Source organism: Mesocricetus auratus, unplaced genomic scaffold (assembly GCF_017639785.1).
Source record: "Mesocricetus auratus isolate SY011 unplaced genomic scaffold, BCM_Maur_2.0 Super-Scaffold_100024, whole genome shotgun sequence".
NCBI classification, from domain to species: domain Eukaryota; kingdom Metazoa; phylum Chordata; class Mammalia; order Rodentia; family Cricetidae; genus Mesocricetus; species Mesocricetus auratus.
In genome coordinates, this window is record NW_024429205.1 from 7,936,903 (window position 1) to 8,080,441 (window position 143,539).

The 143,539-nt window shown below is 47.8% G+C and overlaps 1 protein-coding gene across 7 annotated transcripts; it reads left to right on the forward strand.

The window, feature by feature from the left end:
• The first annotated feature begins 603 nt into the window (after positions 1-603).
• On the forward strand, positions 604-64,720 carry Lpin1 (lipin 1). 7 transcript variants are annotated; one of them, XM_040730734.1, is made up of 22 exons: positions 604-837; positions 21,922-22,122; positions 22,892-22,987; positions 25,117-25,424; positions 28,371-28,496; positions 31,555-31,662; positions 33,982-34,111; positions 34,196-34,502; positions 35,305-35,398; positions 36,178-36,368; positions 37,436-37,529; positions 38,708-38,777; positions 40,352-40,429; positions 40,583-40,675; positions 45,127-45,206; positions 50,402-50,528; positions 51,923-52,071; positions 52,693-52,779; positions 54,609-54,761; positions 57,661-57,775; positions 58,583-58,686; positions 62,148-64,720. In XM_040730734.1, the coding sequence occupies exons 1-22, from the start codon at positions 766-768 to the stop codon at positions 62,305-62,307; spliced, it is 2,943 nt and encodes a 980-aa protein (XP_040586668.1). In that variant the 5' UTR covers positions 604-765; the 3' UTR covers positions 62,308-64,720. The 7 variants fall into 7 exon arrangements, with proteins under 7 accessions (XP_040586668.1, XP_040586671.1, XP_040586667.1 ...); XM_040730737.1 differs by lacking the exon at positions 604-837 and adding an exon at positions 12,313-12,411; XM_040730733.1 differs by lacking the exon at positions 604-837 and having other exon boundaries at positions 31,558-31,662.
• Positions 64,721-143,539: the final 78,819 nt, after the last annotated feature.

Sequence of the window (143,539 nt, forward strand, 5' to 3'; positions counted from 1 at the left end):
AACTAACCAATTTGGCTCGAATTCCTTGGCCAGTAAGCCCCAGGGTTCCTCCTGTCTCCACCATTCTGAGATTACCAATTTATGCTACCATACCCTGCATTTTTTTAAAAGGTGGATGCAAGGTGAGCTAGTCACTAACAGAGTCAAATCTCCCCAGCCCCTGCTTTAGGCATTTCTGGGAGCTCACATTTCCTGGAATTAGTGCTTGTCGTAGTCAGCATCCATTATAAGAATCTCAGTATGAGACTTGGAAAACACAAATCACCCACGCTCTGTGAAGAGAAGTGGGAGTGGGCCTTTCCTGTCTTAACACTTTCTGCTTGTTGGGTCCCACTTTCTGGATAATGGCTTCTGTGATTTCCAAAGCTGCTGAGGGCACCAGTCTCACAGATGGGTGGGAACCCATCCATCTACCTTGAGCAATGTCCAGGTGAATCCCTCTAGGCATTTGTTTCAGTCTTCCAGCACCTTCTAAGCTCCATCAGATGCTGATGTCACAGCCCCAGTGATGATATCACAATCCCGACCTCCACCAGTGAACTTGGAGCCTTAGCAGAGACTGGTCATGAAGGAAAGCTGGTGAAGGGGCGGGGGGCGGGGAAGGCAGGATGGGGAGGAGAGAGCACCAACAGGGAGGCTTGGGGAGCCAGTCATGCCTACCCTAACCTCAACCACAGACTGATACCTACAGGGCAGTGAGAAGAAAGAACAGTTCGCCACGGGGCTACCAAAGAACTCTCAAGCAGGGACCTTCGAGTGAAGTTGATGGAAGACAAATGGGGTCCTCACAGCCTATTCTCCAGGGGCGGGAGGACAAACTTTCTTCAGGCAACTAAGGTACACAGCACCAGGGAGGGTGGAGGGTGCTGAAGCTTCAGTGGCTCTTTCGATTTTATCTGTCTGTCTGTCTGTCTGTCTGTCTGTCTGTCTGTCTGTCTGTTTGTCTGTCTATCACATGACGATACATGCGATGTTGTATGTGTGTGTGGTGGTATATATGCACCTGTTCACAAGGTTGTAGGTGCTTCTGTGCTGGAACAGAGGCCAGATGGGGCTGCTGTGTGTCTTGCTCTATCATTTCCCACTTTGTCCCCTTGAGAAAGGGTCACACTGAATCTGGAGCTAGGTTGGCAGCCAGAGAGCCCCAGAGAGCCCCCGGCTAAGACACCCATGAGGAGAGCAGAAAGGTGACCGTGACTTCGAGCTCCTCCACTTTATCCTCACGGATTTCATGCCACGGCCTCACCTTCTCCGTCAAAACTCTCATCCGCCTTCTTTCCATTCCACAGTCACTTAGGCTCATCTAGGCAGGTTCCCTATGGGTCCCCTCCCTTCCCAGAGCTTGGCAAAGCTGCCTTTAAAAAAGAAAAAAGAACTGTAGAGCATTATTCCCAAGAGAAACAGCAAGCAGTCAGTGGTTTTCCTCTGTCTTGCTGTATTTCCAGGGAGCTTTGAACACCTCACATAGACCAGAGTCTGGCAAGCTGCTCAGATGAGTCTGACTTTAATGCGGCCATACATATGTGCATAGATACAATCACACACACACACACACACACACACACACACACACGCACACACGCACACACGCTCACACACATATGTACACACATGCACACATACACATTCACACATACCAAGTTGGCCTACACAGTCACAAATCAGGATTCTCCCTCCCCCACTGTAACTGAGCTGTTGTGTCACTCTTCAGCTGATCTTTCTTTCCAGTGAGTAGAAGGGCACAGCCTGTGTGATGCTCCTTAGGAACACATGTAAGCACTCCAAATTCCAAAAAAAAAAAAAAAAAAAAAAAGAATGCAAGAGGACGGGTGGTCTCCTTTAAAGGTATGATGAAATTCAAGTTCAGGTGTCTCTTGACCGAAGTCACACGGCTGACAAGAGGCAGGGCAAGGATGTAAGGCCAGCTTCTTTGATTTTTAAATCTTTTGGCCTGTCCTATACAGTATTCAACAATTCCACACAGGCAGAAGACATTGTGTGTAGCTCCACAAATCAAAAGAAGGTAACCTGAATACTGAGCTCCAGCCTCCCTCTCCAAAGTGTAGAAGACAAGACAAGAAAAGACCTAACGATAACCTCTGGCATCTGTATTCAGGTTCCTACGATGACCTCTGGCATCTGTATTCAGGTTCCTACACACACATACACACACATGCACGCACGCACGCATGCGCTCGCGACACACACACACACACACACACACACACAGACACCAGTCTCTCAAAGGGGTATGGAAAGATTTTTAAACAGTTGCCATAAACACACCAGGGAAAACAGGAAAGGCAGTCTCTTTCCTTTAATGCACCAGGATAAGGAAGGTCAGAACACTGAGCCCATACCTCACAGTTCGATTCACAAAACAGTAGGGTAAAGGGTTGGAGATGGTGGTCTGAAGGCTGAGAAAGTGTTCCCAGGCTTGAGATAGAGGATAATGTTTGCCTAGTGTTTCTGACTCTCAGATGTATGGTATGTTATTTGTATATGGCATTAATTTTGTGCTTTATGTAAATCTCACATAGCCTTTCTGTGTACAAAGGAGTATGTTTAACTTCAGGAAGCTGCCTTAAGTCTCCTACACCACCACCAGCTGCTTTCTTCTGCCAAGGAACCTTACAGTGCTCATGGGTCATTCATTAAGCCTGCCGATCCTCACCTGTGGGCCAAGTCCACAGCAGACCCTGTGGCATGGGGAAGGAGCAAGAAGTCTCTCTCCCCACCCATCCCAGGTTCTAGGTCGACCGCGACAGGTGTCTGGGCAGCAAGCTGGCAGCTGGAGCTTATGCAGGCAACTTTGGAACTCTTATCACTTGCTGGCAGACTCCATCCTTTCACAGTTTACTTGTCGCTCCTTTAGAGATGGGACATGATTCTGTCCTTGGGCTTTGTAGATTTTTATCTGAAGTGGTACAAAGGCTGATCCACTGAACCATCTCCCAGTAGCTGAACAATTACTCTGGGGATGACTCGGATGTCTTACTACTGCAGACAGGTTGCGCAGTAACCTGCTTTTATCTGGAAGCCAGCTTCCCTCAATGAGGCCAGAGGCTGGAGGCTCACTGACTGACAACCCAGGCTGTAGCTCAGGTTCCCCAGCTTGCTGACTAGCTCTGAGAAGGACTGAATGACCTCATCTGTGCCTTCTGGACAGGTTGGCTTTGCAGAAATGGAGCTGCTTGGGTTATATGTATGTATGTATGTATGTATGTATGTATGTATGTGAATGAGCTTCTCTTCTGGTCTGTTTAGGAGACTGTTAAGTTGTTCCAGGCTTTAAGGAAGAAACCCATAAACGGGGTGGTTTAGCAACAGAAATTAATTTCTCACCATTCTGGAGGCTGGAAGACCAAGATGCGGGAGCCAGCAGTTAGTGGAGGCCAGGCCGTGGGGGAAGGCACACTCATTTTAGCAGACAGCTTGCTGCTCTTGCACAGGCCAGTGTTTTATTCCCAGCACCCATGTAGGGTGGCTCCGAACTCCAGCTGCGATCTAATGACCTCTCCTGGCCTCCTTGGGAAGTTACACCCCAGTGTCATACCACACATACACATGTGTACACACACACACACACTCTTAAAAAACAGACATGCTCAAGCTCAGAGGGGAAGAGGTACCCTAAATAGGACCCAAGGGCTACCAAGAAAACGGGAGTTTGGAGTTGATGGTGCTGAGTTACAGGGCAGAGTATGGAGAAGAAGGTGCCCCAGAGAGAGAGGTCAGCAGAGGGGTTCCCTTGCTTTTTGACTGAGTCTCAGTCTACACATGGTTGGTTGAAGCCACTCACAAAAGGGGCTTCCTAGGTTGGAATGATCTGCACAGATGACCCAGGCCTGGGATAATCTGGGTTGCAGATTCTATGGTGATTTTTTTTTAAACCTGAGGAGTCTGGTCCTATGTCCCCTCCCCTGAGAGTGGCTGGATTTGCTCACTTAGTTCTCAGGAACAGAATGTGGTGGCAGGGAGGGTGGTGGGGGAGTGACTTCAGCAACTAGGTTATAAAAGTATTCTGACTTCTACCTTGCCTTCCCTTGGACCCAGCACTCTGGGGGGAGCTGGAGCTATGTCACTCAAGTCGCCCTATGGGGACCGTCCCTGTGGAAAGGATCTCAGCCCTTCACCAACAGACAGGAAGCAAGCTCTTTTGGAAGCAGGTTCCAGGCCCAGTCACCATGACTATGACCCTTCCAGAGGTTACAGTTTGATTTCCTATGGTGAAGTTTTGTTTATGATCTAATAAAGCTTGACTGAAGATCAAAAAAAGCAAAGCAGCCAGCCACTAGAGAGTCCTTATCTCTACCAGTGCTCAGACCGAAGGGGCCATCCTGTCCTCAGATTGCGTCTCCAGACTGTGTCTGTCTCCACCACACCCCAGGCTACCTAGATTGTTCCCGTCTTTTCTGGCCTTAAATTCCTTTCTAGTGCTTCGATTAAAGGTGTGCCATGCCAAGTGCTTAGAACAAAGGCTTGAGCTTCAAAGGTGGCCTTGAACTCACAGAGATCCCTCTGCCGCTGTCTCCTGAGCGCTGGGATTAAAGGTGTTGTCACCACTGCCTGTCATCTATGGCTAACTAGTGGTATGTGTTTAACTAGTGGCATTAGGTATGTGTTTAACTAGTGGCTTAGGTATGTGGCTAACTAGTGGCTTTGTGTGTGTGTGTGTGTGTCTAACTTGTGGCTTAGCTCTGCACTCTGATCTTCAGGAAAGCTTTATTTGTTATATCGTAAACAAAACATCATATTTCCACTTTTTTGTCTAAAATAAAAAGGCTATAGATCATGAACAAAATATAACAATTTCCAAAGATTGCCCTGTAGGACTGCTTCTCAGATCTTGATGAGAGGGGTGATGCCCACTGGCTAACTCTGCTAGTGTTGAGGCAGCATCAGATAACCCTCCAGGGTAGGAGGAGCCCCTACAAGGCAGATCACTGGACAGAGGATCAGGAAGGAAGTCCCACAGCATTAGTGACAGATGGGTCCTAGCATGAGGGCTGTGCCAAATCTGTAGGAGCCAGGCTTGAAGTCATGCCTCAGAAGGATTCATCTAATCTCAAGTGTCTTACCTGCATCTCAGAGCAAAGCCCAATGAAGCTTAAAGGAATATAACAGAACCTGACCACCAACAATGCAGAATGTCCTTGCAAAAACAGAGTGTTCGAAGAATCAGGAGCAGTGTTACTGCAGTCTGGAGAGAAATCATGCAGGAATTGCATCGACTGACCAAACAGCAGGCAGAAGCAACTGAAAGGAAGGAGATTTGTTCTTTGACTTGGAACTCCCAAAGTTCCAGCCCACCATGGTAGGAAAGGCATGCTTGGGGAGTCTGTGGCCACTGGGGCATGTGGAGGTGACAGCACCAGGAAAGAGTTAGTGAAATGGGAACTGGGTAGCATTACAACCCTCAAGTTAATGCCCCTATTGGTCTATATCCACCTGGCTAGGTTCTGTGTCCCAAAGGTCACACACTACTTGTTGCCACCAGCTAGGGAACTAGTTTTCAAACACATGAATCACACAAACCACACAAGCAGACTCAGGATCATCAGAGGTGGCAGAAGAGTAGACAAGCATGCTATGATATACTTATTTGTCAAGACAGGGTTTCTCTGTGTGTACCTGGCTGCCCCGAAACTTGCTCTGTAGACCACGCTGGCCTTGAACTCACAGAGATCTACCTGCCTCTGCCTCCTGAGTGCTGGGATTAAAGGCCTGTGTTACCACACCTAGCTAAGATAATTATTCTTTGAAAAGATAAGTGTGTAAGTGTTTCCCTGCATGTGCATGTACCATGTGCATGCCTGCTGCCTACAGAGGCCAGAAGAGGGTGTCAGATCCCCTGGAGCTGGAGTTAATGAGCCATCATGTGTGTGGGTGTTGGGAACTGAGCCTGGATCCTCTTCCAGAGAAGGAAGTGCTCTTAACCTCTGAGCCATCTCTCCAGCCCCTAAAATAACTATCTCCAGTAACAACCGTTCCACCAATGATGTGAAATATGAGCACGGGGAGTCGGTGAGTGTTCCTCAGAGAAACAGAGCCCACGGAACACAGGCAGTTTTGGGCAGATGAGAGAGTTATGTGGGGACTGGCTCATGGGGTGCCAGATGCTAAGACGTCTCCAGTCTGAAAGCAGAGGACCAGGGAGGTCAGTGGGACCGTTCAGTTTTTGGGTAAGGGTAGGCAGTCCTCAAGTTCCGATGTCCAAAGGTAGTAGAATGAGAGGCGGAGAAGGAAGAGGACGAAAGAGAAAATTCCACTTTCCTTTTGCCTTTGTGTATGTGTGCTGGCTAGTTCATGACAACTCGACACAAGCTAGAGTCATTGTGGAGGAGGGAGCCTCAATTCAGAAAATGCTTCTAAGACTGGGCTTGTAGGCAAGCCTGTTGGGAATTTTCTTAGTGATTGATGGGGGAGGGCCCAGCCCATTGGGGTGGTCCTGGGTTCTATAAGAAAGCAGGCTGGCAAGCCTTGGGGAGCAAGCCAGTAAGCAGCACCCTCCACAGCCTCTGCATCAGCTCCTGTCTCCAGGTTCCTGCACTGTTTGAGTTCCTGTCCTCACTTCCTTCAGTGATGGGCCTTGCTGTGGGAGAGGATGCCAAAGAAGCCCTCCTCCTGCTACCCTCTCCAGATTGCTTTGGTCATGGTGTTTCATCATAGCAATGGTGACAGACCTTCAGCTGAGGGATGGTGACTGCCCAGGTTGACAGAACATCTTTCTCACTCAACCCATTGATTAGGTTGCCCTCTCTCTCAGAAACACCCTCCAGGGATGTGCCCAGGAAGAAGAAGGAAAAAAGCCAAAGAAAGGACAGCTTTCCCGGCGATTGAGATGGTTTTGGAGTCAGTTATGCCAGTTGTCAGAAGTAACCAGTGGGGACTCAGTAAAGTCCCAGGGATGTTCCTCCCAAGATGGGAGATGTTCCCCTCTCTGCCACGGCTGGGTCTCGATGCACAGTCTGGTCACAGAGCAGAAGCCATCAAAACATCAGTCCTGGGCCTCGCAGGCCCAGAGGAGTGACTGACCCGGGCCCCTCGCAGGCCCAGAGGAGTGACTGACCCAGGCCCCAGAGTTCAGCCTCAGCTATGTCACCAACTTGCTTGGGGACTCTGTGGAACCTGAGGGTCTGGCCTTGTAACTTCCATCGGTATCAGGGAGAGAAGATCATTTCCTTAGTAGACTCCCGCCTGGTTGGCCCCATGTCACCGTGTGAAGAGTGTTGCTGTTTGCTGAGGTGTCCTGACCTGCTGTAAGTGACCGTTTGGCATCATGTAAACATCGTTTCTTAAATACTTGTCATCCATCCATCCGCAGTATGTCTTTATGAATGCTGAGTGAGAGCGAAGGCTGCAGTGGCAGGACTTTTACTTGCCATCCATGTCAAAATGCAGTTACCTGGTTTCCCTAAAGTACCGAGCTGAAGCTGGTCACTCATGGTGAATAGCCAAGGAAGCGGAGGGTCAGCCACACCTGCCCCGTGCCTGGGCCGGGCCCACAATATTTTAGGCCCTGGACCTTGCATATCCACCCAGGCTGCCGTTTTGCTTTCTACAGGTTGTAGGCGAAGGTCGTTGCCTCCAGGGAGACAGCAGTGTGCTTGCAGGCTTCAGATGAAAGATCAGTGGCTTCTGTAGGATGGTTGGGCTCAGCATGCCAGCCTGTGGGAGGGGACACAAATACAGCATGTCACTGAGTTGGCCTCTTCTCATCCTGGGCCACAGCAAAGGCAAGAGACTCACACCTTGCCTGAAAAAGGAGACATGAAACTCCTTCAACCTGGGGACACTCAGGCTGAAGGGAAAGATCTAGGGTCAGATACCACTCTGGACACGCATGTGCCATGAGGACTCATTTCTGCCAACTGCCACGTGACGGCTAACCGGCCCTGTGACTTCAGCCATCTCTCGGTGCCTTACTTTCTTCATTAAGGGTCTGGGTCAGCCAGTGTTATCTACCCCATAGGACTTGTTGAAGAAGAAACATAGCATACTGTCTGGGACTGGGTCTGCTTTAAACGCTAGCCACGGCTGCTGTCAGACCTTATCACTGTTGGCTGCCTCTCTGTCACTCTCTATACAGGGCAACTCTCTTTGCTTTTAAACTTTTGCCTTTTGAAAGACTGGCTTATATTCATTGTACACAGCGGTGGGTTTCACGGAGCTCTTTTCTCTCAAGCGTGTCAGATACTCTGACCATAGTCACCCTCAACTTTAAACTCTTAAGGTTTCTCTGCATCTCCACCCTAGTTGATGTCCCTTTGGGCAGCTGGTTTCTTAGCTGGGAAATGTGAGACTTGAGACACATTGCTCGAAGGACTGCTGCCCTTCACGTTTGCCTGACAAGGTGACTCAGGACTGACTGGGGAACGGAGACTGTTTAGTTTGTTCCTCAGACCAAGTAGAGCAGTCAGTAGCTTCCCAGAGGGGCAGCCACTGTGCCCAAGTCACGGAACTCATCCCTCCAGTCCATGCTGATGCTGTCTGCTGACAGGGTTCCTAGTTCCTTGGCACCTCCGCGCCCGTATTGTCTCTTACTGTCTCTCTAGCCTGGCTCTTCATGGTTCTTTCCCCGGTGACCACAGTGGAAAGGGTAGCACCCCCTTTCTGGCTTCTCTCAGTGGAGAGACATCTTACCAAGTAGCTATGACTGTCCCTCACCACTGGAGGCCAGCCACAGCCTCTGTCAGACCTGGTGTACCTCAGGGTCTCGGCAAAGGCTCCTCCATCTGGCCTGGATTTGCCTAGATGGCTGCCCACTCAGGATCCTCTTGCTTGGAGACTAGGCTTCCCAAGCCCTTCATCAGTGGGCAACCCTTGGGTCCATGGCAGCACCGACCATGTGATCACTACTGGAGACTGTGTGCCCACCGAGGGCATGTAACCCCATTGCAACCTGGGCACCTACCACACAGGCCAGTGTGCTGAAGGGGGAATGGGTGACTAAGCCACGGGTAGTGGCTGCTCCTCCCGGAGGCAGGACCAGGGAGCAAGGCCACGGTGTGGGTGTACCCCACATGTGTTGGCCCTCAGGCTGTGTGTGTTGGCTGCCGTGTTGTGTGCCTGGGCCCCTGAGTGTTGTTCACTTCCTGACATGTTGGGGAGGGGGCGTGGACTGGAGTAGCACAGGCTCCAAGATGCCCGCTTGCCACCGACTAGCAGTTTCCCTCTATGTCCTTGGTACTTCCTCTGCCATGGAGCACCACCCTAGGTAAGATGGCCCGGGGGCCTTCGGAAGTCGTCTGTCCCTGATGCTTTTGTCCCTACCCTTTGCCACTCCTAGATTAACTTCCTCCTCCTCTGTCTTTGGAGCCCTTTACATCCACTTCCTCCCCAGAAATCCTCCCAGGCCAGCCACAGTGCCGTGGGCTGCATTCTCTCCGCTGGCTCTTCCCGCTGCTCCGTCTTCCCCCACAGTAGGGAGATTCCGACGATGAAGGTGTCTCGTTGTGTCACTGGATATTTTGGGGTCCCAGTACCCTGACAAGCTAGGCTTTGCTTGTCTTCAACAGGACAATTAGACAGCTAATGGGGAAAACCAGAAAGGGGATGCGTTCTGAGAAGACGAGTTAAGAAGTCCCACGAGAAACCTTTTCCTGGGAGACGAGCATCCTCCCTAGTGGACACCAGGCTTCAGCCTTTGTCTTCTCCCAGGGTGGGGGTCCTAGGGAAATACCAATGTCTTGAGGTCCACTGTCTCAAAGAGAGGGCCAGTGGTGTCTCCTTTGGGTACCTTATGGCAGGGGGCCCTCCATTAAGGGCTAGCCTTAGACTCTGAAGAGCCTCCCATTCCCAGAAGCCCTAGGCTGTCCTTTTGGGACAGTACCCAGTGCCCCTGGGATCCTTTCTGCTGGGATTTTGCAGAGCTGACCTCTGGATGGAGAGGTCACGCTGTCGCATGCAGAGGGTCTCACCCTTCTGCCTGGGCACCCTGGGTCAGAGCAGCTAGCAGGGGAGTAGTCTGTCAGGGAAACAGAACCCAAAGACTTAACAGCTACTTTCACTGCTGGAGAGGGAGGAGGTGGGTTTTCAAGGAGACAGGAAGTTTCATCTTCTCATCTGCAGGGCAGGGGACCAGTTCACAATGCCTGTCACCCTGAGGGTCCTGGGAGCCGCAGCCATTGTTATAGAACTCCCTGTACTCAGAGCACTGGATTTTATTTAGAATTGAAAGTCTAGTCAGCAACACCGCCCCGAAATTCACAGGCTCCTTTCCTCCACCCACTTCCTGGATTGTGAAACTGAGTCTGGAATCTAGGATGCTGTGTTGCTCAGCCCTGGTTTGGCTTCTTCCTCCTCCAGCCAGGCTCATCAGGTTATTTCCCCTCTTCCGACTTGGGCTGAACACAGCAGGTGCAGGGATTGGCTCAGAGGATCACCTCAGCTCCCAGGCTGAGTCACCAGGACTGCCAGCTAGGTTGCTGACAACACAGCCTGGGGCCCCACCAGGGGGACTCCAGACATTGCCAGGCTAGAGCATCCGGGCTTCAGAGGATCCAGTGTTCTGTATAGTGACTCCATCAATGTTTCTGAAAAAAGTGAGCAGTGTGTGTGTGTGATTTAAACTGCAGACAAACCTGGACCTAGCTTGCTGTGAAGCCCCTCAGCCAGTCTTTTGCAAATCAGAGCTGTATGAGAGAGAGAGAGAGAGAGAGAGAGAGAGAGAGAGAGAGAGAGAGAGAGTGTGTGTGTGTGTGTGTGTGTGTGTGTGTGTTCACCAGTCCCCACGTTCATTTGTAGGCTAAGGGGCTTTGGACTGAATTTTATGTCTTTAGAGCTGAATAATTTTAAAAAATTCTTTAAAGACTTCAGGTAAACAACACACCTAGGACTTGCTTTTTGGAAAGCCTGGAGGGTATGGGAGGGGACAGGATGCCTTTCTTCTGGGGCCCAGAGCTCCAGGAATTAATGGGTATCGGAGACAATCCTTGTGACTGGCTGAAAGTCGCCCCAAGTGCAGCTGGGGCACTTCCACACCTGTCTCCAAGCAGAACCGCTCTGCCTGTGCTGACGTCCCTGCCTGTGCTGATGTCCCTGCCTGTGCTGATGACCCTGCCTGTGCTGATGTCCCTGCCTGTGCTGATGACCCTGCCTGTGCTGATGTCCCTGCCTGTGCTGATGACCCTGCCTTGCCAGGCCACACTGCAGCTGCCTCCCGAGGCCCCCCCCCCCCGCCTCCCGATAGGGGGGAGCTAGCCCAGCCTGGCTCAGTTTCCCTGCAGCTCTGCCTGGACCTCACAAGTCATCTGGGCTGGGACTGGGGCCACAGCTTGGCTGGTAGAACACTTGCCTGGTTTGCATAACCCCTGAGTTCTTTCTCCACCCCACCCCTCCCCCCCAACCCCAGTGTGGTATTCCAGAGATGGAAGGAGGAGACATTCAAGGTCATCCTTAGAAGTCGTAGCAGTAGCATTTGAGACCAGCCTGGGACGCACGAGACCTCCTCCCCTCATAAACAGTCAGGCTTTCCCAAGGTAGAGTAAAGCACTGTCTCCTCCCTGATCTCCTGTGGGCCGGCACCCACTCCTGTCACATAGCCCCCTTATACAGTTCCCGCAGATACGTTCTCCCAGGCAGCTCTCTTCAGGGTCCTTGCTGTTCCCTAGGAGGCACAGCCTCTTTGGAGGGTCCTTGTCTGTACGAAACTTGGTGGCTGTTAGCTGGGGATGTAGCTCAGTAGAGTGCTTGCCTGGCATGTATGAAGTCCTGGTCTGCACCCTCAGTGCACACATAGTAGGCATGCTGGAGGTAGGGTTGCCTGTAATCTCAACACTTGGGAGTTGACTGGCAGATTAGAAATTCAGAGTCATGCTGGGCCACAGGAGTCCCTGTCTCCAAAACAAAGCAAGGCATAACTTATTGTACTTTGGGGGTCTCAGTGACGTTTGAGAGTGATTTGACCTGACTTGGCTCATTCCACCACCAGACTTGGCATTGCTGGTTATTTATTCTCAGTTGGCTTTTGCTCCCCGGTGGGTGGTGAACCATACGACAGGAGGGAGGTAGGGTGTGGTGGCGCTAAGAGTGGGGGTGGATGGTTGGCTTGCAGCAGGCACATGGGGGGGAGAACTGTATAAATCGCAATAAGGTTGAGAAGGGGTCAGGCTGTTGGAATAGAAGATTTTGGCTCTGGGGAGGAGACTCAGGATCCCTGTTCTGGGCCAAGTCAAGGCAGACAGCCCAGTGTGTGGAGTGGTGGAGAGCGAGGGGTGAGGTGGACTTATGAACGGGAGGTCATTGGGCCCTGAAAGTATCCCGGTTACACGCTTCTCCGAGTCCCCCTAGCATCACCCCGGAGACCCCGCCTCCGTCCAGGCCCCGCCCCTCACCGTGCACTAAATTGACAGCAGCTTCAGGCCTGGTGTTTGCATACAAAGGCGGACAAGCGTGCTGCTCTTCACGGTGAGTAGTAGTGGGGACCTGGCTCCCAGCTCATGCCCCAAGGCCCATTCTTGGGGTGTAGAGACCTGAAAGGAGGCCATGCGGGTCGCGGGCCACATTCCCGGGCCTTCCTTCCCGTGGAGCGCACGAGCTTGCAGGGACCCCACGGGGCTGGGACCCGGATGAGACTCATCCGGAGGGGTTTAGGATTCAGGCTTTGCAGCCTAGGGTACTGAAGCCAGACTAGGAGGTTGACCCGAGAGCCCAAGGCAACGCCTCCGCAGGGTGGCAGAGAGCTGGGAGCTCCCCCCCCATACTCAGGTTACCCCCGCAGGCCTCCATGCTGCCGCTTTGCTGTGTGGTGGGCTCTGGGCCTGCAGCTCCACCAGCCTGGGCGACAGCTTTACCTGGGGGAAAGTCAGGGGAACATAGAGTAAAAGGCAGCGCTTTGGAAGTCATCTTAGGTAATAGGGGGTCAGAGTCAGGCTGGCTGGCTGGTGATTTGTGTGGCAGTAGTTGCGGCAGATACCCACCCTCCTTGGCAGGAAGCAGGGACCCAGCCGCAGGCTCTGGGCAGGGCTGGTCTGGGGAGTGCTGGACACAGTGGCTTCCTACAGGGTAGTGAAGCTGTGGGGACGATGACCCCATAACGGTTCTTAGAGGAGTGGATGGCAACCCAGGAGGATGGAGACATGTACTGTCCATCCCTTGCTTCAGACCACGTCTTTTCAGTTTAGGAATGCATAACACTCAAGGACTAGCAAGTATCCCAGTAAGGGAACTCCTCGCAGCCCCCAGGAAGGCTGAATGATCCCAGTGTGTTTGGTTCCCCAGTTGACAAGGCTTCCTGTTTGCTGATGAGTCTGGCCTCTGCTGTCACGGGTTTAGCTAGTGTGTGGGTGTGTGCTTTTGGCCCTCATCCCTGCTTGTGCAGGGCTGGGTGGTTGGGTTGGGAAGCCTGGGTCCTGTGCTTGGTGCTGTCCTGGTGGCTATGACTCTCCATGGTGGCAGTTGCTTATGATGCTTGTCACTTCGGCGAGGGGGTGGCGGTGAAAGGGACAACGTGCCAGTCTTGTTGCCTCGGTGATAACTTGGGCTGTAGATGAAGGAGATGGGATCCTTGGTTGCTGTCCCCAGTGGGGAGGTATCTGCTGGCGGGGCTGGGCCAGGCCTTCCGCTTATCTGTCTGTTGTTCTCAGGGCTTCGGACTGGAGAGAGGGAAAGGTCAGGAGATGGCAAGGCTGCAGACCACTGATAGCTGGCCCCGACGTCCTTGGGGCCTGATGATCAGTTTCCCTATCTAGAGTGAGCAGAAAAGCAAAAACCAAACCAAACCAGACCACCCTCCATTTAACCAGATTGTTGCCCAAATAAACTGAGATGCCGTAGAGCCACTGTAAGCCCAGAGCTCAGGGTACCACTGGGGGCCCTTTGTAGAGCTGGGCTAGTCCTGGCTAGCTGATGCTAGCTAGCTTTAGGTCCAGAAGCGAGCTGCCTTTTTTTTCTGGTGTCTTCTCTCTCTGAAAGGGACCAATAATGATATGAATTGATTGTAGTGAGTATGTAGGCGGGGATGTTTACCAGGATGGGTGCCTTGTTCTAGGATGGCTAGGCATGGGGTTGGTGTCCTGTGTATTAACAGTCCTGGCCTTTTGAAAAACAGCCAGGAGTGAGTGATGCTGGCTGGTGGGTGATCAGCCACCCTCAAATGTCCTCATGTGAACTCGGAGCTGATGTGCTTGAACTGGCCCGGAACTTGCCATGTAGCCCAGACTGGGTTTGACCTGAGTTGCCCAGGCTCACCTGGAACTCGGGCCCATCTTGCCTCAGCCTCCTTGATGGATGCTGGAATCACAGGCGTGGGCCATCATACTGCCTGAAACTGTGTTTATTATAGACCATGATTATACTCTTCCAATCCTCCAGTATCCATCTGATTCAGTAGTGTCCCCTGGTACAACCTGAAAGTTTTAAATTTAAATACTCAAAAAGTACTCTGCAAGAGACTTAGCACTACACACACACACACACACACACACACACACACACACACACACACACACTTTTTGGAGCTGTTTGGTCCCCGGTTTTTGTCTGGAGTGTAGACTGTGGAGAGGACCATTCATAGGCTAGTTCCAAGTACCGCCAGGTCATGGGTGCTGTTTATAAATCACAGGTTCAGAACGGAGCTGCAGTTCTCTGGGACAGGCAGGGGATATGTGACCATTACTGATGGCTGGAGCAGCTTTGGAGGGGGAGGTGCAGAGACGTCCACAGGTCCCAGGAGCAGAGCATCTTTGGCCAAGATGTGCAACTGGCTGGAGGACTGTCGCAAGTGTGTGAGAAGACACTGGCACTTCCAAGGAGAGCAAAGGTCCCGTCCCTGCCAGGGAGCTAACCGTTAAGGGCTGAGGTTCTGAGTCCCCCACCCAGGCGGTGTCGCAGAGCACAGGGTCCACAGTCTGTCTTTTGTGTGTCCCTCTCCTGCTGGCTGGGCCCTGGGTGCTTCTTGGCAGGGACATGAGGACACCTGCTACCTGGGATTATGATAATATCCCCTGTTGCCAGAGCTCTGTCCTGAGAAGGTGAAGCGTCACCTAGCTGACCTTCCAGCCAGGGCAGGGACCATGTCCTAGTTGTCCCTGCCAGTTGGGTAACCTTATCAGAAGCAATATTCAAAATTGTGTGTGTGTGTGTGTGTGTCTGTCTGTCTGCATGTCACCACATTCGTGTGGAGGTCAGAGGACAACTTGATGGAGTCTCTTCTCTGCCCCTACCCCGTGGGCTCCAGGGATTGACCCCGGGTCCTCAGGCTTGCTGTCTCACCAGCCCCTTCACGTCCCTTTTCTGCTGAGTAGTTTTCATTGGCACAGAGACCCTGAGACTGAGTGTTCTGGAGTTTCCATACTCCCGATTAAAAACTGATGTGAAAGAGATACTCAGATCTCCTGCCCACCCCCTGTGAGTGTGCGTATTTATAGAGCCTGCAACTCCCTTCCACTTTTTATAGTCTGGAAGTGTTCGATATATAATGTGGATGGTCCATAATTTATCAACCCAGGGTCCTGTTGATCTCAAAGTGACTTTCGCTTTTCCTCTATCACAGCCAAGTCTGCTGTTACTACTACTCACAAAGATGTGGTGTTTCTGGGGGGCTGGTGAGATGACTCAGCCAGGAAAGGTGCCTGCTGCCAGACAGCATGACTGCAGTTTGCTTTCTGGAACCCACATTTGTGGAAAGAAAGAACAAACTCTAGATCTGTGGAAGGAAAGAACGAACTCCCACTAGTTGTCCTCTGAGGTTCACATGTGTGCTGTGGCTCATGCGTGCACATGCCTGTGTGAACACACATGCCAAAAACATGATCTTCTCTATCTGCAGAATCAGTTCTTGCTGTGGAATTGCTGGGATTTACTAATATGTGCCAAATGGTTAGTTATTCCTGGGATTTTGTCTTGTTAATGACCGGAACATTGACTGTATGGTCTCTGATTCCACTCTCACTGCTGGGGTACTTATGGAATGTTTTGTTTTGGGGCCTTAAAAATTAATCATTTTATGTATGCGTGTGCAGGTGTGTACAAGTGGGAGCGTCTCTGTGTGTGCAGGTGGGGTTTGTCTGCGTGCAAGTGTGTGTGTGTGTTTGCAGATGAGTGTGTGCAGGTGTGTGTGTGTGTGCAGGCAGGTGTGTATATGTGCTTGTGAGGGACAAGATGTGGACTTTCCTTAGGTCTACCTTATCTTTTGAACTAAGATCTCTAACTGAACTTGTTGCAATTGGTTCAGTTGGATTGACTGTCCCTGTGAGGCCCAGGGATTTCACCAGCTCCTCCCTAGTGCTCCCACCCCTCCGTAGTGCTCCCCACTCTTCCTCAGTGGCTTTATTTGTGGGTGCTAGGATTAAACTCCAGTCCTCTGGCTTTTGAGACTCATACTTTGTAGACTGTGCTATCCCTCTTTCGATTTGCATGTCTGTGTGAACCTGGGCTTAGGAACTCCTTGTACATAATTGTCCAGGTATCCTCTGTTGTCTTGTGAGCACGTCGTGTTATTGTGACAAGTTTTCAGTGGAGTTGACCTGAGTCCACCCTCAAATGATATCAATATTCCAGGGGGTGGAATGGCATTAATAAAATTGTGGGGTTAGGAGAGCTGTGGCAGGGCTTTTGAATTTTGGCAGATTAAAAAAAAAAGACGAGGAAAAAAAAAGCAGCATTTCTTGGCAGTTCCTGAAGCCTGTTGTTCTGCCAATTTTGGACTAAATGCAGACTTTTCTAATGTCACAACTAGATGAGGAGTCGTGAGACTTGTGGCACTTGTTGATGATGTCCCTAGACCACGTCTGGGACAGTCTGAGGCTGGAGTGGTGCCTGTCCCAGCACCTGCAGACTGTCAGGATTGATATGGGAAGGAGTGTGGCCTCCGGCTGCAGGCTGGGGCCTTGAAGTGGGGTTCCCTTCCCCACATGAGCTCCACATGTATCTAGGAAACTCGTCCCTGGAGATGGCTTTTCAGAGAACTTCGTGTTGGTTCAGAATGCCAGCCTACAAGCCAACTACATCTAAGGAAAAAAAAAGTCTGCATATTTTGAGACTCCACAAAGTCCTGGATTGCTTTAGTGCCATGGTTCTCAACCTGTGGGTCATGACCCCTTTGGGTGGTCAAACAAGAGGGGTCATAGAGCAGATATCCTGCATATCAGAGATTTATATTACGATTCATGTCAGTAGCAAAATTACAGTTATGAAGCAGCAACAAAATTAATTTTATGGTTGGGGCTCACCACAACACAAGGAACTGTATTCAAGGGTCACAACATCAGGAGGGTTGGGCACCACTGCTCTAGAAAATTCCAGGCTGATCAGAGGATCCTCTAAGAACTAACTGGTCAAGTTCTCCTTCAAAATATGCTTGAGCCAGGGACTACAGAGTCCTGTCTCCAGCATGTTCAACCCTGCCAGGTTTCAAGATAAAACGCAGCCGACTGGAAAGCAGTCTGGAGGCCATGTCTTTTAGCAGGTCTACCTGAGGCAGTGTTCTGTCAGGGTTCCCGCTTTGTTCCCTCTGGTTTCTCCCCTCACCCTGGAACTTTACAGACATGCACTTTCTTCTTCAGACCAAACCTCTCCCTTTCTGCCTCCTCACGTGCTTTCAAGGAAGTTGCAACACCAGTAATGGGATTATGGCCCTTGGCCCTGTGGGAGGCATCTCTGCTGGGTTGGTCTGGTTGCTTATCTTCAGGCTAATCGAATTAGCATCGTCTTCCTTGAACTCTTCAATGGTGGTGCAGCTGAAGGAAGTGAAATTTGGGACTTTATGTCTAGTGCTTTGATCAGGTAGAACTTTTTTTAAAGATAAGTTTGTGCAGGGCTTATTGAGAAGAGAGCCTGGTATGGGGCGGGGCAGAGAAAGATCCCTGTCTGCCTGCCCGCCTTGCCTCATTTCAGCCCAGTGGGTACCTGAGAGGACCAGGCTTACACTGGCTTTTTAAAGGCCACTGTCAGTCACATGCCTCCTGGGGTGGAGCTGCCCCCTGCATGCACCCCAAGTCTTTTACTTACATTTTTGAGGCGGTGGAGGTGGGGGGGGTGTCTATGTAGCCCAGGCTGGCCCCAAACCTAGACGGGCTTTGAACTTCTAATTTTCCTGCCTTTACCTCCCCAGTGCTGGGATTGCAGGTTGCACCATCGTGCCTGGTCGTATGCAGTGCTGGGGCTCAAACCCAGGACTTTGTGCATGCCTGACTAATGCTGCGCCAACTGAGCTGCGTCTGTAACCCTTAAGTCATTTTATCACTGCACTCCTCCAGAACAGAAAGGCTTCGTCCAGAGGTCGGTCACTCCACATTTCTGTCCCCTCCCAGCCCCCGTAGCTGCTGTCCTACTGGCATTACCTTGGTGTCTTCTCTAGATAGCTCTTTTACCACCCTCTCTGCCCTCCTGGCTTATCCTGCCTGGGCTGTGGCAGCTTGGAGAGTCTCCTCCCCTCCTTTTCTTGCATGTGTGTATGTGTGTGTGTGTACATGTATGGAGAGTGTGTGTATGTGTGTGTACATGTATGGAGAGGTCAATCGTGGATGTTGGGTGTCGTCCTCTCCCCACATTGAGGAGCGAGGCCAGAGTCTCTTGATGAACCCGGAGCTCACTGATTGGGCAAGTCTATCCAGAGTCTCTTGATGAACCCGGAGCTCACTGATTGGGCAAGTCTATCCAGCCACCTTGCCTTGGGGATCCCCTTCCCTGCCTCCTAAGCTCTTGGAACAGGTGTGCCACCCCGCCGGACGTACTTCATGTGGGTGTTGTGGATCGGAATCCTACTCCTCACTCTCACACAGCACGCACTCTCTCCTCCGAGCGGTCTCTTCAGCCGCCACAGTTTTCCTCCTTTTGAAAGGCTGAATAACCTTTCCATCCTCCTCCCACATGTTGTCACCCTGTCGATGGATGTCGGGGTCGAGTCTCCCTTTTGGATGTTGTGGGTGTGTGAATACTTTCTCATGGCCCTGATTCCAGTTAATTGGAAGATACACCTTGACACTGAGTTGCTGGATTGGAGGGTAATTCTATTTTTCATTGGAATTGCCTGTTGGTTTTTCAGATAGCGACACCATTGTCCCTTCCCACCAACAGCTCACGAGGCCCCCGGCTCCCCCACCTACTTGGCAGTTACTTCCTATATTCTTGTTAGTGGTAGTTAGCTTCATGAGTTTGTGGAGGCAAACGTATAAAAGCTCAGTGAGGGTTGTCTAGGCAGCCCTTGGGACTAGATGTCAAGGATAACTCCAAGCAGACTGTTTTCCCGTGGGGCGTATGAACAGTGTCCCGGTGCCCACACAGAGACCGTTTTAACACTTGCACACGTTTCCAGCAGACAACTGCTTCTGGCTCTTTGCAGTAAGAAAACACACTAGCCACACCTTTTGCCCACACAGTGGACAATAACCCAGGGAGGGAGTCCTCAGGGGAACTCCGCCTAAGACTTACCATTTCTAGGCTTTTCTCAAAGAGCCTATTGTAGCAACAAAGCGATCGGACTTCGTCCAGCTTGGACTCTTCCTGTGCCTAGGAGGGCTGCTTTCTTGAGGTCACAGGTGAGAGCAACCCTGGGTGTCGGTGATGAAGGGTGCCTCTCTGGGATGCTAAGGCGAGTGGGGAAACGTCTTTATCTCCCCTTATCTGTGACCCGTTAGAACTTGAATTGGACCTTGCAGGCATCCGGGATCCTGTGCTCACTCTTTTGAATCTGGGAAGCTGGGATGCTGAGATCCATTAACTAACCCCCCCCAACTTTGAGAAACTTTCTTTCCTACACAATGTAAACTGAAGTCCCCCCACCCCGATTCCCCCAAGAGACATACCCAGTATTAAAGATTCTAGGAGGCTAAACTGTTAACTGACTGTGGAGAGTTAGAAACCTGTTGGTCTAGAGCTAAATTATCTTGGGCTGCTTTTAGTATTCTTAGCAGCCATTCATGGTCCACACCTTTGTCTGGCTGTATTAGTTACCTTACTGTTGCGGTGATAAAAGACCATGACCGAGACGACTTACAGAAGGAAGGGTTTGTTTTGGTTTATGGTCCTAGAGGAACAGAGTCCTCACGGTATGGAGTATGGCAGCAAACTACAGGTAAGGCGGCTGGAACAGGAAGCTCGAGGGTTCACATTGTCAGATGCAAGCAGGAAGCAGAGGGAGTGAACCGGAGGCGAGAGAGGCTTTTACGTCCCGAAGCCCCCCAGCAATGCACCTCTAGCATGGCTCCATTGCCCAAACCTCTCCAAAACGGACACCAACTGGTGACCACTGTCCAGATGCCCAGACTATGGGGAGATGTATCATTCAGACCACCGCACTGACCTAACTCCCCTTTTGACTATCAGTACCTTGCAAATGTATTCATTCTGCTGGCTTCCACCAGCTCAGACATTAGCAGTGCCATTGAATATGACTTGAAACCTGTAGCAGTTTTCTCACTGTATACACTGCTTATGTGGCCCCTGCCAGTTATTAGGCAGATATCTTGATGTATGCCTTTCTTTGTCCAGTTAGTTACAATCTCATGTAAGTCTCCTAAGGGTGGCTCCCAGGACCTGTATTCCAGGCGACTGGAATCTGTGCTTACGGGCAATGCTCACCTGTATTTGCTTTAGTGTAAACCATCTCTTAGTCCCTTTGAAAAGAGAGCTGTGTTTGTTCCACAGTGTGGAAAGTATCAAGGTGGGTCTTAGCTGGCCTGGGCTGGGGCTTCCCTGCCAAAGAGCTTGGTCTGTTGTTGCTCAGTGATTAGCACAGACTCCGTGGGAACAGGGTGGGATCAGGGGAAGCCACGGTGGATGTCACACTGAACTAGCATGGAGGAGAAGTCAACCTGTGTGCTACAACACACTGAACTGTTGTGTGAGGTTTGCCCATGGTATAGTAGTGGCATGTTTGTGAGGAAGCCAACTGCTTCCTGATTGGGTCTGCAGGTTGCTCCATGGAGACAATGTTTACCTAACACTGTAGAAGTGGTCAAGAGCTATGGCTAGGGAGGTCACAGGCCCTCTGGGGGAATCGACTACTGATGTTTTGCCAAATGGACACATGATTAAACTGCCTTGTCAATAGTCATGTTCATGACATTACTCTCTCTCTCTCTCTCTCTCTCTCTCTCTCTCTCTCTCTCTCTCTCTCTCTCTCTCTCTGTGTGTGTGTGTGTGTGTGTGTACCACTGTGAATGTATGGTGGTCAGAGGATAATCTGTGTGAGTTGGTTCCCATTCTTCCATGTGGGTCCTGGGGAATGATCTCAGGTTTTCAGGCTTGTTGGTACCCTTACCAGTGCAGCTATCTGGCCAGCCCCTGAACAGTTGATGTTCACCCAAATGGGCAGGTGCAACTTTCAAACTGACCAGGTCAGGGACACCTTCCAGTCAGCACTGGTCAAGCTGTGGGGACTCGTAACTCATGGAAGTGTTGAGGCTATGTGGGTGCTGAGTGCTTAGCCCTCACTGGGACATCTGTGTCACCTCCTCTGAGACCCAGGGAACTCATGGAAGAGGGCATAGAAGGACTGAGGAGATGGAAGAATGAGGAGGAGACCGAAACAGATACTTGCATTGTCATGTTTCCAGGCCCTTGTGAGGTACCCCTCCTGTCAGTCACACAAGTGAGGTGCTCTCTTTGCGTCAGGGTCCCAAGCTTTGTTGTGTTTGTGACAGCATTGCCAAACACAAATGTGCTAGGTCGCCGTACCCATAGTCATGCTGGGATGCATGGACTGAACCCAGTGGTTCCCTCCATTAGGATTCCTGGGCCTCTCTGTGCAGGACCCAGTGGTGGGAAGGGTATTGGGCTTCTCAATAGAGTGGGAGAAACGGGCTGTCCCACAGGTACTGTGGAGAACATTCCAGAAACATGACGAGGGCAAAGTGTGAAAGAATGTGTACACTACATCGTTGACATTGGCATGGCTGAGCGTCGAGCTGGAGGCTCTGAGTGGCCGTCCCATGTTAACTGCCCTCGTGAACTTGTGCGATGTGTCTTGTCTCTCAGGTTCAGACAATGAATTACGTGGGGCAGTTGGCCGGCCAGGTGTTTGTGACCGTGAAGGAGCTCTACAAGGGACTGAACCCTGCCACGCTGTCAGGATGTATTGACATCATCGTCATCCGCCAGCCCAATGGCAGCCTGCAGTGCTCTCCTTTCCATGTCCGCTTCGGAAAGATGGGTGTCCTGCGTTCCCGGGAGAAAGTGGTGAGGCCTGGGCACCCCTCTCCAGAGAACAGCCGCAGCTCATGGGTGCTGTCCCCTGTCCTGAGCTTCCAGACTTACCATTCAAGATGCCTCCTTGCATAATTTAATGCTCGCCCATGATCCCATTGTTCCAGTTACTAAGGCAGTGTCAGTTACTCCAAGATGTTGGGCACACCCCTGCTTATCAAGTCAGAGGCTCAGAGGCTCAGGGCAGGACAGGGCATGGCAGGGGCCTAGCTCCATAAGGCCTACTCCCTCCTGTGCCCGGGGGCTGGTTCTGTGCTTTCAACCAGAGCCCTGCCATGTGGTCTGACCTCCCCCTTACTGCACGGCAGCTGCTGGGGGGGGGGAGGGAGACGGGTACTAGGTGTTTTTATGAGCTGGTTTCAGAAGTCCTATAGAGTTACTTCCATTGTATTCTTCTGGTCGGGTGTCAGTCACAAGCCTAGGTGAACATGGTGTTTTTATGAGCTTATTTCAGAAGTCCTATAGAGTTACTTCTATTGTATTCTTCTGGTCGGGTGTCAGTCACAAGCCTTTCTCATTCTCCAAGGAGGTGGGGCAGTGGTAATGCATGTTGGTGGGGCGTGGAAGGTTCTGGAACAGCTGTGGAGATATTTAAAAAGAACCAGTGTAGCCATGTTTGGAAACCAAGTTCCCTCCCCCTGCTCCCAGTGCTCAGGGCAGGGGTGCTTGGATGGGGACACCTACTGGGACTTGAGGTGTTTCCCCGGACGCTCACTGTGTATTCTTTGTGCTCTCCCTTCAGGTGGACATAGAAATCAACGGGGAGTCTGTGGACCTGCACATGAAGTTGGGAGACAATGGAGAAGCGTTTTTCGTTCAAGAGACTGAAAATGATCAGGTGAGGGTGGCTGGGTGAGTTCAGGGTCACTCTAGGGTCTGGAGACACAGCAGGCAGGCATGGGGAGAAGGGATTCTGGGTCCTTTGGTGGGTACCCGCTGGCTTCAGAGCAGAGTACTTGTTCTCCTTCAGAGGGACTGAGCCAGGCAAGTATGCTGAGACCACTCCCACATCACGGTCATCACTGAGGAAGTCAGGACAGGAACTCAAGCAGGGCAGGAACCTGGAGGCAGGGACGGATGCAGAGGCCATGGAGGGTGCTGCTTACCGGCTTGCTCCCCATGGCTTGCTCAGCCTGCTTTCTTATAGGACCCAGGAGCCCAGGGATGGCATCATCCACCCTGGCCTGGGCCCCACCCCAATCATCACTAAATGAGAAGATGCCTCACAGCTGGGTCTCAGGGAGGCATTTCCTCAACTGAAGGTCATTCCCCTCTGATGACTCTAGCTTGTGTCAAGGTGACACACAAAACCAGCCAGCACACCCTATTTTGAGTTTTCACATGAACGAATCAAGTGTTTGTGAGTGACGTTTTCGCTTTACGCGGTGCTTCAGGGTTCAGTTGTGGAACTGCACACGTTTTGTTACTCGTTTATTTATGTTTGTGTAAGCACATGCCACAGCATGTGCCCATGTCAGAGGGCGCCTTTTGGGAGGTGGTGTTTCCTCTCCTTCCACTGTGTGGATCCCCGAGATGGAACTCGAATGTCAGGCTTCGAAACAGGTGCCTTACCAACTGAGCCGTATTTTGGGCCAGAATGCTAGTGTTTTCAATGGCTCAGTAGCTTAATATACCACATTTCATTCACCCAGTCGTCTCTCGAGGGACCTTGTGGCCAGTGTGAGTAATGGTGTGCACCTTCCTAATCAAGTTTCTGTGAGAACGTAGGCTTTGGTGTCCCGTCCCACCCCCCCACCCCGTCCCACCCCTCCCCAGTGTATGCCTAGGAGTGAAATACCTCATGTTTAATACTTTGGGGGTCTGGGCCTGAGGAGATGACTTGGTGTAAGACTGCTTGCCCTGCAAGTTTGAAGACCTGAGTTAAGAAATGTTCAGCACGTGCCTGTACCTCCAGCTTTGGGAGGGCAGAGACAGGCAGATCGAGATACTGTGCTGGCTGGACACTCAGTCAGTCTAGCTAAAAGAGCAGCTTGAGGCTCAGTGAGAGAGACTTGTGTCTCAATGCTGTAAGTGGAGAGTGACAGCGTGAGACACCCAGCATCCTGTTTGGGGCCCCTGCGGAGCAGTCTTGTGCAGGGGTTCCTAAAGCTAAACCTCAGCCGGTTCTTTAAGCACTAACCCTGCATCTGCAATTAGACTGCCCCAGGCTAGTGCCTCCCTGTTATCTACCTGAGGGAACAGCTTCTGGGCTGGGAGCCAAGAGCTGCTCCTGCGCCACTGTCTGCTGCCCGCCCACAGCCTCCAGGCAACTCCTGTCTGAAGGGGAAGCCCCAAGTTTACTAGCTGAGATTATCTTAACCTCCTAGCACTCCTGCCTGAGGCCCATTTTAGGCTCCAGGAGCTGAGGAGTTCTTTGGGGCCTGGATGCCACAGAGGCGGTGGTGAAGTAGCCAGCCAGCTCAGCATTTGTGGCTGTCTGGGACCCTGCTGGAAGCTGCGACCTGCGTGCTGATGACCGATTGCCCCCTCGTCTTGAGCCAGCAGTACTCTTCCCCATTGCCTCTGAGGCCCTGTGCCCTAGCTCACTGGCTATGCGACTGGAAGCTGGATGTGCTCTGGAGGGACAGGCCTGGAGACAGCAGCCATGCGGCTGGAAAGTGAACCCCTCCCCCCCACTCACCTGTTGAGACCCACTCACACTTACTCTGACACTCAAAATAAAATGTAAAACTGTGCCCAGGTCCAGTAACATTGTCACGGCCCTGGATGTTTTAGATGAGTTATGATGGTTTGAAGTCCCTGGTAACGGCCCGACTCTGGTATGATTATACAAACCCTGCGTTGAGTACAAAGCAGTATTTGAGGAGCTGATAACTCTTGCCTGTCTATCTGATGTCTCCCTGTGGCTGCGAAATGTGAGCTTGTCCTGCTGTGGCTCTCTCCCTTTGTCATGGCCCTCCTCCCCCACCTGCATTAACGGGACTCTTGAACACCTGCCCCATTTAGGAAGTCGTCCCCACATACCTGGCCACGTCCCCCATTCTGTCGGAAGGAGCGTCTCGAATGGAGAGCCAGCTGAAAAGGAACTCGGTGGATAGGATCAGGTGCTTGGATCCCTCCACGGCTGCCCAGGGCCTGCCTCCCAGCGACACCCCGTCCACTGGATCTCTGGGGAAGAAGAGAAGGAAGCGGAGGAGGAAGTCTCAGCTGGACAATCACAAGAGAGACGAGAGTGTCAACACGTCTGAGGATGAGGACATGTTTCCCATAGAGATGAGCTCTGACGAGGACACGGCATCAATGGACGGGGGCAGGTAATCAGTGAGGGAAGACGGGCTCCTTGCTGGAAGAGGGTGAGCCCTGAGTCTGTAGTTGAGGGTCACATGGACTTCTGATGACCATGCCTCTCGCTCTCAAATGCTGGGATTACAGACACATACCATCAGGCTTTGTTAAATGGGGTTGGATTTGAACCTGGGTTTTATGCCTGCTAGGCAAGAACTGGACTGTATCTCTAGTCTTAAATAAGTTAGTTTTTAAGGTGATTCTCGTAATTTTTTTTTTTTTGAGACAGGGTTTCTCTGTATAGTCCTGGCTGTCCTGGAACTCACTCTGTAGACCAGGCTGGCCTCAAACTCACAAAGGTCCACCTGCCTCTGCCTCCTCGGAGTACTGGGATTAAAGGCGTGTACCACCATTGCCCAGCCATAATTTTTTTTTAAGGTTTTCATTCTTCTCTCAGGCATCTTAGACTGATTTTTTGCAGTCAAGTGGTGGACGCAAGTCTCGAAAAACCAAAAAAAAAAAAAAGAACCCAAAAAACAAAAAAACAAAACAAAAACAAAACAACAACAACAAAAAAACCCCTCTGTGATTTATTTCCTGGTGCAGGGGATCAAGCCTGTGGCATAGTGCATGCTACGCCGTCTCTGTGTCACGGAGTCCCACCCTTCACTGCCTCATTGGCTTCCCAGGATCTGGCTCTCATTGCCTGCGCCCCAAGTCTGTCTGTGACCTGGAGGCAGTGTGTGGTCAGCTCAGTGCTAAAGGTGACCGGAGCCCACACTCCCTTTGTATCAAGCAAACCTTTCCATTTTAATTGGAATTATGCCCAGATTTAATGGGCTCGTGTCTTTTGTTTCTTCTTGACTTCTAAGACTGCCACAAAACTTTAAGTATGTATTTTGGTACCAAAAGCCAGTTTTGAAAACTAAATTTTAAGGACTATTTGCTGTTTTAGATTTTTATATAATTCCATGGAGCTTTTGATAATTTTTTTTTCGAGATAGGGTTTCTCTGTATTGTTTTGGAGGCTGTCCTGGAACTCGCTCTGTAGACCAGGCTGGCCTCGAACTCACAGAGATCCGCCTGCCTCTGCCTCCCGAGTGCTGGGATTAAAGGTGCGTGCCACCAACGCCCGGCTGATAATTTTTATGTTTCTTTAACTCAAAGAAGGGATAAAGAACACCAGGGATGGACTGTTCCTCTGCTTCATCGTTCAGAGTAAACAGTTTTTTACTTTTTGAGACAGGGTTATACAAGGCTGAAGATGACCGTGAACTTCTGATCCTGCTGCCTCTACCTCCCAAATGCTGGCATCATAGACATAGGCCACCACACCCAAATTTTGTGGTGCTGTGATTTAGGGTTCTGTGCATGCTAGGCAAACAACCCATGGAGCCGCACCCCTAGTCCTCGGGAAAAAATATGTATATATTTTTCTGCCTTATACTAGAACTTGGCTGGCATCATTGTCTTCCCTAACTGTTACCTCTCACCTTCTGTGGGTACTGGGACTATTTGTTATGGGCTGGCTATAATGTCGTTTCCTCTGGGGCTTTCAATTCCAGATCCTGGCCACAGGCACTTCCAACAGCATTAGAAATACAGAACAATGTCTTCTGTAGGTGTGGGCTTGTGAGCCCTGTGTTGTAATGTCTGCACTCCAGTCTGAGGTTAGGGAGTTCTACAGCTGTGTTCAGTTCAAAGACACATGTAAAGAGAAACCTTTTCTTTGAGAGAAGCCTTCCTGCCAGCCTGGTTCTAGAGCCGCATCAGTCCCAAATAAACACACAGGAGGCTATATTCATTATGAAGCTGTTGGCCTTGTTTGTTTCTTACTGGCTAGCTCTGACTTAAGTATTTACCCCATAATTGTTAATCTAAGTATTTCTCTTACCGGAGAATAGTTCCGGGCTTCCTACCCCATGGTTCTCTTATACAGAGAAACTCTCTGTGTTTCTCCTTCCCAGAATCCTCCTGGACTCCTAGTCCCACCTATCTAGATTCCTATTGGCCCAACAGTGCTTTATTGACGTAAGACTTCCCCAACAGACACACATGATCGATGTCATTTATTTATCTGGCTAGACTTGGGACGTGTTCTGTGCGGATTTATTTATTTGAGTGGCAGTCCCCCTGTACATGGCAATGTTCTGAAACACCTGGATCCAGTTCTGGTTGACGTTCCACTCAGGCTTTGGTGAGGGGTCGTGTGAAAGGTGACAACGAGATGCTGTAGATGTGGTAGCCAAGTGTGGTAGTGTATATCGGGAAGCCCAGAACTGGGGAGACTGAGGCAGGAGGATCACCAGCCTGTGTGACTTAGTGAGACCCTATCTCTAAGGATGCAAAATAGGCAGTAGGCCAGTTAGCTCAGTGGTAGAGTGCTTGCCTACCATGTATGAGTCCTTGGTTCTATCCACAGACACACAGACACACAGACACATAGACACACAGACAACACACACACATACACACACACACACACACACACAGAGAATGCTACAACGGCATACACACGCAGTTGAAGTATAGTAGCACACATGGGTAAAGATGCTACGGAAGTCCACAAGCACTTTTGAGGATGCTATGGTGGCACCCGCATACACACACAAGGGGATGCTACCAGAAGTACACACGCCTGAGGATGCTACAGTAGTACTCACATGTGTTTTGAGGGTGCTGCAGTGGCACACACACATGCTTGCGGATCAGTGGACCTTCATGGGTGTGCTCATCGTGGTCATGCTCTGGTGAAGTCATTGTAAGTTTACAACCCACCCAAGGCAGATGTACCCAACACACATTTATATATGCTGACATTTCACCTTTTCCATTGCCGTCTTCAGTTTCTAGGATGTACCTGAGAGTAACAGAGGTCATGTTAATTAATGAAGCCCTTAGAGGTAATCAAGAAGAAACTTGGCTTTATTTTGAGTCTGTCCTGGGTAATTTTTTTCTTTTTTTTATCTCTCCAGAACCCTTCCTAATGATGCACCACCATTCCAGGACGATATTCCTAAGGAAAGCCTCCCCTCAATTTCACCGCACCCCCAGTCAGCATCATACCCCAATTCAGACAGAGAATGGTCCCCCAGCCCCAGGTAAGTTGCTTATGCGTGCTGGAGGTTGCCTTTTCTGGTCCAGACCATTTAGAAGTCACATGACTAAGAAAATAGTGAAATAGAAATTAAAGCCATTAGCATCAGAAAACCTTCGGTGTGTGAGCAAAGCTCAGACTGGCACTGAACCTGCAGTCCCCATCTACAGACATGTTGCAAGGTTCTCTGGGGAAGGCATAACAGGAGGCGGAAAAAACCTGCCAAGTTACCCAATGCCATTGGCAGCGGGAGAGGGCAGCATGAGCAACCTGACCTGGATCCTTAGCCTTGAAGTGAAGGTCAAATGTGGCGACATTGCTCCAGGGGGGCCTCTGACTTAAATAAAGGACTGTAAAGGGGATGCTGGCCTGCAGCTAATCCACACTGCTGGATTCAGGACCGCACGCTTCCTGGAAATGTCCTTTCCACTTGTCCTGGAGTGCACTCGTAAACCCGAGAGGCGAGCTGAGCTGCATGGAGCACAAGTGACTTTCCCGAAGACTCCAGACACTCTCAGAGCCATGCCACCTATGCCTTTGAGATCACGAGGGCCCAGAGCTGAGGAGGGACATGGGGCTAAATCCTGTGTTCTCCACAGGACAGGCTCACCCCATCCCAGGGTGGCAGGCAAGTCCTGGGCATGGCGATGGTCTGTGGCCTCTGTGGGGCCACGGCAGGTAGGACAGGTTGATAACTGGCTCAGGGTGCTGGGGAATGTGGAGATAGCGAGAAAGAGGCTGCAGACGCAGTGACTCTGGCATCCTCGGGGTGTCCCACCTGATGCTGGAGCTTTGCCTGTCATTTAGAATGAAAGTGCTCCCACCCTGGGACTGTGGCGCGGGCTACCAGCCCGGTCGGAGCACACCCCTGTTGGCCCCAGTTTGCTCAGCTGTCATCTTAAGAACGAGGCAACAGCCGTCAGCACTGTGGGCTGAAGCATAGTGTGTCCCATGCCTGATTCCAGCTCGGGCTGACAGGAAATGTTGGTCTACCAAGGGATGGGGGCCGCCTGCTTAGAGATCGGCCCTTCCATCAGGTACCTGATTCTTGGCCACATGTATGTAGTTTAAACATTTTCTGCTAGACATCTTGTTTTAATTTCTTTTCCTGTTGCTGTCATAAAATACCCTGACTAAAGAAATTTAGGGGAAAAACAGTTTATTTTGGTTCACAGTTCAAGGGTCCAGTCTGTCACGGCAGGGAGGTCAAGGCAGAGCTTGAGGAAGTTGGTCCCATGGCGCCCACCATCCGAAAGCAGAGAGAGATGAGTGCATGCCATCACTCAGCCCCCTTTCTCCATAGAGTCCAGTATCCCACAGGGAATGGTGCCACCCACAGTGGGTAGATCTTCCTATCTCAGTTGATCAAATCAAAATAATCCTCCACAGTCACGTCCAGGAGCCAATCCCCCAGGTCTTTATAGATCCTGCTAAGCCAGCAGTTAACACTTAACCACCACATGTGCTTACAAGATTTTTTTTTAATTGGTATAATTGGGGTTGGAGAGATGGCTCAGAGGTGAAGACCGCTTCTTGCACTTCCAGAGGATCTGAGTTTGATTCCCAGAACACATTCTGGGTGCCTCACAACTGCCCATAACTCCTGTTTCAGGCATCCCATGCCGTCTTCTGGTCTCCATGGATACCTATACATACATGGCACACACACACACACACAAATAAAAATGAAATTAACCTTTATAAAAACATGAAAATAACTTCAAAGGTACATTTCTTTTTTTAAAATTTATTTTATGTGCATTGGTATTTTACTTGCATGTATGTCTGTGTGAGGGTGTCAGATCTTGGAGTTATAGACAGTTGTGAGCTGCCATGTGGGTGCTGGGAATTGTACCTGGGTCCTCTGGAAGAGCAGTCGGAGCTCTTAACTGCTGAGACATCTCTCTGGCCCCCAAAGGTACATTTTATATTTTGCAGAATAGTCCATTTGAAAACATTAATGAAGTATTTCTAGCTGGGCAGTGCTGACACACAAGTCCCAGCACTCAGGAGGCCGAGGCAGGCGGATCTCTGTGAGTTCCAGGCCAGGCTGGTCTGCAGAGTGAGCTCCAGGACAGCCAGGACTACACAGAGAAACCCTGTCCCAGTAAACAAAACAAAACAAAGGAACCGCAAACAAACAAAGGGAAAGCATTAGGGAGATATTTATAATAAGTCTCTAAGGGCAGTGACTCCCTCTTCGTCTCCAGCGTCACCTGGCTCACTGTGCAGGACAGGGCACCCTAAGGTGCCTGGAACCTCATGTGTTCTTGTCCTGGCTCAGGGGAGACGACCCCTATGAAGAGAAAACAGTGACTTAGGAAGGGAACAATGCAGAAACTGCATTCATTAACCCGAAGAATGTGAAATAAATGTTTTAAAACAGCACAGACAATGTCTGTCTGTCTTGTTTGCTTCGTGAGTCAGGGTACTGATAACCTCACATTGTGTGACTGCTGTCAAATGGATTACACATTAGGTTAAGTAGATACTTATGTCCACACCAGAATGATGTGTTTTTATTAAGGAGACGACAGACAGAACCCATGTTCGTGGCTTTACATCGTGTAGTTTGATTCAGCGCCCAGCGCGTCAGTCAGACATGGGCCATCTTGTCTTGGCTGACGAAGGGCACAGGATGGAAGGGGAAGCCAGATGGGTCTTTTGGCGCCTTCCCGACCTTGTGGACCTGAAAGTTGATGCTGAAGGCCGGGGAAGCAGCTCAAGTTAGTGGGGTGCTTGCTTAGCACATGTTAGGTCCTGGCTTTGCCCCCCATCCCAGGGTAAAACCAGGCGCAGTGGTTCATGCCTGCACCCACCCTCCACAGAGGTTCGTGGTCAGGCCAGCCCGAGGAACAGGAGACTCTGTTTCAAAAGAAAGTTCATGTTGCTGTCCTCCTGATCTCAACATAGACTCTCCTTTTGCTGATTAACAGCCTAGTGATTTCATTTCTTAGAATTGTTGGTGGTGAGGGCAGCTGAAGCGGAGATAGGCAATTGCATTGAACTGACCTGTGTTTTTTTTTTTTCTCTTTTTGTTGCGAATCTTTCGGTGCCTCCAGCAGCCTGGCAGATTGCCAGAGGACCCCCCCTCACCTTGCAGTAGTGGACGAGGGAGTTCTTTCTAGCTCTTGCCCTCCGCAGTCTTCCCACTTGCATGCTTCGGAAAGGTAGACCAGTTCTTATGGAAGCTGTGCTCTAACCTCTAAGCCTTACCGTAACACAGTGACTTGTGAACAACTTATTAACAGATGATACGAAATAGAAATTTTGATTTAACCCTTAAAGTAAATTTTACTCACTAACTAACTGACTTGTGAAAAAATATGTACCTCCTTCCACTGTAAGCTGTAAGTGATTCGACTTGTCTATTTTATTTTAAAGATTATTTACTTTCATGGGTATGAATGCGTGCCTGCATGTATGTATGTTCATGTACCACATGCATGTAGTGCCCCCTCAGGCCAGAAGAGGGTGATGGGTCCCTGGAACTAGAGTCGCAAAGGATTGTGAGCTGCCTTGTGGGTGCTGGGAATTCCAGTTGTATCCTCTGGAAGAACAGCATGTGCTCTTTACCTCTGAGTCCTGATTTGGCTTGTTTAAAATCCCTCCAGTGGTCTCTCCTATCTTGCTGCCCGACTCCCTGGGTGGCCTTGAAAACCAGGACAAGGAACTTGAGACTGAGGTACAGTCTTTCCTGTGGAGGGTCATTTGACAGACAAGTCTACAAGCTATTTTTAGAAGGCCACTTTAGTAGATAAGTCAAGCCACTTACTATAAATATTTAAACAGCCTATTAGGCTGTCTACATAATGGATTCGACACTCTTCCCAGCATTTCTGGACAGGGACTTAGAAGAAAGGTGTAGGTCGGGCCTTTGTGGACATCCTCGTCTACTTTTAAAACTTAATTATCAGAATAAGCATTGAATAATTTCTATCTGGGAAACATAACTTTTACAGTTTCATTTGATTTAAAATTTAATTTCACATTTAATTGTATTTACTGATCCCACCCCCCCCCAACAACAACAACAAAAAGCCCTTTGGATTTTGTTTGTTTTGAAACAGGATCTCACTACTGTAGCCCTGGCTGGCCTAGAACTTGCTATGTAGACAAGGATGGCTTGGAATTCAAAGAGATTTGCCTGTTTCTGCCTCTTAAGTGCTGGGGTTAAAGATGTGTACTACCATGCCTACCTCCTTTTCCCCACTGTGGCTTTGAAGTATATTTTTAAGAGAGAGAGAGAGAGAGAGAGAGAGAGTGTGTGTGTGTGTGTGTGTATATTGTAGGGTTCCATTGTAGAATTTCTCCTGGTCTGATGTACCTGGAACCTCCTCCCCGCAGACAGGGCTAGAACATGCTGGTTTCCCTATGACAGTATGCTTTGGTTGAGAAAGTCAGTGGTCATCACACATCAAGGGAAAGGGGGTTCTTTACATCCCTGTGAAAAGAGGGCCTAAGAGCCCATAGGCTGGGTTCGTGGAAGTGTCAGGGCCGGGTTAGCAATGTAGAGAACCTACAAGTTACTCGTGGCCACGGTGTCGGATGCCCTACCAAGGCATCTCTGCTAGTGCCAACAGGAAACGCCATCTTGAGTTGGAGACAGAACTTAGATAAGTGAGCCTTGGTGCGGTGGGGGTGGGGGTGGGGGTGGGGTGCAGACGCAGATAGGGTCTGTGGCGAAGTCTGTGAGAGAACTGCCGTGTTCCTCTGGAGGAAGTGGTGTGGGAACATCAGAGAAAGGAAGCTCCGAGGCCACTTCTTCCTACCTCTTGGCGTGGTGTCTGAGAAAGTGGACCTAAGTTGATTCTTTCAGCCCATTAATTTGGCTGAATAGACGTAGGACTAGGTTCAAGAGTTAGACGTAAGAGTGTGCGGTGTGGAAGTGCGGCTGTCATTTAGAAGCTGGCCTGAGGCTGAGCGGCGTGGTGGGTGACACAAAGCCTTTTCATGTGACCCAGCATAATGAAGTTGGCACGCAAGATGTTTTCCCTGTGCTCAAAGCCTGTGTTTGAACCTGGGGCGCAGCGCCAGCTGGCCAGGACCCTTCTGCACCCACCCGAAAGAAAGCTGAGATGCTTGCTAGCAAAATGGGATCACAGGGGGAAACCAGATGTGGTGCAGGACAGCAGTTTGTACCCAAGAGCCTCTCCCCTGCTTTCCCGCTCTCTGCCTCTCTGATTTTTCCTCCTCCTCCTCCTCTTCCTCCTCCAAGTCTCCTCCTTCTTTTGTTAGTTCTCTGAGAGTGTCAAGTTCTGATTCTATCCCCATGCCCCCCCTCCACCAAATTATATATAGCTCCTTCCTTTTTCTTAATGCCCTTCAATTTGGACATGGTGCACACTGACCTCTGGTGGCCAAGGGTGGGGTTGTCAGAAGGGAACCGCAGCAGAGAGAAATTTTCTGAGTTGCTAGAACCATGACTCTGGGACAAAAACAAAGGGTTTTCTTTTCTCACTCAAATGATGGGTTTGTGTTTTCTTAAGTCCTGCAGGCTCCCGTCCCTCAACACCCAAGAGTGATTCTGAGTTGGTCAGTAAGTCTTCGGACAGGTCGACACCAAAGAGTAACCTGGAAATGCTCTGGCTCTGGGGTGAATTGCCGCAGGCTGCAAAGGTAAAAGCCTTTAAACTCAGTTCTGTGGCACACTGAGAATGTCTGAGTCAGCTGCAACACTCGTCTGTTTCTCCTTCCTTCCAGGCATCTTCCCCACACAAAATGAAGGACTCCAGCCCGTTAGGGAGCCGGAAGATCCCTGATAAAATTCACTTTCAGGCCATTCATAGTGAGTCTTCAGACACTTTCAGTGACCAGTCACCAACCCTGGCCCAGGGGCTGCTGGTGAACCAGAGCAAGGCCCAGACAGAGATGCAGTTTGTGAACGAGGAGGACCTCGAGGCCTTAGGAGCCGCAGCCCCACCTCTACCCGCGGCTGAAGAGCTCAAGCCCCCGGCTGCCAGCACAGCACAGACGACAAGCAAGACGGATTCCCCTTCCAGGAAGAAAGGTATGGCCCTCCCAGCTTATTCCCAGACACGCAGCCCACACTGGAGGCCCTGCAGCTTCACCAGAGGTTTCAAATAAATCAGCAAAGACCCCCACCCATGACAAGTGTTGTGTCGAGTCGTTAATCTGTGCTCTTCTGCAGAGTGAGGAGCTTGAGTGTCCCTTGTGGAGTGTGGGGCCAGACACGGTTAGCGTTGTTGGAGGTCTTTCTGTGTTTCCCTGGATCATGCCAGTGACAGTGGAGCTTGATGAGCTCACCATCCATACTGACTGAGCTCCACCCTGGTTAGCCAGGTAGCCTGGTGCAACACCCTGGGTCTGTATGAACCAGTCACACAGTTCAGTAGCGAGTGGAGAGGGAGTCTATGGGCATGGTGTGCGGGGACCCATCATGCACCTGTAGGGATGCTGTGCCCTGGAGGGTCAGCAGGGAGGTATTCAGGAAAGGCTTTGTCATCCACAACTAATAATTGCGGTGATCATGGCAACAGCTTCAGTGTGGAGGCCTTGGAACCCCACAACTAATAATTATGGTACTCATGGCAGCAGCTTCAGTGTGGAGGGCTTGGAACTTGTCAGGCCCCCTGTGGATGAGGGTTGAGGCTTAGGGCTTGATTCCGGCTGGGCCAGGAGGAAGGAGCAGCAGTTCTGCAGTGATGGGCTTGCTGGCTTCTCGGGCTCTGGATCTTGGGCCGGGGGCAGCTTTGGGAACCCGGGAGCAGATCTGCGCTTTGGGCTCTCATGTTGTTCCTGGAGATGGAAACTCATCAGTTAGTCTCTGACATGCTCATGTACTCTTTCAGATAAACGGAGTCGACACCTCGGAGCCGATGGCGTCTACCTGGATGATCTCACAGACATGGACCCTGAAGTGGCAGCCCTGTACTTCCCAAAGAAGTAACAGTTGTTCTTATTCCCAAGACTACTTTTTGATTTTCGAGATAGGGACTCACTATGTAGTCTAGGGTGTCCTTGAACTTGTGGAGGTCCTCCTGCCTCAGTGTCTTGATTGCTGGGAGTGCAGGGTTAGGCCATCACATCTGGTCCTGATACTGTTTTCTATTGAGGAGCCCAGCTTACCTTGACTGATCAGTGGGGGATCAGGGACACCAAAGGCTCACATTTAGCCTGGGCACAGCCTTGGCTCTGTGTGCTGTGTAAGTCCCTGTGTGTGTGTGTGTGTGTGTGTGTGTGTGTGTGTGTGCTGTGTAAGAGTCCGTGTGTGTGTGTGTGTTGGGGGATGTGGGCTCAAGGGTATCTCAATGGTATCTGAGCCTGGGTTGCAGTGACCAGTGGCCCACGATCCAAGTGAGAGAGACCTTTGTATGGTCTTCCCTTTGTATGGTATTCACACTCAGGCCTTGGGGGAACCCAGCTTTAGCTCCCTTGGGATATAGGGTGGGCCAGTGTCAGTGGATAACAGTGGCCTCCCTGGCACATGCTGTCTCTGGGGTTTTCTTCATATGTGTTTGGAGTGTTGCAGAAAACTGTGACAGGCCCTCCAGAAGTCGGTCATTTGACTTTGCCATCTGTACGATGTTTTGATGGCACAGCTGCCCCGAGGTGACAGTGGTTGCTTCTCTGAGGTGGTGCAGCTTTCGGGGGGTCATTTGATTGAATAGCTGGAGAGAGAACGGTGGGGTGCTCAGAACAGTTTCTCTATCCCCTCCTTTCAGTGGTGATCCTGCTGGGCTCTCCAAACAAGCCTGCGACATCGGAGCCAGGTCAGCCAACCAGTCCCCACAGTCAGTGGGCAGTTCGGGCATTGACAGCGGTGTGGAGAGCACCTCGGATGGCCTGAGGGACCTACCATCCATAGCCATCTCCCTCTGCGGTGGCCTCAGTGACCACAGAGACATCACCAAAGGTACTAGGCTGTACGGGACAGCACCCTCTAGTGGCTGCTGGTCAGAAGGTCCCGGAGCTGAGGCTCTTGCTTGTGTTGATGTGGGTGCAAGGGCCTTCAGGCAGCACGAAGGCTGTTGGGGGCATTTACTCTCAGAGGTGATCATGGAGCACAATTGGTTGTCCCTGTGCCCAGGGCCAGCCCTGAAGAATGTTCATGGTGAGCCTGCAGGTGTGGGGGTGGCGTGGCACAGGTTAGGCCCATCAGTCCTTCAGAGTGTTGGGAGTGTGTGTGAAGTCTCTGGGGACAGAAGGGAGGTTGAGTTAGTTTGCGGAATTCTGGAACTTTTCCCCACGGGATTCTAGAGGCTGCCGTGCTGGTAGGCCTTATGCATACCATCTGCCATACTGGTAAGTGACGGCTGAATACCTTGTGGCAGGTCCATGGCGAGTCGTGCATGAGATCCCTAGCTGGTGCAACAGCAGCTGTTGGCTGTTGGATTCCTTTTTTTAAAAATAAGATTTATTTATTTATGTATATGGATACTTTGTCTGCATATACATCTGCATGCCAGAATAAGGTACCAGACAGTTGTGAGCTGACACGTGGGTTCTGGGAATTGAACTCAGGACCTTTGGAAGAGCAGTAAGTGCCCTTAACCACTGAGCCATCTCTCCAGCCCTGGCTGTTGAATTCTTGAACCAGACCTATTTTCCCTCCACCCCCCTCTCTTCCCCCACCACCGTTTTCTCTGTGTTTCTAGCAGGGGGTGGTGATGCTCTCAGTGACCACACTACTTCCTCTTCCTGCTGCAGTGACCCCTGGGAAGTCTCTCCTAGGCTTTGGCGACTTCTTATGCACAGACTGGGTCCTTTTATTCTGGCCTGGGTGCCACCAGCCCTTCCTAGAAACTATCTTTTCACATGTGCATTCATGGGATCTGTAGGGTTCCCTGATGAACTGCAATTCAGAAACTCTCAGGAAAATGCGTGGGAACGAGCAAGCTGAAAACTGGCCTGTTTCTTTAAAAAAACCAAAAACACCCTGTGACTCTCTCTCCCTTGTCCTACTGCTGCCACCCGCCACAGATGCGTTTTTGGAACAAGCCGTGTCGTATCAGCAGTTCGCTGACAACCCCGCCATCATCGATGACCCCAATCTAGTGGTCAAGATCGGTAATAAGTAAGTTCCTGCTGGCAGTCCTTTTGGAGTGGGATGGTACTGTTTGTGTCAAGCCTTAATGAAGTCTTGTTAAACTTAATTATTGCCCTTCATTTATTTGTAAAATTCTATGTCGCCGTGCAGCTGCTGGACTGAGATAATTGAGAGTATTGTGGAGTGTGTATGTGTGTGTGTTCAGCGTAAGTATATATGTGGTATACATGGTGCGTTTGCATGCATACATGTATGCATGTGGAGGCCAGAGACCCACATTTTCTCTGATCACTCTACCCTTCTTTTGGTTTTGTTTTGCTTTTTGAGGCAGGATCTCGCTATGTAGCCCTGGCTGTCCTGGAACTATGTAGACCATGTTGACTTCAAACTCACTGAGACCCACCTGTCTCAGCCTGTCTAGTGGATGGGATTAAAGGTGTTTGTTTCCCACAGTGCCCTGTCTTCCACCTTACTTTTTGAGACAGGGTGTCCCACTGAACTGGAATTTGCTGGTTTGGCTTAGCTGGTAGACAGGCAAGTCCTAGGAATCCTCCTGTCTCCACCTCCCAGCACTGGACTCATAGGTCTGTGCCACAGGGCTGGCTTTTCAGTGTGGGCGCTGGGGATCTGAAAGGACTATGACAGGCTGGCTCCCACTGAGCTGGCTCCCCAGCCCCACTTTGTGGATGCTAATATGTGCCTGGACCAGACCATGAAACTGACCATGTCAGGCATGGTGCTCGGACTATGGGACTCGGACCTCAGGGTGCAGTTTCCCTGCAGCGTGGAGGCACCGCCATATGAGCTCAGTCTGGGCTGTGCAGTGGACTCTGAAGACTGTTGTAGACGTTCCTCACTGAGAGGACATTGCAGGTGTTTTATGTATTGACTTAGGAGGTTACAGAGTCTGTCTCCTTTCCATGAAGTTCAGCAGGACATGGCTTGGAGCAGGGACCACCCAGGGGACTTGACTGCTATCCACGTGGTCACTAGCTGCTTGTGGCATGTTCACCCTCATGCCTTGTCTTCCTCTGACCCTTCGCCTTTGTCATGGCCGTGAGGTGCACAGGAGAAAGGGAGAGACTGTGTAGACAGGATTGATATGGAGGCCTGGGAAGGGAGCAATCCCACTGGGTTTGTTAAGGGTTCCAGCCTTTCTGTGACACTCACCTCACTCTCCTGACACCATCTCTTCTTCTTGTTAGGTATTACAACTGGACAACAGCAGCTCCTCTGCTCTTGGCAATGCAGGCCTTCCAGAAACCTTTGCCAAAGGTGAGCGCTAACACGATTAAGAAAATGAGCCCAGGTGGGGCGGGTTAACGGGAGAGTCATTGCTCACAGTTTGATCTTTTCTAAACTGGGTCTTGGCAGAGCCGTGAGATAGATAATCATGGATGGCGTAGTCCAAGTGTGTTTTGTCCCTGGAACTGAGCCCACCTCCCCTGAAAGGCTTCCTGCACAAGTGGCAGCCTGCTTCTGGACCACAGTTAGGAGGGAGGCAGGTGCCTGACCTCCAGGGTCCAAAAGAGTTGAGAATCACCTCAGGATTGCCCCGGTGCCCCATGTTAGGTGGTCTTCTTCTTGATGGTTGGTGCTGGTTGTTCCATTCATCTATACATTTGGGCGAATTTCTTCATCTGGACTTAAGATTTTCTGTTTCAGAGATGTGTTTGCTCCTGAGCCAGCACTGAACTTTTTTAGATTGATGTAGATTTAACCCGCTGCAGAACTGGCACCTGCTTAACCCTGATCCCGTTGGAGGGTCTTCTTTGCTGTTTTTGTTTGTTGATTCTTTAGAAGGACCTTAGACCCCATCTGGGGCTTACTTGTAGATGGATTTGGTGGGGGAGGAGGAGGAGGAGGAGGAGGAGGAGGAGGAGGAGGAGGAGGAGGAGGAGGAGGAGGAGAGTAGACAGTTGGCTTGTGGATGGATTTGGTGAGGAGGAGGATGAGGAGGAGGAGGAGGAGGAGGGTAGACAGTTGGCTTGTGGATGGATTTGGTGAGGAGGAGGAGGAGGAGGAGGAGGAGGAGGGTAGACAGTTGGCTTGTGGATGGATTTGGTGAGGAGGAGGAGGAGGAGGAGGAGGAGGGTAGACAGTTGGCTTGTGGATGGATTTGGTGAGGAGGAGGAGGAGGAGGAGGAGGAGGGTAGACAGTTGGCTGTGGATTGTGCTGTCCCTGAACATCGTGCATAAGGTTTGCCTTTTAGTGGACTCGGTCGTCTTCTGTGTGAGCTGAGGATCTTTTAAATATTAATTGTGTACTTGAGGCTAAACCTGTGAATCATTTGTCTATTACTTGTTCCTGTTAGGTTGAAAGACTAAGTCATTCTTCACTAGCTGAGGTAATAGCTATTTATAATCAATCGATCTACATGGAGGATGGAAAATCAGATAACATTTGCCTGGGCCCCAACTAGGCTTAAGACAGACGTTGTTCTTTGGAAATGTTTATAAAATTATTATTTCATATTTAGTATTCCCCATCAAACTTTGATGTATTCAAGGCGTCCATATGAATTTTATTTTTAACCCTTGATTTTTTTAAATCTATCTGCTAAAGTTTAGTCGGTTAAGCTTTGAAAACTTACATTGACTAAAAAAACAAAGCCATGTATTTTGACTTTGTTTACAGCTGTTGGACCCTGTACCATAGCCATCATTTTTTCTTTTCCTGTTTCATTTTGTAATCATCATATTAAGGTTAATAACATCATAAAGTTATATATTTTAGTTTGAAAACTTAGATCTACTAACCACTAATGATTTCTAATGCTTTTTTTTCCTGTTGTTGTTGTGTTGTATTTTGTTTGTTTGTTCGTTGGTTCTTTTCCCATCTTCTTAAGTCTTCCTGCCTCAGTTACCTTCACGTGATTTTGGATGCCATTAGGTTTTGCCTTTCTAAAATTTTCAGTCCACCCACAGTATGTTGCGTTACGTTTTATTTGTTTTTTTATTTTTCTGTCTCCTCCTTTGATTTGTAACTACGTTTTCTTTTGTATTGAGTGTGCTAAGTTGATCCTTTTTTTTTTTTTTTTTTTGGTTCCATTATTTATGTTACCATCCATTTAAAACAGGCCACTGTGGAATCCATCATGAGAGATAAGATGCCCAAAAAGGGAGGAAGATGGTGGTTTTCCTGGAGGGGAAGAAATGCCACAATCAAAGAGGTAAGCAGGGAGCGTGGGGTGGTGCTTGCACTGGGTGTGCTTTGGTGCAGGGAGCGTGGGGTGGTGCTTGCACTGAGTGTGCTTTGGTGCAGGGAGCGTGGGGTGGTGCTTGCACTGAGTGTGCTTTGGTGCAGGGAGCGTGGGGTGGTGCTTGCACTGAGTGTGCTCTGGTGCAGGGAGCGTGGGGTGGCGCTTGCACTGGGTGTGCTTTGGTGCAGGGAGCGTGGGGCGGCGGTTGCACTGAGTGTGCTTTGGTTTTGTGTAGTCAGGTTTGCTTCCACCGGCTTGTGTGAGTGAGCGCCATAATAATGAGCTGGCCCTACAGAAAGGGGACAGGGCAGAAGGTGGCCAAGAAGGAGGAGGGGCTGGCAGAGCCTGGCGCTGCCACCCTGTGGTTTGCAGACCCAGGCCGTCGAGCTGTTTTTCCCTCTCTGGACTTCCTGTATCAGTAAAAAGATGTAGTAGCTATGAGTCTTGTTGCTGGCACAGAGTACCTGACAGCTTCAGGGAGGCGGAGATGTGGCTCACAGTTAGAGAGTGTGGCCCATGACGGGAGACATGTGGAGGCAGAGGGAGCGCGAACCAGCCCGGCACGTTCTGTCCACAGAAGGCCGAGGGGTAAAGGCTGGCGGTACTCAGCTGGCCTTCTCCCCTGTAGTCATCCAGGGCCTCAGCCCACGGGGATGACGCTGCCCACATTTAGGGTGGGTCTTGCACGATTGAAGAACCTGGCCCAGGTCTTGTTGACAATATTATCCATCACAGAAGGGTTTCAGCATAGCTTACGGTTTTAAAACACGTTATGTTGGTGAGGACAACAGGGAGTCGGCCATGGCTGTTGACTAAGCCTCTTTAGCCACATCTCGGAAGGCTCAGGTCTCATGCATGAAAATTTGTGGGTGATCTCCTAAAGCCCCTCATTGTCGGGCCTTGCTCCACCTCTCAGTCCCTGTCCTGGTCACTTTCCCTGCTTGGCCTTCTGCTCAGCGCCCACCCTCCAGGCTTTTCTCAAACCCTCTCCTAACGACCCCTCCCCTGGCCAGTCCCTCAGCGCATCTTAGGTCCCTCTTTTTGACTTTTACCTCTTGGTTCTCCCTGACCCCCATCCCATTTCTTATTTCCAAACCAGACAAACCAGGTGGTTGTTTGGACGCCATACCAGTTTATCACTCAGCCAGAGAAACAGAAGCTTCTAGGCATCGTGTCAGAGTCGTTCTCGGCCACACTTGGGGTCTCCCTTTGTTGAAGTAGTGTGTAGGGAAGGACTCCACTGTCCCTCTGTGGCTGGACGTGGCCCTTATTCAGACTCCCTCCATGGAGGCCAGCGAGGCCGCAGATTGAGTGTTGTTCCAATTTGAAGGTTTCCTCTTAGCTCCTCTCCTGCCAGTCCAGACTGTCTTCCTCTCTCCCAGGTTGCCTTCAGGCTGTGTATGGAGTCCATTGTTGCCCTCTTTCTCGTTCTCTGTATTGTAGTTGGACTGGCCTGTTTAAGCTGGATGCTAATTTATGTTGCCCCTTGCTTAAAACATTTTACGTTATTGGTGTGTGTGTGTGTGTGTGTGTGAGAGAGAGAGAGAGAGAGAGAGAGAGAGAGAGAGAGAGAGAGAGAGAGAGAGAGAGAGAGAGAGAGGGAGAGGGAGAGGGAGAGGGAGAGGGAGAGGGAGAGGGAGAGAGAGAGAGAGAGAGAGAGGAGAGAGAGAGAGACCAGGGGAGGGCTTTGGGTGTCTTGCTCTGTTACTGTTCTCCTTATTCCCTTGAGACCATGTTCCCACTGAACCTGGAACTAGGCTGGCAACCAACAAACTCCGGTTAGCCTCCTGCCTCCCCTGCCTCGGTTCTGGAGTTAGGGGCATGCATAGCCGGGGCCAGCTTTTACATAGGTGCTGAGAACTGACTTGGATCCTCATGCTTGTGAAGCAAGGGCACTGAGCCTTGTCTTCAGCCCCTGCTCGACCTCTTTAGCGGCTTCCCAGGGTTCCTACAGTGATGGTGGAGGTCCTTGGCATCCTACAGTGCCTGTGTGTTCTAACTCTGACTTCCCTTGCTAGTCCTGTCTTCTCTCGTTCTATATGTTAGCATGATTGATTAAAACCGAATCTACCCAGGGCCTTTGCACACGCTCTTCCTGCCATCTGGTGCTCCCAGGACCGCTTTGATCCCCTTCACTTAATTAACCAGCAGCCCAACTCCTCCTTTTATGCCAGATCAACCTGGTCTGCTATCCTGCTCGCCAGGGCCATGGCTGTTTCCTCATGCATTTTGTCAGGATTTACAATTGTACACTCATTAGTGAGATTATTTGGTTAACATTGCTTACCTTCTCCACATCCTAAGCTCCATGAAGATAGAAACCATTTATAGCTTTGTTTCCTGTGGAGCTGGTGTAGGGATGCGGTGCATATTTATTGAGTGACTGCTTCTGGAGGTAGTAAGAAAACCAGAAGGCTATATAGACACTCCCAGAAGCATCACTGGGCTCATCTGAGTCTGTGAGGTCAAAGGGAGAAGGTGCCTTGAAGTGCTGTGCGCAGATCGAATTGTTCTTTGACGTGCTGCTAATGTGTCTGTGTATTGCCACCTGCTGCATTGTCTTCAAGGGTCTGAGAGAGTCAGGGCGAACACGGATGCTATCCTGCTTTAGATGTACAACACAAGGGGCTTTCTAGTGTATTTACCAGAGGACAGAATGTTCTAGAACTCCAGGCAGAATTGTATTTCAAAGACTTCTTATTTGTAGGGTATCTACATTTAGGGGAATGCCAGTGCGAAGGAAGGGGTGTTTATGAAATTAAATATGTCTCTAAAGAATGGAAATAGAGTTATTCATGTAGATCTTCATTTCTTAATTAGCCAAGTGAAAAGTTGTTAACTGTGGTAGCCAAGTCACATGGTTAAATCATTCAATTGGTAATATTTGAATGGTTATGCCAGCTGCTTTTGTACTTATAAAAACAAACAACAGTTGAACCTTATGGTACAGGCCTTTAACCCCAGTACTCAGGAGTCAGAGGCAGGTGGATCTTTATGAGTTCAAGGCTAGCCAAGGCTACACAGTGAGACCCTGCCTCAAAAACAAAACAAAACACACAAACCCCACACACAATCAGAAACAAACAAACAAGTCCCCCACAGCAAACAAAAAAACCTGATCAAGTAAAGATGGGCATGCATTGTGAGCCTGTAACTTTAGCACTCAGGAGGCAGAGACAGAATTGCCACGAGTTGAAGGCCAGCCAGGACTTACATAGCAAGACCCTGCATCTAACCAACCAACCAACTGAAGGAATATTTCACACTAAGTTTCAGTCTCATACTTTAAGATATTCACTGCTATGTTGGTTTATGTTCACCCTCTGTGAGACAGACTCTGTATCGAGCCCCCGCTTACTTTGAACTAGCAGCTACCCCCCTCTCTCAACTTCCCCAAAGCTGAGATGATAGGCATGAGCTGCCATGCCTAACCTGACTTGCTTGCTCTATTTGAATATGGCACTGGAGGTCATTAACCTGTCTCTTGACCAAAGGACACACGCAAAGTGATTCACGTCCCCTTCACCCTTGACATAGTCTCTGGCCTCTTCTGACTCAGTGGTAGTCTGCTGGTTTATCCTGCTCCCTCTCTCCCTCCCTCCCTCCCTCCCTCTCTCCCTCCCTCCCTCCCTCCCTCCCTCCCTCCCTCCCTCCTCCCTCCCTCCCTCCCTCCCTCCCTCCTTCTCTGCTTTTCCACTCCCCCCTCCTTCCCTGTCTATGGCCTCCCTCCCTCCCTCTCTCCCTCCTTCTCTCCCCTCCCCTCCCCTCCCCTCTCCTCTCCTCCACTCCCTCCCCTCCCCTCCCTGCCACGTGTCTGGATTTCTGGTTTATGGATCAGTAGCTAGTGTTATCAGCACCCCTATTCCTGTTTGAGAGGTGAGGTTTCCCAAGTGAGAGAGAGCAGTGGGCCTGGGCTCAGGGTTCCCTTAGACACACCAGGCTCTCTCCAAGATGTTCCAGAAGCATTTCCCGTTAGGATTATGTAGCATTGGAAGAGAGAAATGCTTTCTCATTTTCCCTGAGAAAAATATGGTGTGCAAATATTTTTGAACATTTCTATTGGCAATTAGAAGAAAATATTGTGGAAACCCTCAGGAATTCAGGCAGCCCCCGTTAACGCCACGTGCCTCTGTGACAGTGATGATGACGTTTGGTCGGGTGCCAGGAACACTTAGGGATAACTAACAGACTCATTTCTGTCAAAAATGCTTCTCAGCTTAATCTTACGATATTTCTAGGCAAGGAAGTAATGGGGACCTGCCAAAACAGACACCCTCCAGAGCCTCCTGGGTGGGGGTCCTTATCCTGGGTGTGTGTGCCTTTGCTGCCTTGCCCTGGGCCTCGGAGAGTCCCGTGGTGGGACCCAAGCTTTTGGGAGCCCCCTTCCTCCTTCTCTGATGGCGTTTTTTCCTTTCCCCTAGGAGAGCAAGCCTGAGCAGTGCCTGCCAGGGAAGGGCCACAATACGGGAGAGCAGCCTGCACAGCTTGGCCTGGCCACCAGGTACGGGAGTGGGGTGTCCCTCTGGCAATGATGCCACCCCTTTCTTGGGCAGAATTAGGGTCATGTGCATGCCCCCTGGACACTGACGAGGTCAGCCTGTGGTTCACGTCTTAGGCCTCGGCTCCCGCTGGCTCTGGAGTCACTAGGTGACTGAGACCAGGAGCGGCTTATTGGATGGTCTTTCTTGTTTCTCTTGTATATGCAGCCTCTCTCTCAGACAGTTGAGGTTCAAGGTAAATGTGAGTCTCCAGGGAGCTACTTAGCCAACATGTCTCTCATGGTCCTGGCATATATATGTGTGTGTGTGTGTGTGTGTGTCTGTCTGTCTGTGTGGGGGTATACTCATACTGTACTTGTCTGAGAGTGCATGTGTGGAGGTCAGAGGTCAATACCGGACCCTTTCTGAGCTGAGGAGCGCTTCCCTGTGTGCTGGCTCATTTACAGGGGACGCTGGCTCAGGTTTCATGTGCCCTGGCTCCCAGCCACAGCTCTGCACTTTAAAGGATGCCTTCAGAGACGTGGTCTCTCAGGGAACTCAGGGCTCACTGTTTCTGCTAGGCTGCCTGGCCATTGAGATCTTGGGATCTACCTGTCTGGACACCCCCTACCCCAGCAGTCGGATTACAGATGTGAGCTGCTGCACCTGATTTTTAGGTGGGCGCTGGAGACCCCCACTCGATTCCTCATGCCCGCATAGCAAAGGCCCTTTACCCGCTGAGCCATCTCCTGGTTAGCTTTTGACACCGGAGTCGGCATTACTTGGTCTGTCTTCAGGTCCGTCTCTACATGGACTTGAGGGTGCCTTGGCCCTGCGGGTGATGTCATTGGTCCATGATGCTGATGCTGGAACCGAGATTGACATGGGACAGTCTGTGCCAGTGTCACACTGACAATGCCAGCTCCTCACCTTTGCAGTCTTCCTGTTGCTATGGAACCTGAGACTGCATTTCTCACTCAGCAGCTAGAATATGTGGACAGAGCCACTGTGGGTCCCACCCACATCTTCCTCATATTAGTCCCTGGAGGCCAAAGCCAGGCCAGTTACAGCTGGGGCACGTCGAGAACGTTGAGTTCTACCTGAGCTGATGAAGGATTCCCTGCGTGCTGGTTCATTTACAGGGGACACTGGCTTAGGCTTCATGTCCTCCAGATCCTGGCCACAGCTCTGTACCTTAGACTGTAATATTTCTAGAATTCTCTGTTGGAAGTAGAAATGTGTGCCATTGGCAAGGGAGAGTCTGCTTTGTAGAAGCCTGGTTGGGAGTGGGACAAGGGGTGACGTCTGGGAAATACGATGGTTCTGCACAGATGGGCTGTTTCTCAGCTGGGATGTTCTTGAAGCAGGAGGCTTCCTGTTCTCGCTGCTGGTGCCCAGGTGGAGGCGCTTTCTCCTGGCTCCGCTGTTCTGTGCCCTCCTGTGCCCATGCCTGGAGGGGACGAGATGCCCAACAGTGTGAGCCCCAGCACTGTCTTCCTGGCCTTCTGGTCAAGAGTTCTGTCTCTCTGCAGTGGTGGGGCAGGGGCGGTGGAGCAGGGGTGATGAGGGAGGAGTGATGAGGGAGGGGTGGTGGAGCAGGGGGTGATGAGGGAGGGGTGATGAGGGAGGGGTGATGAGGGAGGGGTGGTGGAGCAGGGGTGGTGGAGCAGGGGTGATGTCAGATCCCCTCTCTGGGGTCTGTGACTCATTAAGGCGCCTCTCTGCATCAGCATCTATGAAGCAGGATGACAGACACCCTGGCATCTCCTTTCTCCTTCTACGATGAGTGCTCACAGTGACCCTGTGACAAGGTGACCAGAATGCACAAGCCCCCAGCCCAGACCACAGTTACCAGAAGGACATGTGATCATCTGGGCATTTTAAACTATTTTAAGACCTGCGACAGGGGCCAAGTGCTGGGTGTCTTCTAAATGTACAGGCCAGGCTAGACCTGGAAGAGATGGGAGCCTGAGGCTACTACAGAGCGTGGGCTGTGACACGTTGGCAGAGGGGCAGGACACCAAGGACATGGTGCCTGCTGTTGTTCTTAGCTTTCCTTCTTTCCGTTTCTGGCTGTGCAGGAACTCAGGGACACAGGGGTGGGCTGGGACAGCAGACACTGAGGAGCCCTCCTGGGCCAAGCTCCGCTCTGGGAGTTTATGTGTGCTCTGACGGGTCTCCTTCCCTCCTGCACTGCGTGGTACCCGTCCTCTTACAGAAAGGCAGCCCCACTCTGCCCCGTCCTAACTTACAGTTGTCAGACCTGGAAAGCTGTAAATTGACTCTGAAACATGGGGAAGTTCTCTCGAGGAATGGAAATGTCTTCATTTGTGGCAGCACCCTTGACTTCCAGTCTTACCAGAGTCACCTCAATGCCCTAAAAAAAAATTGGCATCCGCATGTTTTCTTAGTTGACAGACTTGATTGACAGAACAGTCCCCAAAGTCCCATAATTGAGCAAATAGCTTGTCACCATACAAATAATTAAAATGCTATTAGGAAAATGGGTGCCGTGACAAGCGCTAGCTTAACCACTCACAGTTCCTCGTCGGAACACAGATTTTCAAACGACTTGGGGCCCTGTTGTTGCCGTTTGCGGTCCCTATGGAGCAAGCAATATCTAATGAACCACTGCAGGAGTGGTGGGGCCTCTGCCTAGGAGCATCCTCCTTCCACTCAGGGTGGTGAGGTCGGGAAGGTGGCAGCCTCCAATGGCTGTCCACGTGCCCATCGGAGAGCTGCCGGCAGCCAACTGCACAACGACGCCCATTTTCGTTTTTTGAGTCTGTGTTTCTCTTCCTGGGTTCCTTCAACATAGCATGCCGCATGAGTTCAGTGGGCCGTTCTCCTCCTAAGCGGCAGATGGAAATCACAGCTACCCCCACTTACTCGCTCGAGTGTGTGTGTCTCGCTCATCCCCTCTGGCAGAGGCACACATCAATCTGTTGTTACTAAGAGCCGCGGGAACGTTGTGATCTCACTTTGCTCTACTCTGCTTGGAGCAGGAAGGGCCTCCAGCCGCGTCCTGCTTGATGAGAGGGCCTTAGTCTGGAGCACTGGTCACGTGGCTCAGGCTCCAGGACTGGGTTCGCTCCATCTGGAAACCTCTAGTCGGTGAAGGAGGATGAGTGCTCCTGTGGGATCTGCAGATGTTGGAGCAGGAAGGGACTTTGGTTAAGCATTATGGGAGAGCTGACTGAGGCACAGAGAGGAGTCCTCTGGTATCACAGCGTGGGACTTAGATGTCTGTCTCATTCTCCCCACAGTTTGTCGCCACACCCTGAGCTTTGGGAGGTGGCAGTGTGCTCCTACCTCTTGCCCACAGAATGCATAGACCAATGTCCTGTTCTTCTAGTGGCTCCTACAGGCAGGGACTAGGAGGCAGGGTAAGACTCAGGCCCGCAGTCTAAAGTACCTCACAGAAGGCCAGTCAGTAAATTAGAAGGAAGGAAGCAGGCTGAAAGGCAGGGATATTTAATTCATCGTCAGTAGTGCAGTCTGCATTTCCTTGAGCTGGCAACCTTGGGTTTTCAGATCATGGCTGCTGTCTTCACTGCGACTCCCACAGAGCTCAGGTCTGCCTTAGATAACCAGAATTCCAGCCTGTACATAACCTGTCTCCTTTGACATGGTCATTGATCCCAGAACTTACTCAAAGCTTTGTGACTGCCAAGGGTGCCCTCCAGCTCTGGTGGCAAAACCCAAAGAGAGCAGGGATGACTGGGCTATATTGTCTCCTTTTGTCAATATCCGGCTCCACAGAGAGCCAGGGCTCCACACAGAAGTGGGGGTGCTGTGTGAGTGTTCCCCATGATGACTCCTGGGTCCCAGTCAGCATCAGGGTATGCAGATCACTTCTTGAATGAGTACCCATGGTGGGAAAGCTTGTATGTGAGGCTATCTGGGTGACTGTAAGGCAGGCCAGAGGAAATGGAGCCAGGAACAGGCTGAGAGGATGCTGGAAGGAGAGGGGAGCACTCCCTGAGGTAAGGAAGACGGAGATCTGCGTGCCGGTTGCCTTTATAAAGGGATACGAAAGTTGGTTGGTTTATTTATTTTTGTCAACTTGATACAAACCCAGGCATGCCTGGGAAGAGGGAATCTTAAAACTGAAAAAATGCCTCCCTAAGATGGCCTATAGACAAGCCTGTAAGGTATTGCCTTATTTAATGATTGATGCGGCAGTGCCGTTTATTCCTGGGAAGGTGGCCCTGGGTTGTTGCATAAGAAAGTAGGCTGAAGAGTAAGCCAAGAGGGGCAGGCTGGTAAGCAGCATTCCTCTAAGAGCCTTGGGCTGCTGGCTCCAGTTTCTTGTCTCGAGTTCCCGCCCTGACTTCCGTCGGTGATGGAGTGTGACCAGACAGTGGTAACCCTTTCCTCCCCAAGTTGCCTTTGGTCTGGTGTTTTATCCCAGCAACAGAAAGACCATTAGGGGCGTGCCTGCTTTGGAGGCACTGGGCCTTTTCCATTCCGTCCAAGCCTGTTATTAAGTACTTTTGCAGAGTGCCAAGACTTGGGGAGGGAGAACAAACATTATTAGTTTGGAGGATGAAGCCCCAGAATTGAGCTCAGGGAGCAACTAATTTACTGACTGGCCTTCTGTGAGGTACTAAAGACTGCGGGCCTGAGTCTTACCCTGCCTCCTACTCCCTGCCGGTAGGAGCCACTAGAAGAACTGGGACATTGGTCTGTGCATTCTGTGGGTAAGAGGTAGTGTCTTGGCTCATAGCGACTTCCAGGAGTCTTGGGGGCGGCAGATGTTAGGTCCAGGGAGTATCCTAATTGTTTGGAATTGGCTCCGTGGAATTGATGAAACTGGATTGCAGACAACTGGTGGCATTTGGACTGTAGACATTTGGACTTGTAGGGCTTGGCCCACAGCCTCCAGTGGAAAGAGAAAAGAGGCAGACGAGTGTGTGTGTCTGTAGCTCTCTGGGCCAGAATGGGTGTAGCCCTACTCATCATGAATGGAATCACACTAGTTAAAAGTGAGTGATGAGAGTTGGTAAATGGGGGAGTGAATGAGGAGAGGTAGCCCCTCCCCCTCCACAGTAAAGCCATGTATGAATGGGGATATAGGAGAATTCATTGATAAACCTAAAACCATATGGCAAATGACCACCCAGGAGACCTGATTGACGGAGTCATTGATTCGGGCCTAATGCATTTTTAATGGTTGCCCAGATGCGTTTCCTAATTGCATCACCATGTGTTCCAGAATAAAGCATGAGTCATCCTCCAGTGATGAAGAACATGCAGCTTCCAAGCCATCGAGCTCAAGCCACCTCTCCCTCTTGTCGACCGTCAGCTACAAAAAGACCCTGCGGCTCACGTCGGAGCAGTTGGTGAGTCCTGTGCTTTTGGTACAGCTGCATTTCTAGTCCTCAGGTCGAGGACACATAGAGCTGTCGGCCTTTCTTGAAGTTTTGAGAGTTCTTTCTACTATTTTGCTCACGCAGACCTTCCTCTAGTGCCTTTCCTATGCCAGCATGCCTGCTGGTGGCATCACACCCTCACCTCGGTTCCCCGTGTCTCCAAACTGACCTTGCATCTGTTCACATGGACCTGCTACATGACTGTGCACTCTTGAGTTTCTTTTTTTCTGACCTAGGTGGAGCAGGCAGCTTTGCCTGAGCCCGTTTATCCTCATTACCAGTGGTCGAGAGTCTTTGGAACTCTCCCGAGTGTTTTTGCTTTGATATGCTTGTTAACTCAAATGCATCTATACAATTGGTGGAGATCAAGCAGTGTGGTGGGGTTTAGAGAATTTTAGGAAGCAAAGGAGCCCCCCTCCCGTGAGTATATGTATTGTGTGTGTATTGTGTATGTGTGGCTAATATTAATGAGGCCTTTCCAACCCCAGACTTACTTGAAATCAAGGCCATCAGTGTAGGTATCTGCTTTTCTATAAATAAAGTCTTGTGTATCTATTATAAGAACTTATAGGGAGCTGGACGTTGGTGGTGCACGCCTTTAATCCCAGCACTCAGGAGGCAGAGGCAGGTGGATCATTGTGAGTTTGAGGCCAGCCTGGTCTACAGAGGGAGTTCCAGGACAACCTCCAAAGCAATACTGAGAAACCTTGTCTTGAAAACAAAACAACAACAACAAAAACAAACAAAGAAACAAAGAACTTATGGGGAGCAGGTTTTGATAGCATGGTATTTAATGGGAAAAGATGACCCTCTGTTAGCCACTTGTAGGCCTTGGTGGACACTTCAAGTCAATCTTGTAGGTCTGTGCAGCTAGCTGTGTGTCTCAGAATACGCCAGCAAAGACTGAAGGCCGACCAAGTTTTGTTTTCTGAATTTGGAATGCCTTTGTTTTTATGGACTCAAGGCCTCCCTTTCCATTCTGAGTCATTATAAAAATGGACAAAAACAGTATTGAGGGAAACATTTTTGCCTGACTTATATTTGTGTCCTCACACCAAGAGCCTTCACATTTCCTATGTAATGGCGTGACTTGGGTGAAGCCTGGTAGCCAGTCATTTAACTCTCAAGTTTTGGATCAAGTTAGCATTGCTTTTAGAAGAATGCTTTGTAATGAGTGGGGCAGAGGAGAGCTGAGTCTGACTTAGGTTGCCCATCCAGCCCTGGAAAGAGCTAGAGCTAGAAACAGACGTGAGAACTTCACAGTTGCCTGGGGGAGATGGTTCCATTTTGAAGCCTATGGAAGCCAAACAACCTCTGAATCTGGACCTCCTTGCTAAGCACAAAAATGATTCATGTTTTTTCAGAAAAGCTTGAAGTTGAAGAATGGCCCCAACGATGTGGTTTTTAGTGTCACTACGCAGTACCAGGGCACCTGTCGCTGTGAAGGCACCATCTACCTGTGGAACTGGGATGATAAAGTCATTATCTCAGACATCGATGGGACCATCACAAGGTGGGTCTTTGACTGCAGGGTGGCCTGAGCTGGCTTCCATCTTACTCTGGGTAACATGGTGGACGGGAGCATACAGTTTCTGGTGCATTTGGGACGGTGCAGATAGGGAAGCTCCTTGGCTGCCACTAGGGTCTGATACTTTGTTTCTGTTTGGGTATTATCTCTCCAACCTGGTGATTTTTGGAGACGCTGTTCTGGAATGGTTAGCAACCCACTTAGGTTTGGCAAACCCTCATCATGACGACTCACCCCTGTCCCCCCCCCCCACTTGATTCTGTGAGCTGGGGCTTTCTGTTGAGAAAGCCATGGATCTTACTCATAGTATTCTTTTAGTTTTTTCCACACATTTTTGTGGGTGCACATGCACGTGCATGAGCATGGACCTCAGGGTTAACCTGGGTGCAGTCTGCTCTCCTGCCATGTGGGTGCCTAGGATCAAACTCCAGCTGTCAGGCCTGGCTGCAATCACCTTCCCCCGCTAAGCCGTCTTACCATCTCTCACTGATAGTATTTTTATGGGGCAAGAACAGTGTATCTAAGCCAACTGGGCATTTGTCTCCTCTCATCTTACAGTAACCTTTGGCTTATGTATATGTGTTTTTTTTTTCATCTTTTTTCTAGATCGGATACTCTTGGTCATATTTTGCCCACACTGGGGAAGGATTGGACCCACCAGGGCATTGCAAAACTGTACCATAAAGTAAGCCAGTAAGTACAGAGGGCCGGACTGCCATCTAGTAACTGCCAGTGTGTGGCCCTACACTCTGTGTACAGGACCTCTCCCTCTGAGCATGGAGTAACTTACAAAGACACAGATTTACTTCCTTAGGGTGGCGGGTAACATTGCCTTTCTCCTGGGATTACAAATGAGGCCAGAATCCCTTCTCTTCACAACGGTGACCCTCAACTGAGGGTGGCTTTGGGGCCCCCTGCACCCCCTCTTTTGAATATACAGTAGTGTCTAGAGCCTTAATTTTGAGACAAGGTCTTTTGCTATGTATCCCAGACTGTCTTGGAACTCACAGTCCCTGCTTTTGCCTCCCAAGCATGAGGATTTCGGGCATGAGAGACCATGCTTCAAGGCTTTTTTGATTGTCACGATTACTGTGTGCTATGGGTACCTGGTAGGTGGCAGCTGGGGATGCTGTGTCTGACAGTGCATCACTGTAGGCGTCTTACATCTACCTGCTCCAAGACAGCTGTGTGCTGGGGATGCTGTGTCTGACAGTGCATCACTGTAGGCGTCTTACATCTACCTGCTCCAAGACAGCTGTGTGCTGGGGATGCTGTGTCTGACAGTGCATCACTGTAGGCGTCTTACATCTACCTGCTCCAAGACAGCTGTGTGCTGGGGATGCTGTGTCTGACAGTGCATCACTGTCAGCGTCTTACACCTACCTGCTCCAAGACAGCTGTGCTGAGAACCCCAGTCTAAAAGCTTATCTTGGAAAATTCAAAACTATTTAAGTCTGCTGGATTGTGGGTTTCAAATTTTTTATTGTGTGTGTGTGTATGCATGTGTGTATATGCATATGTGCATATGTGTTTGTGTGGGTACATATGTGTGCTTGTGTTTATATGTATGTGCGTGCATGTGTGTGTGTGCGTGTGTGTGCATCCGTGTGTGTGTGTATATGTGTGTGTGTGTGTGTGTGTGTGTGTGTGTGTGTGGCATGCCGTAGTCTGACTGTGGAGGTCAGAGGACAGACAGCTTTCAGGAGTTGGTTCTTACCCCCCACCTCACTGAGACAGTGTCTCTCTCGTCTCTACCACTGGCCTGATTCTCCTGTCTATGCCTCCCCTCTCACCAGGGGAGTGCTGGCACTACAGATGGTGCCAGCGCATCCGTCTCTCTCTGCAGGTTCTGGGTGGATTGCAGGTGGTCAGGCTTCCCCTGTTGGAGCCATTTCTCCAGCCCAGTATTGTTTAATCAAGCAGGCTGAGGCTGTGGCAGGATGAGAAACCTGGGTACAGGATGCTCTGTCATACTTTGCCCCAGTGTTCTCCAGACGCCGTGTCGGTCACTGACCATCAAGAGCAGATGGTGTACTGGCACCTTTCCCCGTCTCCCTGTACCCCACGGCTGCTGTGGCTGAGGGATGATGGGGAGAGCCTCAGACTATGCAGAGACGTGGGTGGGTCAGCCTGTAGTGGTGTCCTTCTCAGTGGTGGACGAGTCTCACCACCCTACTCCACCCCCAGAAGTGTCCCTCCACTCTCATGCTTACCAAGGGCTCTGTGCCACTGTCCATCCAGCTGTGGGAAGCATGGTGTGGTCTGGTATGTAGAAGAGGTGAGTGGTGGCTTATCATAACGGAAAGCTACTCTAGCTCGGACTCAGAGAGCTTGTCTATGATGCAGTGAGAGGCGTTCAGGCTCGTTGTCAACTGGAAATAACATTTTACAGAATACAGAATTTTCCACGTGGGGCCTTGTGACCATGCCTTTCTTCAGAGGGCAGGTAGAGGTAAGGGGTTGGGATGCTGCAAAGTTCCATCCTACAATGCTGTTCAAAGTGGATGTTTTGTGTCTTTCAGGAACGGCTACAAGTTTCTCTACTGTTCAGCACGTGCCATTGGGATGGCGGACATGACAAGGGGCTACCTGCACTGGGTCAACGAGAGGGGCACGGTGCTGCCGCAGGGACCACTTCTGCTCAGCCCAAGCAGCCTCTTCTCTGCCCTGCACAGGTACTGCTCTGCCGTCCCCTCCCCATGTCCTGCACAGGTACTGCCCTGCCAGCCAACCCCATGCTCTGCACGGGTACTGTCCCGCCAGCCGACCCCCATACGCTGACCTGCTGGCTAGCCCTGTTCTCTCTTCCTCATTGCAAGTTTTGCACAATGAGTAGACTGTTGGACTGGAGAGGTGACTCGGTTGATAAATGCCCTTGCTTTGCAAGTATGAAGAGGAATGTGAGCCTCAGTATCCGTGTGTGTGTGTGTGTGTGTGTGTGTGTGTGTGTGTGTGTGTGTTGTGTGTGTGTGTGTGTGTTAAATGCATTACCAATTCCTTGCAGAATGTATCAAAATATAGTCTCTTTGAATGCATTAATAATAAACTCGAGTCACCAATAATACTTCAGTATCACATTAATGGAAGACTTCCCCTCTTGGTGTCATCTAACCAAGAATGAGCCCAGATTTGAATTCTCTACTTTCTTCTCCATATGTGTTCTGTCCTCTTGTCTGTCCATCACATGTCTGAATCTGTCCTGCCTGGCTTGTGAATCTGTCCCCATGTCTGCGTGTGTCCCTGTATATATGTGTGTATGTATGTATGTGTGTCTGTCTGTCTGTCTCTGTGTGTGTGTGCATCTGTCCCTCTGTGTGTGTGTGTGTGTGTGTGTGTGTGTGTGTGTGTGTAGGACACTTTACAGAAACAGAATTTCACAAGGTATTAAGTCACTGACTCAAACTGACCCTGGCTGACCCAGATAACAAACGCCGTGGCTTACCAAACAGTATCCAAATGCCATGCTCAACACTTAGGGTGGGATGTTCAATTTATAAGATTGCTTCTAACCTCCTTTTTTGCTGCTTTCAGTAAATTATTATCACATCACACAAACATATATGTGTTACTCTGGGGCAGGGGCATGGAAGAGTCCATAAATTAAGATTACAGTTATCCATTAGCTTAGGTTGTAAAAAACTGATCACATGGGAACTCCAAGGCAGTTAAAGTTGATGTTACATTGTTCACTTAAAAGCAGGTCAAACAAACAGGCTGAGCACACAGTAGGATGGCAGTCGTCAGTCTTGTTACCTTATCATGATTAACTTTGGCTGTGCTGTCTGGCACAAGTTCTAGTCGCTTAAGATATAATGGGGTGTGGTGGCAGAGACAGGTGGATCCCTGGGCCTCGTTGGCCAGTCAGCCTGCCTATTTGGTGAATTCTAGACCAGTGAGAAAGCTTGTCTGAAAAACAGAAGAGGGGACAGCACCTGAGGAATGACACCCGAGACGGACCCCGGCCACTGTGCACATGCACGCATGCACTCTGAGTCCTTTTAGCTGGCCTCTTCTGACTACTATCCATGGTCCCAGTGCTTGTGTCCCATACTCATCAGTGTCTAAGCTGTGTCAGGCCCACTGGTCTGCCATGTGACTTTCGGAACCAAGTTTCATTAAAGCATCCAAAGGTCTGTTAAGATTTGATTACAAATGCAATGAATCTAGAGGCCAGTTTAGAATAGCTCAATATAATTCAAGAATCTGGTCTGTCTATTTTATTTAGGTTTTTCTTGTCCATTTCAATGAGCTTTTAGTATTTTTTTATACTTTATTTACTTTTTTACTTGATGGGCATTCATGTTTTTGCTTGCAAGTATGTCTGTGTGAAGATGTCATATCATCTGAAACTGGAGTTACAGGCAGTTACTAGCTGCCATGTGGGTGCTGGGAATTGAACCCGAGTCCTCTGGAAGAGCAGCCAGTGTTCTTCTCTGATGAGTCATCTCTCCAGCTCTGAGTTTTTATAATTTTAATCAAGAAGGTCCATCATATCTTTTTGACCCCTAATTCCTTCTAAGTTTTATAGTTTGTATTTACCTTTTCTTGCATTGTTCTCTGGCGAGCACCCGAAGCACAGCACCGAACAACGTTTCTGGAGACCATCTTTTTACTCCCCATGGGATGTTTGCAGAAGGGCCTTAGGAAGAGTCTCACCATGTGACCGTGTTTTGGCCTGGGACTCCGTAGGTAGACCATGCTAACCCTTGCATTTTTAGACATCCCCATGCCTCTGCCTCTCTAGCTCTAGGACTACATGTTGTTGCCATCACGACCAGATTTTTGTAGCAGTTTTCCTTTTTCCTCCTCTATTTTTGATCTAAGAATTTTTATCCTGGGGCTAGAGAAATGGCTCAGCAGCTAATAGCAGAGCTCTTGCAGAGGGCCAGAGTTTGAGTCCCAGCACCCATGCTGGATGGCTCACAGCCACTGCAGACCAGGGGATTGGATATCATCCTTCGGCCTGTACAGGCCACCCCCACACACTTGGCACATGGACACACATACATACAAATAACACTCAATTAAAAAAAGAGTGTCATCCTAACTAGATATCGACAGTGTCCAGTGTCTTCTTATTGGAAGTGATCTCCCTTCTCTTAGCTCATGCCGTGTCACATGACTCTTGACTTCCTGTAATGACTGCAGTCCCCTACACTGCCTCCCTTTCATTTATAGATGTTCTTGGAACTTGGTCTGTGTGCTCACCAGTGAGCTTGGTGTGTGTGTGTGTGTGTGTGTGTGTGAGTGTGTGTGTGTGAGTGTGTGTGAGTGTGTGTGTGAGTGTGTGTGAGTGTGTGTGTGAGTGTGTGTGTGAGTGTGAGTGTGTGTGAGTGTGTGAGTGTGTGTGTGAGTGTGTGTGTGTGTGTGTGTGTGTGTGTGTGTGTAAGTCGGAGGGCAGCACGAAGGGGCCACTCCCCTCCCTCTAACCTGGCTCTGGGGCATACACTCAGGCTGTTGGACTAGGCAAAGAGCCTCCTTACCCACTAAGCAGCTTCCGTGGCCCTCACACCACTTTAATGCAAACTTAAGTCCTCCCGCGCTGACCAGTTATTTATTTGTTTGTTTTAATAGAGAAGTGATTGAAAAGAAGCCAGAAAAGTTCAAAGTCCAGTGCTTGACAGACATCAAAAACCTGTTTTTCCCGAACACAGAACCCTTCTACGCTGCTTTTGGGAACCGTCCTGCTGTAAGTACCCGAGGGGTCCATGGAGCCTCAGAAGTTGCCCTTGGTGCTGGCAGCTTTCACAGGGGCTGGCCGAGGAGTACATGTAAAGCGAATGTCCTCCTAAGGCAGAGAGGTTAGAGATCAGTCAGACATGGCCTCTGGGCATCTTTGATTTTGAAGCTGGTGACCTGGACGACAAACTTGCAATTGTGCATTACTCAATGAATAACACAAGGGCTCTGAGGTACTGGGTCCCTCCCTCTAGATGGGCCCACCATGCCAGCCCTGCCTGAGGCAGGGTTGGGTCCAGTGCCTCCAGCCGGAAGCATGTAGTGAGATCTCCCCGGGTAAAGGAAATGAGTGGAGACTGCGTGTGTGACCCAACCTTTTTGGAAAGTTCAGTTTGAAGCCTGCAGCAAAGACTCCTAGGGTGACAGGAAGGTGTGGGGATGTTGTGTACATGACCCACTGTTGCTAGAAGGTTCTGTGTTCTGTAGAACCTATCTGGGTATTCACTACTCAGCTGAAAAATTCTGCTTTTCAAACCTCTGGCAGCTTATTATGCAATGAGAAAAGGGTTAGGAAGTAAACCTGAGGAATGCCAGCCGGCGTGGTAGGGGACAGAGTTAGTTAGCTCAGGTCCTGAAGAGTTGAAGGAACTGAGGCCCCAGGAGGAAAGCTAGCTGAATGTGTCCCTGTCTCCCTGAGGTGCAGCGCCCATTAGTGAAAACTGGATCACGTGACGTTCCGTGAAAGGTGGTGTGTGCTTGTTTGTACGGTGAACTCCTCGCCCACCCTGACACGTTAAATCACCTTTTCTGTACATAGGATGTGTACTCCTACAAGCAAGTGGGGGTGTCACTGAACAGGATCTTCACTGTCAACCCCAAGGGCGAGCTGGTGCAGGAGCATGCCAAGACCAACATCAGCTCGTGAGTATATCAGCTTCCCAAGAACTGGATCCCCCTCTCTGTCCCAAAGCCAACATCACTGTCCATTGCAGTCACTTTTAGCCATTGCTACCTTTGTTTTCATCTTTGTGTGTGTGTGTGTGTGTGTGTACATGTATGTATACACATATGTGTTCATATCTATGGAGGTTAGAGGTCATCGTCATGCATCTTCCTCAATCATTCTTCCCTTAAGTTTTGAGACAACGTTTCTCATTGAACTTGAAGCTTAGCCAATGGGCTAGCCTGGCTGCAGGGAGTTTTCAGCACGGGGTTGCAGGCTTGTATTATATCTGACTTTTTATGTGGGCATTGAGAATCTCAAGTTCTCATTCCTTCAGGGAAGGCAATTTATCATTGAGCCATCTCTCCAGCCCCTGTTTTAATCTTTAATTCCTCTAAAAATGGAGTTCAACTCCATGTCTTCGGTCTCCAGCTTAGTTTTGGGACAGTTAGAACGAAGTCAGATCCCACAGGGTGTAAAGCCCCAACTAGAGGCAAGAGTCATCTGTGGAATGGAATTGAATGAGTTCTAGAACTTCAATTGGCTGAGTTAGACTGTCAATTAGGGATGTTACCCAGGTGAACCATGGGAAGTCACGCTTTGTTCCGCATGGTGCTGGGGACAGAGCCCAGGGCCTTGGGCATGCTAGGTGAGCACTGCACTGCAGGGGGTGCCCTTCTCTGCCCCTAGCTTGCTGCTGTTTGCTTTGTTTGAGACAGGATCTTGCCATGGAGCCCAGGTTGGCTTTGGACTTTGCAATCTCCTTCATTCTCCCCAGTGCTGGGATTACAGGGCGGGCCACCACACCCATCTGGGTTGCGGTATTGAACAAGGCATTGCGGTACATGTAGCGTCAGTCACTCTTGCCTCTGCCTTGCCTCACATGGGTCTCTCGTGTCAGCCCGACTGGGTACATCAGCCCAGGCAGGCACTCTCCCTCTGCCTCTTCCGCTGCAGACACTGCGTATCTCTTCCTGTGATCTGCACCAAACTGGAAAATAGCTTCTGGCTTGAGTGCTGGCAACACTGCCATAAACGGAGCGGTGGATCTGGGGAGTCGCTGCCAGAGTCCTTCTGGTGTTTGCAGGCACCTCTCATGGTTTTCGAGCTAGGCATGGTCATGACTCACACCTGTAATCCCTGCACCCTGGGAAAGCAGAGGCAGGAGGATTGCCCTGGGTTTGAGGCCAGCCGTAGACTGCATATCGAGTTGCAGGCCAGTCTGGATTTCCAGATGAGACCACCAGAGCAGTTTCTCACTTTGAAGATGGTTTGTTTGTTTTTTTTTGCAGCTGGACTAGATAGAGTCCAGCTTGACTAGAGCAGTTCCAGATGTGAGGGAGCCCTGGCTTCCTGGCTTCATAGAAAGGTCAGAGGCCCGACAGCTCTGTAGGTGTGGGAAGAGAAGAAGATGGAGCCAGAGCCCTCCTACCCTGTAGCAGTCACTTGGGATCCTTTCACCTGTGTGGTATTGAGACAGGTGCTCTGAGATGAATCCTCTGTCTTCAGGGAGTAGGTATACCAAGGCCTAGAACTTGGTATGATGTTTTCTTTTAATTATTAATGTGTGTGTGCATATGTGTGTGTGTGTGTGTGTGTGTGTGTGTGTGTGTGTGTGCGTGTGTGTACGCACAGGCAAGTGCATGTGCCGTGGCATGCATGTGGAGATCAGAGGGCAACTGTGGATGCTATTTGCTCCTCCGGCCTTTATGTGGCTTCCAGGTTTTGAATTCAGGCTTCCAGACTTTTCAGACAAGCACTTCTTTTCCTGCTGAGCCTTCTTGCAGGCCCCTGGGTATGACCATTTCTAGCCAAGCAGGTGCTTGTCTTGTCCCTGGGAGCCTGGGATGTTCTTGTGAACGGTCTTTATTTGGTGAAGGCCGTCTGGGTGGGGGACCGAGTTCAGGACTATCCTCCTTTATAGTCAGGGGATTTCCTGTCCTTGCTCTAGGGAGCCCCATGCCTGGAGGGTGGAATGGGCCACCCAGATGGAGCAGGCACTGCTGCCAGGGCACGTGAGCCTCGCCAGCTTGGTTCTGGTGACTTCCGCCGCCTGGCAGGGGACAGTTCCCTCCTCCCATCTCCCATAGCCACAAACCTCAGGCTAATAGGCTTTCAAGTCAGGAGGTATTTAGAAAATTTGTTTGTTTTAATCCCTAGGAAAGACATAATTCTTAGTGTATTGCTGAGAGAGGTTTCCTCCGCTCTGTGCAAGCACACTGTTTCTCACAAGTCCGTTGGAGGCCCTTTATTAAACACACACGCAGCCTTATTGAATAAGTCATTTCATGCCTCAGAACATGCTAATTTCTGGAGTTTGCATTTTGAAAGCCCCTTTTGGTTCTCGGCACAAGAGAACCCACGGCCTGTCACACAGGAGTCTAGGCTATGTGGGGGAGGATTGAGCGTGTCCAAATCCCTGTGGGGAGGAGCCTGGAGGCCTTCCAGGTTGATTTCATGTAGCTGCCTTCTTTCTGTAGTGCAGGCTGTGGCTAGGCAGCATCTTCCTGGGGATAGAGGAAAAGCCCTGAGGTAGGGAGTGCTGGAGACTACTGTGTGGTCCAGCCCCACACACTGTGAGGATGAAGGGATTGAAGCTCAGGGAGGACAAGATGCTTGCCCAGAGTCACAGAGTGTGTAAGGCTGGAGGAGGCCTCAAGCTTGCTGACCCGTGGCCTGGGACGGTTTCCAGAAGTGTAGATGATCCGTCGTTGAATGATGAGTTTCCAGTACAGGACACTCAATCACTGCCCATGCTATTCTGTTTCTGATGCTAAGCAAGTGGCAGTTTTCATTTTCCTTCCTTTACGGTAGAGGGAGTCGGGGTGTGAAAAGGCAAAAGCCTTTGCCTGAGCTCACACAGCTGGCACTGGGCAGGATTGATGCCAAGTCTGCATTTTGATAAGCCCATGGCCCTGTGTCTTGTCACTGCGAATGTGGTAGTCTCAGCGCTCTACAGATGTGCTTTGCCAATGGTTCCTCTCCAACACCCCACATATGGCCACCATGGCAGGCATCCTACATGTGACCTCTGTGGCAGGCACCCCACCCACATGTGGCCCCCATGGCAGACACGCCCCATGTGGCCACTGTGGCAGATATTTTGCATGTGTCTACCATGGCAGGCCAATACGCCTGATGTTCTGACCTCCCTCTGTCCACCCCTGGCACTTCTGCTCCTTTTGTCTGCTCTTCATGCATAGTCAGGCTGACTGCTCCTGGGAGCCTTCTCATCTTTGCCCGTTCTGTCTCCCCCTCTCACTTCCAGCTAATTCATGAGGCGAGGATTGTTCCACTGAGGCAGGGAGATGGCTGCTCACCGGGGTTGGGATAGTATATTCCTCCCCAGCCCACAGTGCAGCCCAGAGTCTGGCCCTGCCCTTCATGCGTCTGGGTGTGGCTCCGTGGGTAATGAACTACTGTCCTTTTTGCCTGGCAGGTATGTGAGGCTCTGTGAGGTGGTTGACCATGTCTTCCCATTGCTGAAGAGAAGCCATTCCTCCGACTTCCCCTGTTCAGACACTTTCAGTAACTTCACCTTTTGGAGAGAGCCACTGCCGCCCTTTGAAAACCAGGACGTACATTCAGCCTCCGCTTGATACATCCAAGCATTAAAGGATAGGTTGTGGGAACCCTGGAGCTGCTGGGAAGGCTGATGTGCGGCCATCTGCCTAGGAGAAAAGCATGTCTCCCTGGACCCACCCGCCCTGGGGTGACGTTCTCAGCGTGGAGGGCGGATGGAGGCTGCATCTCATCCCATGGGCTACGCAAGGATTGGGTGCACTAGCCGTGTGCAAAGCAGTCCTCTGTCTGGTTTAACATACACAATGCTGCTCTCTCCAGCTGTGCCAGCAGTTAGTGTGCAGTATGGGTGGTGACCCCTTACAGAAGCAGGCGGGACACCTGAGAGCAGTCTCAGTATCAGTGCGCCCCCCAGGAACTCTGGTGGGCAGTTTTTGGTAGCCTAAGAGGCACACTTCTATGACAGTGACATCCTTGCTGCCTCCACACATAGGGATAGGCTCTTTTCTGAGTCTGAGTGCTCTGAAGGGAACCTGGGCCTCACTAGGTCCCAGCCTTCAGGCTTCGACTTTATAGACGGTCCTTTGAGGTATCACTGACTTGGTCTTACTGTAGGTGTTATGTTCTCTAACTGCTCTGGTTAAAGATGGTCCATGTCGCTGGTGCATCTCTCCCTACCCCTCATAGCTCAAGGCTGGGCTGTTTATGCCTTAACACACCCGCTGCAGGCATTTGCTTAGAGCGCACTGTTGAGTTCTCTGTAAGACGCTGTACGTTAAAATGATGGTCTCTAAGGCAGCGTCTCATGTCTGCATCCCACCCGCCATCAGCCAGGAAGCACCACTAAAGGGGACTAGAGCAGCACCTAGGCCATACGAAAATGATGCCCCTGAAGACAGCGGTTGGCTTTAAGAAATGTAGTCTCCAGAGGTTAGGTTATTTTCTTTGCAGATATTATTTATTACTTTGATCTCATCGGGCTGCTGTTGTGTGCATCCTAGCCACATCCTTAGGATTGCAGCTGTCATGAGTACATTAAAGTTAAGTGTGCTAGACAATCCAAAGAGCCTTATTCTGTCTATGTCACACACTGACCTTCTGGAATTTCTGAACCATTAATTTTCCATTCAGTCTAAGGGCAAGAAAAAAAAAAGGAATTTGAGTGATGTTCTTTAAGTTGATAGAGGGTAGTAGTTGAACTGTCTCAGAAAAATGTGAAAAAAAAGAAAAGTATTTTGGTAAAAGATTTTTGCTTTACTTTTGGAAGTTTTATTTTTTTAAAGAATGCTTTCCTGCTGAAAGATCTTCCTATTCAAATCTCATTGTTTGGGTCAGAAGAAACAAACAAACAAACAAAAAACCAAAACAAAAAAAAAGAAAGAAAAAAAGAAAAAGGGAAAAAAAGAAAGAGGGTGAAAAAAAAACCCAGAATGGATTGTTACTCTTTCTGTGAAAGAAAACCTAGTGTCATTGCTGCTGTTGTAGTTGTTGGGTTCTGTTAAGGTCGGATGTGGTTCACATAGGTCATAGGAATGGACAAGAAAAGCACACCTGCTGTGGGCCGTAGGTGGATGGAGGAACATGGACTTGAGTGTGCAGGTTCCTTCCGGGAGCGAAGGAAGGAAGTAAGCATAGTCCTGTCGCAGTGAGCTCATGCGTGTCCTCTAGTGACCTTCAGAGGCCACATTAGTCCTGCCACTGGAGTGTTTTGAGTGCATTTGGATCGCCATGGACTGAGACGAACTCATTGATCTGCAGAGGCTCGTGGGCCTCTCCTGGGAGAAGCTTTGGAATCTCCCTTCACCTGCCCTCTGCAGTCCTCTGTTTTCTGAGAGCTTACAATGGCTGGAGTCAGGATCTATTTATATAACCAAGGCTGATCTGCAACACATGGTCTCAAACACACAGCAATCCTCTCTACTGACTTGGGAATCTAGTTTTGAAATACCATAAACCTCCCCATCACTCCATCATGAATTAGAGCACACCTTCCACAAAAACCATACTCTGAAATCCTTCCTGAGCTCCGTCCAGTTAGTGGTGTGAGCAAACACCTTCAGGGAGTTTCCCATGCACGAGCCGAATGTGAGCTGTGCCCAGGCTCACTCAAGTTGGCTTATCTGCATATGCACTGTAACCCAGTGGCCCCAGGGTCACATGCTGAAATACTATATGAGTACCACACATTTCAAAGTTGCTCGTGGAAATGAGTGACTCATTCCATAGTGACAAGTCCTCAAATGTTGGTCACACAGGGTGGAGAATACCCCGGGCACATTGCAGAGACATGCTTCTATTTTCGCAGAGAATTCCCCTTTGGGTCTCAGGTTTGGATCACTACTTCAGTGTGTTGTATTTACAGCATTGGCTGTGTGTTTGTGAATGCCGGTGCAGTGATGAAAATCAATGTAATATTTCATCGTGTTGTGCTCGCTGCAGAACTAGAAATGTCTGTAATAAACGAAATGGATGAAGGACTTCAGAAAATCAGGCACATGGATTTCAAATTGTTTTGTATGTTCTTAAGGTGCTTTTATTTATTTATTTATTTATTTATTTTTCTTGTGTTTTATCATATACAATACTTAGTCCTTAACTTGGAAAAAAAAAACCCTTGTCAGGGAGATGGTTCAGGTGGTAAAGTACTTGCCATGCAAGCGTGAACATTCAAGTTCTATCCCTACCATCCATGTATGAAGCCAAATGGGGAAGTGTGCATTTGTAATCCCAGTACTGGGGTAGGTGAGGATGGGTGGGTCTCTGGCCCTGGCTGGACAGACTGGAATCCCAATGAGAGGCCCTGTCTCAGTAAACACAGTAGACTGTCCCTGAGGTGGGCAATACCTAAGGTCCCAGCTTCTACATGCATTGGTGTGCAAGGCCCATCTAGGATCCTGTACACAAATGGACGGGAACACACATGGAGGAATGCTTAAGCTTCCAAACCGTTCACTGTGGGAATCAGCATGTTTTCCGTTGAGTTCATGTGGATTATCAAGGCAACTGTGTTTATCCCCGAGATGGGTAGGAGAGACATGGATGTATTCTTCCCATGGAAGAGGAGGAAACATGTGGTCCTGCACAGCCTGCATTGGGTCATCAGGTTGAGAGACCTGTTTGGAATAAGCAGCCTCTTCCTTGGTCTGGAGGGACTTCTGAGAAGCCAGCAAGCTCAGAGAAGGCTCAGTATGCAGTGTCCCAAAGGTCCCCACCCCCTAGTCACTGTTTACCATGCGGGGTGCCCTCCTCTCTTAGACATTTGTCCTTAGTTTGTCTTTCATTTCGAAGGGATCCATCACAGCCCTTGGCCAGCTCAATCATTTAAGCAGGGGACAGTCCTATCAACATGGTGCACTTGTAATGGCCAGAGGCTTCCCATAAATTGCTGCTTTGGCTTTTATGTGTTCATGGAGTAAATAGAAGAGGATGTCCCCAAATGTTAAAGGTGCTGCTGAATAGAAACTGAAGCTGAATACCTCATGAAGTCCACATCCCAACAACCACGTGGGTGCCTGTAGGCACAATGCATCTTACACAGCAGAATAAATGCTCCATCTCCACACATGCGTTCTACCCAACTGCAATGCCTACGCTCCTACCAGAAATAAAAACCAGGATAAACGTGTCTCTAGGCTATTCATTTATGTGTTCTCTTTTCCCTTTGACACATCACCCCTACAGTGGCACCCGAGGCTCTCCTGTTGTCCCACAGCCCACACCCCCATGCAGACAACTATTTCGGATGCTTAGGCTTTCCCATGATGAGCTGAGATCATGCGCACATTTGAAGTGCTTGGTGCTTTGGTTTCAAAGAGTAACAGGCCTCTGTTTTACATTAGGGGCCAGGAACATAGATGGCAGGTCTTAGCTATCTTCTTTGGGCCACAGAGTGCCCTTTTGTGAAAGATAATGTGCAGTTGTGGACTGTTAGAGGCCCACTTTGAAATGAGCAGGTTCCGGCACTAACCGTACCTCAGCAGGCCTGAAGTCCCAGTATCAGAGCTGAGAGCTGTGTCCCCCCCTCCCCTTGCTCGCCCACCTCACTTTGTATCTTCTGTCATCATGACCCTGGAGTGTGAAACGCACTGAGCCCATTCCCTTAAACCTAGGAGAGGCAGAAGCCCCCTGGGATTTCTCCTTTTTCTAGAGTTTGCACCTGGATCCCATGCCTGCCTTGTGAATTGTAGGGATTACAGGCAGCCACCGGATCTGCCTGGATTTTTTTTTTTTTTTGCGTTGGTTCTGGGGATCTGAATGCTGGTCCTCTCACTATGAGACAAGTGCTTATCCGTCAGTGCCCATTTATTTTAAAGACAAGGTCCCATGAGGATGGCCTGGAACTCAATTTATAGCCAAGGATGACTTTGAATTTTGATCGTTATCTCTCTAGCCATCAAGTTGCTGGGGTCACAGGTCTGTGCTACTATGATGGGCTTATTTGGTACTGGGAATTGGACCCAGGGCTTCATGCATGCTAGGCAAGGACTTGTCCTACATCTCTAGCAAGGCTGATACAATTGTCACCCCTCTTTCAATCCTGTAGCATCAAAGATGACAACTGCTGTCACTTAAGGTACAAGTCGGGCTTGGTCCCCAAGGAAAGCAGAGTATGAATGAGGATGACCCTGGAAGTCAGTGGAAGCCAGTGGCCACCGGGGGGCACAGTTGGTTCTGGTTTGGCCAAATAGCCTTGCAAAGCAGCCTCTGTTCTGACCGAAAGGCCCCTCCTTACATGTAGCTTGGAGAGCAGCCAGGTTGTGGACTGGACTTGTATAGGGGCAGGAGAGTTTCTTCAGGGGACTGCAAATATCGATGTCCCTCAGATTAGCTCAACTTAAGGCCCAAATTCTTCATGGACGTTGGAGGCTGAGCAGTGTGTCTGTTTAGATTTAAAACACATTCTTTGTAGTTCTCTAAGTCTGGTTTAGCCCTGGAGCATCAGGGAGTTTGTTAAAAACACACATGTTGGGGAATCTTACCTAGTCCTACTGACCTATAACTGGGCATGGGCCTCTGCGATACATTTTAATAAGTCCTTTGTGGGGTTTTAGATGTATTCACATGGTGAAGATAATGCAGCCCAGGCCTGTGCACACATCTGCCTTTCATCCAGCTACCTCAGGAATGCTGTCCACCAAGGACTCACTTCGGCTCCACCCCACCCTGTTCAAGCCGGGTGCAAAAGAAAATCTCACCTCTTCCTAGAGAGGACCTTGGAGATCCAGCCACAGGTACTCGCTTAAGTCACGGGGTGTCCTTGTGACCCTGTGGCAGGAGACATCCAGTGACATCTGCCTTCCAGGGGCATCTCAGATGGGAGCCACAGGCCTGGCAACCTAGCCAGAGTGAGAGCTCAGGGAACAGGGCTATGGTGGATGTGCCCAGATTCCTAATGGTCCCTTCCTTCCTGAGATGGTCCCGGTGCCAGGGATCTGTTGACTGGTGCAGGAAGTCCGTTCAGCCTGCATTACTTTTAATGAGTTTCTTTTTGCAAGCAAGTGGCCTCTTCCTGTGACTCACTGTGCCTTTTGTGCACCGGAGATAGTGGTTTGAAGTTTCACTTCAGAAAGTAACCACCAGCACCGTCACTTTCTCCCGAGGCTGGAACCCCAGCAAGTCACATTCGTTTTGCAAAAGACAAACAAATGGAGGCGTAGCCAGTCATGTTTCTGCTGTGGCTGTAAAAACATCCCTTTTTGAGACGGTCTACAGATCCAAGCTGAGGAGGAACAGTTTACATTTTCAAGTCACACATTCATTCCAGGACTTTGCTCTTTTCCTCCAGAACGCTTTGTCTTCTTGGTCCACTTTTCAGGGTTATCTTAAAAAAACAAAACAAAACAAAACAAAACAAAAAAAAACACACAGTGCTAGTTGATTGGGTGATCCATCCCTTAGAGGTCTGAAAGTGATTCAGATCTGGACCAGAGTTTGGGTTCTTATTACCAGACATCACAGAAAGAATGATGCAAATAGAATTTAACAACAAAGTATAGTTCACCTGGGTCTTTCCCAGCAGTTAGTTCATGGGCCCACATACATGCTTTTATTAGGATAAGTTAGTATGGGTTAAGTGGGCAAATCCTACAGAGCAACTGTGCCCCCCGCAGGTTTGAAGAGTCATCTTCAAAATGTAGAGCTGAACCAACTTATTATCATTACCATTATGCTTTTTTTTAAAAAAAGTGTTTTGACTGCTTGTATGTAAGTACCAGGAACATGCTGGGTGCCTGTGGAGGTCGGAAGAGGGGACTTGATTTCACGGGAACCGGAGTTCCACGTGATTGTGAGTGGCCCAGCGTGAGTGCTGTGAATCAAGCCGGGGTCCTCTGAAACTGCTGAGCACATCTCCAGCTGAGATTATTACTATTATTTTGAGATGGGGGTTTCATGGAGCCCAGGCTGGTCTGCAACTAGAGCTTGCAGTGTGAATGAAGATGGCTTTGCCTTCACCTCCATTAAAGGTGTAAGTAAATCATCACACCCAACGTATGTGGTGCCGGGAACTTAACTCAAGACTTCATGCATGTAGTCAAGGACTCTAACATGTGAGCTACGCTCCCGACTTCAAAATGTTTTTTTTTTGACATAATTCTTTTTGTGCACAATAATCAAGCCCACTGGCATTTAAAATCAAGTGCAGCTAAAACTGTAGTGGTCAGAGTCCCAATTAGCACTAATGAGACATTCTGGAAAGCTGATGGGGCTTGTGAAATGATGCTAAATTTAGGTTTCTAAGATGCATTTGATGTTTCATTTCTCGACTTGGTTCTTTCAGTCATCTTTGTCATTAAGCACTGACCTTTCTGAGGTTTAGGATGAACAGTCTTACTCCATGCTTGCCTGAGTGTTTCACTAGTGATGAACAGTTGTGCTTTGTTTCGTCTGGTGCTGGGGGTGGAACCCAGGGCCCTGTGCATGTGTGGTGAGTGTTCTTTCACCGAGTGTTTTCTTCAGCTCAGTCAGACATTGCAGAGTAAGGAACATGGCACTGGCTTTGATAAGGTACTTTAAAAGAGTCTTTTTTTGTATATTTATGCATGCAATGTGTAATTGTGCACATGTGTTCATGTGTGTGGTTGTAGGTGCATATGTGCTCCTGTGTGATTACATTTGTGTTTATGTGTGTGTATGTCCATGTGTGTTCATGCATGTGTGTGTGTGTGGGGCACACTTATGTCTGGTGTGTGATGGTGTATGCTGATGTGTTCATGTGTGTGAATATGTGTTCATGTGTGTGATTGTGGGTGTGCATCATCCATGGTATATGTGTAGAGATCCAAGGACAATCTTGGATGCTGGTCCTCTCCTCCACCCCTTGTTTGTGACTTATTGTTTGCATCCAGGCTAGCTGGCCGGCAAGTGTCCAGGATTACCCTGTTTCTGCTTCCCGTCTCCCTGTAGGAGTGCTGGCTTTACAGAATCTTATTTAAACCACCTGCATGGTGAGGGGTTTGGTTTGAATGTTTGTTGTAGGCCAGTTGAAGCTATGCAGGGAGACCATGCCTTTATTTTATTTTTTAAATTTTATTTAAATTAGAAACAAGCTTGTCAATTCCAGCAACCTCTCCCTTCCCTCCTCCCCGCCCCCTTTATTTTTTATTCATTTGTTTTGGTTTGAGGGACAGTGTCTCAGTATGTAGCCTTGGCTATTCTAGAACTCGCTATGTAGACCAGACTGGCCTTGAACTCATAGAGATCCGCCTGCCTCTGCCTTCTGAGTTCTCGGATTAAAGGCATATATAGAACACCATGCCTGACTGAGATCATGTCTTTCAAAACATAAAAATAAATCTAGCTGAGCATGAGCCCGAGTGTGCCAGAGAGCTAGTCAGCATTCCTCCGTGTTAACTACTTCAAGTTCCTGCTTGAAGTTCCTTCCCAGACTTCACTCAGTGGCGGACTGTGACCTGAAAGTATAAGCCCAGTAAACTCTTACCTCCCCTAAGTTTGTTTTGGTCAGAGTATTTTTTCACAGTAACGAAAAGGAAATGAGGACACAGCTTGTAATGGTGCCTAGTAGTGGCAGCTCCTTCCAGGCCAGGTAGACCTGTGCCCCAGATCCAATGGGTCAAAGCTGAGTGCTCCCACTGAGTGCTCCCATTGAGGGAGAGCTCCTCCTTCCAAGGAGAGGTGGGAACTCACAGGCAGTTGTAAGGTAGAGTGTCTAATTGGCTAAAGGAATTGGTCAGGGCCTGAGACTGGTCATTGGTCATTCCACATTGAAGATGTGTGGACCCTTCCATCTTTGGGGAGCCACAGATATCTAACTTTTCCTTTTTACCTAATCTGAGTCCAGCAGGTATCAGTGAAGAGCCTTGCATCCTGAAATGGGTGACAGTTTTCTCTAGCAATGGGAAAACCTAACCTGGTTACCTCTCATTCCCATGGATACCTATGGCAGGAATTGCGGGATAGCCAAACAGCCTCAAATCCTTCAGGTCTTTGCTGGCTACTTTATTGTTGTTGTTGATGTTGTTATCATTATCATCATCATTATTTTATTATGTCAATGTTGATGTGAAATAGGCTACAGTCACATTGGAAGAGAAAATGCCCCAGCCAGATTGGCTGGTGGGCAAGCCTATGGTATATTTTCTGAATTTATTATGTGGGTAGTGCTACACTTGGGCAGGTGGCCCTGGGTTCTATAAGAAAACAACCTGAACAAGACATGGGGAGCAAGCCAATCAGCAGCACCCTCCTTGGCCTCTGCATCAGCTCCTGTATCCAGGTACCTCGTTTGAGTTCCTGTCCTGAATCCTTTGATGATGAACAGTGAAATGGAAGTGTAAGCCAAATAAAGCCTTTCCCCTACAAGTTGCCTTTGGTCGTGGTGTTTCAGTAGGAACCCTGAAAAAGAAAAGTCTATCACGATTCACTGACGCTCCTGAAGAAGAAGAGTTCTTGAAGTGAGTGGGGACCTCAGGTGGTATCAGTTTCACCCACAGAGTTACCGCCTCCCTGACACCAAGCTACTCAGAAGGCTACAGACCTGGGGGAAAGGGAGTGATCCTGAGACACCTTTGACATCCGTGGAGAGTATGAAGCAGACAGTAGTCTTGACTTTACCTCAGGGGAGGCCTATATCATTTTGTCCCTAGCAGTAGCAGCAGGGTCTGCCATCAGAATCATTTTTACAGTGGGGGACCAATGTAGCTTCCAGCAGTTGAAATTCGGTGGGTTTAGGGTTGCTGCCTAGGAGAGTCATGCGACGATCTCAGGTGAAGCATGGCTTTTCCGGGTACTTAAAAGGAGTGGCAGTGAATCCACTTGACAACAGAGGTGAGCTGGGCAGTACTGGAGTGATGGCCACAAACCCTGTGACCTGCAGGAAGCAGCCTGCAGTGGGGTTGAGGACAGGACAATTAGAAGCATCGCTCACAGAGCTCTCAGGGCTGAATCACTGTGCTAACCCAAGTGCATCTGATTTTCAAAAACGCTGCTTGAGAGATGTGCGTTTTGGAAACCGGGGATAAGCACTTCCTGTTTTGACCAGGAACAAATGTGAACCAGACCTGACTCCTCGCAGCAGTCAGAGCTCACCCATCTTGTCTCAACAATATCTGTAAGAGCCCAACTATGTTTGGGTGGAGAACAGAGCAGAGCGCAAGCAATGGGAACACCCGTGGAACATACGCTCTCCTGGAGGAAGCTGAGTCGGGGAGCCACAAACCAAACCAGCCAATTAGACACACTAGAGTGTGAGCCCCGGCAAGGACGGGGAACACCACGCCCCTCTCCTGCCTTCTGTTCTTTGTCACTGATGTGTTAAGTAGAGTAACATGGCAAAGAAATGGCATGTTCAGCTGTAGGAGAAACTGTGGCCAGCCTACCCACGCCGCAGTCACCCTGCCCCCTGGTGCCCAGGCTAGCCCTCATGAGCATGCACATGCGCCATGCGCGGGGCAGGCACTTCCTCCCTGAGCCAAGTCTGCCTCTACGCCCAGAGACTGATGACGAAGAGACACCTGACCAGAGACACCAATGAGGAAAGGACATGCAATAGAGTCAGCCCCATGAGCCAATGGGACCTTGGGAGGGGGAATAAAGGCGTGTCTAACTTCCTTAATAAACCAGTCTGTAACTCACTCTGCTACTCACTGACTTCCAGTGCTTGAGTCTTTGGTGCTATGTCTTCTTCTCACTCCCCCGCTCCCCCAAGGGGTGTCCAAGCAGGGTAACCAGCAACATCTGAATCCTAGTTGTGAGGCTCGTGGATCCCGTGCTGGCATTGGTCTCTGCCCCGCTTCAATCGACTTGTTTTTTGGGGCTCTGATCTTTGCCTTTTGTCGCTGGCGGTGCATGGTCGGATCCTACAGTGGTACACTTTCGCTTTTTCTATCTGCACCCCCTTCGGACTCCTCTTTACACTCCCAGAGCTTTGGCACCCCTTCTCCGGTGACTTGTTGGGTGAGTTGGCCCCTGAGTGTTTCATGAAGGCGAGCATGGGGACACTCCTGTCTTTTCCTTTGTGTCTGCCTTGTACCCCTGGGGCATTAGGTAGGTACATTATTACACTTACATCTGACATACTTTGTTTTTGTTCTGGCCTGCCTGTCTTTGCTTTAGACTTTGTTCTTGTCTGTCTCCTGCCATTAAGAGAATGGGGAACTTACCCTCCCACCGTAAGGAGCCTCAGGTGAGGGCATTAAAATCAATATTGGTTACCAGGGGCCTTCAGGTAAAGACTGCTGATCTGGAGTGTTTTTGGGATGAGGCCGTGGGGCTGGCCCCCTGGATTTCTCCCGAAAACATGCGGGAGCCTGACCTCTGGATGCAGGTGCTCTTTCTTGCCCAAAAGCATGAGGTCGGCTCAGGAGTGGCCCCCCTCTGTTTCCTTTGTCCCCATATTATTAGCCATCATTACCAGCCTCATATCCTCTTCCCCGGAGGAAGTGAGAGCTTCTCACAACAAGCATTGTCAGAAGCAGGCCAGTGTTAACCTCTCTATTACTTCAATGCCGGCTATGGATGAGGCCCCTTACACTTTAGATGAGGAGGAATCAGACCACTTATGCCAAGCAGTGCCTCTCAAACTACAGCGTCCGACCACTCCTACCCCCTTCCCGCCTTCCCTCCTCTACCCCAGTGCCCATGGCAGGATTTTCATTTCTTCACTTGTCCCAGCGTCCACCCCACAACACCCCTTCCCCCCCACTGCTCCTCCAGCCTGTGTTGTGACATCTGTCCTGGCCCCTACATGCCACATGGGTGTTCAATCATGGCCTTCCCTGTTAATATGGGATCGAATGGAGCCAACCAACTGTGAATACCCACACCCCTTACTGATTTCTCTTTTATCCGTAAGGCTGTTAGTGAATCTGGGGACTCTCCAGATTCTCCCTACTTTGAACAAGTCCTTTGCCAATGGGCTATGCAATTATGGACGCATTATGACTGGTATCATCTTCTTAAGGCTGTTTTGGAACCTGCGGTCTTCTTTAACTGGCACTCTGCCTAGGATGATCAGGCCGAAGCACAGACCCGTCTTAGCCTCCACTATGGGCTTGACATCACCCTAGACATGCTTACGCAGGCTGGCCTGGGCACCGAGGGTAAGGCGACTGTGGCTTGGGTAGGCTGGCCGCAGTTTCTCTGAAATTCAGCTGCTGATTACCAGTGGTTAAAAATTTGATGGCAAGGGGAGCTTGTCCAGGAGACAGAGATGGAGTTCAGAGACCCTGAGCCTAGGAAGTGTGCTTGAAGTGGCTGGTTGTTCCCCTTAGGACCTGCTCTCTTTACATGATATACAATTGCTTTCTCAGAAGCTGCTGCTGTGGAGATGGGATTTCCTAGTCCTAATCTTTGATTAGGCTCCCATGGGAGATTTGCATTTCTTCTGGGCCTAAGTAGCAAACAGGGGTAGCTTTGAACATCCCCCAGCTCCATTTTTATCTAGTAACTAGAAACAAAGTTCTGTAAGGGCAGAGCCACAACATGGAAGGAGCCCAGGCCCTGGGGAAGACAGCCATGGGTGGTCTAGAATGAATTTCATGTAGGTGAGTAGTAAGCTGCCAGGGTGGCAGGTGTTCTGGCATTGAGAGCTTTGCTTGTGACAGCTGCTGGCCTTTCCTGGCTGAAGAAGTGGGGAGAAAAACTGAGGAAAGTAGAAGGACTGGTGAACAGACCTGTCTCAGGCTCGCCCCGGGGAAGGAGCATGGTGGCGTCCCCAGCTCTCTCATGTCCTCAGCCACAGGAGTATTCCATCTGGAGTTCCACGTCTCCTTCATTTGTTTGTGGATTTTTTATGACATCCTCAAATCTTTGGTAGCCACCTCATCCTGTACCCTGTCTTGGAGAGCTTGGGGACCACAAAGAGAGCTGGGAGGTCTGCAGGCAGGGTCACAGTCGGAAGCCGTGGGTAGCCAGTGGTGAGGGGACTGGAGATGGCCAACTGTTGATCACTGGCAACAGTCCACACCCAGCAGGGACTCATCCACCTGGGTATGCTAACACCCTCGGAGTATGACAGGGGAGGAAAGGGGAGCTCCTGATATGAGGCGAGAAGGTCTTTTTCGTCATGATATCTTGGGCTCAAGGGTAGCTGTTCCTGGCAGGATGAGACTCCACGCAGCATTCAGTCCTTGCATGGATTACTACTTTGCAGGGAAAATGTATTTACACAGGAAACACTGAAATACAGACACCTTTTGATACTTAGGGTTGACTTACTCTAGGAGACTATAGACCAGGGATTCTTTTATTTTCCCCCGAGACAGGATTTCTTTGTGGCTTTGGAGGCTGTCCTGGAACTAGCTCTTGTAGACCAGGCTGGTCGTGAACTCCCAGCTGTCCACCTGCCTCTGCCTCCCGAGTGCTGGGAATAAAGGCGTGCACCACAAACACATGGTCCTAGACCAGGGATTCTTAATATATGGGTTAAGACCTCTTAGAGGGGGATCTCATATCAGATATCCTGCATATCAGGTTAACATTATGATTCCTAACAATAGTAAAATTACAGGTATGAATTAGCAACCAAAATAATTTACAGTTGGGGAATATTAGTTTAAGATGTGTTACATTCCTTCATGCTGTGGAATGTTATCTAATGATTCAAAGATGTGTTGCGTTCTTTTATATTGCATTTGTTTAACTCAGTAAAGCTGTGCTACTTTGCCTGAATGAAACACCTGATTGGTCTAATAAAGAGCTGAACGCCAGTAGCTAGGCAGGAGAGAGAAGTAGGTGGAGCTGCCAGGCAGAGAGAATAAATAGGAGAAGAAATCTAGGCTGGAGGAAAGAGCAAGGAAGAGAAGAGGATGCCAGCAGTCAGCCACCCAGCCACACAACTAGCCACAGAGTAAGAAGGAAGGAACGATATATAGAATAAAGAAAGATACAAAGCCCAGGGGCAAAACACAGCTAAATACAAACATAATAATTTAAGTTAGAAAAGTTGGCTAGAAATAAGCCACGATAAGGCTGGTCATTCATAAGTAGGAATAAGTCTCTGTGTATTTATTTGGGAGCTGGGTGGTAGGTCTCCCAAAAGTAAACAAAACAACTATAGCATTTGAGTTGGGGGTATGTGAAAGTTTTCATGTGGTGGATTCAAAAGAAGCAAAAGTAGAGAAAGCAAGCGTAGGTAGAGTCTCTTGAAGGCATTTGGCCACAGGAGAAGCAGCTGAACAGGGTAAGACATGTCTGTCATCCCAGCATTCTGGAGGCAGAGGAAGAGGGATTACCATAAATTCAAGGCCAACCTGATCTACATAGTGAATTCCAAGCTAGCCTGGGATACAGAGAGAGGTGCTGTCTCAAACAACAATAACAGCAGCAGCAGCAACAGTTGGAGCAGAGAAATGGGTGGTAGAGGAGAGGGGGTTTGCAGAAGTAGGAGTCACTGTACGGAGATGGGGGTGATGGAGTAGAGTGGAAATCTGAAGGACAGGATGTTAAGTGGCTAATTATAAGAATATTGTCCTTGAGTGGCAGAGAAGGGACTGTGTGGTCTTGGATAGGGTGAAATGCTGAGTTCAACACTGGGCAGTGGGACACCTGAGGACACGTGTTCAACTGCAAAAGGACACAGCCAGGCTTCCCCCATCCTGTAATACCCCTATTCTCCCCACAGAGACTGATTAGAGAATGAAAAAATATGCAGCCTGCTTACCGTAGAGCCCACCAGCTGACAGGTCCTGCCCATACACATGTAGACACCTCTCTTTCACAGATATCTTATATACCACGGGCATATACACACAATAGATACACCCAGATATTCACGATTCCTTCTCCCAACATAGACACACCACAGAGACACACTGACACTGCCATCAAGTCCACCACCACATGCTGAGACACACACCTACATGCTTATATCTACCTCTTATTTCAGAGGTTTCAACCTGTGGGTCATGCCCCCTTTGGGGGTTCACACAACTATGTAGAGTGAAGCCTTTTCCTTGCCAGCCGCTTTGCTTTTTCTCCTCTAGTTGCCTGGGCTCTGCCGCATTGTAGTCCCCAAATAACACACAAGACGCTGTATTAATTATGAAGCTGTTGGCCTTGTTTGTTTCTTACTGGCTAGCTCTGACTTAAGTATTTAACCCATCTAAGTATTTCTCTTACCGGAGAAAGGGGTCCGGACATCTTACTTCTCTGGCAGGCTACATGATGACTCCCTGTGTTTCTTCTACCCAGAGTCCTCCTCAACTCCTAGTCCCACCTATCTTGCTTCCCTATTGGCCAACAGTGCTTTATTGACATATACACAGGACTTTCCCATCATCTCCTCTTTTCTGTCTAAATAAAAGAAAGGTCTTAACTTTAACATAGTCAAATTATATATAACAGAACACTTATCAAGTAAGAACACAGTTACAATATTTTGTCTATCAACATTCAGCAAGATTTAAAGAAAATATCATCCATCCTATCCTTGTGAGTCCAAAGTTCTATATGTAGCTTATCTTTTATCATAACTAAGGAAAACTATAATTATAACTATCTGCCTTCAACTCTATCAAAGACCACAGAAGGATAATATATAAACACTAGGATTGACAGAGACATCTTACTACCTGAACATTACCCAAAGTTCCTCTGTAATGTTGGGGCATCCATCTTCAGTCCATAGGCCACAGTGTGTCTGGAAGACTTCTCAGCAAAGCAGGAAATTTCAAACTGTCCATCTGCATCAGCAGTCTGTCAGCCATTTCTCTGTGTCATGCAGAAAGTCTCATAGACTCTTCCATGAAGCAGGAACCCTGAAGGACTGTTTGAGTTCAGCAGTCACATTCCTGTGGGTCCTAAATGTCCAGTTTATACAGCAACAGTCAAGCATTCCAGGCAAGAGCAGTTTCTTGCCCAAATGGCTAATCTTGCCATGTTAAAAGCAAACTCCATAACAAGTTTCTTCGATGCCCATCCTCCTCTCAGACATAATTGGTTCTGCCAGGAGCAGACATTTCTCATTGTCAAGAAAAACCCTAAACCATTTTAAATGGCATTTTCTGAAGGTCTTTGAAAGGTTTGAAGACTATCTATCTCAAATATATATCTGTATATCTAGAAAACCTAACTTACTAACTATAAGTTCTGACTATTATAAGTAACTATCTATAGTTTGTATTCAATTATGCATTATGATTTAAAAGATCAGTATAAGCACAATACTTAATCAAGAGGAGAAATATGCACATCACAAAATTGACCTTGAATTCGTATCAATAAATGAAAAACCATACCAATACTAAGTACTCATTTCCATACCATAATTCCCTTTTTTACCATTAAAAAGAGATTGGTTGTGATTATTAACCAATTATAAGCAACCCCATTCAAATAAAAACAAAGATTTATAAACAATGTGGGGATTTGGACATTGCTCATTCCAAACTGCTTTGTGCTGGAAGGGGGCTCTGTTCACCCCATGGGGATCATGACAAAACTCAGAAAACCTTATTTTCAGCGTCTGTAAGGCTCTATCATCTTAGCTGTTTTAGATGTTGAATGATTTTGGCCACTGCTTCTGGGGGTCTTGGTTCATCAGACCACAGAAGCCTGGAAGGAATCCTCAGCTTTTCATTTTCAGTAGAAACATGAACAAAAACTCTTTTCCAAAGTAACATATCCTTATACTTAATTTTTGAAGTCAAGGCATTTTCAAAAGATATATGTTGAATTAATTCAGCAGCATTTATAGTCATATGTACTTTAGCAGTTGTTCCTTCCTGAGCAATCAAAAAACTGAAAAACACAATAGCGTACAGTATCCAGACTTTCTGTGTATTTTTCATCTTTACGTGGCTTATTTATTTATCTATTATTACTCTATTTCTTTTACTTTAATTTATTTATTTTTGTCTGAGACAGGGTTTCTCTTTGGAAATCTGCATGCCTCTGCCTCTAGAGCAAATCCTACCGGCGTGCGCCACCACAGCCGGCTTCTCTATTTATTTACCACTATGCTGTTTCCTTTTTACTTTCAATCCTATATATATTTTTAAACACACTGTAAACCTTTAGAGGTTTTTCTTCATCCAAGTCTGACTTTACTGTAAATCTTTGTTTTTCTGGCCACGTGTCTTATCTGTTAAAACCGTGGCTGTTTAAACTGCAGTTTTTCCAAGGTGGCGGGCATAAGCGTGATTCCAGCTCACCGCCTCAGTCCATGCTGACATCCAGCAAAAGCTGCTGGCTTGGAGATGTGGTCACTGCCACTTCCAGCTGTGTGTACACACCTTTCAATTGTTAGCAGAGCCTCTTAAAAGAACCTTGCTGTTTTTTTTTCTTTGCTTACGTGAAGACTCCCTTAAGTGAGCCACCTGAGTCTGCTTGTCACTAGCAAAACAAAGCCCACCTGAGAAAAATGCTGCTACCAAGAACCCATGCTTTTCTCCGTTCTTTTGTTTCTAAAATTCCTTTAAAGCTTTTGTCATTCTACGTGGAAATTCATGATCCCACTCCTGAACACCATTTGTTGAGAGAAGCCTTTTCCTTCCTAGCTGCTTTGCTTTTTCCCCACCAGTTGCCTGGGCTCTGCCGCATTGTAGTCCCCAAATAACACACAAGACACTATATTAATTATGAAGCTGTTGGCCTTGCTTGTTTCTTACTGGCTAGCTCTGACTTAAGTATTTAACCCATAAGTGTTAATCTTCTCTCAACATAGACACACCACAGAGACACACTGACACTGCCATCAAGTCCACCACCACATGCTGAGACACACACCTACATGCTTATATCTATCTACCTCCTATTTCAGAGGTTTCAACCTGTGGGTCATGTCCCTTTTGGGGGTTCATACAACTATTTCACAGGGGTCACATATTAGATGTTCTGCAAATCATATATTTACATTACTGTTCATAACAGTAGCAAGATTATTGTTATGAAGTAGCAAAAAATAATTTTATGGGTTGGGGTCACCACAACATGAGGAGTAGCATCAGGAAGTTGCAGCATTAGGAAGGTTGAGAACCACTGCCCTATTTTCTCACGGGACACACATAGACATACGTCCATATGTCTACATATGCTTGCATACATTCCCACCCACAATATACGTATTCATACAGAGATACACATTCTTTTATCTTTGTCCTCTGTTCTTATGAGACAGACCACCTGAGACACATATACACAGATCCACCACTGTACACAACACAAACACACAGGCACCAACACACACCTACATCCCCACATTCCATCCTCTACACACACACAGACTCAATCCACAGACACCCACCCCAAAATCTTAGCTTAACTCATGTATGAACATGAGGTGTTACTGAATGGTTAAAGGAAGTCTTCAACAGGAATTAAAGCAAGCATCACTATTATTGAGATTGGGAAACCCAGAGAATCTCACAGATGTATGACTGATGTCTTCAGAAAGGTAGAACAGTATGTTCATGAGATGAGAAGTGGGGTTTGCTGTAAAATACCCCCAGGGAATCAGAACAGTACATCTGGACCAGTCTGGGAAATGGGTCTCTGCTCAAGGTGGAACAGGCCTACATAAGATCCAGCTGTAGGACATTTTCTTTTCTTTTTTTTTAAATTAGAAACAAGGTTGCTTCACATGTCAATCCCAGCTCCCTCTTCCTCCCCTCCTCCCATGCCCTCCCACCAACCTCCACAGCCCCCACCCAGTCCCCACTCTGTTACCCAGGGAGGGCGAGGCCTTCCATGGGGGATCTCCAGAATCTGTTATTTCATTCAGGGCAGGCCCTAGGCCCTCCCCCCAAGAGTCAAGGCTGAGAGAACATCCCTCATTGTGGCACCCAAAGTCAATTTGTATGCCAGGGATAAATACTGATCTACTACCCAAGGCCCCATAGATTGTTTAGGCCTCCTCACTGATACCCACATTCAGGGGTCTGGATCAGTCCCGTGCTGGCCTCCCAGCCATCAGTCTGGGGTCCAAGAGCTCCCCCTTGTTCAGGTCAGCTGTTTAGTGATTGATGAGGGGAGGGCCCAGCTCACTGTGGGCGGGACCACCCCTGGGCTGTTGTGTCTGGCTTCTATAAGAAAGCAGATTCAGCAAGGCATGCGGAACAAGCCAGTAGTCAGCACCCTCCATGACCTCTGCTTCAGTTCCTGCCTCCAGGTTCCTACCTTGATCTCCTGCCTTGACTTCCCTTTATGATGGGCTGTAAATTCTAAGCTGAAATAAATCCTTTTCTCCCCAAATGCTTTTGGTTGTGGTGTTTCATCACAGCAATGGTAACCCTAAGACAAATGTTGAGATTTCTTTTTATTCCTTTACTTTTGAGTGACAGGAAAGAAGTCAGCAATACTTTGGGAAAATAGTAAGCAATGAAAAGAAACCCTATGAGTGCCAGTATACAATCCCACTGCCAGAGAGTCTGGGAAATAGAACCTTCATCCAGTGACCGAGGGAAGCAGAGGCAGACACCCACAGCTAAACACTGAACTGAACTAGAATCCAGTGACAGAAAGGGAGGACTGATGAGCAAAGGGGTCAAGACTGGACTGGTTTAACCCACAGAAACAGTTGACCTGAACAAGGGGGAGCTCTTGGACACAGCCAGATTGATGGCTGTGTGGAAATCATGGGACTGATCCAGACCCCCTGAATGTGGGTGTCAGTGAGGAGTGCTAGGTAATCTATGGGGCCTTGGGTAGTATTTATCTCTGGCATACAAATGGACTTTTGCTGCCCATCCCACAAAGAGGGATGCTCTTAGCCTGGACTTTTGGAGGAGGGCCTAGGCCCTGCTCTGGATGAAATAACAGACTCTGGAGATCCTCCATGGAGGGCTTCACCCTCCCTGGGGATGGGAGTGGAGACTGGGTGGGGGACGAGCGGGCCTGGTGGGGAGGGCTTGGGAGAAGGGGAGGGAGAGGGAGCAGGGATTGACATGTGAAGCAAGCTTGTTTCTAACTTAAATTTAAAAAAGGAAGAAAGAAAAAGAGAAAAGAAAAACCCTAGGAAATGCCAGTCATAGAAGGACAGAATATATTTCTATAGTAGGAGGCTGGGGGATGAATAAGGAGCATGTATGATGGAACTTCATTTGTCATAAGACAGGATGCCCACACTTGGCTGCCGATAAGTTATACTGTGTTTATATTGCTCAGAGCATGTAGGATCAACAGATCAAAGATGGTGACAGTGCAGGGTGGGCAGGGCTGTCACCAGGGAGCAGAAATAGGGTGTAGAGGAGCAGGTGGGAGCCCTGTGGATTTTTGCCACATGGCCTTCTGATAAACTTATCCACTTTTAGAACTACATGACTATATTATCTAGGATTAGAAAAAAAAACAACAGACTAACCACCCTTAGAAGTCAATGGGATAAAGGGATCAAGGAAGAAAACAATGAATACAAAGGAAGGTGAGGGAGGGAAGAGATGGCAGAGGCAGGAGAGAAATGAGATGTGGGGATGTGGATAGAGGTCCCTAGGGTCCCATGTCTGCTCTAACTAGGTTGTGAAGGTATTACAGTCCACAGGTCACCCTACAGGATAAGAGCTTTTAGTCACCATGGTGGGTAATTTTGAGAACATCTGTATCCAGTGTTAAACGATCATCCTTGTGTTGATCGGCATGGTGTTTAGAACTTCAGAAGTACACTTGGCAATAAAGGAGACATTTGGAAGGGAAACCTGCCTTGAAGGCCTGCCGTGTGCGGTGGCCATGGCAGTCCCAGGGACAGATGGAGGTGGGTCAAGCATGTAAGCCAGAAGGCCTGCACGCTGGGAGGTACCACAGGAGGAAGACACGTCTACCCAAGGTTGGGGAACACTGCCTGTTTCCAGGGTAAAGAAAGTGGCCCCTGAGAGGGGCCACGTGGGTGGAGTCTGGAGTGATGAGTGGGCACTTTGTACAGGTAGAAGAGTGACACAGTGTGGAGAGGGGACATATTCTTGAGATTATCTGGGATCCCTGGAGATGAATGTCAGGTGGGCAGGCACCACAGCCCCAAATTATAGCCAGATAGTCTATTCTTTTTCATATTTATTTACTTATATTTTATGTATATGACTGTTCGGTCTTCATACATGCCAGAAGAGGGAGTCAGATCTCATTACAGATAGTTGTGATCTACCACATGGTTGCTGGAAATTGAACTCAGGACCTCTGGAAGTGCTCTTAACTCTAGCTTCCATCTCTCATATTGAGGAGGGGTATGGAGGAGTGTTGGAAGTGGTCCAGGGTGTTTAGTTAGAGGCTACCAGGTGGCTCAAAAGTGCTGAGGCTATGGGCAGGAGTGGAGACAGCAACTTGGGCATGAAGAAGTTATTGACACTATAGTAGGAGGAATTTGTGTCACCTCCAGGCTTCCCACACAGACACGGCGTGAAAGGGGGCATTATTTCAGGGCCTGGTAAACAGAGGCAGCCAAAAGCACTGTCAGAATTGGCCAAAGTTGGTGTGATGGCTAATTTGGGTTACCAGTTTGACACCCATGATGAGGGAATCTCAATGGAAGAAATGCCTCTATGGCTGATGGGACAATTTCTTGACTGCTGACTAATGTAGGACGGCCCAGCCTACTGTGGATGGTGCCATCTCTAGGAAAGTGGGTCTGGGGTGTATACATTCTTGGTAGCTCAACTTGAGTCTGAAAGCCAGCAAGCCAGTGCTGGTCTTAGCTCTAGGTTTCTGCCCTTAGTTGCTGGATTATACTTATGTCATAAAGCCCGGTTTGCCATTATAGATCCGAAAACCCCAGACTGCAGTCTTAACCCCTGTTGTATGGTGGTGGACTTTTATCTATGAATAAAGACCTTTGTGGGTTGGGGAAGGGATGGTTTTAGGGCAAGTCCATCGGAAAATAAAATGGAATTATCAAGAAATGGAAAGCTAAGACTAAGCATGTCACGCTTGGCCCACAGGAGGGAGCAGAGGCAGATCCAATACTTTGGTTGAGCATTGGGGTGCCAAGAACACCTGGGCGAGCCAGAAATGAAGAGATTTATTTGAAAAGACAGGCAAGAGTATCTTGTAAAATGCATGATGTCAAACTTCTCAGGCTTTCAGGAGGAGAGCACCCGTGTTTGGAGAGCAATGGACTGGCCACTGTCTCCACGATCTACCTGGAGAGTTAGTGTTCCTGCTCAATTTGTGTTTACAGAAGCACATACCCAACAGCTGGCCAGACATGCTGACCTGGTGGCTAAAGTCATGACTGCTTATCGCTTTTCATGTCTTTTTCCTCCTATCCCTATTCCATGAAAGAATGTTACAGGGTTTGTCTGGGATCTGAAATGTACTAGGAATTAGGAATTTTTCCTGCCACCATCGTTGTGCTGGGTGATTTTTTTTGAAGTTTCTAACTTTTGTGAGATAACCTCATGGCCCTGGTAGCTCTCAGGGGAAATGGAACCCATGAGACTCGGCAGCGGATTTTTGTTCCCTCCCAAGTGATGAAGGAAGGAATGACATCTTTCCACTGAAAGTGGACACAAAGCCAAGGCTTCAAGAGACCTACCTGAGAGCTACGGGCATCAAGAGCCTCTTAGCAATGGACACAATAAACAAGGCATTCTAGACTTCAGATGACTTGGACTTGTTATGTGGAAGTCAATAAATGGGGACATTTTAGTGTTGTGTTTGAGAGCAGTGTGTACTACGATTGTTGTGAAATGACCGTAGGGCTGTTTTAGACTATCTGGTTGAACTATTTTTATAGGGTTGAAAAAATGGGAGTGTTCAGCATGAGGTTCAGTGTGACCTTGGAGTTAGTTGAATTAATATCCTGTCTTTTCTTTTTTTTATTTTGAGCCTTTGTTGATACGCATGAAGTAACAGAGTTGAAAAGGTGGCTTCAGAGTTGATGTCCTCTCCTGAAGGGACAGCTGAGCTCATTGGTACACTTGTACAATTGAATCAGCTGCCCAGAAGCTGGGGAGAGCAGTCAGCCTACTGATTTTGGTCTGTATTTGATCAAAAGGAGTGTCCTGGCTGGGAGTCTGTGGTAGGTGTTATTCTAGAACACTCGAACATCCTGTTCTCTTCATTAACCTTTGATAGAGAAAACGTCAAACAATTGGGAGTTTTAGTTCTCTTTAATTCCTTTTGCTTTGGTCATGGCCCCAGAGGCTGTCTATTAAACCCAAGGTCTCAATGTATGTGTGTTTTGTGTGTACACTTCTATTTGCACCTGCATGAATACATGTGTGTGCATGCATGCATGCATATGTGTGGGCATGCATGTGTATATGTGTATGTGAATGTATGCATGCATACATATGTGTACCTGTGTGTGTGTGTGTGTGTGTGTGTGTGTGTGTGTGTGTGTGTGTGTGTTACTGGGATTGTTAGCTCAGGGGCAGCTAACCTCAGCTGCGGTTTTTCCCGAGTTAGAGAAGTCTCTATTGTTTTCCTGGGGAAAATATTTTAGGGTTTCTGCAGGTTTTTCACAGTGCACCTCTGAAATACCATTTCCTGGGTCCCATACATGGGAAGGCGTGCTCTTTCCCATTCCTGGATAGACATCTGTGACTGAACTCAGGTTTTGTTCAGTTAACCCAGCTTAGCCTAACCTGTGTGGTTCGGCCCTGCCCCTGTATCAGCCTGCTCTGAAAAGCAGCTGGAAATGGAGGACTCGGAGCCTTCTGGATCTGGCAGAGGTGCAGGCGGGTGAGCACAGAAAATATGGCTGACAAAACAAAACACTGGGATGCACGCTTTCCTGGGAACCCAAGGCTGTCACAGATGACTGACCTGCCATGTCACCCAGAAGCTTTCTGCTTTAGTTCTTGCTAGGCAATGTTAACAAATACAGTTTTGGGGAGCTGGAATTACACCCCAGTTGTTAGAGTGTCTGTTACCATGTCCTGGGTTCAGTCTCCAGCTTGGTATAACCCAGCATTTGGCAAGTGGAGGCAGGAGGATTCAAAGGTCAAAATCACTCTCAGCTATCTCAGAGAAAGAAAAATGTGGTGATATATTGTTTAGGCTCTAATAAAGCTTCCCTGGAGATCAGAATGCAAAGCTAGCCACAGCCATAGAAACCAGACAATGGTGGCACACACCTCTAATGCCAGGACTCAGGAGACAGAGGCAGAAGAATTTCTGTGAATTCAAGGCCACCCAGGGCTACTTGAGAGTGAAGCAGTCTAAAAGAGAAACACAGCTCACGCCTTTAATCCGAGCACTAGGGAGGTATATAAGGCAGAAGCAGGGTCTTAGAGCTGGCATTCAGTCTTAGGCAATTAACCTCCATCCACATTAAGGACAGGATCTCCCCAGTCTTGGTAGAGTAAGAGCTCTCTGGTGGCTTGGCTGCTTTGTTTTTCTGTTCTTCAATATCTGTCTCTGGTTTTATATTATTTGTGCTACAGAAAAATACAGTTTTTAAAAGGTCTTTTGAATTAGTGGTGTGTGTGTGTGTGTGTGTTTGCACTGGGAATTGAGCCCAGATATTTAAGCATGCCAAGTGCATACTCTAATGCTGAGTTACACCCTTAACCTGTTTTCAAGGTTATTATTATTTTTAAACCAAGGTTAGCTTGCTTGCCTTTGATAAAGGATTTAATGATAAAGAACTTATGATCAGTATGGGTGTGTGTGTAATTAATTAATCAGAAAGAACCAATAACCTTGAGTTTGAATCCTACTTGCTGTTACAATGAAGATAAAGATAAAACCATGACTTTGTGAAAGTGTTTAATTAATGCATGCCAAGGGTGCTTTGTATTAATGAGATTTTATGCAGGAATAAAAAGTATACAAATATAGGTAACCAGAAATTGGGAAAGAATTCACAGATAAATGTAAAATAAGGGGACATTTACATGATAATAACCAGCTGTTCAACCACTAGCTGAAATTCATTTTTACACAGAAGGGTTACTCACTCCACTGCCCACTTTCCACAACTCACACAAGTAAGTGGAAAGCCCAGAAATGCCCAGGAAGGCCAGTGACCTGAAACAATTCTCTAGAAAAATACCGGCTAATGTACTTTCTCCCACTTGAAAATCTTTCACACTAAAACAATTATTGTTGAATATGAAGATATAAATAGCTTTGCATTCATTGTTTCATCTGTGAATCAGAGCAGGTGTCTCTTCAGTGGTTTATCTTGGGAGATTCAAAATGACTATATATATATGTACATATATGCACACACACATATATATAGGCTGAATATTTATGTGCATGCATGCAGGCATGCTCACACTCAATAGTAGAACTCTTTCCTCTTTTATTTTTAAAACTCTGGACTTGTTCCCAGCAAACCTTTCTCCATGCATTTGTTTATTTGACATGTGCTGAAGACTAGCTCTGTCGTGCACATGGTAAGCTAAAGCATAACCAGCCAGCACACAGTGAATGCCACCTCACTGACTTTAGGCATGGGTGTTGGGAAAGAGACTGGCAAGGAAAGCATTAGTTATGGTTTTCTTTGACACACTGTACTGAGAACCCTGGAAGTCAACCTTAGGGAGGGCAGACTGTTTGATAGCAGTGACTTGGGGGCCAAGGGTGTGTGGCCTGTGAGAACATTGTGTGTCTCTCTCAGTTCTTTTTAGACAGGAAATGATGCCTGTTGGTTGTGGTGCCGGCTAGAGGAGCTTGCACATACTTGAGTATAGTGCCAACTATTCGTTATTAATATTTAGAGACATGACCAAGCACAGACAAAACCCAAGTCAGGGAAAAGCAAAGCCCACACGCATTTGCAGCTAAACGGAATGATTAGACCACACTTAGGTACAAACTCCCTTTATACTTACCCGTGTTTCTTCCATACGGCTATATTGGCACATGACTAACTTAAGCATCTCTCACCTGTGCATCTGAGGAATCCACTGTGTACCTGGAAGGTCTTCCAAACCGTGCTCTCATTTGTAGCCTTTCTGGTGTTAGGGAATTTCCTTCTGAGGCAGATGGAGTCTGAGTACATCTCTTTAGCTGCACGCCCTCTGAGAGTCAGCTCCTTCAGCCTCATTTTAGCTTCTTAAATTTTTTTACTTTCTGAGAAATTCATACAATATATTTTTGACCATATCTACCCCCATTCATCCAAGACCCATGCTGTCTCCATGCTGTACCCAATTTCATGCCTTTTTAAAAATTTAATAACCCATGAGTCCAATTTACGTGTGTATCACTCCTGGGTGTGCAGTCATGCACTGGAGTGTGGTTGACTGATCATGAGCCCTGCCCTTAAAGAAACCGACTCTCCCTCTCGTAGAGTCAGAGAAGCCATCCACTGTCCAAGCTCCTCAGTTAGGGACGGGGTCTTGCAAACTCCTTCCCCTCCATGCTAGAATGTTGATTGGCTTATTCATCTTACAGGGTTAAAACTCTATACACAGTGGAGTCCCCAAGACCCCTACAGGCTCTTTTATTCTGGACACAGTTGTGTGTTCATAACCACTGGGATGTGTGGTTGGCTTCAACGCGGATGGGAGTCACAGTGGCCACATTGCGTGACCTTTCAGGTTTCAGCTGGTGTGGAATGGATAGGAAGGGAACTGCATCCAGGAAGAGCAATGGTACTGTCACTGTTGTCTCTGTGCAAGACCGTGGGTGGCATTGCTCAGTATTCTCATCTGCCTGTAGAAGTATTAGCATGTACTAGTCTCAACACATGAGACACTTGCCCAAGCAGTACCCATCCCTGCAGAAAGTGCAGAGGGAGAAGTGCCAATCTTGACCAGGGTGAAGTCATGACAGCAAGTGTGACCTCATGGTCACTTTCTGTTGTAATCATGTTCTTTGAACTGCCCTCCAGGTAGGGGAATGGAGGCCCTGTGTCCAAGGGACCTGGGATCTGACTGGAAGACAGGCACCAGGCATTGTTCCCATAAAGGGGACATGTCCTTTACAGTCTCTGACCTGGACACAGACTGAACACAGGAAGTAGCACAGCATGATGGGCTGCTTCCTCCCATATGCTGGTGGCCTGTGGTAGATGGGGGATGCTACTGCTTCTAGAGCATTCACACTGTTACATTGCTGAAAAGGGCCCATTGGTCAGAAAGAGCCACACAGATGCCGGGAGGTCCCTATCCTAACTGAACAGGGCTCTGTTGACAGCATTGTGTGGTTTCTAGCTTGTGGGAAGTGTAGGTGATAAAGATTTCACGTCCTGAGTCTGGTCATATGAAGCATCTACTCTGATCCATGTATTTGAGAGGACTCTTGTTTCTGATGTACCCCATCTATTTGTCCTGGCTCAAAGCACCCCAACTTGGCTTGAACTTCTCCCTCATGTGCAAAGCCAGATTGCTCATGATAACACACTCCCTCTGCTATTTCCTATTTCCTGCATTTTCTAAAGGCAGCTTGTCTTGGTTCCCACTGTTCTCTCTCATCAGAATGACTGTGGTCCTTACTCTGCAGGCTCTATTTGTTCTAATTAGACACTCAGGACCCACTGGACAGGTCCTTTGCAATCCTTGTCCCACTTTCCGTCTCATTCTGTTCTCTCTTGGTGGGAAGGTACAGACATCAAAGAGGGAGGAGTCACAGTGACAGTATTCTGAGCCCGGGTTGATTTAGTTCAGATCTCCCTGTGTAGCAGGGGACCTCAGTTCATAGTCCTTACCCTATCTCTGCATGGTGCCAATAGCTTGACCAGGCCACTGGCTTTCCTAGAGCTACCACTGACCCTCACCTGGGAACTCACTAGGAATGCAAGTTCAGAGTCCCTGCCCCAGAACACAGGGCAGCTGTGCTTTACTATGCCTGGGGAGGTGAGAGTTTCAGAGTCTAAAGTTTGAGGCCTGGTTAAAATGAATGCTAAGCCCCCTTTGAAAAGGACATATTATGCCTATTGCCTTGACATATGGGATGCCCATGGGCGAGAGAGAGGGAGGGGGAAGAAGGAGGGAGAGGAGGAGGGGAAGGAGATGGGGAAGGGAGAGATAGGGAGGAAGGGAGGGCAGGGGAGGCTAACCCAGAGAAAACAAAGCACACAGTCACCCTGGAAGTCCCTTCAAGGCTTCACAGAGTATGGCATTACTTAGTTTATATTCCCACATTTTTTTTCCTCCAGCAAAAGCTGACAAGAGACTCGTGGGAAGGTCCTGATGTCCCTGAAGAGATGTCCTTGTCCTGAACAGTTCCTGGAAAGGCTCCCCAGGGCAGCACCTGGACAGCAGGGTGGACAGAGAAGACAGCATTGAGCCTCTCAGAGCAGATACAGTTTCTCCATTGGTTCCTGACACAATTGGGTAAGTGTGTGCTAGCTCAGAGGGCCTCAGCTGCCTGCACTCTGTGCCCAGCTCTGTTGGAACTGTGCCTGCGGCCCTAGAGGGTGATCTGTTCCCGTGGGAAGCATTCCTAGCTCCTGTTGACAGGTTTGTAGCCAGGAAGGTCTGCTTTTTTAGGGCCGACCACTGACAGAGCCAGCAAACGGTTATCTTGGGCTCTAGGACCCAGCTCCTGGTCTGGCACACAGGTGTGGTGACTATCTGTGGGTCATCTGAACTTTGTTGGGTCATTCTTAACATGCTTTGAGGCCCCAGAACCATGTTGCTTGCTCCCTGGGGTTGCTGTGAGAGGTCATCCCGTAGTCTCCGCTATTTCATCCCCCCCATTTCCATCTCATGGGAGAGAGATAGCAGGGAGTTAACATTGTGTTGGAAATGTGCCACAAGGTGGCCGAATGGTTTCATGTCTTCGATGCTATACAGCAACCACGATAAGATTACTGTTAAGATCTGTTTGTAACTTCCAGATGAAAATCAAGCCCTGTCCCCGATATATATCCCAACTAAAGCCATACAAGAAACACATGATGGAGTCATGTTATGCAGTCTGGTTTCATTTGTAGATTATTGACTATTTTATGGTTTGAGTCTGAAATGTCACCCACGGTAGGCTTTCATGTCCTGGTCCTTGGTTGGTGGTGCTGTTTTGGGAGATTTGGAATGTGGGTCTGAGATGGAGGATGTAGGTTTTTAGGGCCAGGCTGTTGGAGGCTGTAGGCAGGGTTCTACTTCATCCTGTGTGCTGCTGTCCTGTGTGCTGCCATCACCTCAGAGGAGCCACCCCAGCTGACATGCCTTCTCTGCCATGATGGACTGAACCCCGATACTATAAACATTTCTCCACGTAAGTTGTTCCTCAGGTGTTTTATCACAGTGAGGAGAGAGCTAATGAAGTGTGCTCCTAAGTAACATCTCTTACATGGTGGGTTTCCATTTGCAATGAGCTTGTCTCTTCCTTGTCCTATCTAATTGTCCTGTCTATCCCAGTCTTTTGTCCTGTCTTGAAGTTTGAATTTACCATTTTTATAGATGTGGAAACTTTGGCTTGAGGGAGTAGGTCAGCTTGCCTACTGTTACCAAAAAGAAAATGGCTTGGCCTCCATCGCACATCTATGGATGTTTGCGTGAGTGAGTGCCACCAAAGCCCGTTTGTCACTCTGTTCCTATAGGGGCTGAGTTTGAGAAGTGGTCCAGAAGAAACTGTCCCTGGTCAAGGGTCATAGTATTTGACTTTTCACCATCTCCAGACCTACTCCTTTGGCCTCTGAGGCCAGGCGAAGGCTTTCTCTGAGAATGTGGGCACTTCCCCCTCCCCCATGACAGGTGTGCTACTAGGTGCGTCATGCAATGCTGATGTCAGATTTTTGTTACTTTGACAAATGTCCAAGTAAAACAAACAGATTTGGCTCAGGTTTCAAAGGCTCCAGATCAGGGTTGTTGGCTCCATTACTTTTGGGCCTGTAGTGAATCAGAACAACATGGTGGGAGCTATCGGTAGAGCAAGGGGAAGGAAACAGGAAAGGGCGGGTCAGGGCGTGCCCTTAAAAGTTGCCCTCCCAGGGATCTACTTCCTCAAGCTAGTTCCTACCTGCTAAAGGTTCCACCATCACCCTGAAGAGCGTCACCAGCTGGGGACCGAGCCCTTAGCACATGAGCCTGAATGGATAGTTCATATTTAAACTATGACACATGTCTCCGCTGCAGGGCTGTACTTTGTCTTACAGATGTTCAGTGATGCCTCAAGGCACATAATGATCACTGGTACTCAGGTAGCAAGTGGGACCTCTAACTCAGGAAAAATTCTGGAAAGTGTGATATAGGCTGAGGTGGTCTGAATAGGAATGGCTCCCATAGACTCACATGTTTGAATGGTCGGTCATAGGGAGTGGCACTATTAGGAGGTGTGGTTTTGTTGGAGGAGGTGTGGCCCTGGTGGAGGAAGTGTGTCACTGGGGGTGGGCTGTGAAGTCACAGATACTCAAGCTGGGCTTAGTGTGACTCTTTCTTCCTGCTGCCTGCCTATCCAGATGTAGAACTCTCAGATACCTCTCTGGAGCCATGCTTGCCCAGCATGACAACATGCTTCCTACCATGTGTCCCACCACATTGACAATGGCCTAAACTTCTGAACTGTCAGCTAGCCCCAATGAGATGTTTTCCTTAAGAGAGTTGCCATTGGTTGTGGTGTCTTTCCATGGCAATAGAAACCCTAATTAAGGCATAGGCCAGTGTGAGGAATTATTTATTTGTTTCCTGGGGTAAAGTTGTCTCCATCTTGCAGGTAGAGAAAAGGGCTCAGGGTTGGTGGGGGGAGTGATTTGATTATATGGAAGAGATTCAGCCTGTCAGTCTTAGACACTCCTGTCCCCAGGGCCACCTGGTTCTGAGCATGCATTACATGCCAAGAACTGAGCTTGAACCCCCTGGTCAGATGACAGGTCTGAATGCCTTCATAGACACCACCTTTACAAAGGTGATAGGATGAGAAGGCCTTTCATGTGACTCTAGTCTAACTGGACACGTGCCTTCTTTGAAGAAATTTGGATGCAGGCAGGTGAGTCTGTAAAGGAAAGGCCATGAGAGGATACAGTTGATGCTAACTACCGAAGGCCTGCAGGAGAGGTCTCAGGAGAAGCCAGATTGCCAACACCTTGATGTTGATGTGAACCATGACACGAGGAACTCCTGTTGTTTAATCCCTAGTATGTAGTAGCCTTAGAAACATGGCATACCAGGCCAGCCCATCTCCTAAGGTCTGGTATCTCTGTGGGCACTGGGCCTTTGAGTATTGCCTGAAATGACCTGGCCCAGTGTCATCTGTTGACTGACACTGGTTCCAGGGTCCCACCCACAGGGAAGGAAGGCTACAGAGTCCCTCTCTCTGTGGCACCTGCTCCCTTCCCCCTGTAGATTCCAGTGAGGACATCCATTGTTCATCACTCGATGCTGTTTTGTAAATGAGCTTCTTGGAGGGGACCAGAAACCTGTCCCTTACTGGCTTTTGCTCCTGTGCTTGTAGCATGACTTTTCCATAAGCCTCTTAACCTTATATCAATCATACAGGTGTTTCTCAGTTTCCAGTGGGTTTCATCTTTGTTCAACTCTTGTTTGAAAATATCCAAAGTTGAAGGACAGTGTGTGAGATATCCCCAACCTTCAGAGAGTCGCGTCTAAAGCAGCTCAGCCTACTGTGGAACAAGTGGTTTTCATCCTGATCTCAGGGATGACTTGGAACTGTGGCTCACGGCCCCTGCCCAACATTGAGAGTGCTTCTTATCACTTCTCACAAGCTTAAAAAATCATCAGAATTCACAAGTCCAAGTCTGGTTTCTATCAAATACATGTTGCTCTTGTGTCTCTGAGTCTTAGAGACTACCTGCCATTTTCTTTAAGAATCTTGTATTGATTCTTTGACAGTTTTGAACATGTGTACATTGATCACATCTACTTCCCAAACTCCTCCCATTCCTCCTGGAAAACCCTCAGCCACTTCACAACACGTCTACCTCCCACTGCCTTCATATCATGTCTTCCCCCATCTTTTTTATTTTTGAACTCACCATGTCCAACTAGTGCTGCCTGCTGGAATGCTGACTGATCTTGTTGGCTTGATCTTGTATAGTCTCTTCTGGGCAGCTAACCATAGATGGAGCCAGTTCATAGATGCAATAGCTATGTCATGTCTGGAAGACAGCATTCCATAGGGTCCCCCTTACTCTCTAGCTCTTACATTCTTTCCATCATTTCTTCAGCAGTTTCTGAACCTTGTCTTGAGTGGGGTATAGGTGTCCCTTTGATGGCTGAGTACTTGATAATTACTTATTCTCAGTGATTTAGCCAGTTCTGACTCTCTTCATTAACTGATGCCCACTGTAGAAGATGCTTCTCTGGCCAAAGTTGAGAGCAACACTCATCTATCTAAGGGCATAAACATAAATATTACAGTTTTATAAACAATAGTAGTGGGTTCCCCCTAAGGGTCTGTGACCTCCCAAGCCATGGGCTTTTGACCAGATTTACAGTAGGAGACATGAATATTTTCCTGTGAAGAGGGCCCAGATCCAAGTAGAAAGTACTTTCATGCTCCAGTGGTTACATCTTGCCTGGCTGGTAGGTCTTTTAGTCTTCAGCATTTACCAGCGGCTGATACCACTGATGGATTTTCTTCCTCAATTTGTCTGTTATTGTTTATTTAGTCTGTTTTCTTCCTGGCTGAATAACTTACCTGAGGCCAGATGACTTTATCCATTTTGTTTCTGCTGGAACTCCAGTGTCTAGGATGGAAGACTGAGACCCAGCAGCCACACCCTGATTCTTTTTAACTGGATCAATGCTCAAAAAGTACAGGTACGAATGCCTCTATCACAGCTGGGATTTTGTTCTGTGGGAGGGAGTTCCTGCTGTGTGGCTAGGCTGTGTGTTCTATTGAAAAGTGTGCATCAAGTGGGAGCTCACGGACCCCCGTCTGACAGCTGGGGAACCAGAATAGGATTGAACCAGGCCCCCTGAATGTGGGTGACAGTTAGGAGGCCTGGGTAGTCTATAGGGCCTCTGGCAGTGGAACCAGTGTTTATTCCTAGTGCACTAATGGACTTTGGGAGCCTATTCCCTATTGAAGGGTACTTTCTCAGTCTAGATACATGGGAGAGGGCCTAGGCCCTGCCCCAAATGATGTGACAGACTTTGATGATCTCCATTGGAAGACCTCACCCTCCCTGGGGAGTGGATAGGGGATGGGATGGGGGGATCAGTGGGAGGCATGGGAGGATGGGAGGGAGAGGGCACTGGGATTGATATGTAAATAAGATTGTTTCTAATTTAAATAAAAATTTATATTAAAAAGAAAAGTGTGCGTCAAGAGTCTCCTGTGTCTCTGTAGCCCCAGGAGTCTTTGGGCTCCTAGCATGAGGCATTTCTGTGAGAGCCAGGAGAGCTGTCAGGAAGGCAGAGCAAGGGTTTGCTAGCCTAAAACTTAGTCTCACAGGTGGTAGAATATGGTCTTGCCTTCATGTCTGTTTCTGAGTCCTATTAAAACTAGCAGTATACTTAAGCATCAACCTTAACTGACTCTGGTCCGGGTATGGGCAGCACTGTCCCCTGTCCCTTGTCAACTTCCTAGAATGAAGCAGGCAGAGGCCTCATGGTCTTGCAGGGCACACAGCATGTGGCGTCATTGAGTGGGTAACAAGAAATATGCAGCCTTCCTCTCTGCCATGGCTTTTTGAATTGGTGGAAGAACCCACAAATCCTCACCGGAGTTAATGCCATTTCCCCTGTGACTAGGGGTTGGAAAGGAATAGGCTCCCAAGAAGAGGGTCAGCCTGTGACCATCATCTCCAGTCCTCAGGGAGCGGTGCAGGCAGGGGTCAGGGCCATTGTGCCACAGGCCTGGAGAGAGCCTAGATGCAGGCTGGTAGCTGTGGGTTCTGGGGTCACTGGCTCTCCCTCTGGGAGCTTCTTTCTCCCTCTGCCAGAAAAGAATGCAATTGTTTGCCCAGGAGCAGGGTGGTACAGGTAAAGCCACAGGCTGTTGCTTGACAATGTTTGGTGTCCTCTTCCTTTCCTGGAGGGGATAGCACAATGCAAGACCTAGAGTCTTATCACCCAGGAAAAGTCATGAATGAGAAAATTATCGAGATCAGGAGTGGAGTACGTGGCCCATGGTCGTATCTTTGGGGGATTGTCTTGATGGCTAATTAAGGTAGGTCTGTGACTTAGTCACTGTTCTCTTGCTGTGAAGAGACACCATAGCCAGCCTGCAGTTCTGTCTGGGTGCAGAAGGACCAACGTGTAGATAGGAGCTGGGTTAAGGAAGGCAGGTGAGTGGGAGGGGCTTGCTGGAAGGTTTTATACAGCCCAATAAAGGCTAGGTGTGCTGAGATATCACAGGACCCCTGAGACAGTGAGGGTCTTGCTCCAAGCCAGGAGACAATGTGGCAGCTGGTGTATTACATTCTTAAAGCTCTTTCACAACCTTCAGTGGTGGCCTGTCACTTGTCACCTCAGACTGGTTCATGGATCTTTGAAGTATGATACCTGCCTAGCCAGCTTGATCTGTTCTCTCTCCCTTCTGCTGCTCTTCTAGGGCAGCTGAGTGGCTGGCAGGGGTCATAAAGGAGTGAAATCAACCCCGAGCTTTGAAGTGTTTGTCATGTCATAGATGAATAAGGAGGAGGGATGGCTATGCCCCTCCCCCACCCCTCCCCCCTCCCCCGCCTCCCGAGAACCACCTGCCACCGCAGCTACTGTTCATATCTCTGCATTTACTTTTTCCTATTCTGTGGGATTCCTGCAGACAGATGTCAAAAACACTAGTTACTCAAGCCCTATTCAGCCACCCGGTCAGCCAGTGACATTCCAGGAACTCTTCCAGCTACTGACCGAATTCAGAACGAGGAGTGGTTATTCTTGCTCTTGGCAAATTAACCATCCCCTTCAGACCTCAGATTTTTATTGCAGGGTGATTCCTACATAGCCGTAGTGGGGATACCACGTACAGGGGTGACTCCTGGTGATTAGAAGGGTTCTGTTTCCCTCTCTGCATACACACCCACTTCTTAGAAACAGCCTTCTTCTTCAAAAGGCGTGTGTGGTTCCTGCGTCCACCAGGAGGTGGCGCCCAACACTCCCGTGGGAACCCAGGCCATGACTTCCTGTGGTTTCCTCCTCTTTCAGCCCCTTCCTCTGCTTCTCTGGGAGGGGCTTGTCCTTTCAGGTCCCAGGCAGAAAGTCACGTAAAACACTTTGTGTCTGTCAGCAGATTCCTGGAAGATCGAGCTGAATGATGTTTGCTCCGGAGCAGGCTTGGAGAGCTCTGTTGACCTCTTTTCTCCGTCTTTGTCTCCTGTGAATGGCTCACTGGCTGCCTACTGACTTTGCACAGCAGACTCCCCGTGGCTTTAGACCTTTCCCAATTGTTTCCTGGCTGCCTCCTCTCCAGGTTCCTTCTGGCCAAGGAGGAAAGACATTCAGAGAGCTGGCCTTTATCCCACACTCTCTATGTCCACTCTCTCCCACAACCCCAGAGCCTGAAGACAGAAACCTGTTCTTTGTCCGGGGCACCTCCTGCTGATCTCTCTGCTCTGATTTCCAAAGAAGGAGAGCTTTGCCCAGCAGGGTTATCTCAGACCCGATTTTCCCCAGGGCCAGGTCTCTTGGAAAGTGGAGTGCTGCCTTGCCTTTTCTCTTCCGACCACAGATGGGCTGACTGTGATACCCATGATAGTGTAACTTTGCTGGCTCTTCAGCTATGCAATTTGGGCAGCTGTTTTGTGCAGGTATTCCGTGATGGTCCCACTGGGATGCTCTAACCTATGGGCTCAATATTAGGTATCAGGACTATGGTTGGTATACAAGGTCAGACTTTCCAGAAACATGCTAGCCATGCTTTTAAGAAAGTATTTTTGAGACATAGGAGATGGCTCAGCCAGCAAAGAATATGGAACTATGTTTTAGCCCCAGAACTCTTTGTGAAAGGAAGCAGGACGTGGTAGCTCTCGCTTCTAATACCAGCACTGGGGTAGCAGAAAGAGTCAGATCAGTGGGGCTTCACTGGGTAACCAGTCTAGCCTACTCTGAAAGTTCCAGGCCAGCGAGCTACCTGAGGTTGTTCTCTAACTGTCACACGCATGCATCCAGGCACACGTGTGCCTGCATACAGGTAAACACACACACACACACACACACACAGGCATACAGAAGAAAGAGACTTTTTGTTCCACCTGTCGCCCACCCCTTACGCCAGACAATAGGGATTATTTTTGTATATGTACAGAAATATGTAAAGATGTGCCCTGTCTGTCCTCCAGGAGCCCCTGGCCAAAGGCGGGAGGTAGGGCGTGTGTCAGAAGACAGACACAGGTATTCTTGGTTGAGACACTCTGAAGAATCTACAAAGCCCAGGAGCTAGGAGATGGCGTAAGAATGGCCTGCTTCCTGTCACTCAGGAACCATGTGGAGCTTTGCTGACCCCTGTAATGCAGGGTCCTGAGGATTTGGAGGTCTTGGTTCCCAGAAGGCACCTATAACCACCAGGTAATGTGAGCCCATCTACTCCAAGGCTATGGCTTCTTCCTGGTTGGATTGGGCATCTTGTGCTGAGAAACAATCAGGGGAGGGAAGGAGTGACTGTCCTACTCTTCAATGATGCTTCCTGATGGAGGGCAGAAAGAAATTTGTCATTGAGGTGACCCCCTGGGTATCTCTTGGCATCCCTAAACTCCCCACAGTTTGAACTAAATGGGCAAACTCCACAGCGGTAGCTAATAAGAGGTAACCAGCGGGGGGAACACCACACACCTCCTGACCTGCCCCTGGTGCACAGAGAGATTTATTTAGATACTATCGAAGAGGTGGGTGGGGTTAACTTCAGATGTCAAGCCAAGACTGGCACAACAGCAGGACCCCAGTTCACCCCATTATCCCCTCTCCTGTAGCTTTCCCTGGAAACTGTGACCCACCGAAAAAGCCACACTTGCATGGAATCCACCAGTTGAAATCCCCGAGGAGGGTAACCCTAAATGGTATGCACCATCGGGAATCTCAGGAATGGAGTGATCTTGCCACGAACAAGGTGTATTTGTCAGGGTCTTCTGAAGGAACAGAACTGACAGAATGAATATGCACGCTGTGGTTGGATTACTCCAACAATGGTTGTCTCCCCGTGGAAAGGCTAAAAATCCGGTAGTTGTTCAGTCCATGATACTGGATGTCTTAGCTGTCCCAGTGTGGTATTGGAGCATTGTCTGTTTTCAGTCTATGCTACATTCCCAAAGAAGTAGGTTCTAATACTAAGCTAGTTTGGTAAATTTGGGGAATACATAAAACTTTCCTATTATGCACCACTCAGAGGTAATGGCACTCACACGCATGCTTCTTTCTTGTCTGTCTTGATGGCATCTGAATGAGCATGTCACTGCATATGTTAATACATGCTTAGGCAATACTTATTTTTAAGAGTGGTAAAACAGCCTCCCTTTTTTGATTGATGTGAATAGTTTCTGATGTCATGAAATTATTTCTGAAAATAGAATACCTTTAAATACTCTATTATGTCACCAGCCTCATATCTTATTTAGCTCTATTCTGCCTGTTTATATATTTTCTTGTTGTCTAGGTTGGTTCTCCTCTTTTGTCTTTGACATCAACTATTCTGGGGATAAATCCCTTATCCCATACTTCTGATGCTTTCCCCAGGATAGAGTCCCAGAAGTGATCCACGGGATTGTGGAAGATGGTGTTAGGGCCTCGCGTACCTTTTGCTAGTTGTATTCCTGGAATTTCCTTCTCTATAGCACCAACACCAGCACTCTCCAGGAAGCTGCATAGCATCAATGTTCCCCCCCTCAAAAAAAAAAACCCAGAAACCCAAAAGGATCCACTAGGGAAAAATGGCTCTCTATTTTAATTTGCATTTGCGATTACCAGCCAGGACCACAGTTTAGGAATGTTCCATGGCTGTTTGTTAAGTGAATAAGTGAAGGCTTTTTCCCTTTATGAAAAGATGCTCATTGGAGATCGAGTGTGTGATGTGTATGAATCCATCTGTGTTGACATTATTGACACATTATTGCCTAAGCTGCAAACACTTCTCTATTTGGCTTATCCTTTGCTTGGTGTGTGTGTGTGTGTGTGAGTGTGTGTGTGTGCGTGTGTGTGTCTGTGTCTGTTTCTGTGTCTGTGTTTGCTTGCACACACATGTGCTCACAGACAGGTGTCATGAGTACATGGGCATATAGAGGCCAGTGGTTGACATTTTCTTCCTCTATAACTTTCTGCTTGCTTCTTGAGGCCTGGAGCTCACCCATCCAGCTAGACTGGCTGTCCACTGAGCTCCAGGGATCCACCTGTGTCCACCCTCCAGGGCTGGGGTTACAGGTGCCATTGGAACTCAGGTCTCCTTGCTTGCACAGCGGGCATTTCACTGACACACTCACTCCCAGCCCCTGCTTGCTAATTTATTTTTAGACATATGGTGATTTGTGTTTTTCCAGTGTTGAATCTGCTTTTCTTTTATTTTTTTGTCTTGTAGTTTCCCCTGCTTTCATTGTTAGAATGTCAGTTTTAATCCATCTCTCAAAAACTGTCAAATGTAGAGACTTTGCCACTTAGCAGAGAGGAGAAGGGAAGGGCTGTCTGTCTTTGGAACCAGAATTGACAGGTGGAGCTGAATCTCCTGTGTGATGGTTTTCCCTCTAGCTGAGCAGGGTAGACTGCCTCCAGGGTCCCTATTAGCTGACACGGGGCTGAACAGCAAAGGCCTCATGTTATGTAGCTGTGAGGCCAGTAAGAAATGACACGGCAACCACACCTGAGGCTTTCAGCCCTACCTGCCTGTCAAAGTGGGCATTAGTCTATCCTGGGGCTGGGTGGGTAGCTCTGCTTTCTGCATTTCGCGATCTTGGTTTGGTTCATCATCACAGACTTCACAGGCTGGCAGGACACACAGACCTCAGTGGCTTGCACACCGCTCAGACCTCAGTCTGCGTCTTCCTCATGGTGTGACTTTGAGTCTCGGTGGCCGTGGAGCCCGACCCATGCTGTGTATCCACTTAGTGGCATGCACAGTTTTATGACACAGGATGAGTGTGCCCTTAAAGGGGAGCCAGCGTCGCGTGCTAGTGGTGGAAATGTGCTTAGTGCCAGAGATCCTCTTTGGAAAGATGGAGAGCTGAGTCTGCTGCCCGGCCAAAGGGGAAAGGGAGTATGGCGGCAGCAAAGCAAGGAGGGGCTTCTGCCACCACTTAGCGGCTCTGGCGAGCTGCTTATGTGGCCCGTGCTTCTGCCGCATATCACTCTAGAAGCCTCTGTCACAGTCTCTGTTTCTTGGAGAATGACTGTAGGGGTAGGAGATGATGCTGGCCACATCCCAGCTCCTCAGGAAATGGCAGATGGTATTTTCACCCAGACAAAGAAAAATCTATCCATGTAAGCAAGCTGTGACTACCAAGGGCACAGTTCTGTACTGCCCATGATCGGTTACCGAGCTGCAGATCCAGGGATGCAGGTTCGTATTGTAGCACACATATTCTGCAGCTGGGTGAAACCACTGAGTTTGCTGCTCCAGCAGTCTGCACAGCACCGTTTGGTACCATAAATGCTAGCCATCAGTGAGGAAGTGTCCATCTGGATTCTATCTTGATTTCTCTGTAACCTGTAAGACTATAACCAAGGTGGTTTAGTTTAGCATCTTACCATCTGCTTGTGGGTGGAAAACCGAGAACAATGCTAAGTGGGCTTTGTTTCAATATGCTGCTCTCATACTGGGCAGCCATAGGTATCTGCAAGAGTCAGGGAGATTGAGTGTCGAGAGTTTGCAGTCAGATAGTCCTAGGTTCTCTGTTCCACAGCGTCTTGATAACAAAGTGGGCCTTGGACAATAAAAGTGAAAATAAGGCAAATAATTATAACATTAGTGATTACATCTATACTGGTAGATTGGTATATGGATGAGGCCTAGTTGGGCCTGTGAACTTCTTGAGGGGTGTGTGTGTGTATGTGTGTGTGTGTGTGTGTGTATCTGTGTCTGTGTGTGTGGTTTCCTGTGAGCCAGGATCTGCCCATGATCTCTGAAAAAAATGAATGAATAAAAGTGTGTTTTGCTGAATGAACTGCTGGAAGAGAGAGGGGGATTCCATTCAGTTTAGGGCTTAACAAACTGACACTGGGTACATGAAGTAAGAGATTAAGTGGCCATGAGGACTGGGGTGATCTGATGATATCTGGCATGAAGAACCACATCAAGGTGATTTGTTTTCCTAGGCCCACAAGGGTCGATTTTACTTGTCACCTGGGTTGTGCTATACAGGACCAGCTGTCTGCTACTGCATTCCCATCAGAAGACCCAGCCTTCCACTTATCACTGACTATGTAGGGTCAAAGATATCAAAACCATTGGTTTTACATTGTTTCCAAACTACTGTATTGTATTGCAATGTCTTGGCTAATTGAACCTAAATGAATCACTTCACAGATTTCCTAGAACAGGAATTGAATGCATTGACCCATGGCTCTGACATGCATTTTTTTTTTAAAGAAATGTGTCAATTGGTTACATTCCTTCTGGGAGAAAAATAGCCATGAGGCAGTTTTCACACCTCACCTGCCTGGTTAGCCCTTGGGTGGTCTCTCCTTCCAGTGGACCAAATTAATCTGTTCCTTGTAGAAAAGCAACCCCAGGCCGAAACATTACCTCAAAACGTCTAGTCTACACACGGCACCATGGCATATTAGCTTGATTAGTTCCATTCTTGAAGACATTCTGCAGTACTGACAGCATGTTGTGTAGCCAAGGTACGGAAGATTTCAATGCATGTGTTTCCAGATGACCTTCCTGGTTTCCTAAGTACAAATGACTGGCTGACAATAAACTCAGCTGAAGTGTTATTCCCTCAAAACAAGATGGCTATTATTCACCATGCTCAGAGTGTGCATGAGATGCCACTGGTATAGATAATCTATTATGGGTAATTGTGCAGTTTTGTAACTTCTCGGAGGTTTATGTTTGGAAATTGTAGAAATAGGGGGTCTCAGCAAATCTAGATTTTAATTAACCTTGGCTGTGATCACAGTACAGCTCTTGGTAAATAGGAAAAAATAATAATTATTTGATCAACAAGGGAAAAATAAAAAGTTTAATAAAGTTTACAAATTAGCTCCTGGCTGTTCCCTTTTTGGAATTTGCTACTCCTCTTTAGGGACGTTGTGGAGAGATGTTATGCACGCTCTTTTGGTGTGTGTGTGTGTGTGTGTGTGTGTGTTGCATGTGTGGATTTGTGGGTATGTGTGTGCATGTGTGTACATGCATGTGTGAAGGAGGTTGGAGGTCCATATCAAGCACTATTTCTTAGTCATTCTCTGTGTTGTTTTGAGGCAGGGTTTCTCACTGAAGCTGGAGTGCACTGATTTGGAAACGCCCAACAACATCAAAGTCATGTGATCCACTTGTCTTTGCCTCCCTAGTCCTGGGATCGTTGAGAATGACTACCTTTCTAGAACTTTCCCACATTTCCCCATGACCATCACTCTTTTTATTTCTCAACATTCTGCTAGTCCCAGAAACTGTAAGTAAAAGGAAACTTAGAGAGCTGGTGCTCCTTAAAACTGTTTTGTTTTGTTTTTAAGGAAACTCATTTATTTTTAAAATAAGATTGCTGCTGCTCAACCAGTAAGTTGGGTCTCAGAGAGGACAAATGACTTGTCTAAATTGAATGGGCAAATTTGTGATGAGGCAGGAGCTCCCAGCCTAGGATGCTCCAGGCTATCTCATGTCTCTGGGGATAGCCTGTTCTACTATGAGTTGGGTTGTGTGTCTTTTCCTGGTCCAGTTGGGAATTATGGGAAGTAGAGTTTACCCAGTAACAGCACTCTCTCACAGCTTGGCACAAGATTGCTGCTGGCTTGGATGGGGGCTGAACAGTGAGGGCTAGGGAGGAGAGAGAAATCATGGGCCCACGTGGGCTTGTTCCACACAGAAGCCTAACCGCAGGCATAGGCTCCCTTTAGCGCCTCAGATAACACATTCAGCCACATTTGTTATCCAGGGTGCAATGAAATGATCCTTTTGCCCATTAATTTAAAGTGAATATTTTTTGAGATTCCCTGCATGTGAATGGTAAGTTTTGCTGAACAGAAGGTTTTGGGAGACCGTCTTGCTTTAAGAAGGCTCTGGAGTACATGACAGGGAACGACTCGGTTGCTTGTGACTGGCTTCCTTGGCTTAGGATATTGAGAACGGTTAGCTGACAGGAGGGAGTCTTCAAAGAATTAATTTAAGAAACTGTACATTTAACACCGCAGCCTCAGCTGAAAGAGCCCGAGAGCGGAGAAAGTGCTGAGTGTGGGGAAAGTTGCCAATGGCCTTGCTCCTTACAAGGAAGGACAGCAGCATCAGCATCCCTGGGGTGGGGGTGGGGATGCTGGGGCCCAGGCATCCAAAGAGCCACACTTTACAAGGCGCATCTCGCCTTCCTCAAAGCCTGTGGGAGGATGATGAGGGACTTTCAGCATTGCCTCACCTCCATCTCTCTTCCATGGTCTTCGGACAACTTGTCTTCCTCTAGGATACAAGGTTGTCTCCCGCCCCCACCAGCCACTGGGTTCCCCCAAAAGCTTCAAAGTTTCTTCTTCTAGGAGAGTCCTGGGGAAATTCTGATTTCTTGGGGTCTATTGTCTGAGTAATCTGATACCCAAAGAAGGGGCAGAATGATCCTTTCAGAGCAGTGGTTCTCAATCTTTCTACCGCTGCAACCCCTTGATACAGTTCCTCATGTTGCGGTGACCACCACCCCCAACCATAAAATTGTTTCATTGCTACTTCATAACTTTAATTTTGCTACTGTTAGGAATTGTAATGTAAACATCTGTGTTTTCCAATGGGCTTAGACAACCCCTGGGAAAGGGTCCTTTGAGCCCCAAAGGGGTCGCAACCCACAGGTTGCAAACCACTATTTTAGCACATTCTACTTCCTGCCAGGCGGGGCATATGCCAGCTAGTCCTTCCCTGTCTCAACAGGGCAGTGACCCCTGAAGAGTGCTTGTGGTGGCTTTTACAAGATAGCCTTACTTGTTATTTTGACTGCGGGGCAACCATCCCTTATGTCTCTAGTGTTCTGGTATCCAGTCCTTCAGTCCTCTGACCAGACACCATCATGTGGCTTCTGGTCCCTTTGACCCCAGATGTTTCTCTGGGTTCGTGTTAGCTTCTGCCTTAGACTGTGGTGCCTTGAAGGCTGGAGCTGAAAGGGGAGTGTCTATCTCATCCTTTAGATTTGTACCCAGAGAAACTGAGTTCCATCATGAGGTCTATTAGCAGAACGATTCCTCCCTGGGAAGGAAGTGTGTACACCCGGAAGTGTGTGCACCCGGAAGTGTGTTTTGCTTTGTGCACAGTAGCTCTATCAGGAGAAAGCTTCGTTGAACAGTTTGCCTGTACTGCTCAGGAAATGGCCCTTGAGATAGGAAGGGCATGTGGACTCTGCTATAATACTCCTGCTTGCTAATGTTTTCTACCAAACCCAAGTCCTTACTGCATGCAAGCCCTCAACACCTCTGAGGATGCGCTCTGAGCTTGGAGCAGCTGTGAGGAGGAGACTCGGAGCTGGTTGCTTGGATCTCACATGGCAACAGGACTGGTAAAGAAGGAGGTAAGCCTACCCCTGTGCCCACCCCCTTGCAGAATGGAGCTCAGGCTCTTCCTGTAGCAGTGCATGGCAGGGAACTGCAGACATGGCATCCCCCTCCCCAAACTTGACTCAGGGAGAACCCTTTTTAAACTAAGGATCATGACCCCCAGCCCCTTCAGCAAACACTAAACATTGCCAGAAGATCATGTAAGAATAATACACAATTCAGTTCCCTTTGAACAAGACAGGCAGACACACAGCTTATTTTCTGTGTCTTAGACTGAATCGGTTTCCCACTGCCACTGCCCAGTTCCTCCTGGGAATTTCCTGCTATCTTGCTTACTAGGGGCTGTTAACCAAGATTGGAGTGTATCTAAGACCCTGGATTTAGTGTTTTCTCTCTCTCTCTCTCTCTCTCTCTCTCTCTCTCTCTCTCTCTCTCTCTCTCTCTCTCTCTAAATATAGTCTCTGTGTTGGTCAGTTTTATGTCAAGTTGACACATGCTAGACTCTTTTTGGAAAAGGAACTCTCAATTGAGAAAATGCTTCCATAAGATTGGCTAACATCGTATTTCCTTGATTGATGGTTGATGGGGGAAGACCCAGCCCATTGTGAGTGATGCCATCCTTGGGCTGGTGATGCTGGGTTCTATAAGAAAGCAGACTGAGCAAGCCATGAGGAGCAAGCCAGTAAGAAGCACTCTTTCATGGCCTCTGCATCAGCTCCTAGGTTCCTGCCCTGAATTCTCTGAATGATGGACTCTATGTTGAAATAACCCTTTCTTTCATAAGCTGATTTGGTCATGGTGTCTTATCACAGCAATAGAAACACTGGTTAAGCCTTAGACTACATCTGTCCATGGGGCAATTCCTTACCCTTGAGCTTATTGCTAAACATATTTTTACTGCTGAGCCCAGTGATTCCATCTTAGTTCGTGTTCCGTCCCCTTCCCAAGCAGTCTCCAGAAAGTTCTGTGAAGGTTAACCTCAGTTTCACACAGAGTTGTTGTTACCTCTCACGTATAACCTCTGCGAAGTGTGCACAGCTTCCTTTAACTTAGAATCCGCTGACAAAGTACAACTGAATGCCTTAGTAAGCCAACTGCATATTTGCATCTACTTGTCTGCTCTGGTCAGTTTTCATTTTCATCTCCCCACCTCTTGGAGGAGGTGTTTATATTTCAGCCGATTCACAGGCAGTTGAATTATCAGTTTTCTATTTAGGTTTTCATTCGAAGAGATATTTTGAAAGTCCTCTCATGTTTGAGTATTATGCCAATACTCTTCAGTTTATTTAAATATTTATGTATTTTTAAAAATAGTTAAGCCAAAACAGTATCAAGTAAGCCAAGATTTTAAGTCTGTAAACTTGACTTACATTTTTATACCATCCAGCCTGGTGTGTTTTTCTGCATGTCTGGTTCAAAGTCCTTGTTGCTGTTGGGGTTGTTTGGCCCCTGGATGAGAAGTCCTTTTCTTTGCCTGTATTGCAATAGGATTATACTCACTCTGTTTATTATCTTGGCTTTCAAATTCATTTTAATATCTTTCTGTCTGCATGGTTCCTATCCTTTTATTTGTTCACTTCCTTGTTCTCTTTCCACAACTCCATTTACTCATGCCAATTTATTGACTTAAGGATCATTAGTAGGAATAAAAAATGGGGGCTTGGAGCTGTGAGGGAGATGGGTGGAAACACTAGGGGAGTTGGAGAAAGTAGTGGTAGATATTGATGGTCTAAACATGTTTTATACGTATATGAAACTTACAAAGAATCAAAATCTTATTTTCAACATGATTTCTTCCTGTACATAGACTTTAGGATTTTTCTTGTTGTCTCCCTCCATTGGATTTTACATCACTAATTTTTTTTGGGAGGGTGATGAAGCAGAATCCAGAAAGTTATATAAGGAACCAAATAGAAATGCAGGGTCATGCACAACTATATGGCAGAGAACCAAATCCAATGGGTGGAGAAAAAAATGACAAAGGGTGAGAGAAAAGATGACACCAACACAAAGAGAAAATGAGTAATTGCTGGACCAGAAGAGTGAATCATCAACAATTGCCTGAAATGGCATAGGGGGCACTTAGTGAGTTGTGAGCCAATAAAGAAAGCCTTAGAAGAATATCTTAATACATTTAGATCAAAGTCCAAGGACAGCAAAAGAACCAGAAGATATTTAATAGAGAATACAAAACTCCCATGACACAATGCGGTGTGTGTGGGGGAACCAGATGTCTTCAGACTCTTTCTCTAACACTAGTTTAGGACTGTTTACGAACCACTTAGACACCTGGGAAGAGACAGCCACTCATACATTCTACACTCAGCCAAACTGTCACTTATAATTGGAATAACTCAGGTAGGGTACATTTCCCTGTCACAAAAGAAAACAAACCCTATTTATTGTAGGAAACAAAGCCACACTATTAGACTTTAAAATATCTTAGAAACTTAAAGTCTACAGGGCCCAGACTTTTACGCATGGATATTTTTTATTCTAGTTTTCCTGCTTCCTCTGCTCCCAGGTCCCCCCTGAGAGATGAGAATGTTTCTCTGTGTTCAAGCTATTTACTGTGGAGAAAGATTTGATTTGGGTTGTTATGGTTAAAGGGGAGCTGAGAAACACAAGCAGCAATGGGAATGAATGGATTTGCGTGTGTGTGGATTTGAGATCAAGTGTATCCCCGTGTTTCAAAGGAAAATCAGGTAAATTCTGTTTACCATGGAGCAAGTTCCCAGTCATTCAAATTCTATCATGTCAGAAGGACCAAGGGGTCACTTCAAAACAAGGGTCACTACGGTGGGTGACATCAAACAGACACACACTTGTCTACTTGATTGTCCAACGATTCTTGTGACCTAGTTCTTGCCAACATATTGAATCATGATAACGATGTCCGTCCCTGGTAGCCATTGTGCCTGTTCAATGAAATACATGGTGAAGTACCGAACACTAAGTCACGAATCAGGGACGGCCGCTTGCAAGTGCACAACAGTGCTGTTTTGTTTGAATGCCACGTGAAACCGGTGGCTGCTTCAAATCAAGCACTTGAGAAATTAAAACATTCTTTTAACATCTGGGCCCAAGTAATTAATTCTTGTATTCATAAGCATTGCTGATACATTACCAAGTAATGGGGGCCTCTTGTGAATTATAACTTTTTAATTAATGCACCTCCCGGGTACTGATTACTACTGGATTTATAGCATAGTTTGCATGTACTTGAGAAAGATGAGATGCGCCTCCCTCGAGCATCTACACTGCAGCCCTCAGACCATGTCCTAAGTCAGGCCTATCCTGGTCCCAGTCTGTTTTGTTCATTACATAGAAGATTTTCCACAGCTTTTCAGTCATCTCCACCACACCAGTGGGTTGCATGGTCCTTTGTCTTAACTGCAGGCCCGCAGCAAGTCTTTCTTCTCCCCTCCCCCTTCTACAGGATCCGTTTTCTGTCTCTGGGTATCCGGGTGGGATGGCAGCCAAGTGCTATCAGTGGGGCTTAGTGGAAAAGAGCCTTTTGCTTGTCAAGTTTGATTCTTTTGTGCATATGCATATAAGTGCATATGAGTATGCATTTGTGGAATATGTGTGTAGATGGTGTATGTGTGTATTTGTGAGTATGGTATAGGTGTGTGTTTATGGGTGTGTGTTTAGATGTGAATGAGTGTGATGTTTGCATATATGGATGTGCTTGTATGTGTGTGAGTGTAGTTTACAAATGTGGTTGTGCTTATATGTGTGTGAGTGTGATGTTTTCTTATGTGTGTGTATGTATATGTGTCTGAGTGTGGTTTGTATATGTGGGTGTATGTATATGTGTGTGAGTGTGGTTTGCATATGTGGTTGTGCTTATGTGTGTGCCAGTGTGATGTTTTCCTATGTGTGTGTGCTTGTCTCTTCTCATGAGTTCAGAGGCCATAGAAGGATGCCAGGCCCTGTTCTATCATTTTCCACCTCATACCCCTAAGACGGGGTCACTTGCTGAGCCTGGAGTTAGGCTGGCAGTAAGCAAGCCTATCAATCCTCCTGTCTCCACCCTCCCAGTGGTGGAATTACAGGCACACAGGAGGCCATGTTTGGCTTTTACAAGGGTACTTGGATTTGAACTTGGACCCCAAATGCTTATGTATAGGTGGTTACACACACAGAGCCATCTCTCCTGGCTTTAACTCCTCATTCTGTTATCCATTGGTGGACGATGATTCTCCTTCCTGAGCCTCAGTTTCCTCTTTGTGTGGAGAGGGTTACAGGCTGCTGCATGTCTCGGAACAGACATGGAAGAAAATACTCGATTTCTGGTGGCTTCAAAGGGTCTGCAGGGTTGGAGGCAATGAGATCATGTCTTGAATGGCTGGAGAAGAGATCAACTTTTCTCTCCTGACCTTTTCTCTCTCAAACAGACAGGGGACACTGAGAGGGCGGTGTGTTAGTTACTGGTCTCACTGCTGTCACAGAATAACTGACAAAAACACTTAACGAAGTGGAGGGGCTATTCTGACTCACAGCTTGAGTGTATGATCCATCATGGCCATGAAGGCATGGCGGTGGAGTGTGAGGTCACACTGCGTCCACAGAAAGCAGAGGGCGTGATGCTGGTGCTCAGCTGACTCTTCATTTTTATCCGCTCCCAGACCCTAGCCCATGGAATTGTGGGTCTTCACGGAATAGGTCTTCTCCCCTTAGTGACTTAATTTAGAAGAAACCCCCTAACAGAAACACTCAGCTCTTGTTTCCTAGGTGATTGTTAAATCAGTAGGAAAGGTGCCAGCTGGGAGGGCAGTGTGTCTATGTCACCTCTTTCTGTCTCTGGTGGCTAAGAAGCTATACTGGCCTCAGTTCTAGTGGCCTAGCCAGTCCTGGGACATTGTGCATCCTTCAGGTGGCCCTCAGACCCCAAGACTGAGGACTTGTGTGGTTTATCCGAGTCTGGCCGTCATGATCAGTGGTTGAAGGTCGTTCGGTTCACCTCTCTGAGCCTCCTTTGCCTCAGCCCCAGGCTCAGCGTGTTGCTCCCAGGACCTTTCCCACCAGAGCTGCAGGAATGACCTAGTGCAGGGGTGTGCCAGGGCAGGGGTGTGCCAGTGCGGGGATGTGCCAGAGCAGGGGTGTGCCAGGGCAGGGGTGTGCCAGAGCAGGGGTGTGCCAGGGCAGGGGTGTGCCAGGGCAGGGGTGTGCCAGTGCGGGGGTGTGCCAGTGCGGGGGTGTGCCAGTGCGGGGGTGTGCCAGTGCGGGGATGTGCTAGTGCGGGGGTGTGCCAGTGGCGTGCGGGTGTGCCAGTGCAGGGGTGTGCCAGTGCGGGGATGTGTTAGTGCGGGGGTGTGCCAGTGCGGGGATGTGCCAGTGTGGGGGTGTGCCAGTTCGGGGATGTGTTAGTGCGGGGGTGTGCCAGTGCGGGGGTGTGCCAGTGGGGGGGTGTGCCAGTGGGGGGGTGTGCCAGTGTGGGGTGTGCCAGTGTGGGGTGTGCCAGTGTGGGGTGTGCCAGTGTGGGGTGTGCCAGTGTGGGGTGTGCCAGTGCGGGGATGTGTTAGTGCGGGGGTGTGCCAGTGCGGGGGTGTGCCAGTGCGGGGATGTGTTAGTGCGGGGGTGTGCCAGTGCGGGGGTGTGCCAGTGCGGGGGTGTGCCAGTGCAGGGGTGTGCCAGTGCGGGGGTGTGCCAGTGCGGGGATGTGCCAGAGCAGGGGTGTGCCAGGGCAGGGGTGTGCCAGAGCAGGGGTGTGCCAGGGCAGGGGTGTGCCAGGGCAGGGGTGTGCCAGTGCGGGGGTGTGCCAGTGCGGGGGTGTGCCAGTGCGGGGGTGTGCCAGTGCGGGGATGTGTTAGTGCGGGGGTGTGCCAGTGCGGGGGTGTGCCAGTGCAGGGGTGTGCCAGTGCAGGGGTGTGCCGAAACAGTGAGCATGGATGTGTTAAAACAGTGAGCATGGATGTGATTGATCAGTTACAGAGTGCTGTGCAGATGGTAGATATTAGAGCAGATGATCTCAATTACCCCTTTCAGTCCTAGAGATTTGTGACTCTAGATGTGCCCATGCAGGAGGGCTGGCTCCTGCCCCAGCAGCTGCTTTTGCTGGATGGGCTTTTCTCAGGTCCCCATCTCTGCTTTGGCCCCGCTTGCTCTCTCTCTTACTCTAACTGCTTTTCTATTTTTTTTGTGTGTGTGTGTGTGTGTGTGTGTGCCTGCGTGTGTGTGTGTGTGTGTGCCTGCGTGTGTGTGTGTGTGTGTGTGTGTGCCTGCGTGGTGTGTGTGTGTGTGTGTGCCTGCGCGCACGTGTGTGTGTGTGTGTGTGTGTGCCTGCGTGGGTGTGCCTGCGTGGGTGTGTGTGTGTGTGTGTGCCTGCGTGTGTGTGTGTGTGTGTGCCTGCGTGGGTGTGTGTGTGTGTGTGTGAACATATGGTGCATGCGCGTGGTTTATGAGCACCTGTGTATGTACATGGATGCTGGCCAGCAGAGGAGGGCATCAAATGCCCTCTCTCATTCTCTGCTTTATTCATTTGAGGCAGCGTCTCTCCCTGAACACGGAGTGGTGTTTTTCAGCTAGGCAAGCAATCGGCCAGCCCAACAAACCTCCTGTCTCCACCTTCCACTTCCTCCACAATGTTGGGAGTTATGGGTGCAAAGACACCATGCCTAGCCCTCCACTCCCTCCCCCCAGGTCCTCATGGTCACACAGCAAGTGCTCTTAGCCTCAAAGTTGTATCTGCAATTCCAGTTTCTAGCTCTTGACAGACAACTAAGGCACTGATGGGGGGATGTCCTTCTGTATATATGTTTTTCTTATTGATTGATGAGTGAAACACTGATTGACCAGTAGCTAGGCAGGGAGTATAGATGGGGCTACCAGACTAGGAGAATTCTGGGGAGAGGAGACAGAGAGAGGCTGCCAAGGAGATGCCATGTATCTACCGTGAAGATAAGACACAGAGGGTATTCTCTGGTAGGATGAGGTCATGTAGAAATGCATAGATTAATAGTTATGGGTTAATAATTAAGCGAAAGCTAATCGGTAAGCAGCCTGAGCCATCAACCAAACAATTTATAAATAATAAATATAAAGTCTCTTATATTTATTTGGGGCTAAGTGGCTGTGGGACCACTTGGGACAGAAACTCCATTTACAAGGTACTGTCCCCCTTCCTGGGAGGAAAAGTCCCTTCTTGAAGTCCCCACAGTAGGGACATTGGTTTGTTTGACAGAACTAAGCTGAAGCCCCACCTTGGGCAGAGAGATTTAGGGCTGCTGAGTATAATTACACCCTTGAAGCTTAAACCAAGTCCTGAACTGAACTCAAAATTTGACTCCTTTTCTTTAATCCCACAAAGCACCACCCAGTCTTAGGGGACTTGTTGGATATACCATGGGCCTACTGGGGAGGCACAGAAGGCCATTCTAGTGACCAAAGTGTGCATGAAGCTGGAGCAGATGGACACAAAGTGCTCCATGAAGTATGTATCTGAGGACAAAAACATGGTTGGGAATGTAGATTTGCTGGTCTCCAAAATGCCGAACATTTATAAATAGACCAATATACATAGGGCAAGAGAGTCTAATCTGCAAGATCGGCTTCTTAAGTTGTGGTCCCTGGTGCAAAGTGAAAAGCTAGTTGCTGTGGTTTGATGTGTTGCCCCATGTCCCTGAGTTGGAGACCCATGTCCCTGGCCCTCCCAGTGGATGGGAGGCTCCTGTCCTGCACTCTGAGGGCAGCCTTTTCTCACTTCCATCATTGTGCCATTAGCTGCAACTTATGGTTTGTGCGTTCATTTGTTCTCTCAGCAGATGTGAATGGGACTGTCTATTCTGCATTGGGAACCTTGCCAAGTGTTGATGTTTGTCTATGAAAAGGCCCACGTGAGGGCCAGAGCAATGACTCAGAGGCTACAAGTGCTTGTTTCTCTTGCAGGGGACCTGAGTTCAATCCCCAGTGAGCAGTCACATCAGGTGACTCACAATGACTTGTGACTCCAGGAGATCTGATACCCTCTTCCAGCCTTTTGCGGGTACCCTAACACATTGCCTACACACACCCAGACATCCATTCATCCATTTGTGTGCAAATACAAATCCATCTTTTACAAAAGATTATATGTGTAGGAGCTTTCTAGCTGAGTGGTGATTTTGGAGCACGATGGCACTCATTCCATTAAATGATTAGGTGGTCACTGGTGAGCTGTTGGCAAAATGGACCATCAGGACATAAGGTCACCCTCCTACACATGCCCAGGACTTCCCTGCAAACTCTTGTTGTTGTTATTGATTTTTATTATTATTGTTAATTTTTAAAATTAGTTTGCAAAATAGCAGGTTTTCCCCTGTCTTTTCCCTTCTTCTCTATGCTAAAAGAAGCAGGTGTATTTTTAAAGGTTGAATGTTGTCTCTGCCATGAGAATGCCCTGTGAGTTGTCCATCAGGGAGGTGTCGTGATACTTCTCTGTGTTCTGACAACTGAAACTTGCTAAGAGGTCAGAGGGCGGAGCTAGCCACTAGGTAACCATAGAGGTCTGGAGGTCTGTACAGAGAGGAGACAGGAAGTGATAACATGGGGCAGAGACAGGAAGTAATAAGGTGGGGTATAGTAGGATTTCTGCCTCTTTTGATCTGTGGTTGCTGAGAGGTAAGAAGGGGCTGTGGCTGTTCCTTTGCTTCTCTGATCTTACAGCCTTTACCCCAATAGCTGACTCTGGGTTTTTATTGATTAAGATTAATTAGATTCATGCCTCAGGGAGACCCTATAGGCCCACAGTGTAGTCTTCTGGCAATGCCCAGGTTGCCTGCCAGCTTGGATAAGAAGATCTTGTTGCTGCATGTGTAGGAGGGTGACCTCTGAGGACTGCTTCTTCCAACTAGGCTTTATGTCCTGATGGTCCATTTTGCTAACATCTCACCAGTGATCTGATGGATTCATGACAGAGACATGAAACTGGAGCTGAGCTGGGAACATCCTCCCTTCCGGTTAGCTTACATAGTGCCAGAAGAAATTACATAGGCTGCGGAGTTAGAAATGTCGTCAGTGGCCCATTCAACTGTGAAGCCTACAATACCACCCTGCCAGGTAGTCCCCAGAGGCAAGAGGTGCCCACTGTGCAATAGTGTCATGGACATGCTCTTCCCTCCCCTCAAAGGCGATACTCACAACTGGCACCTTTAATTCTAGAATCTTAACACTCCATATGAGATTTCCTGGTCAATGGATGTAGGTGTATCTTTCCCTCCTAGTCAATTTGGACTTAGCTTGCTTGTATTTGAGGCTGGCTTTGTCTTTAAACTTCATGATGCGATTGCTTTCCTGTCTTCTCTCTTTTTTGCATTATCAACTGTTCATGCTTGGGCTATGATATGTTTGAAATTCAAGTAGTAGTCCTAGCTATGTTTGAAATACACAATATGTTATTTAGGAAGAACAGAGAAGAAAGAGTGGATGTTTTACTTACACTTTTATTTTTATTGTTCTTTGAGAATTTCATTCATGAGTACAATACTCACATCATTCCATCCTTTCTACTTCTCCCATATCAGCAAAGGTCTCACAGAGCATCAGTTACCTGTGTCTGTCCCCCGTCCCTCCATTCCCTCTGTCACTTTTCCTCTATAATTAATGAGGGACGTGGACTGTGGGGCCCCAGGGTTACCCATGACCAGCTATTTCCGGGTGTCATTCATGTCTTCCCCTTAAAATCCCCAACTCATTCCCCTGCCTGACTGTTTTGTGCTTCATGAGAAACTGACACCTCCAGGAAAGGAGGCCTCCACTGTGTGCCCTGTGGGGAGGCACAGCCCTTCTGTAGACTCAATCACGACACACAGTGGAAAAGAAAAACCAGGTCATCCCGCTCTCTCAAGAATGCTGATCTGGATGTGAAATTCAAATATCACAGCATTGTTTCAGTGTCCCCTCAAGGAGATGCCAATAAAGCTTGACTCAGGATAAGTTTCCTCCAGACAAAATGGCAGCATTTGCCTGCTAAGGATTCAGACCATTGGCAATGGTTGGAGAGGGGAAGAGGACATTGGGTGCTTGCAGTGGTGTGGCCAGAGGGAGAGCATTGGGGAGCTCACAGAAGCCAGGCAGAAGTGGAGGAAGCTGAAATGGTAGAGGTGAATGGGCGGGGGCTTTGCCCTTGGGAGATCAGGTATGGAGGAATTCGGTAATGAGGGGTGTGAACAGGAAGATGTTGGACACATTTGGAGACCAGGATTTCAGGTCTAAAGTCACTTTACCTTGGGAGTCTGTTTTCTAATACAGCCAGGGATCACTTCATGATAGGGACATCGTGTGCTTTCTGTCACTGGGTAGGTATCACAGAGCGCACACACTTACCAATGTAAAAGTAGTAGCACCGCACGGCTTGGCTTCCTGGCCTGATAGCTTGTTAGGAGGCTGCCCACTGGGGCATTGTGGTGCTCGGCAATGGCTAAGCAAGATGTGCTTATGTTTTGAAAATGGACCTTCTTGGAGACAGAAGCCCACTTTTCATCCTAGCTCACATGACCACAGTTGGTGGAGCAGAGCTCTGCCCAGTGTGTGCTGAGCTGCATTGAGTGTTGAGAGAGCTTGGTTCTAGGTCTGTGGGATGCTGATCCCTGGCCAACCCTAGAGGCTTTTTCCACTCAGCAGGTAGTTTACTATCTGGATGTGCAGAGGTTTGGGTTGCACCCTGGGGTTCTGCAGCCCTTGTTTTTGCCTATGATGGGACCCTAGCAGCTCACACCTTCTCACTTCTTAGGTACTCTGGAAAGCCAGTGGTACCTAAGAAAATCTGCACATCTCTGCTTCTCCTCTATGCCTGGAACACTCTTCACTCCCTTGGCCCCTTGGAGTCTGCTTCTTTATCCTGGAAGACTCAACTTCGGAGCTCCTGGAATGTCACACCTTCTGAGATCCTCTTTGACCCATAGTAACAGCCCTGACAAAGCACCAAGACCAATGCTAAATAATTTTTTTCTTTTTAAAGACAGTCTCTTGTGGGTCAGACTAGCCATGAGCTCACCACGTAACCAAGGATGATCTTGAACTTCTGTTCCTCCTTCCTTCACCTCCCAAGCACTGGGCTACCACACCCAGTTTTATGCATACCAACTTGAGCAATATCTCTAGCCAGAAGGACTTATCTCATCGTTCTGTAGACAACAAGTTAAAGGTCCAAGGGAGGGCGGGGCTGCTCATCCTGGTGATGGTATTCTGGCTGTGGGTAGAAATCTTCAGGCACCTTGACCTGCAGAGTTGTGGCCCCACCCATTTTCATGTTCACAAGGCTTCCCACTGTGTGCTCACCTCAGACTCTTCTCATCTACTTTTTGTGACGCAAGCCATATTGGGTTGAGGCCCACTCCAAGTTATGTAGCTCTGGTCTTAGTGCTTTGTCAGGAGTGTTACTTTGGGTCAAAGAGGATCTCAGAGGGTCTGAGCTTCCAGGAGCTCCAAAGTTGAGTCATCTGGAGTGAAGAAACCTACTCCAAGGGGACAAGGGAGTGAAGGGTGTTCCAGGCACAGAGGAGAAGCAGAGACGTGGAGATTTTTCTCAGCCACCACTGGTTTTGCAGAGTGCCTAAGCACTGAGAAGGTGTGAGCTGCTAGTGTCCCATCATAGGCGAGAACAAGGGTTGCACAGCACCCTAGGGTGCAACCCAAACCTGTGCACATCTAGATAGTAAACGAGCCTGCTGAGAGGAAAAAGCCTCCAGGGCTGGTCAGGGGCCAACATCCCACAGCTTTCCTTACACAGGACAGAGTGGACCCTGTCGTGATGACTCACCAAATTATTTCTGAGTAAGGTTAAACACTAACCATCAGGACCAGTCTTAACTATGCCCTAGTGCTTCCTTGTGTCCCAGTCTATGCCACTGAGGACTCACAGTTTCCCAGAATCCTGAGCTGCCGCTGGGATGCCAGTGGAATACGGTTTTTTACAACAGGAAGAGTCGTCCCCTGTGGGTCTGATAAATAGCACCAAGGGGCAGGTGTCAGCAATGCTCACACCTGCAGCTCTTCCCAAGGGCAGAGGAGAAAGTGGTAGGTTTTTGAGGGGCTCAGAGGGATGGACGGATGTGAGCTGCAGAGATCTGGGTGGCATCTAGAGGAGGTGGTGTGGTCAGAGAAGAGAGGACCAACTGGGACTCAGGAGGGGAGACGTTTGGAACATGAAGGTATTCCCGGCCTGGGAGGAAAACTTTCCAAATCTGGGAGACAGTGTCCCCTGCTGCTGGCCAGGGCCCAGGTGTTTCTTATGTCCTTTATTGTGGGGGATCTGACTCTAGTTCCAGGCTGGCTCTCCTCTGAGTTCTGGCCACCCACATCCCGCATCTCAGGTTTCATTTTGGAAATCCCTCCTTATTAACCTACTGGTTGGATCTTGCCTACACTGAGAGCTTTCTCTGAAGTCTCATGCTTTATTTGAAAATTTATGCAGGCTTTTGAGTTCACTTCCATTTTTCCAAGCATGTGCTAATGTAAAAATACTATTTGAAATGACTTCACTTTGATGTGGGTTAGGAGGGGGTCATGTTTGTCCCTGGCTTGCTGTATTTAGCCTGCCCTTAACGCCAGAGTTTGTGAGGCAGAGTGTCTTGGCCGACTGCTCCCTAGAGTTTTGGATTATTAGTTTGGTTCTTGCCACATTTGACTTGGATGAGGACCCTCCTATAGTCTACTCCTTGCTTTTGGACCCAGGTGGCTAGCCTCCCTTTTATTGGTGGTCCCTTAGACTTGTTTTACCAGTCCTGGCTGCCAGGGAAAAGCCAGACACCCTCCATGAAGCCTTTTTGACAGATGTCCCATTTTCACTCCTGGATGGAGTGTACACCTCTGTCTTCAGGGAGCCAGGAACCTTCTATCTACCTTTGAACTTCTGCCCTCTGCCTTAGATATCTCTAAGGGGCCAAGGAGGATCCTCAAAGTAAGACCCTCCCTCTCTCAGCCAAGGCAAGGAAATAGAAGGCTCTTTGTCAGGCCCTGGTAGCCATTTCTCTTGTTTAGGGTCCTTAAATTGTTTTGATTAATTTTTATGTTATTTATAAATATATGAGAAAATCTTAAGATGCTTAGTTTTAAAATTTGCTTTAATTTAAAAAGTTAAGAATCTTCAGTGTGTATATTCATTGTACACGACACCATGTTAAATAAGGATACTTTCCCTCCAGGGCATACACAAATATACCCCTCTTTCCCATCAGACCCCTTTGTCCTCCTCGATATCACCACTTCAGCTCTCCAAGTCACAAATGCATGTCACAAGTCATTTAATGTGGCTGTATAAACTCCAGGAACCACAAATGAGAAAGCATATTTGTCTTCCTGAGACTGGCTTAATTTGTTTAATCATTTCCAGCTGCATCCATTTTCCTTCAAATGGCATGGCTTCATCATTCTTTATGGCAGAAAAGTTTCCATTATGCTTGTATACCATTCCCCTGTTGTTGGACACTAAGGTTGGTTCCGCTCTGCTTCTGTGAATAATACTGCACTGACGCTAATGTGAAAATATGTCTGTGTCATATTGACTCAGCACCCTTAGGTGAGTCCCTAGGAGTGATGTCTGGCTCAGTGTCTTGTCCATTTTCTCCATGGGCTGCACACAGCCTGGAGAGAGGTAGTTGTAGGGCGTAGATTCAAATTTAGCCCTCATGGATTGGGTTTGAGATCTTGCACCATCCGTTCCCCTGCTATAATCCTATTTTTCTCATTTTTGAAATGGGAATATTCACTCAACTGGAGTCCCGGGTGACCGAGCATGTATCACAGTGATGTCACAGAACAAATACTCTGTGCATGTGCATTTTCCTCCACGTTGCCCAGCCACCCCAGCCGCTTTCTCTGCAGCTGGAAGAGCTGTTTCTTGAGAAGCTCATCTGTTCCCTTCCTGCAGCATCTGTATGGCAAGGCTGGGGCCTATAATGGCTGTGCAGATTCACACCCTGGGACTATAGTGGTGACCACCAAGGCCAGCCTGAGAACCCCCTTCCACGGAGTCTTCCTCTGAGTCCTTGGACCAGGACCATATTGGTAGAGACGTGTGTGGGAAGGGGATGAGCAGGCTCCTTGACATTGCCAACTGCCCCCGAGACGTGGGCATCCTCACGTTTGCTCAGATACCAAAGGGGACTAGCTCTTTTTCACACTGCAGTTTCCCCCTTTCCACTTACATGTGGCTGACTGGCACCATAAACTCTCTAGTTATTTTCATAACTGTCCCTTAAAATGAGAAACTTGCTTATTGTAATCTTGCATGATTCCCAATTCAATTTTTTGTATCTAAAACCCTACTTACAAGTTCCCTGGGGGTGGGGACCACATCTTGTTCTTTCCTTGCATGTCTTTCCTTAGTGTCTTGCACATTTCTGAGATTGTTGGGTTGGATATATATATAATAGGTCAGCGCTGAACAAATTAGTCTTCCGTCCCTTTCATCTTCCTCCTGCTGTGGGATTTAGTTATTACCGTAATGGGAAAAGTCAAGTTCAGAGAGATCCAACAACTTACTGAAGGTTGCATAGCTCATAAATGGAAGTAGGGTAGGTGGGGCGTGGCTTGGACTGTGGAAGGTTTGCAATGCACAGTGCAGTCAAGTGCATCCTTGAGTTCTGCAGACTTGAATCTTACTGCTTTCATCTTGTCCTGGTCAAAGGACATAGCAAAGCATCAGATCTGAGCTGTGTGCTCAAGAGGGCTGGGTCAGTCTTTCCCCAGAGAGCAAGGCTCTTTAGGAAGTCATTTCCTCATATTCTTTCTAGAAAATAAAAGTTTTGGACTGAATGCACAATTGCCATTTTGTTACATGAGCACACAGCATTGATCACACCTCTCATTGTGATACCCCTTCCCTAATGTTTTGTACTTTTCCTAGACTCACATTCATGGAACAAATTAGAAATAACATTTCATAGTATGATGATCCCAGAGTGGCCAGAGACCCTTTCTTCTGTGTGTTCCATTCCAACTTGCATCTGACTCACGTTTTTCAGATCTCTTTCTCTTTGATAGAGAAGAGAGAGAGAGGAGAGAGAGAGAATCCTTCTGGTGAAACACCTGGACACTCACCTGGATCTTCTTTGGGGTTGTTTTGGATTGTTGGGACCCCTAGGGAATGATACCATTTGAGATATTTGTTTTTGTAGGCACATACAATTAAGGATGTTAGTAATTTTTTATTACTTTGTTCAGGCTTAAAATCTGATTTTTCTATGACTTCCATACATGTTTTAGAAAAGAAAACAATAGGGAACCAACATGTGGGCTTTCCTTTGGATGCGCCCCTCAGGACTGTGTTTATGAGTGTGGTAGATGGAGCTGTACCTACAAGTGGTATTACACTCACTTTTACTTGTGTGTTCTGGTTCCAGGGCCAACATGGGACGAATATAGGTTTGGACCCATGTCTGTTAGACCAGGAAGAACTTTAGATCTCTGTCTGCGATGGTGCCTCAGGCAACTGACACTGAGTGATGGCTTTGCCATTTAATAACAAGTCTCTTCTCAGTAAAGCTTAGACAAAAAACAAATTCAGGACTGAGGATGTTGCTCAGTGGTAGAATGTTTGTGTAACAGGTACCAGGACCTGAGACAGCTTTCTAGAAGGAAAGAAAACAACCTTTGTAAGTTATTATAGGGAGTTCATGTGCATGAAGCATTTAGACAGCTAGTAAATCTTAATGAGAAGCCATTGCTGGGATGGTGGATCTGCTGATGGAGTTCAAGAGACTGGGGATGGGAGGCATCACAAGCCAGCATCTTCATCTTTCTTTCATACTTTAACATCAAAAAAACACACACAGATACACATACACACACCCCCCAATACACACTCAGATGCACACACATACAGAGACACAGACAGAGATACACACAGAAACACACACATAGACACACAGACATGCACAGACATACACAATTGTACATACACACACAGATGTACTTAGAGAGACCCACACATACACACACAGATGCCCATACACAGACATACACAGGCACACACAGACACACACACACAGAGACATGCACACACAGAAACACACACAGGCATACACAGGCACACACACAGTCACACACAAACATACACAGACACACACGCACAGGTGAAGAGTAGAGCTAGATGTATCCGTTCATTTTCTTTTCAGACATTTTTTAAAACTCAGCAGAGTCAGTGGCAAGACTGGTGTTTGTTATATTTGGAAGCAAGCATCCATTTAGAGTGGGAGTTAGTGACTATGAGTGGAAGATGAAACAGACTGTGGACAGTTTCTTCAGGCAAAGTGTGACAGTTGACCTCAGCTATCAAGCTGAGACGACATAGATCTGAACATGCTAAGGGGATCATCTTGATTGAGCTAACTGAGGTAGGAGGACCTGCCTACTCTAGGCAGCAGCATTCCCTCTGCTTGTGTATAAAGGGAACACTAATTGAGAACCAACATTCTCCCTACCTCCCCCAGCTTCCCAAGTTCAGATCCAATGTGACCAGGTACCTTAAGCTCTATCTCTGTCACTTCCGTGCCACAGTGGACTGTGACTGGAATCATGAGACCAAACAAGCCTACCCCTCATTCCCTTGCTTTTGTCAGGGTATTTTATTATAGCGATGGGAACGCATAACTGAGACACAAGCTTAGCTCAGGAAATAGTAATATGCCTGGGACCTAACTTGCTTCACAGAAGGGGAAACCACGCAGGGTTGAGTTAAAAGCCCAAGTTTCCACAGCCAGCACAGGTTCAGGTTTGAGCGTGAGCTGGTGCGTGCTTCCTCATCTGAAAAGGTGGCAGTTTTGAGTCAATTCACAGTATTCACGCTACCATAACATAACCCCACCGAAGAGGTAGCTCAGACAACACTCATTTACTTTCTCACAGTTCTGAAGGACAGGGCTCCATGGCCAAAGGGCGAGCAGGGGTGGTAATTTTTATTACTTTTCACTGAAGGCCTTTTCCTTGGTTTGCAGATGGCTGGCCTCTGGCTGCCTTTTCACGTGATTGTTACCCCTGGCATCTTTTTCTCCTTGTCCTCATCTCTTCTTTTTCCAAGGACACCAGTCAAACAGATTATGAATTACTCCAGTGGTCCCACTTTAACTTGGCCATTTTTAAAGCACAACCACATTCTAACGTCTGTAGGGTTAGGGTTTCAGCGTGGGGATTTGTGGGGACACAATTTGGTTCATTAAAAACTGACCGCATAGGGTTGTTGCAAGGGTTAGTTACATGAAAGCGACCACACAAAACTGCCAAAAGAGCATTTCTATTCTAAACAACAACAACAAAGATCCCAGAGGATATTATTACATTTATGTAAGATGTGAATACATTATGAAATTATTATATTTATGCATTTATGTAAGATGTGAATACATTGTGACATTCCAGTTGGGATGGTATAGATGACAAGTGTGAGAAGTGTTCAGCTCTCTTCTTCCATACCCTGGTGAGACTATACAATGATCCTGTTAGAAAGGGGCTATAGCAATGAACAGTACCTAAAGAGTATCATTTCCTTGGGGGTCAGATGGGTCTTCTGATGGAAGCGGGGACCTGCAGGTGGGTGACAAAGGTGGGTGCCAATATAAGGACATCGGGGAATTAAGAAACCATACTGAGTGAATTAAATCATTATCAGAAAGACACACACTACATTTTTTCTCATTTGTGGTTCACAGATTTTATATAGACACACAAAATTATGTATGTGAACACCATATGAAAGTAGAAACAAAATCATATAGGTTAACAATGGGAACCAACACAAGGGGAAAGGCTCAGAAAATTGTATATGGAGGGCATGTGGGGAATATCTTTTCAATATTCTAGGATAAGAATGGACTTTATGTACCACACAATACCCTATCATTGAGTATACACCAATAAAAAAAGAAGCCTGAAAAGTCACTCTTGGTAGTGAACTACTAAAGGTAGTTTTCACTATTTGGAGGTGACTTAAGTAGTACCAAGATGTCAGCACTGTTAGGGTCTACATCTTGCAATTAGGAAAGTCACCTGTATCCTTTAGTGGATCCAAAGACTTTACGCCACTTTCTTCCTAGTTCTCAGTGTAGCTCCCAGACTGGTGAAATGAGGGCTCGACTGCTCTGTGAATTATGGGATTGATCAGTGTCGTCATAGGTTTTTCCTCCCTGCCACACTGCTCTGTCTGGATAAAGGCTGAGTGGGGACACTGGAGTTGTCCTCAGCCTGGACCCCATCAGGCCATGTTTCCACTAACGGACTTGTCAGAACTCACAGGTTCACCACTCTTATGGGGCCACACCTCCTTGGGGAGTCTCCAGAAGCGATACGGCTCAGGTAGTCTCATGTTTCTCTAATGCTTGACTCTCCCAAGCCTCTAGGATATCTTTGTCTTATTAGGTAAAGGACACTGGCTTGGAAGTGGACAAGACTGAAGACCTGGTGTGAGATGCAAACTCTTTTCCAGAGCTGTGGGGGTTGGCTGCTCCGAGACGGCATGCTTTGGGAGAAAGTCGAGGGGATTCAAACAATCATGGTCAATATATTATTAGTTAGCATCTTGAAAGCCTTAATGGCTAAGTGGTGTTGCCATTAAAGGGAAGAAGATGAGCTCAGATAGGTCAACAACTCACTGAAAGGCCTGGCTCTGTTGAGTTGTTGAGCTGGACCTCAAACAAATAACGTCTGTGTGACTCTTGAAGGCGCTGTGCAGGCTCTCAGGAGTATGCGGCCCCTCTGACTTTCTTCCCATCAGCCTTTCTGTTCTGTGCTTCAGTCTCTACCACAACTGGAGTCCGCTTGGATCCCAAGCACCCTGCCCAGGGCTGCTGTGCTGGGAAGTGAGTTCATCTGGTAGTGACAGGCTTTCTCAGGTTGCCTGTGAGCTCAGCATTTCCAAGTATTGTGTGTGTGTGTGTGTGTGTGTGTGCTTTAACAAGATCCCATCATAAAATTACAATAACACCTTCTCTCAAAACATATGCTATTGGGATGTTTGAGTAGTCACACATCTCATACTTGCTATATTTTCATAAGAAGAGTCTTTTAAAAATAAATATTAATCCATTTTCTATAAACAGCACCCACATCTCTGGCTTCCTGTCATCGTACCTCTGCAGCCTTGGCTCAACACAGTTATTTCTTTGTTTGCAACCAGTGTCCTCCCTGGTCTTCCTATCTCTAATCTGTTTCTGTCCTGCCCCGTTCTACCTTGGCAGTCAGGATAACCTCTCTAAAACATAGGTCCTGCCATATTGCCTTTCTGTTTAAAACCAAATCCAGTTCTCATTGTCCTCAAGGACAATGCTAACACTGGCATGGCCTACATGGCCTTTGTGCTGTCCCATTGGGCCACATCACCCCTCATTTCATATCGTTTGCATATTCAACCTCTTCAGCGGTGTGTGCTGCCTCCCGTGGTCCCTGGTCCCCTGCCTGTTCTCCTAATCTGCCTTGCTTGAATTTCTTTCCTATATGAATTATTTCAACTGTCATGTCTGATGAACAATTAACTAATTAAATCATTTGAAGCAGGAACTCCCTATGTAGCTCAGGTTGGCTTGGCATTGGTTATACAACCAACTTGGCCTTGAATTCATGCTCCTCTTACCTCTGCCTTCTGATGCTTGGATTAAAGGCATATGCCACCATGCTTGGCTTCTCCAGAAGTTTTTCTTATGTAGTAGATATGGCTAATTTCTCCTTCATGTATTTTTTTTCACACCTCACATTTACTAGTTTTCTAGTGGTTTTGACAGCATCCCTGACAAAAGGTAGCATATAGGAGGAAGGATTTATTTGGCTCACAGTTTGAGGGGGTAGGTCCATCATGTTAGGGAAGGCCTGGCAGGGTTCATGGTTGCGGGACTGCGCATGTGGGATGCCTCATGTCTAAGAGAACCAGACAGCAAAGAAATAACAATGCAGAACTCATCCGTCTTTCTCCATTTTTATCCAGTCCAGCACCACAGCCTGAGGGATGGCATCATCACACTCAGGGTCTTCCCCCCAGTTAGTCTTCTCCATGAAAGCTCTCAGAATTCTTTAAGAGTGTGTCTCCTAGGTGACTTCAAATCCAGATAAGTTGATGGTGAAGACTGACCGTCATGCACCTCTAGTAGATATTGTCTTCTTTTTACCTGATTCTAACTCTATCTGTTTAAAGACAGAGATGAGCATCTTTATACATGTTGATGTCAGACCTTATGACAGTGACCATTGTCAGTGTCACCAATGTCTTTTGGTTATCTAAAGTGTAAGCTAACCTTATCCAGTGGCTCTTTTATGAGTTGACAGAAATACTGTTTCAACACTATGTAGTATGGTAGCTACTGCCCACATGTGGGCGCTTACATTGAAATTTAACTGTTAATTCATTAAAATAAATAAAAAAGGGATCCAAAGAGATGGCTCCAAGATTAAGAGCACTGGCTGCTCTTCCAGAAGACCCAGGTTCAATCCCCAGCACCCACATGATGGCTAACAATTTTCTCTAACTCCAGTTTCAGGCCATCCAACACTGTTTTCTGTGTGTACATAGTGAACATACATACACAAAGGCAAACACCCAAACACATAGAATACAAATAAAATAAAACTTAAAAAATGAATTAAGTGAAGTAGAAAACTCAGCCCCTTAGTTGTGCTGGCCATCTTTCAGTCATGGTGTCATGGTGGCTGCCTTGTGCATGGTCGGACTTGGAACAAGTAGATCAAGACAAAGAATGGAAGTTAGCAGAAAGCTATTACTCTATAGTGGTATTGTCCCTATCTGCTTTATTATCAACTGTTTTATGTATAAATGCTTCAAAGGGGGACATCTCTCACCTCTCCTAAAAAGAAATTTCTTATAATTAGTGTGTGAGAGTTAACAGGATTTTAGGGGCTTTACACTTGAAGCAAAATCTTTTCAAATAGATAAAGTGGAACTGTTTCTAGAAGCGAAAGGATTTATCCTGACCCCAGTGTAAGTCTGGGATTTGGTGAAGTCACAGAGCCTTTGTGAAGTTAACTTCCACAGTATGTTTGTTTTCGCACCTCTCTGCAAGTATATACTTGTTTTCAGTCACTTTTTCCTACAGATACAACAAATTGGCAAGCTCTGCTTTTAGTTTCTATTTCATTTTCTAGTCTGCCCTTAGCGATATTTTCAACATGTGTGTGTGTGTGTGTGTGTGTAGACAGACAGCCACACACACCTAGAAAGAGGGAGAGACAGAGACAGAAGATATAGAGACCAAGATAGATATTGATTATAACCCAAAGTTAGTTACTAGAGGCCATATTGTCTATACTTATTAGTCTGTCCTTAGTGATAATCTCTCTTTTTCTCAACCTCTCTCTCTCTATGTGTCTGTATATGTGTCACATATGTACAGAGAGACCACATCCTGATGTTAATTATTGGATAGTCTATATTTTTTTACACCAAATGTAACTTGGCTTTTATTATCTTGTTCTATAATTCTTTTGAACACTATAATTTATGTCACAACACATTTTATCACTACTAATACGTCATTCATTGGTCAAATGTTTAGTTAATTAACATTAACTTCTGCTGGTGTCCCTGTCTTACGGTGTGTGCTGGGGAGACAGAGGTGAACAGCATAATGACTGAGTCCTCTCAACACACCATCTCTAGGCGACAGGTACATGCAGGCCGTGCAGTACTGAGTTCAGTGCCGAGGAAAGGGAAGTTTACCAGGAGCAGTTCTTGTACCTTGTGAAGTTGGGAAAACATGACTTGACAAATGGCGGTCAGTAGCCAATGGGGAATTACAAAGTGAAGGGCAACGCAGAAGAAATGCCGAAGCTGGAGGATAAGTGATGAACAGGATGGGCAGTCCCTGGGGTATCTTTTCTCTCCACCTGATCCAGTGGCACCTGACTCACTAGTCTTGTGAGCTTTAATGAGTAAGGGTAGGGTCCACTTCTTACCTTGTTGGTTGTGTTTTAGAAAAGACACAAATGGTCTTTCATTCTTTGGCCTTTGGGTCAGGAGTTTACAGGACCACCCCTTAGTTAGGCCTGATGGACTTCTAGAAGGACTCCTTAGGTTCAGAAGCCAATATACATTATCATAATTTATTACGAGGAAGGGGTACAGATCCATATTTGCCAAGGAAGAAAGGGTGTGGGAAACCATGGAAAACCAGCAGCTGCTCCCTCCCAGAGGGGTTGCAGAGATATTTCCCCAGTGACAGTAGTGACAATGCATAGAAAGCATGGCTGGCCAGGGAGGTTTCCACCTGTCTTGGTGTCTGTGCTATGCCTGTGCAATGCACTTCAGCTTCTCGAAGCTTGATTTTGTTGATTATGAATTGGTGCAACATGGACCAACAGCCAAGGTCTCAAACAAACAAATGCACTTTTACCAGGTACAGTTTTCTAAGGACTCACTCCCCACCCCCCCCCACCCCCGGCATTGGCCACTGGGCAGTCTTGAATCTAGAACTTTCCCAGGAATGTATAGGGTTTGAACAACTCAGGCCTGCTGACTGAAGTCCCAACTCACTCTTCCTTTGTCTGTAACGATCAGTTTGTCAAGTTCCATAAAATATCCTTGTTGGAATTCAATGGGTTGGATGTAGAAAATTTATGATGAAGTGTTTTTTCTTTATGATAATGAGTTTTTAAATTAACTTGTGTTAGTCTCCATTTGCAAAGTGCTTTATAGCCCATACGACTTTTACAAATGTTTTAATAAAGGTCTTATCCATATTTTGTTTGATTATCCTTCCACACATTTGTTAAGTTTTGTACATGAGCATTTTGGCTGTCATCATTATATTTCCTAGTCCACAATTGAAGGTATAGAGGACTATTATTTTTTGAACATTGGACTTGTGGCCCACAACCCTGTTGGTCTTCCTTTACAGCTTTATTGTCTATAAATTCTTTCTGCACATTTCTGTAGAAAATATATTGCTTTCATATGGTAATGGTAAGAAAATACTATGTACTTAGTGACTTAAAATGATACAGACATCCTCTCTTACAGTTTTGGAGGTCATATCTCATCATTGTCACTAGGCTGTGCAACAGGGCTCTTATTTTTCTGGGGGCCCAGTAAGGATCTGTGTCTTTGTCTTATCTAGCTTCTAGAAAACACTTGGCTTGATCCCTGCCTCACATCACCCCAGCCCCTTGTTCTTTTGATTTCTTTATCCCATCCTGATAGCCCTTTCATAAGCTCTCATGATGAGAGTGGGCCAAACCCACAATGACCCGGACTAATGGCTCAAACTGGAAACCTTTGAATTAATCACACCAGCAACAAGATTAATTGACAAAGTCATTATCATAGATTTTGGGAATTAGGGTATGGATATCTTGGGTGACCATTTTTCAATATATAGACAATCACATTATTTACAAACAGGTTTTTTTTACTTTTAAATTTATATACCTTTTTTTCTTGCCTGGAATTTTAGGATTATTGAGGGCCCTAATACATATTTAATGGGCACCATCACAGTAGAGCCTTTACTCTGGCTCCCGTGGCAATATCTATAATATTTCACCATCATAGTTCTGCTTGCTGTGGGTATTTCGCTGGTGTTTAATCAGCATTACAAAGATGTGTCATTACTAGTTTACGATGCTGATTTTATGCTGTTTATGGTCTCTGAGTTGCTGAAGATTCTTCTAATTGCCCATCACTGCCTAACAGCTTACAGCTCAGCTGCTGTGGGTACCACCCCTTTACAGCTCCTCTGCTGAGCTCCCTGACTGGGTCTGGGGCCACTCATGCCATTTGGTTCCTCCACCAGCATAGGATGGTTCAATGTGACCTCATCTAGATTTCTGCCTGTGAGATGCTCTCACTGGTCCTCTGTGTTGCCTCTTGAGGACGATGGCTCCCATTTCCAATATTAAGGCCACTGTGTTAAGTGGCAGAAAACCCTAACCAGCATCTCAGGTTAGCTTGTGTTATGTCTGCTAATGTCTCATGGACCAAAGCAAGTCACAGGACCATCCTGAGCTAATCTGGAAGGGGTTGCATAGGAGTCTACAGACATAGGGAGAAGCATTCTTAAGAGTTTGCTCTATACAGCATTTAGTGTTAGATTACAACAAAGGCTATGGGTCTGCTCCTGTGTGTACATGGTGTCTTGTCTCTTAACACACATTACCTTCACATCTCTGCCTTTCACACTGCTTCACCATGCAAACCCTTGGCCGCTGAGGGTGGAAGGCATGTGCTAAAACACTTAGTTCTCAGTTTGCCTTGGCTATGGAGGAAACTCTTAAGACCCCAATATCCTTTCTCAAACACTGCCACAAGCCTCCGTCCCAAACACAGTGCCATTTATATTGTCCATGATAGCACTTTGCATGCAAAGGGAGTGGTCTATGGACCCTTGTGGCCTGTTTCCCTCCCACTCACCATTCTCCATTCTGCCAAATAGACGGGTGCTTTGCCTCTTATCATCTTTTCCAAATTGAAAGCACATAAAATCATTCTCTCATGTTCTCTCTTTGACCTTCTCTCCCCCTTCCTCCCTCCAGCTTTGCCCTTTGTAATTTTTAGCCTTCTTATAATAGGCTAGGGTTATAAAGCGGGATGCTTATACATCCTTCATCCTCAAGTGTGGTTGAGTTTATGTGCTATTCAGGAAGCCCTGGGTACTTCAGTGATGAACAGAGCAGAGGACACTCATGAGCAACTGCGGAGTAGTTAAAATGATGGATGGAGAAATATGGGGTAGCATTCAGCCTCTGGTCAGGTCACCGAGGAGAAAGGCAAGAGTAATTAAAGTGGCTGGATAATGTGTCTCACTGAGAAGAGGCCTCTGCGGGCCCGAGCAGTCAGCAGGAATGGGGGTAAGAGAAGGGAAGAGGTGATGGGAGGTGGCTCATTAGCATGGAAATGAAAGAGGAGGTGAGACACTGAATATGAACAGAAGGCGGGATCAGGTCAAGAGCAGCATGAGAAGGTCCCAGCTTCCAGGGAGTAATTTGCACTTCTTAGGCCCAACTTTCAGGGTAGAAGAGGCATCACTCCTCTATTTCTGACTCTTCAGTTGCTGGTGATAATTTCTTTACCATAACTGCTCATTGAGAATAGAAAATGAATATTTGGAATTAGCTTTTCCTTCTCTAAAGTCCCTGGATGAGCAGCAAAGACCTCATCTTGTCTCTGTTCCAGTAGATTTTCCCTTCCTGCCATTGGAGTCAGAAAGAGATGGGACTCTATCACCATCAGAGATGGGGGTGGACTCTGCCTGCTCCTGACCAACTCCTGCCGCCTTTGAGTTGAGCTGAGGCATGGCATGTAGGGCGATGGCTCCTTTCTACAGATTCATGAGCTCGCTATTGGTGTTATGCCAGTTATTGGCTTTACCAACAAAACAGGCATCCTTGGTAGGCCACGTGACTCTTCTGTTAGAATCACCTGCAGTGTGCTGTTGAAAATGGACTCATGGGCTCTATGCTGCACTTTCTGATTCATATATTCTTTCTGGAACTTTGGAATCTGCATTTTTAGCGAGCTCCAGAAACTGTGCTTTGGAATTCGTTGAAGAGCATTCCTACGGGGCACACTGACTCTGAATTTCTTCCTCAATCTGGTTCCTTCCATCCAGCACAGGGTAACATGGCATCTCCATGGGGAAGCACAGAGTCAGCTCTTCTTTCGGACTTTGTGTCCCATCCCTCTGACTCTTCCACCAGAGTGAAATCCATGTCTCCTTTTCCCATCTTGCTTGTGAGAATCAAGCATCCGGGGTTCAACTCCTCACTGTGTAGGTGTATGGTACAGAAGAGGCTGTGGATATTTTAGGTCTATGGGCCAGGCTGCAGACCTGTCTGGGCCCTTTTTGAGTGGTGTGACTAGTGGGAATGGAACTGTTTACAGGACTGTATCTACGCTTCTCTGTGGTACTTAGAATCCTGTACTTAGAATCTCCTTTGACTTGTTAACAAGTTCTCTGTTCCCCACAGAGCTCGCTACTATCTGAGGAGAAAGACAGCAATTATGATGAAATTATTCAGGCTTCTCCAGAAAGCCATGCATGCATGCATCCATTCATCCATGCATCCATGCATCCATCCATCCATCCATCCTACCTCTCTATCATCTACCATTATCCTACCTATCATCATCTGCTGTGTATCCATCAGTCATCTTTGTATCTGTCATCTCTCATCTTTTATCTGTCATCTCCATTATCCTTTCATCTATCCATCAATCATCTATGCTCATCATCATCATCATCATCATCACCATCATCACCTAGAATGTGCTAAGCCCTGGGTTCCATCCCTGTACCACATAAATGAGGTATGGTGGTGCACAGATACATTGCTAACTCTCAAGAGGTAGTGCACTGCGGGACACTGAGTAGAAGTTCAAAGTCATCTTTGACCCTGTCTCAATAACTCCCCACCCACAAGAATAAACAAACAAACCAAAAGAACAACCAACCAAACAAAAGGCTTATGGGCCTCCTGATGCTTGGATAGAAAAAATATAGAAATATATAGGAAATAAGAGAACAAGCAGTCTGTTGCATTCGCTCTGGGCAGAGTAGGGCATAAGAGCTGCTGAAGGTGTACGTCCTGTCTCTGGGACGCTGCTCTTGGTGGTGTCTTGCAGTTGGTAATAGAGTCTGTGTTTCAGCCAGCTCTGGAGCCATCAGACTTTTCTCTCCAATGTGTGGAGTGCAGCTGAGCCATCCCAGGTGAGAAGCAGGCTGTTTGGCAAGCTGTGACTCTTGGCTCCAGTAGGTATGGAAATATTCTCTGGACTCTAAGGAATGAGCGCCCGTGTTTTCGGAGAGTGGAGGTGGCTGCTGTGGGTCCAGTCAAGGCAGATGTTTTGAGTGTGTACTGTATGATGAGACTGCTCTTAGCCATTTGCCACCTGATGAAAGTCTGTCTCTTGGTGGGAAGGGGAGGGCTGGAAGAGGCTTTCATGATTGCAGGCAGGAACTGATTGTTCATCTCTGAAATCATGGCCCGAGTTCCAGGTCTAGATGAAGAGTAATCCTGAGTTTCTGAAACCCTTAACTCTTTCAGGCTCGTGTGGTAGATGGACACTGAGGATGAACCTGTTTGAGGTTTTAACAAAGATGTGAATGTGTGGTTCAATGTCAACAGCAGGCAGGGAATGTGTCCTGCTGCCCTTCTGAAACACTGGGGAAGGCTGTGGGAAGTGTCATTTTCTTCTTTGATGTTGTCATTTAGTTTCTGCTCACTGTTTTGTCTAAACTGTAGGTGTGTACTCGCATTCCTGTTTTATAGACGAGGACACCGAGCATTGGAGGGAATAAGTTGCTTGCTTTAGGACCCACCTGTATGACATTTGCCTTTCAGCAGCAGAAGCTGTGTTCTGGTTTCATGAGGAAAGCAGGTGTGTAACTCAAGACAATTGGCTTGTTTCAATGGAGCTCTTAGTCATGGGTCTAGGAGGCTTTGAGATGACTGATGGTGGCTTCTTGCTTTCTGACTAGACTGAGTCTTTCGTGCCTGTGTCACTCCAAGGTTGATAGGTGGCTGTATCACATAGTGAGTGGACTAGGCTCTCTGGCTCATTCTAGCTCCCCACATTATAGCTGCTGAGCAAAAATGTGAAAGAAAACATCCAGAATGTATTTCCAGTGTGTAAGGAGAAGGCCTGTGCCATCTTGCTGAGGGAGAACCTTAGCTAATGGTCACATCGGCTCCGAGGCTGTCTCCCAGTGAAATGACCTTATCGGGCATTATGCTCTCTCCCCACACTGCAGAACATTTTGAAAGTTTTAAAAAAACTTTGTCTATACTACTTTCAATAGCTCAAAGTTATTGCCAATGATGGGCTGAAGATCTCTTGGACTAATATTACAAAGCTGATTGTGGATAGTCCTTCTTTATTAAAGTTCAAAGACAGCAACAGCATGTTTGCATCTCAACATGCCATGGTGCGGGTATTTTCTTCAGAGCAATTGGCACACACTACAAGCCAGATGAAATCAAGGGCTTGTTAGTTTATTTATATTAGCACATACTGGTTATTACCTTCTACTGAGTGTGGCATGTCTAATTGTTTAATCTATAAATATAAGCATTTTCTTCAGATACTGAAAGGCCTTGAGGGAGCATTGAAATGGCTCAGCAGTGGAAAGCACTTGCCCAGCAGGCCTGAGGACCCCAGTGCAGCTCTTTAGCACCACGGGAAAGCTGGGTGTGAGGAGGTATCCATCTGTAACCATAGCATCAATGATGGGTGAAGCTCACTGCCCTGTTGAGTTTCAGGTTCAGTGAGAGACCTTGTCTCAAAAAATAAGTTGGGGAGTGATAAAGGAAGACACTGAATGCTGACCTTTGACCTCCATATGCACAAGCACATGTAATCTCTGCCCCTACCATAAGCTTGCCCATATCACTTATAAGAACATATATATGTATACAATATGGGGCCCTAGAATGTCTATCTGTAGGAGCTATTATACAGATTATAGAACTGAGACCCAGAGATTTTCTTTTTACCTTCCTTCCTTCCTTCCTTCCTTTCTTTTCTTTCTCTTTCCCTTGGGTATATATGCATGAGAATCTCCAATGTCCACTACTTTTGAAGATTTCCTGTAGGTCACAGGAACATCACATTTCCCATGCATTAATACTGCATGATAATGAAGATACTCCATCTTGAGTTCAGTGCTGCAATTCCTGCTCTTGAGAGAACAATTTCCAGAGTCTAGATAACTTAGATTTGGATGGGGAAGAAGAGGGAGTAGTCATGCTATTGTCTAGCTATACTGTAGGCATACTCTCTGAAAGGGAGGTTGGCTCCCACCCTGGTGTCAGTATAGGACATAAATCAGACACCAAATTCTCAGCACAAAGGAGATTTATTACCCTGGAGTGGAAAGGGGGGAGTGCTGCAAAGTCAGAAGCAGCAGCAGCACCAGCAGCAGCACTTAACAACATCAGCATCAGTAACATCATCATCATCGGCAGCAACATTATCATCATCATCATTGTTATCAGCAGAAGCAGCACCATCAGCATGGGCACTAGCATCATCAGCAACAGCAAGCAAGAAAAGCAAGAGAGTGGGTTTTCAATGATTTTTAAGGGAGTCTGTGTTAGGGTGAGCTGGTAAATCCTGATTGGACATATTAATCAAATAATGAACTTTGATTGTTGAACTTTGGTGTTTTGTCTCAGGAATGAATCAGTGGCCAATAAGGGAATAGACCTATGGGACTAGCTTCAGGAATTTAATGGTTTTCAGCAAGGGAGAGGAAAAGGGGTAAAAGGGCAAAGCCTGTCTACAGTGTCTGCCGTGCCTGGACCTGTTACAGCCCCTTCACCCTAGATACTTGACAGCCATGATGTAGGTGGCTGTGGGACAATTGTCAGAGGCCAGATGAGGGCTCGCTTGAGGCTGTGTCCTGCTGGCCCAGGGTATAGATCATGCTATGTGTTTCTACGCCCTACTCTGTTTAGCTCTAATAGGATACCATCAACAAAGGAACTCAGAAACAAAAGAATTTTCTCACAGTTCCAGAAGCTGCAAGGTCCAGGATCAAGACGGATCCGAGGTAAGGGCCTACTTCTGCAAACCTCAGATCATAGCTGCATTGCTTCCTATGTCCTTTGAAATATTTAATGATGCAGATGTTGGGTGATGTTTCCCCAAACCATCACTTTCATTCTAGAATGGCTTCCCATGGTTGTGCATTATTTCATCAAGTTTGTACACAATAAACAATTGGAACATCTAACAAGATGCCCTACATAGGGACCAGATGGAATTTCAGTGTATTTGAAGGCGAGAAAGCAAGCTAGCCACAACACAAACCCTAGGAAGGATAGCAGCATGTGTCTCTGGAGGGTGTGGCAGGGTGATTTTATTGGGGTAGAGAGAAAGTCTCAAATGAACCAAGATCTTAGGGCAGCAGTTACCACAAATTTCTGGAAATAGTGTGTGTAGAAGGGACCCCTGAGGGAGTGTGGGCATTTAAAGTTGGAATCAAAGAGGAGTCTGTAATGGAGATGAAGGACCAACAAGAGAGGCGGGAAGATATTTAAGATATTTGAAGGAGGTCACTGAGGTGTCAAAGGAAAGGGGCATTTCCAATAGAAAACAGAAGGGTAAGGTGAAATTTTTCAAGGAGACAAAGAACAATGCAATGCAACCTACCTGTGCTGCCTAATTTTCTGTCAACTTAGGGCAGGTTGGAGTCATGCTGGCTAGAGTTATGCTGGCTAATTTTATGTCAGTTTGACTTAGGCTAGGGTCATCTGAGAGGAGAAAACCCCAATTAAGAAATGTCCCAGCCGGGCAGTGGTGGCGCACGCCTTTAATCCCAGCACTCGGGAGGCAGAGGCAGGCGGATCTCTGTGAGCTCGAGGTTGGGCTGGACCGACAGCCTCAAAAACAATACAGAGAAACCCTGTCTCATAAAAAAAGAAAGAAATGTCCCTATAAGATCCAGCTGTAGGGCATTTTTTTAGTGATTGATGGAGGAGGGTCCAGCCTGATGTAGGTGGAGTCATCCCTGGGCTGGTGGTCCTGGGTTCTATATGAAAGCTGGCTGAGTAAGCCATGGAAAGCAAGCTAGCAAGCAGCACTCCTCCGTGGCCTCTGCATGGGATACCTACCTCTAGGTTCTTGCCCTGTTTGAAGTCCTGTCCTGACTTCCTTTGATGACAAGCAGTGATATGGAGTGTCAACCAAATGAACCCTTTTCTCCCCAAGTTGTTTTGGTTATGGGGTTTTGTTACAGTAATAGTGACTCTAAGTAAGATACCACCCCTGAGTACAGATGCCCCACCTGACTGGTGGCCTCAAAGCAGGCTCGTTGGAGAGTGTGGTTCAGATCCACATTAGTTGGAAGTGAACCGAGAGATCACTGAACAGGTAGGATGGTAGCTATTTCCTGTGACGTGAGTCAAGGAGGTGGGAGGCACTGGCTCTACCAGAGCCAGGGGTCAAGTGGAGCTCTCACTTCATGTCTCTGGGAAGCTTTGCAGTGCTATGGCGGCTCGGAAGCCAAGCAAGCCTTTCAGTGCCCCTGGGTCCTGCGTTTACTCGGGTGGGTCATGGCCTTATAGTTTTTGTTTGTGTGTCAGTTTTTTTTTTTTAGTTTCATAAGAATGGGCAGGAAGGAGTTATGTGCTTGGCTGCCAATTCAGCTTCTTTTAATGAGTACTATTTTTTGAATGCATTAAAACACTAAATTGGGGGCAAACTTGCGTTTCTAGAGACAATGGAGAACAGACATATTGAGAAGAGAGAAGCGATGACTGGATACTGAAGTAAGGGACAAAGCGCTGAGTGGGAGATAGAGGGAGGATGTGCCCCCGAGCTTTAGTGACTGTGACCTTTAAAGACTTGGAGGGAATGACTTATAGTCCCAGGGCTCTCAAGATATTTGAATGAATTATCTGCTGAGACAGCAAAGCATGGTGGGAAGGGGTTGGACGAGGACCGAGGGCAATGGAGCTGGTGTTTGTGCCCTCCTGGAAGGATCACCAAGCCATAATAGGGGCTCACTGAGTTTGAGATCTAAGTCTAGGATTAATGTTTGTGCTAGTAATACCTGTGCAGTTGAGGTGCTTGTGTTTGGCTGGGGTGTATTAGTCTGGCATGTTTGACTCTCAAAATCTCATTAGCTGCATATTAGGTCACCAGCCTACTGTACTCACAGCAGGATCTGACCAGATGGACTTGTTCACTGAACCTGTGTGCAGAGAATTGTTGGATCAGTTTCCAAACAGGAGTCTTTACAATCTGATATTAAACCAAGAGCATGAGACCAGTGATCATTCTTGGTTATTTGTGGTTGACTTTGCAGTGGGTTAGATGCACTGTCTGTTAATGATGGTGGATCCATTATTCTAATTATTAGAACTGGCCTGATCTATAGATTGTAATGTTCTCTAGCTACTCTGACTATTTAGGTATGACAAAGTCCACACTTGAGAAACTTGTGACTACTGTAATGACTCCAGATGAAGAGGTCAGTGACCATATGGGAACTCCTGGGCTCAGACAGGAGTCAGAGGGTGGCTGGCAGGGGGAACTGAGGCCATGATCCTTTGTTGTGACTCCAGTGGGAAGAAGCAGGTTGGCTAGTTTGAAGACTCTCTGTAGGCTCTGGGGCAAATGACATTGTCTGGCACATGTCCTGTATGACTGGGGACAGCTGGATGGTGGCTGAGGCCATTGTGTCTGGGTTATGAGCTGTTCAGCTCTTTGGAAGGAGCTCACTGGTGAGTTGTTAATGAGTTCTAGAAATTGGCTAACTCTGAGAGGGGTCAGTGCTTACAGGGTCCTCCAAGATGTCAAAGCATCAAAATACAGAAAGGAAAGACATAGTTAATGTGGGCTTAAGAGCAGAAAGACCATACCAGGAAGTATCGGTGAAAGTCTACAACAAATCCCAGTATTTATACTCAACTTACATTTGCTGTCTTGCTTCAAGAGGTCTGCTTTGGCCAGACCAGGAAAGCCTCCCTTGTAAAATGGCACAGGTACTTGGTCATTCTTCAGGCCAGATGGGACATTTCAAGACTTCTCACTTACAATCAAAGGAATGGTGCATAGCTTTTCCTGATAGGTCTTGGTGGATGGGCATTAGAGAGAAGGAACAGAACTCTTCCCTGGTCCTCAGGACTCCTGTGGTATATAGCTCTCTTCATCTCAGAAGTCCAAACCCCTCCTCCAAGAGGAAGAGAGACACACAGCCAGGTCCAGGGCCTCATGGAAATCATGGGATTTTCATTATGTTGATCTATTCATTTTTTCATCCAGATGTGTCATATTTAGCCCTGTCCCCGTGTCGGGGGTCCAGATGTGGTAGAATGTGCCTCTTGCCTTCAAAGGCGACCCAGTAATCAGTAAGACTTTCAGTGATGGGAAAACCAGGCTGCTGAGGTTTGGAGACTTCTTTGCAATGTCACTGGGTTAATCTTTTGGCACAACTATAGATAGCTTTTTATTTCCTCATCATACACTTTACTGACTCCAAGTCTAGTGCTGAATGTGATGAGAACTGGCTGAGGTTTTTTACTCTTTTGGCTTTTTGTTCTTTTGGGGGGACCTGCCACCCAGCTCTCAAATAAATCCACATGGAGACTTATTAATTATAAATGCCTGGCCTTAGCATAGCTTGTTTCTAGCCAGTTTTTAAAATGTAAATTAGCCCATCTACCTTTTGCCTCTGGGCTTTTATCTTTCTCTATTTCTATGTATCTTTTCTTTCATTCTTATTCTGTGTCTGTCTGTCTACTATTTATTCTCTCTGCATGCCAGGCCCTCTACTGACTTGCTATTGGCCGTTCAGCTCTTTATTAGTTTTTTTTTAGACAGACACAGTAACATAGCTTCACAGAGTTAAACAAATGCAACATAAAAGGATGCAACACATCTTTGTATCATTAAATGGATGTGCCACCGCATAAACAAATGTAACACATATTAAACGAATATTCTACAACAGTGTTGTGATTGCTGTTTCGGTGTGTGAGTTCATATGAGCTTCACTTGTTTTAGAAGGCCTTGTTCTCCTGGTGTCCTTTGTCCCCTTTGTCCACCCCCCACCACTCCTTCTGCCTCCTCTTCCACAGGACCTGCTAGTCCATCTTTAAGATACCGTTAAACAAGAAGTGGATCTAACCTAGAGAGCTTGCCCCAATCACAGCTCTTGTCTACAGACACGTGTCAATGCTTGTGGGCTCTACATCTGTTGCCTTGTGTCCCTAAAGACATAATCTGAGGAACTACTCAGGAGGCAGGGCACTAACTGGAGCCATAGGAGCAATCTCGGATGTCTCCAATGGGGCTTCAGGCAGTTTCCTTTCAGTCCAGGGGTCTACAGTGGGCAAACTTACCAGGCTCTCTCATCATCTTTCATGGTTGGAATAGGAAATTGTACCCACAGTCCCCAGGTTTGAACACTTGACCCCCAGACGATGATGCTGTTCTGAGAGGTTGTTGAACCCTTAGAAGGTGTGGAGCTTCAGAGGAGGAAATAAGTCATTAGAGGCGGGCCCTGACTTATAGCCTAGATATATAGATTTCCTTCCCATCTACTCTGTTTCCTGATAAGTGGTAATTTAAGAAGTGATAATGTAGGCTCCCATCACAGTGGATGGAGCCCTGGCCTGTATGCCATGATGAACTGTTTTACCTAAGGCTGAGAGTGAAAAAAAGTCCTTCCTTCCTTCCTTAAGTTGTGCATTCTCAGCTGTGTGGGCTCCACGTTGAGAAAAATAACTAATATACCTTCCCAAACTCTATTCATTTTTTATCCTCTTTCTCCTTGCTCCTCTGGCCATATCTACAATCTTGAAGCCCAAAAGACAAGTACAAGAAAAAATATTAGAAGAGGGCTGTATGGCTCAGTAGGTAAGACTATTTGTGTGCAAGCATGAGGACCCAGCGTGAGAACCAAAACTATGAATGTCTGCAATCCTTGCTCATTGGGAGACAGAGACAGGAGGATTGCTTGGGTGCTGGCTGCCAGGATATCTCTAGTTCTGTGAGATCATGTTTTCTTGTTCTAATAGAACAGGGCAACTGGTGTTCTCTGGCCTCCATGTTTATGTACATGTGCACATGGATATACAAATGATATATAGGGATGATAGATCATACAAAGTTACTGCCAGAATATGCTCTTTCTAGACCATTTTTATAGGCATTGCCACCAGAGTATCACAAGGAAAATCTGAGAAAATCCTACCCCCCCTCTCTCATTATACAAATCAGAAGATCATGTTCTTTGTGGCTTGGCCAAGGTCACATAGCTGGTGTGGAGAGAACCATGTTTGCTGACTCAAGCTCCACAGCTGTTAGAAACGACACATCACTGCTTTAGGTTAGGATTTCTTCAGGGATGTCACGTGATTTTTCAGATGGTGCTTATAGGTGGAAGACAGAACGGGTTTCAGGGTTATCTGCACCAGGCCAAACAACAACAAAAACAACTCAACACAACACAACACAAAACAACAACAGAAAACAGTGAGTCTTTGGGAACTGTGACATGGAAAGTCCTGTCATGAGTCTGGAGGTGCCATGTCCTCTTTTGCATTTTAAAACCTGCCCTGAACAGAGGGGGTCACTGAGGACACAGTCTGGGGCTGCTGCACACTGGTGAGAACAAGTCTGAGCAGGTCTGGTTCCTCTGTTGGCTCCCGTAGACCAGGGTAAGGAAGCAAAAGTGCGCAGTTGGTCCCAAACAAAGAGGATGCTGGGTTAAGTGCCGAAACTCCATCCCAACAGGCCCTCACGATGCCAACAGTGAGTGATAGAACCCCCTGAGATTTTCTCTGGCCTCCACTATTCCCAGTGGTACAATCATGGTTCCTTCATTTGGGCGGTTTCCAAAGCTGGCATGGGGGCTGAGGGGAGCTGCCCAGAAGATGCGGGGTCCAGTGTTTCACCCCAGGAGGAGGAGACAAGCTGTTGTGATGGCACTGGAGCCCAGTCCTGCCCGCATCTTGTGTTCATCTAGCCCCGTGACTGACGTCAGAGCAGAGCGGTCCACGAGGGTGTGGCCGGGTGGCTCCTGGGCAGCTTTTGGACACTGGGTCCAACTGCTGAGACAACAGAAGGGACCACTGGCTGGGTGTTCCCTCTCAGGAAAACTATGCACAGATTTCTTCCTGCTGCTAGCTCCTCACAAGACCTTTTCATTTTCCGAGAATCATGGGGACAGCCCCTGGGGTCTTGTGTCATAAGAGGGGTTCAGGCGAAGTTCTTTTTTTATATTAATAAATTTTGTTCTTTGACAGTTTTATATACGTATATAATATATTCTGGTTAACCATCCCCCAGCCCCTCTTATTCACCCTCCATCCCTGCCTACACCCTTCCTCCTCACAAATCTCTCCCATATTCATTATTGTTTTGCTTTTCTGTTTTGTTTTGTGTCCCACAGAGTTTAACTAGGGCCATCTGTGTGACCCTGGGTTTGGAACTATTCAGTAGAGCCCCGTGTGCTCACTAGGTAGACAACCAGACTCAGTGTGTCTCACGCTCCCAGAATCCGTTAGCTGCTAATGGATCAGCACTAAGCCATACGACCCTGTGAGCCCCTTGCTGGGGGTGGTGGGGGAGGGAGCATGGTGGTATTATTGATGGCTACACATCACAGAAAGGAAAGAGGAGAGGAGATGGGCACGTGGAGGAGGAAGTCAGGGAATTCTGTTTTGTAAGGGTGTTCCTGGGAAGCCTGGCAGAATTCAAGAAAAAAAATTCCATCATTTACTGTGATGGAATTTGAATATGTTTCAGAAAATATAATGAACATTACCAATAGTCTTTGGAGGAGCTAAGAGAGCAGGATCCATGACGGTGACTACATCTTGGTTAATTGTACAAGTGGGAGTGGGGTGCCAGGAATCCATTTGTTCTAATGCTTCTGGAAGCTTCTACGTGCTTTCCTTGTGTGCTGTCCTATAGCTTCTGGCATCAGCTGTGTTTTTTTTCGACATAGCAGTTAACCCTTTCCCCATCAGTGAATGGTGTACTGTGTTAAGTTCTCCTCACATGGGCAGTTTTGTGGTTCTGACGCCTTCAGAACGCTGGTGAACCCAGGCCACACACAAGCTTCTGAAGTTATCCATCCTCCTGATGGACCGATTCCTCTTCTGTCAGAGGAAGAGCTCTGCCCATCTACAGGCCAGAAGAGCATGTCAGATCCCATAGAGCTAGAGTTATGTGATTGTGAGCTGCCAGATGCGGGTGCTGGGAACTGCACTCAGGTCCTTTGCAAGAGCAGAAGTGTTCTTGACTGAGGACCCATCTCTCCAGCCTCTCATATAGGCTCCCAAATCCCATCTCTGAGCATGAACAGTTAGAAATGGCATTCGCGTATCCCACTCCCCACTTTGGAATCCACATTTAACCGATCATCAGTTGTCTTAGTCAGGGCTTCTGTTGCTGTGAGGAGGGAGACACCATGGCCATAGCAAGCCTTATAAGGGAAAACATTTAATTGGGGTTGAAGTACAGTTTCAGAGGTTCAGTCCACTATCATCATGGCAGGACATGGCAGCAAGCAGGCAGATATGTGTTAGAGAAGAAGCTGAGAGTTCTACATCTTGATCCACAGGCAGCAGAAGGAGTCTGTGTTCCACACTGAGTGTAGCTTGAGCACAGGAGACCTAAAGCCTGCCCCACCTCTCACAGCGGAACACTTCCTCCAACAAGACCACATCCCCGACTAGCGCCACTCACTGTGGGGACAGTTTCTTTCAAACCACCATATGAGTTTTCACATGTGACTTCTGGAATTTAGGTAAAGTCTTGAGCTGTCTGTTCCACCCATACTACCAGTGCCCCGTGCCTGCCTTCTCCCTCTTCTGCCTGGATTGTTGGATTAGCAATCTAGTTCCAAGGAGCCCTCCTTGTTGTTCCCAGATTAGTGAAGAACTAGGGACGGAACCCAGTGACCATGCTAATCAGTTTCCTGTCACTGTCACATGCATACCCCCCTGCCTATCCATGAGCTACACTTGCATTTATACAGTCAGGTGTGGTGGTGTTCATCAGCCGTCTCAATATTAGGGGGCTTGGGGGCCCAGAAGCAGGGTGATGGCTGTTTAAAGTCAGCCTGGCTTACATAGTGAGTTCCAGGTTAGCCAGGGTTAGATTGGGAGACCCTGTCTCAAAAGGGGAGGGGGGGAATAAAATTGAAATTCATAACCAGTAGTGGTTCTTGCAACGTATTCTCTATTAAGTTTTTATTTTATTGTACAAGTAGCAAAGCTGGTTGTACCTTCAGTGTAGGCAGTGAGTTGCACTCTGGATAACACTATTAGAAGATTCTTAGTCCTCCCAGAAATCATTGGATCCTTATGTTTCTGAATTTCTTGGAAGTCCCTCTGGGCTCCTCCTGTTCACGAATTATTCCAGGAAATACCTTCTCTTCATACAGCATAAGCTTTTAGTGTTGTGTGGCTCTCACATCTCTGACTATTGTGTTGTAGAAACCGTTAACGAGACCATTTCGTAAAGTGTTTTCTTAGGGTTTTGTAACAGGAGAATTTGCTTTTATTTATCTTATTTACCAGAAGAAATTGTGTTATGCTGATCACTTCCATATGTATTTTTAAAACTGTTTGGCTGGTTTAAAATTTTTATTCTTTAAGTTACAGGGCTATTGTATTCAAATGAAAGGAACAATCATAACAGTGGTAATTAGGAGAGCAATAGGCTTTGGTTTCCATGCAAATGAGCGTAATTGCAAAAGGACTGAGTTTCTCTAAATGAATTTTGAAACTTTGGTGGAGAAACTTGGAAGATAAATATTCTAAAAGCTAAAGCAGATGCAATCTGTATATGTAAATGAGATCAATTAATTTTAGCAGGCAAATGAGAAAAAAGTCAATGATTTTCAAAATCTAGTAATTTGGTTAACCATTAGTTTCATTAGTCTTTATTTCTAAACTTAATTATTCAAATATAAGAAGCAGATTGAAGTGTAATTTATGGGGAGCTCATCCTTAAGTTAATTACACGCAAGCCTTCCCCAACAAATGGAAGAGCTGACGATGAAGTTATAAATGCCCAGTGCAGAGCATGGAATCCTTTGGTCATGGCTTGTTTGGGTTCAGCTTGGGTGACAGTGTGGAGCAAGAGTCT

Bases quoted from the DNA above. Each gene is read 5' to 3' on its own strand.
- Lpin1 (XM_040730734.1), top strand. From the start codon at position 766: ATGGAAGACAAATGGGGTCCTCACAGCCTATTCTCCAGGGGCGGGAGG. The intron at 34,503-35,304 runs GTATGGCCCTCC...GTACTCTTTCAG, and splicing joins TTCCCCTTCCAGGAAGAAAG to ATAAACGGAGTCGACACCTC. The intron at 52,780-54,608 runs GTAAGTACAGAG...TGTGTCTTTCAG, and splicing joins CTGTACCATAAAGTAAGCCA to GAACGGCTACAAGTTTCTCT.